This window comes from Notechis scutatus, chromosome 16 (assembly GCF_049901735.1).
Source record: "Notechis scutatus isolate UNSWTSFEM ecotype Mainland chromosome 16, rNotScu1.2, whole genome shotgun sequence".
Lineage (NCBI taxonomy): Eukaryota > Metazoa > Chordata > Lepidosauria > Squamata > Elapidae > Notechis > Notechis scutatus.
Window position 1 is genome coordinate 7,052,928 of NC_142024.1, and position 127,073 is coordinate 7,180,000.

Sequence of the window (127,073 nt, forward strand, 5' to 3'; positions counted from 1 at the left end):
AGTGAGGCAGACATTCGTAAGGTCTGGAGCAGGAGAGGGCAAGCTGTGGGGTTACAAGCTTCACCATTCTCTTCCATTACCATACACATTTCACATTGTTGGCTACCCACTGCTTGCCCATACTAAGTCTAGAAAGGCCACTCAAACGGAAGGGGACAAAAAGGGGGAGAGGATGGGAGGGAGACCGAGAAAGTCAGCTGTGTGTCGACAACAGAAGGGAGAAGTGTTTTTGTTCTCTTTCTTGTAAACCTTGACCAAGGAGGGAGAATCATCAAGTGTCTGATATACAAAAGGACATTTCTGTGCAAAAAGGAATTACTTGACCAACTTTATGCCACACCAAACAATCAAGAGCCTTAAGACTCTTCACCCATCAGAGACTTACAAGCAACACTTCCATGTGAAGAGGCAGCATACCCTGAATCTCTGTTTTGGGGGAGAAAAACTTTTTTCTGGCTTTTGGATTTCCTGGAATTATCATAAGACCATATCTACACTGGGCTTTGGTCTCACAGGTATTTATTTGCACACATATAAAACACACATTTTATTTAATAAATAGGATTTTTAAAAAAAACAGTTCAAACAATGAGAAACTCCATTTTGGCAAGGACTTAGAAGCGGCTGAGAGGCACTGCCGTAGCACAGAGGAAAAAGGGTCTGGGGACTTCCCACCGTGGCTTAACAGACCACTGACCGTGGTCCAGCATCCAGACCTTGAGTGAAGTCTTGTGTGGGGAGCAAAGATCTGGCTGTCTGCAGGGGTCACTCACTGGAAGCCCTCATCTGCTTGCAGAAGGCATCAAACTGTTGCTGCTCCAGCTCCGTCATCACCCGGTTGAGGGCATAGATCTACAGACCAAAGCAGAGGTTAAGCCATTGTTCCCAAACTCATCAATCACTTTGTGAAATTGTTCATCCACCCCCCCAGCATTATAGGAAAATAATCTGATGCAATTTTAACAACAACAATAACAATAACAAAGTTCTTCAAAATGAACAGGTCAAGATCCTGTGGGACTTTTGGATCCAAACAGATAGACATCTGGCCCACAAGATGCCTGACATCTCTATTGTGGAAAAGAAGAAAGCGTAGTTCATTGATATTGCAGTACCAGGGGATGCACGAATTGAAGAGAAACAAGTAGAAAAAAAAATCACGAAATACCACTATCTGCAAATTGAAGTTGAGCGATTGTGGAGGAAGAAATAAATGGTTGTATCAATAGTAATAGGAGACCATGGAGCAATCCTCAAAGGGTTGCCTAGATATGTGGAAATTTTGAACTTATTAGACCCAAATATCTTGACTTTACAAAAAAATTACCCCCAATTGGAACTGCCTATATGCTCAGACATTAGCTCTTAGGACCTTGGTTAGGCCTTGGACTGTTAAGCTTTTACCCAGATTGCAAATCGAATTGTAGATTAAATCTTAAATAATAACAACAACAATAATCCAAACGACAATATCCACCTATCCTAGGTCCTTGGGAAGGACTCAATACATGGGGAAAAAAATGCCAAACCCAGGCTAAACATTTGCCTGATTGTGCAATGAAGGATAATAACTTAGATGGTCCCACTGACCTCTGGGGAGGGTGTCAATATTGACATTTTTTGGAAAACATTGGGTTGCACCTAAAAATGCCCCAGCCCTCAGGGGCAGACAAATGGGACTCCGTCCCACAGAAAAAGGAAGCTCGCCTTGCCAGCCGTTTCAGAGCCAAGAGAAAAGTAAAGTGACTTATTTGACCTTTATCCCACCTGTAATACAGGTAATCCTTGACTTACAACCATTCAGCGTCCGTTCGAAGTCGCAACGGCACCGAAAAAAAAGGGGGGACTTAGGACCCCTGTAGCATCCCCCCCGTGGTCACGTGATCAAAATTCAGACGTTTTGCAAACTGGCTCCTTGTTTAGGACGGTCGTAAGCGATCCCGTTTTGCGACTTTCTGACCGGGCAAAGTCGACGGGGGGAAAGCCGGACTCGATGTAACAACCGTGCCAAGTAACTTAATCGACTGCAGCGATTGCCTTAACCACGGGGGCAAGGAAAGGTCGTCCAAACGGGGAGGGGGGGCAAAAATGCACCCAGGCGTCTCGCTTAGCAACGGAAACACTATCGGGCTGAATAGGGGTCGTAAGTCGAGGACTGTCTGGATTCAGGACACACTTGCCTGAAAAACAAGGGGGAAAAAGTCCAAATGGAGGGAGGGGCTCGGCAAGTAGCAACGAGCCCTATAAGCTTCCCCCCACCCCACCCCCAAATCTCTCCTTAGGAGCCCCTAAGTTAGACGCAGCAGTGGCGGGGAGTTCCCCAGGCGCGGGTGCTTCTCCCCCTCTCACCGCTCCATCAAGGGGGCTTCATTCCCCGTGGGGAGCTCAGAGACCGAGGAAAGGGAGCTTTGTAGGCCCCCAGACCCTTTTAATTGGGGGCCCCCTGCCTCAGGGGTCTCCTCAGAGACCTCCGCCCACCTCGGCGCGCTGCCGCTGCTTCAGCTCCTGCTGAGCCGAGCGCTGCTTGGCCTTCTCCAGGCGGGCGTTGCCTCCGACGCCGCTGGACCCGGGGCCCTCCTTGCCTTTGGCAGGCGGCGGCAGCACCGGCGGCGGCGGCGGCGGCGGGAGCTTCTCGCGGCGGCCACCGCCGGGCTCCATTCCCCCTCAGAGCGACAAAAAAAAAAGGCGGCGGTCCGAGGAGCGCCTCAACGCGCAGGCGCCACGGCAGGCCCCGCGCGTGCGCGGGAACCTACCCTCTGACGTCACAAATCCACCACCGAGGACGGCGCGACCTAGAGCGGCCTTTCAGAAACAGGAAATCCGACAAGCATCTCGCCGCGCCAAGGGCCACGAACAGGCGATCGCGACACACACACACACACACACACCCGGCGTCACAAACCCACTATCGAGGACGGCGCGGCCTCCTCGCAGAGACAGGCAAAGTCCGACGAGCGCCTCTGTCGCCGCGCAAAAAAAGGGGCCCAGGGGCCGGGCGCGCGCGCGCACGGACCACCCTCTCTGACGTCACGAAAGGCGCGCGCGGCCTAGAGCGGCCCTCCTCGCCAGAGACGAGGGGAAACTCTGGCCTCGCCAAGCTTTGAACTGGGCGCGTGCGGTCCATTCTCCCTGACGTCACGAGTCCACCATCGAAAGACGCGCGGGGCCTAGAGCGCCCCCCCCGCAGAGTCAGGCAAGCCAGGCCCCGCTTCCGGGCCCGGGCCCCGGAAGTGAGCGGAAGCCTTTTCTCATTCTTCCCGAGAAGCGTTTTCCCTCCGCCTAAACGGTCCGCTTTGTTTTCCGGCCTAACTTGCCCCTCCCGAAAGCGCCGCCATGGCTGTTCCGGCTCCGGGCTGCAGCCTGAAAGACGAGCTGCTGTGCCCGATCTGCCTGGGCCTCTACCAGGAGCCGGTGAGCTTCGGCTGCGAGCACTACTTCTGCCGCCGCTGCATCTCCGAGCACTGGAGCCGTCAGGAAGCGCAGGCGGCGCCCGCCCGGGATTGCCCCGAATGCCGCCGGGCTTTCTCCGCGCCGGCCCTGGCGCCCAGCCTCAAGCTGGCCAACATCGTCGAGCGCTTCGCCGCCTTCCCGCCCGAGGCCTCCCTGGGCGTCGGCGGGAGGGGAGGCCGAGGCGGAGGGACGCCGCCCTGCGGGAAAGCCCACGCCAAAGTGCGGCTCTTCTGCCTGACCGACCGCGCCGTCGTCTGCTTCTTCTGCGACCGGCCCGCCCTGCACGAGCAGCACCAGGTCACCGGCCTGGACGAGGCCTTCGAGGAGATGCAGGTCGGAGGGGGACGGGGGGATGCAACGGTCTCCCCCCGTGTCAAGCCATATGGGGGGAAGCTCCCTGCCCTCTCCAGGGTGGGTGCCAGGCTGGCATGGGGGCAGCTGACGGGGGGTGTCCCTCTGACTTCCGGGTGGGTGCCAGGCTGGCATGGGGGCAGCTGATGGGGGTGTCTTCTCTGACTTCCGGGTGGGTGCCAGGCTGGCATAGGGGCAGCTGATGGGGGGTGTCTTCTCTGACTTCCGGGTGGGTGCCAGGCTGGCATGGGGGCAGCTGACGGGGGGTGTCTCCTCTGACTTCCGGGTGGGTGCCAGGCTGGCATGGGGGCAGCTGATGGGGGGTGTCTTCTCTGACTTCCGGGTGGGTGCCAGGCTGGCATAGGGGCAGCTGATGGGGGGTGTCTTCTCTGACTTCCGGGTGGGTGCCAGGCTGGCATGGGGGCAGCTGACGGGGGGTGTCTCCTCTGACTTCCGGGTGGGTGCCAGGCTGGCATGGGGGCAGCTGATGGGGGGTGTCTTCTCTGACTTCCGGGTGGGTGCCAGGCTGGCATGGGGGCAGCTGATGGGGGTGTCTTCTCTGACTTCCGGGTGGGTGCCAAGCTGGCATGGGGGCAGCTGACGGGGGTGTCTCGTCTGACTTCCGGGTGGGTGCCAGGCTGGCATGGGGGTAGCTGACGGGGGTGTCCCCTCTGACTTCCGGGTGGGTGCCAGGCTGGCATGGGGGCAGCTGATGGGGGTGTCTTCTCTGACTTCCGGGTGGGTGCCAGGCTGGCATGGGGGTAGCTGACGGGGGGTGTCCCCTCTGACTTCCGGGTGGGTGCCAGGCTGGCATGGGGGCAGCTGATGGGGGGTGTCTTCTCTGACTTCCGGGTGGGTGCCAGGCTGGCATGGGGGCAGCTGATGGGGGTGTCTTCTCTGACTTCCGGGTGGGTGCCAGGCTGGCATGGGGGCAGCTGATGGGGGGTGTCTTCTCTGACTTCCGGGTGGGTGCCAGGCTGGCATGGGGGCAGCTGATGGGGGGGTGTCTTCTCTGACTTCCGGGTGGGTGCCAGGCTGGCATGGGGGCAGCTGATGGGGGTGTCTTCTCTGACTTCCGGGTGGGTGCCAGGCTGGCATGGGGGCAGCTGATGGGGGTGTCTTCTCTGACTTCCGGGTGGGTGCCAGGCTGGCATAGGGGCAGCTGATGGGGGGTGTCTTCTCTGACTTCCGGGTGGGTGCCAGGCTGGCATGGGGGCAGCTGACGGGGGGTGTCCCTCTGACTTCCGGGTGGGTGCCAGGCTGGCATGGGGGCAGCTGATGGGGGTGTCTTCTCTGACTTCCGGGTGGGTGCCAGGCTGGCATGGGGGCAGCTGATGGGGGGTGTCTTCTCTGACTTCCGGGTGGGTGCCAAGCTGGCATGGGGGCAGCTGACGGGGGTGTCTCCTCTGACTTCCGGGTGGGTGCCAGGCTGGCATGGGGGTAGCTGACGGGGTGTCTCCTCTGACTTCCGGGTGGGTGCCAGGCTGGCATGGGGGCATTCCTTCTCTGGGTGGGGACCAGCTTTACCCCCTCCTCCCCATAGTTCCCGACCTTGGGGAATCCCTGCCTCTCCAGGGTGGGTGCCAGGCTGACATGGGGGTAGCTGACGGGGGTGTCTCCTCTGACTTCCGGGTGGGTGCCAGGCTGGCAGGGGGCATTCCTTCCCTGGGTGGGGGCCAGCTTTACCCCCCACCCACCATAGTGCCCAACCATGGGGAATCCCTGCCTCTCCAGGGTGGGTGCCAGGCTGGCATGGGGGCAGCTGATGGGGGTGTCTCCTCTGACTTCCGGGTGGGTGCCAGGCTGGCATGGGGGCATTCCTTCCCTGGGTGGGGGGCCAGCTTTACCCCCCCCATAGTTCCCGACCGTGGGGAATCCCTGCCTCCCCAAGATAGGTGCCAGGCTGGCATGGGAGCAGCTGACGGGGGTGTCTCCTCTGACTTCCGGGTGGGTGCCAGGCTAGCATGGGGGCATTCGTTCCCTGGGTGGGGGCCAGCTTTAACCCCCCCCCCATAGTGCCTGACCATGGGGAATCCCTGCCTTACCAGGCTGGCATGGGGGCAACTGACGGGGGGGTGTCTCCTCTGACTTCCGGGTGGGTGCCAGGCTGGCATGGGGGCATTCCTTCCCTGGGTGGGGGGGCAGCTTTACCCCCCCTTCCCATAATTCCCGACCTTGGGGAATCCCTCCCTCTCCAGGGTGGGTGCCAGGCTGGCATGGGGGCAGTTGGGCGGGGTCTTCTCTGGTCCCAGGGTGGTGCCAAGCTAGTCATGGGGTACTCCTCCCCGGGTAGTGCTTTGCTTCCCCGCCCCCATGCAAAGGGACTGTTTGCTTCCTCAGGATGGGCGCAGCTGGGGTCTACTATGTCCCTGGGGTGGGTGCCAGGTTGGCCAAAGGGCACTCCTGCCTCCCTGGGATGGGGGCCAGCTGGAGCCCTGCTCTGACCCCATTGCAGAGTAGCTGCTTCCTGCTTCTCCATGGTGGATGCTCCCAGTGGGGGGTGCCCACTGGGGCTGGGAGGAAGGGCCCCACTGTCTCCACCTTCTGCCTGGATCAAGTTGGGGGCTGCCCAGGCACTGCCGCAAGACCCTCGTTCCAACGCCGGTCTCATTCCAGAGGGAGCTGAAGGAGCAGCTGCAGACCCTCCAGGACAGCGAGCGTGGGCACACGGAGGCCCTGGCTCTGCTGAAGCACCAGCTGGCTGAGACTAAGGTAAGGGCCAGGCAGGGGCTCCACCCTGGGTATTTCCATCCCGTTACCAGGACCCGCTCAACGCCAGCCTTCCTGTCTTCCCCAGTCCTCGGCCAAGAGCTTACGGGCCACCATCGGCGAGGCCTTTGAGCGGCTTCACCGGCTGCTCCGCGAACGCCAGAAGGCCATGCTGGAGGAGCTGGAGGCCGACACGGCCCGGACGCTGACCGACATCGAGCAGAAGATCCAGCGCTACGGCCTGCAGCTGCGCAAGGTGCAGGAAGGTAGCCAGATCCTGCAGGAAAGGCTGGCAGAAACGGACAAGCACACCTTCCTGGCAGGCATAGCCTCTCTCTCGGAGAGGTGGGTGGAAGTGGTGGGCAGAGCCAGGGCGCGGGGCAAAGGGCACAGCAGTGGCTAACCTCAGTCTCTCTCCCCACCCCCCACCCCCAAGGCTGAAGGGGAAGATCCACGAAACTAGCCTCACCTACGAGGACTTCCCCACTTCCAAGTACATGGGGCCTCTGCAGTACACCATCTGGAAATCCCTCTTCCAGGATATCCAGCCAGGTGAGTCATCTCCTGGCCCAGGTAGGTGGTGGGGAGATCCACTCCAAGGCCTTCAAACCTCCAAAGGGCAACATAACCCCCCCCCCCAAAGGACTGTCAACTTAAACAAAAAAAACTTATTTGGTCTTTTTAGTTGCAGGCAGAAAAGGGAGGGAGAAAGTAGCGCATTCCTTAAATGCTTCAGATAATTGGAGGCAACCGAAGCTGTTGGTGCGCAAGATTATTACTGGAGAGCAAGATTGATGACTGTTGGCTATGGATGTGTCCTATTGAAGAATATACATCCAGGGGGTGGGAGGAAGACCAGGGTCAAGGGTGAAATGAGTGATGTATCTTAGTGACGGCTGCACCCAGGTTACGCCGACATGGTCGCTCCTAATCGTTTTATTTTATTCTGAGAGATGTGGCTAGAGACTTAAGATTTGAATGGGGTGTATTGTCAGAGCCTTGACAGCGACTTCAGTCCCCATATTTATCTCATTTGGCATGGCCTTTTTTTGTGGTGACCCCCTTCCAGAACCCCAAGCTACCATACTCCCTAGGGATCACCTTGGCTCTTCCCCACCAGGTGACCGGCTTCTCCCTCCCTCCCTCCCCTAGTGCCTGCCACGCTGACCCTGGACCCGGCCACCGCTCACCAGCGCCTGATCCTCTCCGACGACTGCACCCTCGTCTCCTACGGCAACTTGCACCCGCAGCCGCTGCAGGACTCGCCCAAGCGCTTCGACGTGGAGGTGTCGGTGCTGGGCTCGGAGGCCTTCAACAGCGGCATCCACTACTGGGAGGTGGTGGTCTCGGAGAAGACTCAGTGGATGATCGGGCTGGCCCACGAGGCCGTCACCCGCAAGGGCAACATCCAGATCCAGCCCAGCCGCGGCTTCTACTGCATCGTCATGCACGACGGCAACCAGTACAGCGCCTGCACCGAGCCCTGGACGCGGCTGAACGTCAAGAGCAAGCTGGAGAAAGTCGGGGTCTTCTTGGATTACGCCAAGGGGCTGCTCATTTTCTACAACGCCGACGACATGTCCTGGCTTTACACCTTCCGCGAAAAGTTCCCCGGGAAACTCTGCTCCTACTTCAGCCCCGGACAGAGCCACGCCAACGGGAAGAACGTGCAGCCGCTTCGGATCAACACCATCCGCATCTGAGGGCTCTCCTGGCCGCGTGTGTTCCCAAGTGAGAACGGCGGAATTAGTTCCGACCGCGGGCAGAAGGGATATATCGTCCCGAGCTGCCCGGACTGAACAAATCGGGGGAGTCGGGCTGGTGTGACCCTTCCTGTAGGGCAGAGCGCGGGAAGCGGCTCTGTGGACGACGGCCTTGGGACTCCCTCCTCGGGCATCTACGACATTCGCCACTTCTCAGATGCAAAAAAAGGAAGGATATACTGGACAGGGTGTGTTTTAAGGTGCAGGGATGTCTGGTGTCTTTTTGTCAGCCTTATTCAGGCGACTTTTTGTTTGTTTTTGCATGCTTTTCCCCCAAAGTTCCCCATCCTGTCATTTTTTTGCAAAACTAGGGAGAGAGGGAAGGAACGCCAAGCATCTTAGCTGGTTTCAATTCCTGCTCGTAAACCGGGCGTGAAAGCGAAGAGAACAAGCGGACCAGTCAGAAAACAAAACAGGGCTAAACAGGTCTTAATTCTCGCCGGGAGGTTTGTGTCGTGACTCTTGCACAGGGTGCGCGTGTTATTTATAAAAGGGGTGGGGGTGGGGGGGAAATTAGAATTATTGGCCGTTTGCAGCGCTAAACGGTTCTGCACTTGCCAGCCTCCACATACAGAGACGGAGGGTCGAGGTGGCATTCAATGCAACCTGTTGGCACCTGGCCGCTGGATTAATCAATCCCTGTTCTGGGAAGCTTCTAGAGCCAACGGGGGTTGTGCTGACCAGTCGAAAGCCCACCGTGTGGTTAAGCGAAGCTGTCTTGGGTGCAAGACCTGCCCCCCTCCGTTTCAGAATACAAGTGTTGGGAAGGAATCCACAAATGGCAGACTTGGTGCTTAAAACAGCAATCTTTTTGATCCAAACATGTGACATTCCAAGATGGCCACAAGAGCGCAGTGTTGGCTTAATTCATGCCATGTGTGGGATTTTTTTGGGGGGGGTTGTCCCTGCTGGGGGGTCTCTTGGATGAGTTTGGGCAGAGGGATGGTTCGGCAGGGGCTCCCTTGCCAGAGGTGAACCATTTTATGTAAACCTTAAATCTTCCGTTAAAAGTCTGCAATTAAAAAAGTTTGGCCAATGAACGGAGCTTTCTTGCAACGCTTCATCTTTTATGAATTTGAGGTGGGGGGGGGCTGGAAGGCGGAGCCAGAACCAAGCGGTTTTAGGACCCCGCCTCTGTGCTGCACTTCGCCCCCTGTTGTCCCGCTGTCTCTTCCTGGCACCCCAAAAATTAAGGCACTGGCTTAATTTTGGCCGAGATGTCAGTTGTCGGAAGGAAAGGGAAATTCCCCTGGGTTTATCCAGCAACACCCTTTTTTGTTCAAGGCCTGCAGTGTTGGCTGCATTCACACAAGACATTTTGCCTGGTTGTTGAATCATCTCATTTTCTACAATGGCACTAAACTTCAAACCCTCAAACAGGACAGATTCGTGCAGCATGAGAGAGAGCTACAAAAAGGACCCAACGTTAAATTAACCAAGTTTAGGGGGATTAAATTGGGAGCGACAAAGGTTTTTTCGCCTCCGCTGAAAGCATTCGTGTCTTCGGCCTCTCTGTGACTTCCTCCCTTGGTTCTTTCCCATGCCAAACAAAAATCTCTCCAGAAAACAGCTGTGTCTCCTTCCAATCCAAAGCGGCAGAGCTTTCCAATTCAACCCCAAACCCCCATCACTCAACTTCCCCCCAAGTCATTATTCTGGCTGTATGAATGGTGCATGATTTTTTTTTTTTAGGCGGGGGGCGGTTCAGGAGTCTTAATAGTAGCGGCAAATGATGTTCAAGGAATAATAAAAATATCAAATCATTGCAAATCTTCCAAGAAAGGACATCACACTCTGCAAAACGCCTCCTGGCCCACACACTGCAAACATGGTCATGCCGCAACCGTTGTCGCCTCGTTTTTTATTCCTGTTGTTCCAAAGTGGGGCCCCCACCCCGCAACAAAAGCCGAGGCTGTAAAAACACACACCCCCTCACCCTGCAGAAGGGGCTCTGTCTTGGCTACATTAGGGGAAGGAAGGAAGAAAAGCGGGACGCTGAAGGTTAATTTAGGGAGGACAAAGAAAACGCACACCACACGCAAAAGTTGTCAAGACACCCGACTGGGCCTTGCAATGCTCCTTGGGTCCAATCGACACAGCATGCTTCCCTGCAGCGTCCAGACCAACAATTTTCCCCCACAGCACCTGCTGACTCGCATAGTTTCTCAAGCGGGCATGCAAAAAGACGCCCAGATTCCTCCCTCTCGCGGGTCAAGCCAGACGGCCAGAGGGTCAAAGTGTGTGTCTGAAACCCCTCTTGACTTCCCGGGGAGCGGCAGCGCCCCGTTTCACGGGACCACGTTCCACCACTTGAAGGCGAACGGCTTCCGCTGGACGTTGGTGCCGCAGTGGACTTCTCCCAGGAGCTTGTGGTACGAGGAGATGTCATCGATGAAGGTGCAGGTCAGCCCCAGGAGCTCCAGCAAGGAGGAGACGTACTGCTCCAAGCAACACTCGCCTTCGATGATGGGCCCAAACGGTTTGGGGATGCCCAGGTCCCTGGAGAGGACGATCATGTTCACCTGAGAAGGTCAAAGTGAAAGGGGCTCACGGCTGGGCAGTTTTATTTTTCTTGCAAAAACAATGCGCTAAGTGCACCGTACTAAAGAAAAATGAAGCCCAGGGTGAGTTTTAAGTGGGGTGGGTGGGTGAGGATTTGGGGGGTCTTGTATTTTGGAAGCGAGCACATGGCAGGACGTGCCCTTAAGACAGGGGTGGGCAAACTTTTTGGCTCGGGGGCCTCATTGACTTTTAAAATTTGACAGACGAGCCGGGTCAGCACAAGATACGATACATATAAAAAAACTGCAAAATCTCCGCAAAATCAAGTCCCTGCGCCTAATGCGCCACCTGGTGTCGAAATGCCTGTCATTACAAGTCAAAATCAAATGAATGCAATCATTCAATCGTTCACATCAAACCTTAATTCTGTACCAATCTTCGGCGGGCCGGATTAAAAAGACCAACGGGCCGGATGTGGCCCGCGGGCCGTAGTTTGCCCACCCCTGCCTTAAGAGCTGTGGTGGCGCAGTGGTCAGAATGCAGTATTGCAGACTAATTCTGCCCATTGCCAGCAGTTCGATTCTGACCGGCTCAAAGTTGACTCAGTCCTCCATCCTTTGGTCCAATGAGAACCCAGGTTGTTGTGGGGGGGCAATATGCTGGTTGTTTTTTAATCCCTTGGAGAGGGCTGTAAAGCTCTGTGAAGCGGTATATAAGTCTTAAGTGCTGTTGCTATCATCTGGCCCTCCCAGACAATGGAAGGAGGCAGAAAGGCAGCAGGGGGTGGGAACAGAAACCTTGTAATGATTCTGCAAAATCATTAGCTGTGATAAGCACAAGCCTTGCCAAACTGGGCGAGACTTGCCAAAAGATAACAGACAAGAAATAAATTTGCAATACAAGAATCTTCAAATACAAACTCAGGATACTGGAATGTCCAAGAGGCTGGAGTTTCAAAACGTCTTTGCTTCCTGCAAAGAACATTCCACTTCCCTCACCCTTGCAGCCTTTCTCCCGAGTCGCCCGTGCTGTTGGAGTTGCTCTTTCCCACGAGCAGCCCTGCGCGCACGCACACTTAGCACGGGCTCCTCGGGAACCTCCTCATCACTGCTGCAGCCCCCACACTCTCTGAAGGCAAGCAGTCCACTCCCTAATGGTCCTGGCCCCTCATCTGAGTCCGTCCCCCCCCGCTCTCCTCCGCCGTCTGCACCTGCTGCCGGCTAACCACAACAGATGAATGCAAATGGTAGGTTTGGCGAGAAGGAAAGTTTAAAATCTCTGCAAATTTTTAAACAATGAAGAGGGGGCAAAGGAAGGCATTAACCGATGTTTCCACAGGCTTGTTGGGCCTGGGGGCTTGGACAGCAGACCCCGTTCTCACCATGTTGGGAAAGTAAGCCATGGCTTTTCCTCCTTTGTCTATCTTGAAGAGGGCAGGCAGATCAACGATGTCCTTCTCTTTCAGGCCCAGTTCTTTCTTGAGGATGTCGCGGTTCCAGTCGATGCACCTCTGGGGGGGGGGGAAAGCAGAGGCCAGACCAAGAATTAGGAGCCCCCCTCCAAACAGCCATCCCTTTCTCTGCCAGATGGTGTCCTCGGGGGGCCTCTAAGGGGGGTGCCATCCCAGGAAGCCCCAGCTTGAAGGACACATCATAAGATCATAAGATGGAGAAATGCAACCAACATCATAAGATGGAGAAATGCAACCAACATCATAAGATGGAGAAATGCAACCAACATCACAAGATGGAGAAATGCAACCAACATCATAAGATGGAGAAATGCAACCAACATCATAAGATGGAGAAATGCAACCAACATCACAAGATGGAGAAATGCAACCAACATCACAAGATGGAGAAATGCAACCAACATCATAAGATGGAGAAATGCAACCAACATCATAAGATGGAGAAATGCAACCAACATCATAAGATGGAGAAATGCATCCAACATCACAAGATGGAGAAATGCATCCAACATCACAAGATGGAGAAATGCAACCAACATCACAAGATGGAGAAATGCAACCAACATCACAAGATGGAGAAATGCAACCAACATCACAAGATGGAGAAATGCAACCAACATCATAAGATGGAGAAATGCAACCAACATCATAAGATGGAGAAATGCAACCAACATCATAAGATGGAGAAATGCAACCAACATCATAAGATGGAGAAATGCAACCAACATCATAAGATGGAGAAATGCAACCAACATCATAAGATGGAGAAATGCAACCAACATCATAAGATGGAGAAATGCAACCAACCAACCAAAAAAAAAAAAAAATCCATGAGAAACTACAGGTAATCCTTGACTTATGACCACAATCACATCCAAAATTTACGCTGCTAAGGGAGACATTTGTTCAATCATTTCTGCCCCCATTTTACGACTTTCCTTGCCACCGTTGTTAAGTGAATCACTGCAATTGATAGCAGAATAGTTAAGCGAATCTGGCTTCGCCCCCCATTGACTTGGCTTGTCAGAAAGTTGCAAAGGTGACCCCGGGACACTGCCCCCGTCATCAATGTGAGTCATTTGCCAAGGGTCTGGATTCTGACCAGGTGACCGTGCGGGATGTTGCAACGGTCATAAGTGTGAAAAACAGCTGCAAGGCACTTTTTTCAGTGCCGTAACTTTGAACTATCGCCAAATGAAAACTCTTATAGATCGGGGACTGTATTAACATCTCCCTTGATGACTGGAAGGCCAACCGTACAGTTTGTGTTCAAAACTTCTTCACCTTGGACTTACTGGGGGACTACAAGATGGCCCTTCCTCACAAGGAAGGAGGTCAGGGAAGCATTGAGGCTGCTGGACGGAACGCCGGACAGGACAGGACCGGGAGGGGGACCCAAAATGCAATGATCCATCTCACTTGCAACAGTATCCCCTAGACTTTTATCTGCAATATTGCAGTCTTTTTCCAGAAAAAAAAACACCTTTAAGATAGGTGCAAAAAACCCTTAAGACAGCAGACAAAGAATGATAAGTATTATGAATCAAACTGAGATGAGATAAAATAAAATAAAACTAAGAAAGATAAAAGAGGGAAGAAGCTATATAGAAAATTGAAAATGGTAATAAGATATGGAATGGTATATAAAGTGAATATGATTTTTGAATATGTGTCTGTGCGAAGAGTTTTAACCCGGGATCAAGCAACTTTCAGAAAAGATGTTTTATGTTTTTATGTTCTATGTTTTGTTTGTTTGTGTATTGTTTTTGAAAAGCAATAAAATTTTAATTAGTAAGAAATATAATTTGGATAATAGAATGAAAGGGAGAAGTTGGGATAAGATACGAAGTTGAACAGATAACATAAATATATATATTATAATTTGGAACTATTTTGTATGTTCTATTGTTTTTTTCAGAAAAGATCTTTTATGTTATTATGCCTTGTTTGTTTGTTTATTGTTTTGTAAAACTAATAAAATTTGTCTTTTAAAAAAAAAAAAAGACCAGACAGCCAAATCCCTGCTGTATCCTAGATTTTTAGAAATCAGAACATATTCTGTGCTCCCCAAATTTCTGAGATATATTGAAAAAAAAACCATGGAAGGACTAAGGGGCAACATGATGGTAGCGCTCCAATATTTGAGGGACTGCCCCAAAGACGAGGGGGTCCACCTCCAAAACCACCAGAAGGCAGGATGAGAAGCAACGGATGGAAACTAAACAAGGAGAGAAGCAACTTAGAACTAAGGAGGAATTTCCTGACAGAACAATTAATCAGTGGAACAACCTGCCTCCAGAAGTTGTGAATGCTCCAACACTGGAAATTTTAAAGAAGGGATTGGACAACCATTTGTCTGAAGTGGTGTAGGGTTTCCTGCCTAAGCAAGGGGTTGGACTAGAAGACCTCCAAGGTCCCTTCCAACTCTGTTGTTCTCTTATTTTGTTCCGATCATGGTTTTGTCGAATCCATCTTAAGCCACTCAAGTTAGGTGACCGGAAACAAACCATAAAGGGATTTAGAGAAGCAAATGGAAAGCAAGGTCTCACCACCACACACACACACACACACACACACACGCCTCCCTGCAAAGCCTCACCTGCACATATTGGTTCTCCTGCACCATAATGTCATTAGAAAGGACTTTGTTGATGGTGACGCGTTTGGTGTCCGTGCCAGAGTATCCTGGAGGGAGGGGAAGGAGGGAGGGGGAGAGAGAGAGGGAGGGAGGGAGAGAGAGAGAGAGAGAGAGAAGACAGACAGGAGGAGCTGTGCTTTCTTTCCTTCTGTGGATGGCCATAACGTGGGGTGGGCAAGGAAAACCCTCCACCTTTCAGCCCTCTTCAAAGCCCACCTCCCCACCCCCACCCCAGCCAGGAAGGCAGAGCCAGTGAACCAGACGCCGCAGCCAGGAACCGTCTGGCCTGGCAACTGTTGGAGACGTTTGGGAATTTGGGAAGCGCGGTGATTTGCGTCCCCTTCCGGCTCCTTTTTTTAAATGAAGAGAAATGGCCCAACTTGGAAAGCAGGCAATAAAATGTCACCCGCCTGGGAATCCCGTCCCACCTGCTCCGGGGGTGCTGCTCTGCCTGGCGTCAAGCGGGTCTCGCTAGCTCTCCAGCGGTGCCAGCCTGCCTCTCCGCTAAGATTGCAGCCCTGACCGCCCGCTAAACACCCTCACGGCAGGAAACGTCCCACACATCTGTTTTAGAGCCCGGGATAAAATTTTGGGCACCAAAATGCCACCGCATCCTTTCCTATCCTGGCATCTGGTTTTTCAATTTCTGTTAACTGCAGCATCTGGCATGGTTTTGGATTTTTTTTTTGTTTTTTTTTTATTATAAAGCAAAACTTTATGAACGTTCGAAATATTAAAAAAAGTTTACAACAGATAAAATGTCAAAAGAAAGAAATGACAGAAATTTCTATCATAAAATTTGTGTCGACCTATTTCCGTAACACTTCTTGGCAGTACATTAAATTCTCTCTCTCTCTCTCTTTATATATATATATATATATATATGCGAAACTGCTACAACTTGAAAAGCACAACTACAATGGCGTGGGAAAATACCGAACTAAGATGAATGCCATACATGTAAGTTGCCATGAAAACTTAAGAATATAATATATATATATATATATATATATATATATATATATATATATATATATATATATATATATATATATATATATATATATATATATATATATATATATATATATGTTTTCTTAAGTTTTCATGGTACCCATGTATGGTGTTCGGCTTGGTTGGTATTTTCCCACGTCATGTAGTTGTTCTTTAAAGTTGTAGCAACGTTTCAGCAGAATCTCATCTGCCATCATCAGGCTTCTGTATTGTGTCCGTCTGTGAGTCAGACTTTTACAGTAGTTTCAGATTTGAATTTGGGGCAGCCTATTGCTGTGCCAGAATGGTTTTTTCTTCATCATATATATATACACACACACACACACACACACACACATACATACAGTATATACATAGAATTTGACAGTTTTTTAAATATATTGTCTATATTAAATCTCAATTCTTAGTTTATATTAATAAATAAACTATATCCTCTTATAAGATCTAATTCTCATATACAAAAAAAGGGAATATCAGATTAATATATAATATATGCATGCGTAACTACGGGGAACATCAGGGAGATTTGTAATCCATATGCTGTAATTTAGTATTCCACAGCTACGGCCGAAAACAGAAGTCACATTTCCATCATTCATGACATATTTCTGTACATTTCTACAACAGACCTAAACCCTAACCTTAAATAATTGTAAATTCTAGTCTAAATATCTGTCTAGCACTTATTTCCCCCACGCATCTGGCATGGTTGTGCAGAAGCACACTGATGTAATCCTCCGGCATAAAAATTTACGCTGTTACCCACCCACTTGGAGGCTTCCTCCTGTTCTTGGGGAGGGAAGTGGGTCTCGCCAACGTTCATTCCACTTCTGCTGTCATCCTCCCCAGGGGCAAAAATTCTGCAACGGGGGATGCTGGAGAGACCACCCACCTTTAAACATGATGGCTTCCCCGTGGCCTTCTTTCTGCTTCTCTCGGAAAAACTTGTAGCAGACGGAAGGGCTGGCCATGAGCATCCGGAATTGCTGGGGGGGAAAAGAAGGGAAGAAGCCGCGTCAGATTTGGGCACAGACAAAAGTTTTAAAAGGGAAGTTGTGCCGTTCTTGCCTTCTTGCCGGGGACGGGAACGAAGGTCACAAACTCGTCCACATGGCCAACGGTCAGCCAGTCTGAATACAGCTCCACCGGGGACTGGACCCGCTGGGCCTGGAGGAAGTCGCGGACCACCTTGGTCATTCGGCGTCCCCCGGAGCTAGAAGGAACGAAGGAAGGTGGGGGAAAAGAAGGAAGGGAGAAAGGGAGGGAGGAGGGAAGAATGGTTAGGAGGGAGGGAGGAAGAAAGGAAGGAAGGAAAAAGGAGGGAGGGAGAAAGGGAGAGATGAAAGAATGGTTGGGCGGGTGGATGGAAGGGAGGAAAAAGGTGGAAGGAAAGAAGGTAGAAAAGGAGAGATGAGGGAAGAATGGTTGGGTGGAAGGAAGGAAGGAAGGAAGGAAAAAGGAAGGAAGGAAGGAAAAAGGAGGGAGGGAGGGAGAAAGGGATAGATGAGAGAAGAATGGTTGGGTGGAAGGAAGGAAAAGGGAAGGTGGAAGGAAGGAAGGTAAAAAGGGAGAGATGAGAGAAGAATTGTTGGGAGGAAGAAAGGAAGGAAGGAAAAAAGGAAGGAAGGAAAAAGGAGGGAGGGAGGGAGAAAGGGAGAGATGAGAGAAGAATGGTTGGGTGGGTGGAAGGGAGGAAAAAGGTGGAAGGTAGAAAAGGAGAGATGGAAGAATGGGAGGGAGGGAGGGAGGAAGAAAGGAAGGAAGGAAAAAGGAGGGAGAAAGGGAGATGAGAAAAGAATGGTTGGGTGGAAGGAAGGAAAAAGGAGGGAAGGAAGGTGGAAGAAAGTGAGGAAGGAAAGGAGAGAAAGAAGGAAATAAGAGAAGGAAGGGAATTATGAGAGTGCTGAACTAATACACAAAACCATCAACAAGCCGCACTTTCCAGCTGCCGCAAACTTTTCCCGCTTACGTGGGGAAGCTGCTTCCAATGAGGATCCTGCCCAAAGGATATTCCTTCCCGTGGACCGAGACCGGGGGGCTGACCTCCAGGTTCCCAAAGGAGTCCAAGCTGGTGACGATTTCGAAGAGAGGCTCCAGGGTCACGTAGCCGAAATCCGGGCCCTGGTGTGGGAAAGCGAGAGGGGAAGTGTCATGGCAGGCGTCTCCCCGAAGGGGAATCTGGGCTCTGGGTCAGGTGTGCCCTTGCAAACGCTTCAGGAGGCTTCCCTTCCGCTGGCATCCGGCTGTAGAACGTGGGAAGGGAGGGGAGAGAAAGGGAACGTAGGTCTACTGCAATGCCTTTCGAGAGGGAGGGAGGGAGGGAGGGAAGGGAGGTAGGTAGGTAGGTAGGTAGATGAGGTAGGAAGGAAGGAAGGAAGGAAGGAAGGAAGGAAGGAAGGAAGGAAGGAAAGAAAAAGGGGAAGGAAGGAAGAAGGAAAGGAAGGAAGGGAGGGAGGGAGGGAGGGAAGGAAGGAAGGAAGGAAGGAAGGAAGGAAGGAAGGAAGGAAGGAAGGAAGGAAGGAAGGAAGGAAGGAAGGAAGGAAAGAAAAAGGAAGAAAGGAAGAAGGAAAGGAAGGAAGGAAGGAAGGAAGGAAAGAAAAGGAAGGAAGGAAGGAAGGAAAGAAAGGGAAGGAAGGAAGGAAGGAAGGAAGGAAGGAAGGAAGGAAGGAAGGAAGGAAAGAAAGAAAGGGGGAAGGAAGGAAGAAGGAAAGGAAGGGAGGAAGGAAGGAAAGAAAAGGAAAGGGAAGGAAGGAAGGAGAAGGAGGAAAGAGATAGGAAAAGGAAGGAAGGAAGGAAGGAAGGAAGGAAGGAAGGAAGGAAGGAAGGAAAGAAAGGGGAAGGAAGGAAGAAGGAAAGGAAGGGAGGAAGGAAGGAAAGAAAAGGAAGGGGAAGGAAGGAAGGAGAAGGAGTGGAGGTAGAGATAGGAAAAGGAAGGAAGGAAGGAAGGAAGGAAGGAAGGAAAAGAAAAAAGGGGAAGGAAGGAAGAAGGAAAGGAAGGATGGAATGAAGGTAGGGATGGGGAAAGGAAAGGAGGAAGGAAGAGGGAGGGAGGGAGGGAGGAAGGAAAGAAAGGGGAAGGAAGGAGAAGGAGTGGAGTTAGGAATAGGAAAAGGAAGGGAGGGAGGGGCATGTGTCATTGGAGCAGCTCCTTCAGGGCTGTGATCTCCTCTTGTGTGCAGATGGAGCCCCACAGCTTCCCCCAGAATAAAATGTGCAAAAATATCCTTTTGCACGTTCTCCTATTCTATTCAGATTCCCTTTTCTGAAACTTTTCAGGTGACTCCAGCCAAGCCAAGAGAATCCGACTTCCCTGGAAAGGAAAGCCCATCCCAGCACCACGCCTCGGCCAATGACACCTGTGGAATCCGGGGCTGTCGATCTCTCCCTGCAGTCAAGCCACCGGCCCTGATGAAGAAGCCGCCAGAGGGCTTTGCTCCTTGCAAAGAAATCTCCCTCGGGGCAGGCAGGAAGGAGGAAGAGTTAAAGAAAGACAGAAAAGGCTTTGAAAGGCGTCGTTGTCAGGGAGGCTTTGCTGCAAATTCGGTGGCTTGCATCCAGGCTGTAATTCCATCCACCGGAGACTAAACTGCTGGAACAAACCAGAAAGGAAGGGCGGTCTGTCCTGCGAGCTATGCTTGTCAGGATCCTGTGCCAACAACCACGGGCTTCGGGAAACTGGCAACAGGTCGCCGGCGATGTCTTCTGAGCCGAGGCAGGAAGGAATCTCCAAGCTTGAGCAAACTTCTCTGGTTGGCACAGGAGGGGCGTGTGGCTGTATACGCATGTGGCCGGAGCTGTTTGACAGAGGAAAGCGGGCGCCAAGATTTGGAAAACCTTGCACAACCCTTCCACCGCTTTTCTTTCTTGCAAATTTCTTGCAAATTTCCCCAATTCCCTTTGCCTTTTTCCCTCCCACAGCCAGGCTCTGAAAGTGGGGAAGCAGAAGCAAGTGAAGGGGCTTGAGTGACAGCCTCGGTTTCTGCTTGCTTCTGCTAAAGTTTAAAAAGGCCATAAATTCTCACGGGGTGTGGAAAGAAAAGCCACCTCCCCTTTCAACTTGGCTGCTTTCTTGCAAATTCCTCGGGTTGTTTAACAACCGGCACTTAGCAATCCCTCCAGGCACTTACACAGAAGCCCCAAATGTGTCTACGTGGTTTTAACACACGTTTTACACATGGGGCAAATATCCCCAGGTTGGCTGCCGAGCTGCCTCACCCAGGATGCCCCAGGACAGTGGTTTAAAAAGTGGAAGAAGGAAATAACTGCAAAGGAGTTTGCCAAAGGAGCACCCTATTTGGGCAAAGATGCCTCTTGTGCTATTTATCCTCCAAGACCACAACTTGCGGTGCATAAAAACAGCCAAAGAAGACCAGATATCTCTAGAAAACCACGCAAAATCCAGAAACTCCATCCTGAATCGCTACCAAATTCTCTTCCTGCTGTGCTCTATCCACTGAGAAATGAATTCTTCCTGGTCTCGTTTTTGCATTAAGTGCCTCTCAAGAGGCTTTAGACAGGCACTTACCCAGGCGGCGGTGAGAGAGAGTTTGCTAAGTAGCCTCATTGGAAAATGAGAAGGCACAGAGGCAGGGGTCGAGGAAAGGAAAGATTAAACAAAAGATGAGGATATTTAATATTTAAACGCTCTCTGGCTTCTTGGTTTTTCTTAGAGTGCTTTGCAAAACAAACTGCAGGAGGCATGTAGAATTTTTTTCCAAGGTTTTTTTTTTCCAAGCTTAGTTTCAGTCAACCTGGATTTTTGCAAAGTCTGATATTTCTCCCTCCGTGACCAATCCATGTCCTCATCAGAGGAGAAATGATGGATTCCTACATTTAGGAACGATCAGTCCACATATGGATAAGGAGCGTCTTCGTGTAACTCTAAGCGGCGCCTCGCTCTCGGCTCCGGTTACCAGCTACGCTTCGAAAACAGCCAGGTTCTGGCGCCTTGCGGCAAGAGATCCGATGAAATGCACAGGCTTCCCCCCCCAAAAAAAATTCAGGGGTGCTGAAGCATTGCAAGGTCCATATTGGGGTCCGTATGGAATTTGAGGGGTCGGTACGTTGGCGCTGAGGGGGTTTACAGGTGTCCTTGATGGAGTCCTTGGCGGAGGAGGTCTGGGCCCTTCAGACGCCATTTCCATTCTTGGCAGGAGGTCTGTAAGCATACGCCATCCCAAAAATATGAGTGTCCAGTTCGTGCATGCCACTTCTGGATGCCACAAATTGACATGGGACCTTGAAAAACAACCCTCTGCCATCGGAGGTTCATCAAGGCTGGATTCCTGCTGCATTGTGCCTGCCGGGAAAAGTCCTAACGCAAGCAAGCTCCTGTGGATTTACGAGGCTAGGAACTTTATTTACAGGATCAAGAACTAGGCAACCAATCCTTTTGGCACAGAATGTAGAATAATAAAACTTGGAAGGGGCCTCGGAGGTCTTCTAGTCTAACCCGCTGCTTGAGCAGGAGACCCTTAATACCATTTCGGACAAACCTCTTTTTGAAAACCTCCAGCCACGGAGCACCCACAACTTCTGAAGCCAAGCTGATCCATGATGAATTGTCTCAGGAAATTTCTCCTTAGTTCTAAAAGTTGCTTCTCTCCTTCGTTAGTTTCCATCCATTTTTCCTTGTCTGGCTTTCAGGTGCTTTGGAAAATAAATTGACCCCCTCTTCTTTCTGGCAGCCCCTCAAATATTGGAAGACTGCTATCATATCTCCCATAGTCCTTCCTTTCACTAGACTAGACATACCCAACTACGTAACTGTATATTTTAGCCTCCAGTTCCCTAGTCCCCTAGTTCCCTAATCTTTATGGCTGTTCCCTGCACTCTTTCCAAAGTCTCAAAATCTTTTTATATTGGGGTGAGCAGGACTGGATGCCATATTCCAACTGTGATCTTACAAAGGCTTCTGAAAGCGGTAGGAATACTTCATGCAATCTATCCCTCTGTTAATGCAGCCTAGGATCGCAGTGGCTTTTGGGCTGCTGCCACACATTGTTGGTCCATATTTAAGTGGTCGTCCACCAGGACTCCAAGATCCCTTTCGCAGTTACTGTCATAAGTTTCACCTATCCTTTACCTATGCAGTTGGTTTTTCTTACTTTTTTCACCCCCCCCCCCCATATATATATTTATTGTTTACAACTATAAATACAAAACACAGCGCAGCCGTTTTGGCATTACTTTGCCATACATACCAGAGGTGCAACCAAACCCATTAACATTTCTATTATTGGTACAATATTTACATTTTGCTTCCAATCCTCCTAGCTGTTTTTGTTCCGACCTTCCCTTCTTTTTTTTGCAGCCACAGATAAAACTTGTTCCAAGTATCATTCATATTCTGAATCCCCCTTGTTTTTCATTTCTAAAGTTAGTCTATCAGATTCCCCACATGCCATTATTTTCCTTATTATCTCTCTTTTCGGTGGTATACTTGGTTTTTTTCCAATATTGTGCATAAACCATTCTTGCCGCGGTGAATACTTACTTTTATCTACATTGAATTTCATTTTATTACAGTCCATTGTTCAAGTCTGTCAAGGTATTTTCCTGACATGGCTCCATCAAAACCACAAAATGAAAGGCTTATTTTTATTTTTTAAACTCGGATTTTCCTGCCAGTTTGCTATCTGTCTTCTGCTGCTTACTTCCTTAAATAATATATTTTTAGAAGTCTGTGCCACAGAGGAATGCCTCGGCTCCCACGACAAGATCGCTAAGAGGGGAAAGCACAGCCACAAGTTCTTACCAAAATCTCTTTGACGGCAAAATGTTTGAGGCCTCCATCCCGCGGAGAGTCTAAAACCACCGGGAACTGCTTGTGAGGCGCCTGAATGTAGCCAAATTCAATCTCATCCTGCAAGAGAAGAAGGAGAATCAGGACTATGGAGGTGGCAAGATTCTCTACAGCTGAAACGCAGGGCGATCGAAAGGAAGAAGCTAGGTGATGGAAGGCACGGCTAGGGGATTCCGGGAGTTGAAGTCCACATTCTTCAGGTTGCCAAGTTTAAGAAACAAGGCTGCCTTCATCACGGAGAGAATCTATCTATGTGGTTGCTAAGAGTTGACGCTGACTTGATGGCCTATCATCATCCTCTTTAATGACCCCATAATAATAATAAGTCTGGGCAAGTGAATGAAACTGACTGTTTACTGGCCGAATGCCCTTCCTGTTTCCAGAGCGGAGTTTAATCAGCTGATATAATCTCACTGTGCCCAGAGAGAGAAATATCTGCCTCTACCTAGGATCGAACTCACAGCCTCCTGATTGTGAGGCGAGAGCTCCACCTCTAGGCCACTGCACCACTCGCTGACTTGATGGCCTATGATCAACATTGATCCATTTATGGGGAATTTTATGGCGATTGAAAGACACACGCCGTGAGCATTCACACCTGCTTGCAAGAAATGCATCTGACCGCAGCCCCTGGTACTAACCTGCATCCATCGGTCTCCTCGGTTCATGTACCGCGAACAAACACTGATCTGGCATCCAGCTTTTCTCACCAAGCTGTTGATCTCCTTCAGGAAGAGATAGTTGTCCTTGACACTGAAGGGAGGGAAGAAGAACAAGTGAGAGCATCATTTGGTACCCATGGCCCATGCCTGGACCCACTCAGTCCTCCAAGAAAAAGAGCTGGAGGTACAGAGTGAATCCTTACAACGATACCTTCCTTCTCTTATGTTTCTAATAAACATATGAAACCACTCTGTATCTCCCGCTCTTTTTCTTGGAGGACTGAGTGGGTCCTGGGAAAGAAAGAAAGAAAGAAAGAAAGAAAGAAAGAAAGAAAGAAAGAAAGAAAGAAAGAAAGAAAGAAAGAAAGAAAGAAAGAAAGAAGAAGGAAGGAAGGAAGGAAGGAAGGAAGGAAGGAAGGAAGGAAGGAAGGAAGGAAAGAAGGAAGAAAGAAAGAAAGAAAAGAGGATGGACGGAAGGAGGAAGAAAGGAAGGAAAAAACAAGAAAAAAAAGGGAGGGAGGGAAGGAAGGAAGGAGATTGAAGAAGAAGAAGAAAGAAGGTGGAAGGAAGGAAGAAGGAAGGAAGAAAAAGAAAAATACAGAAAAAGAAAGAGAGAAAAGAAAGAAAGAAAGAAAGAAAGAAAGAAAGAAAGAAAGAAAGAAAGAAAGAAAGAAAGAAAGAAAGAAAAGAAAGAAAGAAAGAAAAAGAAAGAAAGAAAAGAAAAGAAGGAGGGACGGAGGAAGGGAGGAAGAAAGGAAGGAAAAAACAAGAAAGAAAAGGAGGGAGGGAGATTGAAGAAGAAGGAAGAAATTGAAGAAGAAAAGAAAGAAGAAAGAAGGTGGAAGGAAGGAAGGGAAGAAGGAAGAGAAAAAAGAAAGAAAAAAGAAAGAGAGAAAGAAAAAGAAAGAAGAAAGAAGGTGGAAGGAAGGGAAGAAGGAAGGAAGAAAAAAGAAAGAAAGAAAGAAAAAGAAAGAGAGAGAAAGAAAAGAAAGAAAGAAAGAAAGAAAGAAAGAAAGAAAGAAGAAAGAAAGAAAGAAAGAAAGAAAAAAAGAAGGAGGGATGGAAGAAGGGAGGAAGAAAGGAAGGAAAAAACAAGAAAGAAAAGGAGGGAGGGAAGGAAGGAGATTGAAGAAAAAAGAAAGAAGAAAGAAGGTGGAAGAAAGGAAGGGAAGAAGAAGGAAAAAAAGAAAGAAAAAAGAAAGAGAGAAAGAAAAAGAAAAAAGAAAAAGAAAAAAGAAAGAGAGAGAGAAAGAAAAAGAAAGAAAAAGAAAAAAGAAAAAGAAAGAAAGAAAGAAGTTGTGTAAGTGACGGGATTTAAGTTTGCTAACCCCCCCCAGGGTCCTTAGTTGAGGTGGGTGGCCATATATAAATTTAATGACATAGGCACAAATGACATACACAGGTAGTCCTTTAGTAAGTCCAGAATTCCTATCGCTTTGCGGTTATTGTCATGCCTGATATTACGACCTTTGGGGGTGGGAGGCATGGTTTGCTAAGCCAATCCCTGCAGTTGTTAAGTGAATCACATGGTCGTTAAGCACATTCAGCTCTCCCTGCCATCGGCTTTGCCGGTCCGAAGCTGGCTAGGAAGGCCGCCAATCAACGATCACATGATCCGGGATGCTGCAACCCCCATAAATATATTCTGATTGCCAAGCGCCTGAATTTCGGTCATGTGACTGTGAGGATGCTGCAACGGTCATAAGTGCGAGGATTGGTCGTAAGTCAACTTTCTTGAACTCTGACCAGTTCAGGAGAACCGGTAGCGGAAATTTTGAGTAGTTTGGAGAACCGGCCAATCCCACCTCTGACTGGCCCCACCAACCCCTTCTCTTCTCTGCCTCCCATTGAGTCCCAGCTGATCGGCTGGGTCTTCTTGGGTTGCCCTGCCCACGGAGAACGGAGCTGGAAAGCAGGTTAGTGGGGTGGGGAGGGAAGGGGGCTTTTGCAGTATATCCTTCCCATGCCACGCCCACCGAGCCACGCCCAACAGAACCGGTAGTAAAAAAAAAATTGGAACTCCACCATTGCTCCTTTCGGTCCTTTACCTGCACACAAAGACGCGGATTGGGGGTAAGATGTTTGGGGTCATGATCCAAGGCGCGACCCGGAAAACGACCGTGTCGGTGAAGATCGGGGTCTGTGGAATACCCTGCCGGAACATTTGTTTAAAAAGCAAAATAAATAAATCAACGCAACACTGGAGGCTTTCTATCCTCAAGCATTCCTGGAAAAACAGAACAGGACAGAATCTGTTTTTAAAAAAAATATATATATATATATATATATGAAAAAACTCACATTTTTTGTTATTTGACAGAAAGAAAAAACGCAGAAGCAAGCTGCTCAGAGGAGGCAGGCGTCCAACACAAATGAATAACTAAATAGCCCATTGGCTCCCAGGCAGGGTTTCATCTTGCAGGCGTAATTAATTGGCTAATTGGTAGAAGAAATTGAAAACCGCCGGCATTTGCATGATGGAGCGAAAACAGTGAGGGAGTGGAGGCAGACTAAGCTTCTGGGCAAACTGGCGGGAGGGTCACCCCAGGGCAAACGGGGGAGGCTGGGCAGCTAGAAATGAGACGCCCAACGGGCCGAACAAGGCTAATGAAATTTGCATTTTTAGGCTAATGAAATTTGCATTTTTAGGCAGGGATTCCCAGAAAGAGCCCCAGGTGGTATTTCGAGCAGGCCGGCAACCCGAGAAGGTGACCCCCGGCAGTCATGTAAAAACAGCCTCCATCCCCGGCTTGATTGATAGGAGTCTAAAATCATCTGGAGGTGGGTATAGGGCCCAGCTTGGCAGGGAGAAAGCAGATGTGCCCATCGGCCCAGGAGGGGTGGCACTGTAGGGGAAAGGACTGGCAAGTCAAACTGTAAAATCACAACTCTTTATTTCCTTTCCTTTCCTTTCCTTTCCTTTCCTTTCCTTCTTTCCTTTCCTTCTTTCCCCTTTCCTTTCCTTTATTTTATTTTATTTTATTTATTTTATTTGTCAATCGCCTACAAGATAATAGGTATAAGTATATAGTTATGAATACATGAAATGGGTACATATAAGAAAAATAAAAGAAGCAATAGGACAGGGACGGTAGGCACGTTGGTGCGCTTATGTGCACCCCTTACAGACCTCTTAGGAAAGGGGTGAGGTCAATAGTAGACAGTCTAAGGTTAAAGGTTTTTGGGGTTTGGGGAAGAAACCACAGAGTCAGGTAGAGTATTCCAGACATTGACCGCTCTGTGGCTGAAGTCGTATTTCCTGCAATTGAGTTTGGAGCGGTTTACTTTGAGTTTGCATCTATTGTGTGCTCTTGTGTTGTTATGGTTGAAACTGAAGTATTCCTTGACAGGTAAGTCATTGCAATGTATGATTTTATATACCATACTTAGATCAGGCCGAAGATGGCATAATTCAAGGTTGTAACTCTTGCGTTGGAAGGAGGTGGCCGAAAAGGGCACGTGAAACAGTGGTTAAATTGAAAGCCGTGATTTTTCACCTGGTCATTTCAGCCCCAGCTCTGCTAGGAAAGCAGGATGGACTCAATACTCAATAGAATGAATGAGCTGGAAAGGGACCTTGAAGGTCTTCTAGTCCAGCCCTCTGCTCAAGCAAGAGACCTAATACTATTTCAGACAAGTGACTGTCCAGACTCTTCTTAAAAACCTCCACAATTTCTGGAGGCAAAGCTGTTCCAATGGTTAATTTCCAGAGTGAGGTGGGATGGAGGACGAAAGAGACACCGAGACCACCCTTGGCACCCAACCACCTTCTGCCCAGAGACCAACCTCGGCCATCGGCTCCAGCAGACTGACGTGGATGGAGACGAGTCCGTCAAAACTCTCGTCCGGGAAGCGCAGCCCTTCCACGAAGAACTCCAGTTCGGCCGAGCCCCCCGTGTACTTCACCACGTGGCTCAACTTCCTCCTGCCCAGAATGTGTATGTAGCGCTGGCCGAAGAACGGATCTGGAGGACAGAAAAGGAAGAGAAGGCACGGGGCTCCCCTGAAGCCAAGATCTAACGCTTGAGTTCATCGTAACCCTGAACACGCCATGATGGCCCCTGAAGCCAAAATGCTGGCTCGGAACTATACCAGGGCTGTGGGCGGTGTCAATCTGGGGTTCTGTTTAAGGAAAAGTGAAGCTTGGATCGACTTTATTTTCTTAAAATTATGGGAAAGCGTCTTAAAAGGATGGAAAAAGCACAACCTTCACGTGGGACTTACTGCTTATGGCAAGAAGTAGAAACGGACACACTCTCGTTTGTGGGCTGCAGGTCGTCCTTGACATACCGTATATACTCGAGTATAAGTCGACCCGAATATAAGCCGAGGCACCTAATTTTACACAAAAACTGGGAAAACTTATTGACTCGAGTATAAGCCGAGGGTGGGAAATGCAGCAGCTACTGGTAAATTTCAAAAATAAAAATAATTAATTTGGGAAACGATCTCACTATCATGAAAGGTTTAATTGATTCACTAACCCAAAAGAAGAAGATGATGATGACAGCGGGAGGCAGGAGTCACTCTCTTCCCCTCCCTCGGAGGCCCCTGAGTCAGGAGTCACTACCGCCAGCACGGCCCCAGTCCCGCCGCCTCGGGAAGGGAAAGGCAAAGCGCTTTTGCCTTTCCCTTCCCGGCTGGCTGTTGGGAGTCGCTGCCGCCGGAGGCCGCGACTCCACACCATATTTTTTCAGAGGGAATCTGACTCGAGTATAAGCCGAGGGGGATTTTTCAGCACAAAAATGGGCTGAAAAACTAGGCTTATACTCGAGTATATACAGTAACCATTTATTTAGCGGCCGTTTAAAGTTACAACAGGACCAAAAAAGGGGACTTTCGACCAGTCCTCACCTTGATAACCGTTGCAGGATCATCATAGTCACGGGATTAAAATTGGGACACTGCTGTTGTATTTACAACAATTGCAAAGTCCCAGAGCCATTGGTAACCTTCCTAGCCATCTTCCCACAAGTAAACTCAAATGAGGAAAGCTGGATTCATTTAAAGAATCTCAGCAACCAGAAATGGTCATAAGTGTCCTCTAGCCTTACATTTAGGAAATGGAGACCGGTCTTTGCGGAGAAGTGGTGGGATTCAAAAAAAGTTTACTACCAGTTCTGTGGGCGTGGCTTGGTGGGCATGGCAGGGGAAGGATATACTGCAATATCCCCATTCCCTCCCCACTTCACTCACCTGCTTTCCAGCTCCATTTTCCTGTGCAGGGCAACCAAGGAGACCCAAAGGACGCAATGGGAGGAAGAGAATAGATGGGGTTGGCGGGGCCAGTCAGGGGTGGGATTTGCCGGTTCTCCGAACAACTCAAAATTTCCGCTACCCGTTCTCCAGAACTGGTCAGAACCTGCTGAAGACCACCTCTGCAAGGGAGTCTTGGGGGTGAGACCCAGGTCTTGGATGGTCCTGGTTGAGGGCTTCTTTTTACACCAGGGTGAAAAAGCTAGAAATGTAGTTTTCGCCATGCAAAGGGAAAGCAGGAAAGGCACTTACTCTGCAGGTAAAAAACGCCGACCTTGTCGGAGTCCGAAAGTGGAATGTGGAGAACCATCTCGTAGCCAGCGGGAAGCCGGCCTGGGCCTTGCGTTCTTAAGATCATCCGGGACATGTCCTCCAGATCTGGGGGTATTCGAAGCCCAAGAAAGAAGAGGGAAATTAAAGGGATGGTGGTGTCTTAGAAAGAGCATCTTCCTGGAGAGAAAGCGCCGACGGCCGCGTGGAGGAATCAAAACGCTGGGCAGACCTCAGAGGTCTTCTAGTGGGCCGTGAGAAAATTTTGGTGGGCCGCAGAAGAAATCTCACTCCCAGACCACCCTCCCAAAGCAATTAATCCAGGCTGCGCAGCCCACGTGGCCTGCGGGAACCCTTCCGGCCCACTCACTCCTTGCCTGCTAAATTGCTATTTTTCCTTTTTTCCGACCATCATCTGTTCTGCTGTGCCAGGAGATTTAGATTAGCTAGAAAGCAGGAAACGGTTGGATTTCTTGCTTTCTAGCTAGTCTTTAGGTCTTCGGCTCTGCTTTTAAGCACAGCCGAACCTCCCTTAGGACTGAAGGTTCTATTATTCAATGCAGACTCCCGGTAAGCAAATTTGAGAGACTGAGCTAGCCGATGGCAGATAAGATAGATCACTGAATGACTCTGTGAGCAACTCAATCTGCCTCCCTGCTTTGCTCTTTATAAAAAAATTCAATATTTACATACATGGTGTGTTGTGAGTTAATTTTGTGAGTTCGCCTGCTGGCAAATTTTATGAGTTTGCTTGCAAGCAAATTTTATGTGACAGACTGAGCTTGCCTGATGGCAGATAGATAGATCACTGAATGATTCTGCAAGCAACTCAATCTGCCTGCCTACTTTGCCTGATTTTGGGTAAAAGTTGTTCTTTTTTTAATAAAAAAATTCAATATTTATATCAATATTTATAATATTTACATACAAGCCATGCTCAGCCAGTCACACGACCACCAAGACACACCCACAAATTAGGCCACGGCCACAGAACCAGTTAGTGGTCCCTGGGATTTAAAATTATGAGTTTGGTGGTCCCTGAGGTCCAAAAGGTTGGCGACCCCTGTTCTCATCCAACCCCCTCCTCAAGACAGGAAACCTTATACCCACTCAAAGGATTGTCCAGTCTATTCTTGAAAGCCTCCAGTTCGTGGCTTAGCTTCTGCCAACCTCCAATTCTGTCTGAATCCGGCTGCCCCTTTGAGCTTTGCCGTTTCCCATACAGGCAGGCCTCGACTTAACAACAATTCGAAGTTACAACGACGGCACTGAAAAAAATGTGACTTAGGACCGTTTTTCACACTGACGACCGTGGCAGCATCCACAGGATCAAAATTCAGCCGCTCGGCAACGTATTTATGACGGTCGCAGTGTCCTAGGGTCACGTGATCCCTTCTGACAAGCCACATCCACGGGGAAGCCACTTAACCACTAACAGCGGAGGCGAGAAAGGGCGTAAAAATGTCTCGCTTAGGAAGGGAAATTTGGGGCTCCAACGTGATCGTAAGTCAAGGACTACCTGTATTCTTTTTGGTTCAAAACACATGACAAGCCCTTGGGGGCAGACTCAAGACGTGGCCTGATGGGACTCACGCAGCCCAATTTTCAAAGGCTTCAGGCAGGATACGCCAGGGACTGTTGTGGTTAGCTGGCAGCAGGTGGGGACGGCGGAGGAGAGCGAGGACTCAGATGACGGGCCAGGACCATTAGGGAGTGGACTGCTGCCTTCAGAGATTGTGGGGGCTGGCAGCAGCGATGAGGAGGTTCCCGAGGAGCCTGTGCCAAGTGCGCATGCACGAAGGATTACTCGGAGGAAAGAACAATTACAGCAGCACGGGTGACTCGGGAGTAAGGCTGCAAGGTAATGGCCCCTCCCTCAAGAGGATAAAAAGCCAGGTTTGGAAAAGCGTTCTTTGCAGACAGCAAAGAAGCTCTGAAGCTCAACTGGTGGACATCTTAGTTCGTGAATCTTGTAAATTAGTTCTTATCTGTGGGTTTTTGGCAGCCTTGACAAACAACTTGGCAAGGCTCTTTCTTGTCGGAGCTAATTAGTTGGAAGCAGCCTTTTATCTGTGAAGAAACAGAATTCGTGGATGAAACCTTAAAAGGTGGGGGCTGCTGCCTTTGTCTTGTGTTTGCTCTCTTGGACCCAGGTTGGGTCAGAACAGGGACTCAGGATGGCATTTCCCCCCATGCCCGAATTCCTGCCTCCATTCTTCTGCCCCTCTCAGAAAATCCATTTAGCTTTTCTTAGATATCACCACCCCTTCCTCTAACTCAGGGCTGGCCTTTTCTATAAGTTTGTCAAATCTTTGCTTTTTTTTATTGCAGCTTCCTTACAAGAATTCAAGTTTTCTGCTTAAGACACAAACCCTTTTTCCCGTTGATTTCTTTACAACACACATCGCAAGGCCGTTTTACTCACTTACTAAAGCCTGTTTCTTTTTTTCTATTTAATTAAGCGATGTGCGTGACTTTATTTTGAAATGTAATACGAACCGTGTCGGCATTAGGGCTTCTGCTTTAAAGTTGACCTTTTTCGTCTTACTAAATTACAGGGGCTTTACACTCAAACCCATTTTTCTTCTCCTTGTTAGCTTGTGACCGGAAAACATCTGGCTGCATTTAGAACCGTATTTCATGTGCTGTGCAGTAGAGGGTGATCTGCAAAATGTATTTCTATCAGTTTTTCAATTTCCAGAACGTCCCCAGAGAGATCAATCGTATTGTACCTTCCTTGGAAAATACTTTCTCATCCTGACAGTCCTCCGTGCTACTGAATGGATTTTCTTTGTCACAGTTAACCAGCAGGATGGCACCCTGGCCGTCAGGGCCCCAGGTCCACGTAGCCTAGAAGGGCAGAATTTCACCTTTAAGCAGGTAGATTCGGGCAAAAGGTATTTCTCTACGACATGAGAGATGAGCCAAGAAAGATTGAGAAAGATTCCTCTGGATTCCATTCATGGTCAACATTAAAAGAATTCACACTGTCATTAGGAAGTCATGTTTCCAACACTTGGTGTGCTCCAGAACCACGTGAAAAGGGCCAAAATTTAAGGAAACCGTCTTGCATACAATCTATTATTCTATCTATGTCCAGTCCTTGCCCACCCTATCAGCCCCACGACTAAACCAGCCCAGGCCATCAATTCCACAGGAAAGTTAAAACTTACTTTCATGGAGCTATTCTAAATTCTATCCATCTTGCAAGTCTTAATATTGTGCATTCCCCAATTTATTTGTACGTGTAAGTTCTCGTTCAGTTTAAACTCCCTTTTTTAAAGCTAGGCTTTGATGTTTTGCAATTATGCAGTTTTCATGATGCTATTCTGAACCTCCCGGCGTCACTTAGGTGAGACCGGGGTAGTGTAGAAATTTAATAAACATTAACAATGAATAAATACATCATTTCCTCCTCCTCCTCTTCCTTATCGGGAGGTGCTTGCCTGAGGCACTTCCAAATATTAGATAAGGTGTCAAAATGTTCAGAAGACTTCCTGAATCCCGTATTTATTAATTAATCTAATTTCTATACAGGCAACTCATCTCCCTGGCTCTCTACCCTCCTGGTATGGATACACCTGGAGACCAGGTAAGGGGAGCGTTGCCCCTTTCTGCTTCAGCTTCTGCAGGTATCTTAGCCCAAAAGAAAAAAAAGAGATTTGAGAGAGAGAGAACAGTAACCCAACCGAGGGAATTAACTGTCTCAGCGGGGGACCTGGAGTAGCCTTGGGGAACGATGCCAAATTACACACAAGGGACCAAACAGGCACCTTTGCCAAGAAGTGGTCTGAATACCTTGCAGGCTGGAAAGAATGACCTCAGCTGAACCTGTCCCCCTAAGGCTTCCTGCTTGCGGATAAAGTTTTTTGGGAAGCTGTGTGTGTGTGGGGGTTTCCTCTGGACCAGGGACCCTAACCTCAGGCCCACCCATCTCACAACACTGCACCCACCCCCCCAGGAACCAAAATGAGAGGAAGGTGCTGTGAACCCCCAGAGGGGGAGAAAGAGCAGGCAAATTATACTGTTTGCAGAAAAAAAAAGGAGTGTTGGCTAAAATTTTGCCTCTTAATTAAAATCAGTGGTAGAGGACACCTCTGACCCCCCCAAAAGGGAATCTAAACACTCACAAAGCAACAGGGATGTAATTTTCAATTTAAACTTGAGTAAGCATGCGACAATTTTTTTGGGGGAGAAGTCCTTGCTTGGCTCCATTTGATAGAAATATTAACCGTTTCACATCTAGGCTTGTGAAATACAAACCTACAGGTGTGTCCCCTTTGAAGGGCCAGGTAAGCCAAGAATCTCTCCCAAAGGACTATTCCAGAGACATTTCTGACCAAGAAAGATTTGGAATCTGGACGCTTACCTTCTTTGGGTTGTTCTTCTCCACCACACCATCGTGGTCAGCGTCAACGTCCAAGGAGATTCCTAGAGAGGAAAAGATTTGGCGGGCTTCAAAAATTGAAAGAGAGGAAGAACAAACTAGAGCAAACCGCCAGCCGAGCTCAACACGTAGACGCTTTTTTTAAATCCAAGAGGCCCAGAATATTTTACTAATTGGAGATAATTTAAGAGCAGAGAGCAGCTTGTTGATCTGTAAGGAAAGCAAGGCCTTCTGCTCAGCTTCAGATGGCTTTTAAAATTAAAGCTATAATAATACTCTGCGAGGGGATAGAGGATTTCCAGACAGAACCAAATAAAGGGAACAGGAAGACTCTCACCTATGCCAGTTAGAAAAATGCCAGCCTGATTTATAGGGTGTTTGTCATTCTCTCCATAATATCCTATGGTTACCTAGAGAGGAAGAAGGAAGAATGAGGTTAAAACATTAACAGAGAAATGTCTGTGGAGATTCTCAGTCATCCAGGTCTTGGTTGTCCCAAAGGTGATTTTTTTTCAACAGGCAAGTAGACTTTCTGGTTTTTCTTTGAAGACGTTTCGCTTTTCATCCAAGAAGCTTCTTCAGCTCTTCTTCCTAGTCAGAGCTGAAGAAGCTTCTTGGATGAAAAGCGAAACTCTTCAAAGAAAAACCATTTCTTGTCCCAAGTAATCTTAGATTCTCAAAATTCCTAGGATATAAGCCTCTCAACACTACAAAGGCTTCCATACAAAGTTACTTTATGGGGTTATATCAGGCATCCTCAAGGTATAACTCACAGTTATGCTGAGATTCATCTAATGTCCCATCTTTTGCGTTGTCGTCTTCATAGTGTGAAAATAGGGTTATCTCCATCCCATAACGATATAGCAAGGGAAAACTCCAGCATGATGTTGGGGTCCAGGTAAGAATGACCAAAACTCCCCCCAACCCAACCAGAGGTCAATTCAGTGACCAGTCAGGATTATAGATGTGACCACAGGACATGAACTACATCTCCCATGAGGCATGAACTACATTTCCCATAAGGCATTCCCTTAAGGGGACAGCTTCCATTCCCAACTAACTATGCTGTCTAACCAGCACACTATGTACTGTCTAACCAGCACAAACCAGTTTCCGCTTGAAAAAGCACTTTTGGGATATTAAAAAAAAACCTCTGCTCCAGAATCATGTCCCCTATTACATCAGGATGGGCAATTTCTGTGCATGGACCAGCACAATCACACAACTATGATAAAACAATCAAATGAATAATAAAAGCATAAATTTTTTAAAAATCTTCTTAAAACCGCATGCTGTTTAGTGGTCCAGTCCTTGCGAATTCCTGGGGATGAGATTCCACCAAGATCCAGGAACAACTAGATAAAAGATAGTCCTTGACTTACAACCGCAATTGAGCTCCAAATTCCTGTTGCTAAGCGAGTTTGTAAAGTGAGTTTGCCTCTTTTTACGACCTCCCTGGCCAGAGTTGTTAAGCGAACACCTGCAGTTGATAAGCAAGCTAGTAATATGTTTGTTAAGTGAATCCGGCTTCCCCATTGACTTGGCTGGTCAGAAGTTCGAAAAACGGGATCGCCCGACCCCAGGACAGCGTGACCGTCATAAATATGAGTCAATTGCCAAGAGTCTGAATGTAGATCATAGGGCCATGGGGATACTGCCATGGTCGTAAGTGTGAAAAACGGTCCCAAGTTACTATTTTCAGTGCCGTGGTAACTTTGAACAGTCACTGAACAAACTGTTATGTTATGACCCCGTTTAAACTAATAATCCAGACATACCATGGTTGGGAAAGGATCTTACTTTGCTATCGTTGGTCTCCACGCTAGGCTGGGTCATCTGGATCTGCAGGAATGTGGCGGGGTCCAGCAGCCATTGTTTAGCTCCGTTGGCGGGGGCCAAGTCCGACTGATCGCGGCTTATGACTTCAACACTGACGTCTTGTGAATGTTTCACACTGAAATTCACTGCTTCGGGTGGAGCGGCCCTGGAAGGCGAGAAGACGAAGAAGAGGAAAAAGACTCTGTCAGTGTTCTGACCCAAACCTTGTTCCGAGGAAACAAACACGAAGCAGAGGTAACAGCAAAACCTTTTAATGATTCTTTACGAATCCCGTTCCTTCCCGGTTAAAAGGCGGTTTCAAATTAATTGTCTCTGATAAGAATGAGCCTTGCCAAGGTGGTGCAAGGCTGCCAAGAACACTAGATAAAATTGCCAAGAAATATTTCAAACACAAAGAGTCTCCAAACACCAACCAAGATAGTCCGAACATCCACAAGGCTTGAGTGCAAAAACTTGAAAACTGGCACGAGTTGCTTCTGGTGCATACCTGGTCTCCATCAAGATGTCAGCATCCCTTCCCGATTTCCCATATCTGCTCTATGCACGTTTATTACCATTTGCTCTCCTTTCCCTCCACCCTAACAGTTGGTGGCAGGATGCTAGCAAGGCGCCAAGCCGAAGATGGCCGAGCCGCCACACTGGATCTTACCTCTCACACATCTATTTTTAAATACAGTGCCAGCCATGCCCTTTATGGTGGCAGTTGGGAAACCACTTTGCAAAGGGAGAAAGTAACATGATGCTCACTGCGGCTAACAAATACAAACTTCGATTTAGGAGGAGCCTGAAGCACAGATGTCCAAGTTCTGGAAATTCTCACAAGCAAAGATCCGAAGATGATTCTTTAAGTTGTCCTGATACTCAATGAAACCAGAGAGAGGGAAAACTATCAGCTCAACGCTTGGATCTGGGCTGGATAAAGCAGCAGGTGCGAAGAGCTGCTGGCAAACCTCATCCCGTCCGTTCCTTGGAAGATTTTTTTTTTTTTTGGTAAATTTTATTGGTTTTTTAAAAACAAAAAGAAACAAACAAAACATAAAAACATCCAACTTTCTTTCATAAGTATACAAGCAGCGTGCCGGTTGGTTTACAAATTTTTTTTGTGCATCCATTTCGTAGTCTTCAGTTACAGTTACATTGCATATAATCTCATATTTTCAATCAAAAATTGAATACCCTAGTATCATTATTAATCAATCATTTGACTATAGTTTTATTCATTCATATTTTACAAGATAACCATAATTTACTTAGTTTATTTTATAACAGATTCATATTATCCTACCAAATCTATCCTAAAAACAAGAGGATAAACAATTTTATAAAATTTGGGACCTTTTCTATCAATGGTTAGATAATAAAATACAACAATGAAATATGTAGATTTTTAGAAAATAATAAATATATAAAGATGTACTTTTTTATTATACCTACAACTTTATATATTTATTATTTTCTACAAATCTACATATTTCATTGTTGTATTTTATTATCTAACCATTGATAGAAAAGGTCCCAAATTTTATAAAATTGTTCATCCTCTTGTTCTCTAATTTCAAATGTCAATCTACTCATTTCAGCACATTCCAATATTTTCTTAATAATTTCCTCCTGCGGTGGTATTTTCTCATTTTTCCAGTTTTTAGCAAATACAATCCTAGCCGCTGTTAATACATTTACAATCAGGTATTTCAAATCTTTGCTATATGTATCCGGTAAAATTCCCAATAAAAATATCTCTGGTTTCAAATCTATATGTTTTTTTGTCATTTTTTTCCCAACCACATGTGGATTTTAGTCCAGTATTTTCTAGCGTCCGCACAAGTCCACCACATATGGTAATATGAGCCAGGTGTCTGATGACATTTCCAACATTTTTCAGATTTATTCTTGACCTTGGAAGAACTTAAATCTCAGTTTGCTGCCTGGTCATGTTTAGCACCCCTAGCTAAGCCCAGAGGGGCTGGTTGACGAACCATTTCGGTGCAAAAAGGCTTAATTCTAGATAAATAAACGAAAGGGACCGAGAAGGATGAAGATATCGAAGCTGGAGGGGGGGAGGGAATGTTATTATTCTGCACAGAAAGTACTAAATCGCCCTCGGACATAACTCATCTTTGCAAGCTTTGTTTAAAACAAACAACAAAACAGGGACACAATAGGAGCAAGACCGTGGCACCCAGAATGTCTTGGCAGGCAGCCTCTTCGGATAAATGAACAAAGGACAATCCACCATAAATAAGCATTTTCAGGCACGGCTGGCAGCCTATTCTCTCTGTCTCCCAACGGAGGCACCCAAAATACTAACGGCTTGCCCCTGGCACCTCCCCAAGATTAAAGTGGTTGGAGGTTCAGGCTTGTAACATTTTCAAAGGAAGGTCAACCAAGAGGTGTCTGGGCATGTGCAGATTGCCCGTTGTTTCTTCCCAAGAAGCCGGACAAAAAGGAGACAAGATAAGGATTGTCAAGTCCAAGTTGTGTCTCCTTTTCCGACGGGGCGTTGATTGCAGGGTATCTGAGACGGTTCTTCCTCCGACCTGAGCAACCAAGGCTGGGAAACCTCAGTTCCTCCTTGGAGCTAAAAGTGACCTTCTCCATTTTCCCTCTTTTATAAGCAGCCTTCAGAAGAGGGTCCCAGGCAAGGGTGGGATTCAATTTTTTTAACAACCGGTTCGGTGGGCGTGGCTTAGGTGGTGGGCGTGGCTTGGTGGTCATGTGACTGGGTGGACGTGGCTTGGTGGTCATGTTATTGGCTGGGCGTGGCCAACTCAACATCACTCACATCGAGGCACGCATCTCCTCGCCTGGCCTCTCATGACTGCGGGGATGTTGCAACAGTCGTAAGGGTGAAAAATGGTCATAAGTCACTTTTTTCAGTGCCATTGTAACTTGGAATGGTCACTCCACACAAGCAAAATACCAGCAAAGAAGGGAAAGAAAACTCCAGAGAAGTTCCAGAGACAGGAAGTCTAGTCCTGACCAAGAATGCAATAAGGGTTAACGGAGAGGCAGTTTCTGTAAGCAACGCCAGAATGTTTCCTTCCTGCCTTCCTTACAGGATTAGCCCAGTAATTTCTTCTAACAACCGGTGCTCCAAACTGCTTAGAATGTTAACAACCGGTTCTAGCGAATAGGTGCGAACTGGTAGAATCCCAGCCCTGGTCCTGGGGGGGTCTTCTTCTTTCAACTTGGCACCAAGCAAGGTCCTCTCTGGAGAAGAAGTTGACTTCTTCAGTTCTCCAGATGAAGGTTCTGCAAGAGGATCTCACCGCCCAACAAGCTTTCGGTTCCCGGAATGACATTTATCCCCCCCCACCACAAACAGGTGCTGTTCTTTAACCAGCTTGACTCACCCTGGTCTCCTCAGATCCCAGGGAGGGGTGCATGGAAACTGCCAAGTGCCCGTTTAGCCATGCCAGGCTAGCTAACAAGTGCCGCTTAAAAGATTTGGAGCGGAATGCCAGGCACCCGGCAAGAAAGATTCAGCGAAAGGGACGGAGCTTGTGGACAAGTTCTCCTTCGGTGCCACCGCCTCACCGGCTGCCCGCTTCACCCCTGAAGTCAATATCTCCATTAAAGAAATAAATTTGGGAGGGGCAGGTAAAGCAAACCTGTTTGACTGTCTCAGGAAAAGCAGCAGCGAAGAAGGAGCTGTTTCCAAGGAACTGCTCCAAATACTTTTAAGGAGCTGAGGGTGCAGCTAAACTTATGGATTTAAGATGGGGAAGGGTTGCAATCTTGAAGGATTGCAAACTGGGGAAGGGAAAGGAAGGGGGTGATGTTTATAGGGGGAAGGAACCCCCCCTTTTTCCCCTCTGAAGGATGCACATTTAACGCCAAAACAGGGAGTGGGGTCTGCAGCCCTGGGAGGGAAAGGCTGGGGCTGAACCGAGAGGAAGGGGTTGTTGTTTTTTGCAAAGGTGGATCTGCCTCTTGCTCACCCGAAGACGTCCACGGACAGCCGGGTGCCCAGCACGCAGACCGCCTCCAGGCGGTGGCCGAACTGCAGCCGAAGCGTCCGATCGCGCAGCATCTCCCCTCAGGCGCAACGCGGCTCCCTCAACCTCCTCTGGTCCCCGACGCAGCAGCTGTGCGCCCCACCGGCTGCTCCAAGCCAGTCCTTGCTGGCCCCGCCTCGGGGAGGGGGGTGGTGGTGGAAAGGATGGCCGGAGTCAGCCAGGGACGCGTCCCGATCCTCAGCTCTGAAGGCAGAAGCAAGCCGCGGTGCCTCTGAGCAGCTGCAGAGAGCTCCGCCTGCCCACCAGTCTTTTAAAGATCCTTCCTCTCTAAGCCTTTTCTTCTTGCAAAGTCAGCATTCCTGCTCTACCTGGATCATCCCAAAATGCAGAACGGGATGGTGAGGGGCGGGCTTTCTAACTTAAAAGGGTCTTTCCCTTTAAAAAAACAACAAAAAACTCTTCTGATTCCATGGGAACTACAACTGCCATCATCCCCAGCCATAGATTTGGTTTCTTTCTAGCAGCAGCAGCAGGCAAAGCTGCCACCAAAACATTGCATCCCCCCTTCCTCTAATTCCCTCTTTGTCTCTCTCTTCCCCCCTCCCCAGCTGTCAGTCTGTTGGGAGCATCGGGGGGAGGGGTCTTTTATCTTCTCCTAGGGTAGGAACAGATCCTCCCCCTCCAGAAGCACTCTACCTTGCAAAGACCCCCTTGCAACCCGCTTTCTGTTTGCAACCTTCTCTGGATTCTCTGGATTCATCTTTTATCCGCGTTATTTAACAAACGTGTTTTTTGGGGGGGAGGAAAGCATTGGGGGCTTTTATTAAACGGAGTGGAGATGGGGTTTGGGGCGGGGTGGGGGGGAAATAAACACCGCTAATAGATCACAGGGGAGGAAGGAGGTCAGTCACTAACCCAACACCTTCTCCCCATCACACAACCCTTCTGGCACTTCCCCAAGATTTAAAAATAGGGCCCGACGTGTGGATAACTCCATACCTTAATTAAGACACACATGCCACGGTGGGGTGTTGAAAAGGGGGTAGGGGGGGGTCATATGGGGCGAAAGGCCGAGAACAAGAAATAGCAAAAACTGCACGGTAGTTCCAGGACCCCTGCCAAATACACACACACACACACACACACACACACACACACACCATCCCTTGTCATCGTTCGTTTATTTATTCTTCCAATTTCAGACAACCGACGTGAACTCTAAAAAATTAAAGAAAAACAATGCACGTAACCCTAAGGAACAAGCCAGCAAGGTGCTGGATTGTGCCCAGCCAGCAGCTGCTCGGGGGGTGGGATCGAAAGGGCTCATCCGGGCAACGAGGTTAACCGTACTTAAGGGGATTTAAGGTGGGACCATCATCCTGAGTTGGGCTCATTTCTGAAATGCCAGCTTCTGTGGACTCCGATCCAAAGGACCGGGTGACAAACAGCTCCTTGACAAGGTCCAGCTATTCTGCTAAGCCGGGATGAACTGGACTGGCCTCAGCTGCGGCAGAATGTAGAAATCAACAAACCACGAATCCTGGATTACGATGTCTTTGGGAAAGGTTTCAGGTCCTGCGAAGGCTTGGACCCAAACCTCAGTTTTGGGATTCGGCCTCACTAAGTCTATCTGGCAGTGTGTTTGTGCGTGTGTTAAATTAAATGTGATAAAAATTAATGGTGCGATGGTTTAAGGCTCCGTTCGCAGAAGCTGCCCCCTAGTGGTCTTAGGTTCAACAATTTCCTTTAATTAAAACTATTTCCTTTTATGAGTTTCAGGCTGAAAATAAACTAGGTTTTGTTTTTAGTTTTTGTTTTGCATTATTTATTTCAGCTCTGTTTACGAACCTTCTCACCCCTGAGGACTAGCAACATTTTCCTCCTTTTATAGCCAGAGGCTGAGATGCTTAGAATTTCCACCCACCTGCCGTTTATCACAGTATTAGCCTTTGATGAAATGGCAAAATCGATTAATCCGAATTGAGAGAGTCACAAATCCCAGGGATAAGAGATTTTACAACCTCCACATTCTTGGAAACAGATGGCTTTTAAAAATAGTTAGGCCGGGTTTAAAGTGCTTTCAGGGGAACTTAAAATAAATAAAAAGGTTGGGCACCCATAAATCACCCAGTGATCAGAATTCAGATGCTTGGCAACTGACTCATACTTATGACCGGTGCTGTGTCCCAAGGTCATGTGATCCCCTTTTGCGACAAGCAAAATCAATGGGGGGGAGCCAGATTCACTTAACAACCGGGTCACTCACTTATCCAGTGCAGTGATTCACTTAACGACGGAGGCAAGAAAGGACGTAAAACGGGGCAAAGCTCACTTAACAAACATCTCCCTTAGCAACAGAAATTTTGGGGCTGAATAAAGACTATTTGTGGCTCAGGGTTGACTTGAGGGGTGCTTGATGCTCTCTGAGCTGGCTAGTTTTCTGGCAGACGTTTCATGACCTAACTAGGTAACATCATCAGTGCTAGTAAGGAGTACTAGCTGAAAGCAAACAGCTCTCCTTACTAGCATTGATGATGTTGGCTAGTTAGGGTAATAAAACGTCTGGAAGAAAACAAGCAATTTCAGAGAGCACCAAGGACCCCCTCATTTCAACCTAAGGTTCGTTCCTTCCTTCCTTCCTTCCTTCCTTCCTTCCTTCCTTCCCTTCTCATTGTCTTCCTTATTTCCTCTCATTTCCTTCCTTCCTTCCTTCCTTCCTTCCTTCCTTCCTTCCTTCCTTCCTTCCTTCCTTCCTTCCTTTCTTCCTTCCTTCTATTCTTCTCATTGTCTTCCTTATTTCTTCTCATTTCCTTCCTTCCTTCCTTCCTTCCTTCCTTCTTTCCTTCCTTCCTTCCTTCCCTCCTTCCTTCCTTCCCTTCTTCTCATTGTCTTCCTTATTTCCTCTCATTTCCTTCCTTCCTTCCTTCCTTCCTTCCTTCCTTCCTTCCTTCCTTCCTTCTTTCTATTCTTCTCATTGTCTTCCTTATTTCTTCTCATTTCCTTCCTTCCTTCCTTCCTTCCTTCCTTCCTTCCTTCCTTCCTTCCTTCCTTCCTTCCTTCCTTCCTTCCTCCCTCCTTCCTCCCTCCCCTCCCCTCCCTCCTCCCTCCCTCCCTCTTTGGTACTAGCACTGATGATGTTACCTAGGTAGGGTAATGAAATGTCTGCAAGCAAGCTCAAGAGAGCACCAAGGCCTCCTCATTTTGGGCTGAATTCTGGTCGTAGGTCGAGGATTCCCATAGAGAATATCTCAATTTGCTGAGGTACCTGCCTGCTTCGGCCTCTCCCACCACTAGAGGCAGCAGTGCGTCCTTCTGGGAAGCAGGTGCCTAGCCAGGTGGCTGCTCCCGGCTGCTCCATCAGCGCCTCCAGAGGGATTCTCCAGTCAGGTATTCCCAACTGGGAACTTCGTAGAGCCATTTCTATGTCTGAGAATGAGTCATGAATAAATTAACCAAGGTGTGCTCAAAGCGTCTCTCTCTTTCAGCGCCAACGATGATCCCAAACCCCGTCTGGGTTGTCCCGCCCTCCCTGTCACCCCAAATCCAACCTCTTCATGGACATTCTTGAGGGAGACACGCCACAGCGCCAGAAAAACAGGAAACCCACCTAACCAGTTGCGGAGGAAGAGATTTTCCACAGCCCTCCCTGCCATCAGCGTGACAAATTGGAAGGAACATTTTGACAAAGAGAGGTGCTAATAGCCCTGGCAGATGGTTGTGGCTGCTGGGCACAAACTCTGATGTTTTTAACACCCAGAACCAGGCGGTGGCCATCATCTCAACACCTATGTGTCCAAGGGCCAAACTCCAGCCCAGGAGAAGTCAAGAAATTTCTCTGCAAACAGGCATTCTTCCCTACCTGTTCACTTCCCCTGCTCTGCCCCTCCCCTGGATCCAGTCAGAGGAGGTGAATTCCACCCCAGAAGTGAACCAGGTGCACCTTTTTCAGAAGGCAGAAGGCACCTTTTTTGCACCTTTTCCGGAAGACAGAAGGCAGGACCATGGACAGTTGCATAAATGTAAGCAGGAACTCCAAATGTGGGAATTGAATCAAGTGGGAGGAGAGGGGTTAGATCGTGCATTAGTTAAACCATGGAACTCCCTGCCACAAGAGATACTGGGCATCTCCCCTTAGGGGAGAAGATCGAGGAGGTTAGCAAAGAACAAGGCTGCTTCTGGTTGGGTAGCCATCAACACCAGTGACACCACGAAGAAGAGCCTGCCTTGGTCACAGGGTTGTCACAGGGACACCTGTAATAATTATAATTATTACCTCCAGGTGTTACGGGTGCTCCCTTGCTCGAAGTCCTCAAGAAAAAGAGTGCACAGGCATTTGTCTGGGATGCTTTGGGGCCGGGGGCTGGACTAGAAGACCTCTAAAGTCCCGCCCAGCCCTAGGATTCCATGCAAACAAGACCTTATCCGAACAGACTTGGGAGTTTTGGTCCTGTCCAATTCACTTCTCATCACCTGGTCGCTAAACGCAGCAGCGGTGAGATGGGCAGAATAAACCCTTAATAAATGAAACATCCTCTTGAAATTAGCGCTCACTGCAAATGGTAAACCAGATTTCAAGGGGTTCAAAGCAGAGTGTACTTATAAACCCCTCCCCATTTCATAGCCAATAATTCTCTTTGTCTTGGCCTTCCTGCTCAGGGACGCAGCACCCCTCCTCCCCCCCCCCTCATCCCATCCAAGCAATTTGGCTAACCTAATAAATCTTCACCCCAACCAGGTATAGGCAGGTAAATGGCCTCTTCATTGCCCCCAACTAGCTGGCCAAACACTGAAAAGAGTGAAAAAACAGTCATATCTCACCGTTTTTCAGCGCCCTTGTAGCTTCCAATGGGCACTGAATGAAAAGGTGTAAGTTTGAGGACTAGCGACGTTTTTCTGCACCGACCAACCACCTCCCCCAACTTAAGATTGGTGGTGCCTCTAGAGCTGTCAGGTGTAGGCAGGCCAACTTTGACGGAAGTTTCTTCTGGGCCAGTGAAGATCAGGAGATAGCAAGCAACAGAAGACTCCAAGACAAGGGTCATCAGCACAGGGTCATCAGCACATGGAGTCCCTCATGCACACTTTCCTTCACCCACCACGCCACATGAAGTGGGACACTGCACTGCAGAACTCACAAGGGGTGAAGTCTTGATGCTTTGCAGCTCCCTGTGGATTATCCATTTATCGACCTATCAGCTTTGTCTTCCTGCATTTTCTTTAAAGCCGATTTTCTCTAAGACCCGTAATAGAGTAAAAAGACCCCCTTTCTCGAATCGTAATAATTCTTTCCTCTGCTGTTAAGTCTTCCTTTAAAAACTAACCAATTTATTGTGGCAGATTCACGAGTGAACGTGGGTTTTTATCCTAAGCGGACAGAGTGGGAGCAAAAATATTTTTAGCTTCCTGGCGAAGCACTCTGCAATAGGTGAAAAAAGAAAAAAAAGACATTGCCAGAAAACTTAGAAAGATGGTGCACGATCCACTTAAAAATATTGTTTGGGTTTTCCTACGCGCCTTTTCTTAATTTCATTTTGTTTTTTGTTTTTTTGCCATGTTTTGTTCTCGTCAACTGCGGGAAGCCAGCCAAGCAAAAACTCTTGAAAGAGTAGGGCAATTCTGCACAGTGATTTAGAAGTCACCTCTTTAAAGAATGAAAAACAATAGTGATGAAAGAGAAAAGGAAATCATGTATTTGTATGTACAGTACTCTGGGAATTAAGCATTCCTGGCTGAGCTATTACTTCTCGCCAACCAAACACAGAACCTGATGGCCGTCTGACTAACTCTCTCAAAACACACCGGAATAACTAAATTATAGCATTTCTCATACCTGCCCTTTTTAGTTTAAGGAGGACCTCCCTGATGACCCAACGTTGCCTGGTCCTCAGCCTTGATGGAGACTTAGGCTGGATTTCACTCATCGTTCCTCCTCCTCTTCCTCCTCGTTCTTCCCCCAGAACAGTCTATAAAAGCTGGAGAAGTCAAGAAGAAGAAGAAGCTACCCATTAGGATGTCAGACAAGGAGAACAAGGACTGACTTCTATCTCCTGAGCTAACCATGCTGGTTTAACCACAAAATAAACCTTGGCTTCTTCCTATCTGGAGCTCTGGTTTGATGGACACCACGATGAACAAGCAGAGGGTAATTCACGTGTCCACCAAGCAGCCGAGCTACGCGGTTTGTGTCCTGGGGACCGAGATTTCCTTAGACATCAAGAGGTAAGTCCCGTGATTCTTCAAGAAAGTTGGTGTTGCGTGCAAAAGACCTTGTGGGGCCTGGTCTTCCAATCTCAGCTTGAGTGATGCCTTTGCAAGTCCCCCCTTCTCCTTCCACCTCCACACCTCTTGCGGATGACCATCCAAGTTCACTCAGAAGGACAGAGATAATATATGGGGGAGAAAACTGCAGGACAGATTGTATGAATGCTATTTAAAGTTGTTTTTTTTTAAAAAAAAAATTAGTGTCGAATAAATGGTCTTCCCAACGTAGTTTAGAACGATGCATTGCCAGAAATGATCGAATGCAAACTTTTTCAAGGATCAGTCAGGAAAGAAAGAAATCATTGTCTCTTTGTTAGCCTCCCGACTTTCCCCAGGAACTACTAAGAATGAAAAATAAATGTGTTATAGTTTTTTTTCCTTTTTAAAAGCTATCTAAAAAAAGAGAGTAGAAAGAAAACAAAGGCTATCTTAGCTTTAGTTCTGCAGAATTTGATTATCACTTGTTTTTCAGTCTCCTGAGCTTGCAGAAGGCAAATTGGCTTCTATCTCAAGTTTTCTTCGAGCTCAGCCTAATTCCCCGAGAGCCGGTGAATGTTATCTACATTGTTTTCTTGATAAAGAGGACCAAAATGCCTTTTTCTTCCCTCACTTTCATAAAGGCAAAGAAGAAATGGATAACACTGCATCCTACGAAACACAACTTTTTCTAGGATCTTAATTTTGAATCCCAATGACAACATTTGGGCTTCAGGTCAAATCGTGTTACGATAAGAGAGAGAGAGAGAGAGAGAGAGAGAGAGAGAGAGAGAGAGGGAGGAGGGAGAGAGGAGAGAGAGAGAGAGGAGAGAGAGAGAGAGGAGAGAGAGAGGGAGAGAGAGAGAGAGAGAGGAGAGAGAGGGAGAGAGAGAGAGGAGGGAGGGGGGGAGAGATCATTGAAAACGTAAATTAGGCGTGCAAAAACCTGAAATGCAGATGTGAGTGGTGCACACCCCTGGGAGCAAGGTGCTATTTCTGTCCCGTCACACCTAGATCTGGGTTTGTTTGTGTTTTTTTTTGCAGAAAAAAATGTGCAGAGAAAACCAAATTGTGCAAAAAAAAAAAAAAAAAAGTTGATAGGAACTATATTTTACAACTCCAAGGAATTTCACAAACACACTGTTTGAGAAAATGTTCCTAAAAAAAAAATGAAAGATTTCTGGACGTTTTCTTTCTGTTGCTTTCAGTTTGCAATTTTCAGTAGGACAAGAAACCCTGGTGTGCCAACATGTACAATTTTAGGCATAAAAATCCTTTTGAATGCAACACACATTTCTGAGTTCACCGAAAACTTAATCTGCTCCAAGTGAGGATTGTCTGAAAAATTGGCTTTTCTTGCTGATGACATTTTCCACTGTTTATTTCAGCATAGCGGTGCATTTTATGTCTTGATGTTAGAAAGATAAAATGCCACCATGGCTCAAGTGAGGAGGCATTGTTTAAAATGTGGGTGTAATGACATTTTTGGAGGCCCCACTGCATTTCCTTCTAAAAGTACGCAATTGTTGTCCAACCACATAGGTAAGACAGAAAAAAACATGTCCATGCATTATTTTGAAAAAGGATTTAAAAAAAAACAATACTGAGTAATCCTGGGTCACCTTCGTGAGTAATTTGGAATGTTTGCAGGCTGCAGAGAGGAAAAATCACAGGATTCAGCAGTAAAAAAAATCCTGGAATGTAAAATGATTTCAGCAAAAAGGGTGGTTTGATGTCACAATTTCTGTACTCAATCAACCCTTTCTGGCTTGCAGAAAATCCTGTCAAAATAAATCCGTCATTCAAACTGTCCACATTTAAGACTACCCAAGATTCTGGGTTACTTTCTTGGCTGCATCAATTTCTTGCCATTTTTCTCCTTGGTGTATACGGAGTGCGTTGAGAGTAGGTTAAAAGTTTGCAGAGGGTTGTTTTTTTTTAATTTTGCATGGCAGGATCGACTTTTAAGGAGCCGATGAGGGAGGAGGGAAAAATCGGAGCCTCTTTTCATATAATTCACTTATATGGATTAAAGCAGCATTCGTATAAATTCTCGCAACAAAGCTGTTGGTCCGTCGGCTGTACTGCAACAGCTTGTAAATCCTACGGAAGGCAGCTACAAGAGGAAACACTGATAGAAGGACTTGCGGGAAGATTTATAGCCTTGGATTCTCCCCTTTTGAGAGCAACTGAGTGTACTGCCAGAGTAATATATCATCACTTAACAAGTCGCTTCAAGACATTGAAGAGAGAGAACAAAAGAAAGAGAAGGAAGCCAACACCACATATAAATCCGGTTTCATAAAACTTATCCTTTCGCATCCTATACAGCATTTCCCTCTCTCCTTTTCTTCCCTGTGTAATTTTTTTTCCTTTTCTTCCCTATGGCAATAGCACTTAAGACTTATATACTGCTTCACAGTGCTTTTAAATCCCTCTCTAAGCGGTTTACAGAGTCAGCCTCTTGCCCCCAACAATCTGGGTCCTCATTTTACCCACCTCAGAAGGATGGAAGGTTGACTTTGAGTTGACCTTGAGCCGGTCAGGATTGAACTGCTGGCGGTTAGCAGAATGAACCTGCAATGCTGCATTCTAACAACTGTGCCTCCATGGCTCTTAATAGGAATAGCCCTTAGACTTATATACTGCTTGACAGTGATTCCCAGCCCTCTCTACGTGGTTTTAAAGAGTCAGCCTCTTTGCCCCCAACAATCTGGGTCCTCATTTGACCCCCCTCAGGAGGATGGGAGGCTGAGTCGACCTGGTAAGAATCGAACTGCCAAACTGTGGCAGCCAGTAGTCAGTAGAAGTAGCCTGCGACCACAAAGCCCCCCAAATTTCTGTTGTTAAGTGAGGCATTCGTTAAGTGACTTTGGCTCCATTTTACGACCTTTTTGGCTCCAGTGGTTAAGTGAAGCCCCGCCGTTGATAAGTAAGTTAGTAATATGGTCGTTAAGTGAATCTGGCTTCCCCATTGGTTTTGCTTGTCACAAAAGGGGATCACATGACCTCAGGACATTGCGATCGTCATAAATATGAGCCAGTTGCCAATATCTGAATTTTGATCACGTGACGCGTGGCGATGTTACAGAGATCGTAACTGTGAAGAAGGGCCATGTGTCACATTTTTCAGTGTCATTGTAACTTTCTGTGGACGTGGCTTGGTGGGCGTGGCAGGGGTAGGATATACTGCAAAATCCCCCTTCCCTCCCCATAACCTGCTTTCCAGTTCCGTTCTCTTGTGCAGGGCAACCAAAGGAGACCCAGCCGATCAGCTGGGACTCAATGGGAGGCAGGGAATAGATGGGAGTGGGGCCAGTCAGAGGTGGGGTTGGCCGGTTCTCTGAACTACTCAAAATTTCCACTACCGGTTCTCCAGAACTGGTCAGAACCTGCTGAATACCCACCTCTGGCTCTAAACCCAACCGTGGAGTAGTCACAGCCTTCGGGCTTAAATTCATCAAAATCCTTCTGGATTTTGCAAGTCTTCTTCCTGGCCACAAATCCAGAAACCGAAGACCAAACACAAAAGTTGGCCATTGATACCTGCAGTCTAGATAAAGCCTTGCCTCTAGATCAGCCATACCTTTCTTGAAGAAACGAGTAATTCCACACAGATCTGTGTTGTTTGACTTGACCCTAGTTCCAGGCCCAGGGGGGCCACCTCTTTCGAAGCCCGTGGCACAGGAGGGCTCCAAGTCTACGTGACCTACGACCCCAGGCACCTCCCCAAGCCTGAAGGTTCGAAGAGGTGGTCTCTTGATGCAGACACCGAGGTCATCGTGTCTCTGAAGGCTTTTAGCAGTGCGGTCAACGATAACAAGGTGAGGGGGCCATCTTGATGCTCCACCGAGATGGTCGGGAATAGCATCCCATGGGTCTTTGGGCCAGGTTGGTGGAGAGAGTCTTCAGAAGAGAGGATCTGAAATCCCAGAGGGACCGTGGGCAAGGTCCTACTCCTAAGTAAGCCCTTCTTGAGGTGTAAAGCTGGAGTTAGGTGCTCCTTTGAGTTCACCTCTACGTCCAGCCATCTGTGGGATTTCCTGTTGCCATCACAGAATAAGGACTCACACAGGTCACGTCCAGTGGTGGGATTCAAATAATTTAACAACCGGTTCTCTCTGCTGTAATGATTTCTTCCAACAACCAGTTCAACAAACTGCTCAGAAAGTTTAACAACCGGTTGTGCTGAACTGGTGCAAACTGGCTGAATCCCACCACTGGTCATGTCTCAACAGGAGGGAAACTGACATATTAACCTGTCTGACAGCTCAGCAGTGACTTTGGCTGTGTTTGTTCTCTTTGTAGGTCAGAGTGTCCTATTACGATCAAACAGGTCGCATACCGATTGCCGAAGCTTGGGTGTACATCACCTGTGTAGGTAAGTATCGGCTTGGCCAGCAATCTGTATTTTCTCCTGGGCTCTTAAGGCACAAGGGGGAGGAGATGGCGCACCTCTCAAAATTTCTCCACCCTGCAGGGAAATTGTGGATTCCGGCTTTGTTTTGGATTAGCCTTGCAAGGTTTCTCAGCCATTCTGTGTAAAGGGTAGGTAGGAAGCCATGGCGAACCAGGGTGGGAATTATAGTTCTGGTCACACTAGGTAACATGGAAGATAAACCTGTTTTCAAGCTCTTTTAGAACAGCAGGATGCTTGTTTTTGAAGTCCTGGACTTGAGAAGTGAAACCCAAAGGCAAAAGAAAGATAATGTTTTAATTCTGTCACTCTCTTAGCCCTCTCCCTGGACGCTGATACCAGCCGAACTGGAACCGTCCAGAATTACGCTACCAACAAGGTAAGGTTGGATTTCGACGCAAGGATCTATTTCTGGACAAGACTCCGTTGGTCATGTAGACTGAAGGACTTTTGTCCAGAGCTATGTTCTTTCATCTTGGAGAAGGGAGGTCAACAGAGATGTTCTGAAACATGGACAACCTCTTTGCGTTAAAGCTGGAAGAGATGTTGGAAGACAATTGGATGCACTCAAGTCCTCCTTGACGTAGTGAAATCCTTCACTTCTTTCTTCTTCTCCCCCCGACAGACCAAATGGACCTGGGGACCAGATGGACAAGGTGCGGTATTGTTGGTGAACTGTGACCGAGATGGTCCAAGCCATGGAAACATGGACTACACCTATCCATATGTGCGATCCCATGCAGGTGGGTATTCAGGCATCCATATAACAATGGAAGGATTGAATCCCAGGACATCTGAAGCCTTCTTCATGGTGGGACTCCGTGCTTTGAGTCAACTTCCCCTGAAGGCCACTCTTGATGTCAACACTCTTTGTATTTTGGGGCCAGCTGAAGATTTTACTTTTTGGATTCAAGACTTTCTGGCTAAACATCCCCCCCACCTGCCAAATGCTCTTTTATGATTGTATTTTGTTATTGCTATTTGACATTTTAAAAGGATCATCCTTGTGTCCTTGTCTTGTTTAATCTGACAATATTTATGGAGTGTCATTCACCGGAGGCCCTTCGAAGGACAGAGAATAATAAATGTTTGAAGAAGCAGCCACATCTGGGCAGGGCAGGTGGTTGGTAAGAGGTGAGCCAACCCCAAGAGAAAAGAAGGACCAACGGCTGTCACTCTCCTCCTGGCTCTGTTGCCTGAGGGTGACAGAAGAGGTTCTGTCAAGGAAGCTTGGATGAGTTCAGGGTGGAATCAATTCAATCTTCTAACGAGGAGACGACCCAAAGTGGGAAACGCACCGCTTAATGTAGGATCAAAGCTGTGCAGAAGTGAGAAATACATAGTGAAATCAGCAAGGTAGAAATAAATGGATCTATTTTTGCACCTTTCTTGGGATAAAAAGGAGGGTCTTGGATGACCCAATAAGGTTCTTGGGTAGCTCATAATACTAAGCCTCCGCAAGAAAGATTAGTTTATTTTCCATCCTAAGACTTCCTCCAGAAGGAATCCAACAGTTGAGTTCTTCACAACTCAATCCTGCACTTAGTGAGGGCCCAAAATGACGTGGCTGATGGCCTACTGTCTCCGTACCAAACCCTTCTCCCTCTTCTCTTCTCCAGATCTTCAAGACTTGTCCCTTGTGATTCTCAATATCAACAGCCCTGCCGGGATCTTCGACAACCACAAACTGATCCTTCACATCTCCATGTTTGATGCTGCGAAAGTGAGAGTTTTCCATGCGGCTGGTAAGTAGCTAGGTCCTTCCTCCCTGGCTTGGTGGAGTCTTCTAGCGTGTGTGTGTTAATATATCATCGAGTTGCCTTTCCCATGGGTCAGCCCAACAAGGTGGACCAGATGAAGAGATCAAAGCCAACTAGGTCAGAACTGCTCTTGATCGCTCTTGATCTTTAGTTGAAGTGACAGAACCTTGCAAGTCGGTTTGGCTTTCTCCTACCCTGTTTTGATCTAGGGCGGGATCTGTCTTGAGAGATTCTCTCCGATTAGTTTCTTGGAACAGGATCACACCATTCTTATGGGACCTTGCCTTGGTAGCGGCTTGTTCCCCCTGTCCTTCTGAGCCATTCTCTTGGTCTTCTACGCAATGGAAGAGCTTGAAACCGGAAATTGTGTGGAGGCTTTGTAGCATCTGGTTGGAGAAGCCTAACTCTATATAAGAGGACAATTGGATTAAATGTCCACGCAGCTTTGTAGGGTCTTTCTCAGTCTTTCCTTTCTAGAAATCAACCAGGCCAAAACGGGCTTTGCTTTCAGGCTCAAAGTTTACCCAGATGCTACCATCTGCATTTGCAGTAGATCCAGAAAACATCTCCAATCTGAGAGTTTTCCTCCATTGCAAATTGAATGAGAGGCGTTGGTTCCAGGGCATGTGATTATTTATTCCTGTTGACTTCCTTTCCATTGGATGGAAATCTCTCCGGGTATGTTCCCTCAACAGAAAACACTTCCGTCTCCAACTACGAGAACATTTTGGGGTCAGACAAGCTGTCCTACACAGTACAACCTACAGATGGACGAGGAGAACATACGTTTTACGTGGAAGGCCTCGCCTTCCCAGACAGAGACTTCAACGGCTTCGTGTCCTTGAACGCCACGCTGCTGGAGCAGACTAGCTCGGTAAAATATTCTTTATTGTAATCCATGATTCATATATAGCCTGTTATTTTTGGTCTCCATTCTCTGTGTTTTGGGTGTAAGATAGGTTTTCCCTAGCCTTCATCCCTCTGCTGCTTCCCTGTCTTCATTGTAAAATACAGCATCCTGTATTTGTCACAATATCAGTTTGACAGCTGTCACTCTGGGGGAGTTAATAAACCTGGAAAAGAACAATAAGTCAAAACAGAAATAGTTCCTTTGAAGCCACAGGCAATGCAGGGGAGATCCAGAGCTGTTTTGTGAGGCAATCATAAAACCCAGATGTCTTGGATATAACCCTTGATATGTCCAGTTCAAAAAGGCTGAGACACAGGTTGGTGAGGTATTTCCAGCCTGTTTTTCATGCCAATGTTAGATGATTCGTTAAGGTTTGGTTTTGGAGCGCTCAATCGCAGATATATGGCTTGGATAGACTAGGCCCTATCCAACAAGATGAATTTTAATGAGGAGAAAAGAAAGATTTTACACTTAGGCAGGAAAAAAACCAAAGGTACAAGTACAGATTAGGTGAAACCTGGCTCAAAAACAGTCACTGTGAGAGAGACTTTGGAGTGGACAAATCCTTTCCCAGTGGATAATCACTTAAACATGAGCCAGCAGTGTGCCAAAAAAGCTAATATAATCCTTGGTTGTATAAACAGAGGCATAGAATCATGTGAAGTATTAGCACTGCTTTATAAAGCCTTAGTAAGGACACACCTGGAATACTGCATCCAGGTATAGTCACCACATTACAAAAAGGTACTGAGATCTTGGAAAACACGCAAAGAAGAAGAACTAAGATGATTAAAGGCCTGCAGACGACAACATATAAAGAACGGTTGCAGGAATTGGGTATGGCCAGCTTACAGAATAGAAGGACTGGGGGTGACATGATAGCAGTATTACAGTATTTGAGGGGCTGCCACAAAGAGGAGAATGTCAACTTATTTTCCAAAGCACCAGAAGGCAGGACAAGAATCAATGGATGGAAACTAATCAAGGAGAGAAACAAACTGGAATTAAGGAGAAACTTCCTAATTAACCGGTGGAATAACTCCAGAAGTTGTGGGCGCTCCATCACTGGAGGTGTTTGAGAAGAGACAACCATCTGTCTCAAATGGTATTGGGTCTCCTGTTTCAGCAGGGGGTTGGACTAGAAGACCTCCAGGGTCCCCTCCAACTCTGTTCTGATTGACTCTGACTTGTTGATTGATTGCTTTATATAAAAGCAACTATGGGATAACTGGATGAAAACCCAGCATTTTTTGTCCTGCAGACCACTTTTTGGAAGGAAACCCGAGTTAGAGTTGGAAGGTGCTGGCCCTAACGTCATCCATTTTCTTCCCTCCTCTCTTTCCAGACCTCACCAGCCACTCCAGTTTTCACGGATACCGTGGTTTTCCAGGTAGCCCCTTGGCTCATGACCCCCAACACCCAGAGACCCCTGGAGATCTTCGTCTGCAGGTAATGGCAAAACACCAGCAGATTTCCCCCTTCCCCTTCCTTGGGGTAACAACACTCATTCACCAAAATAATCCTAAATTTAGATTTTTGGAAACGCATCTCCAACGAGAGGAGGGCAGGGCAGAAATTTAACTGGGGGAGTTATGAAGAAGGCCTCCTAAATTAAGGGAGCGTTCCTTGGTCATCTAAATTTCTCCGTTGTAGTTCCTGTCGCCATCTTCTTTTTCGTTTAGCATTGATAAGGGTATCAACTCCAACGAAAAATTCCTGGAGGCCATCAAACTTCTTGCAAAGAAAGCCAACTGCAAATTAACCATTTGCCCAGAAGTTGAAAACAGGGGAGACCGCTGGATTCAGGTATACCCATTGGGGACCCAAACTGAATTCCTCCTTGACCAAATCTCTTCTGCGATTAACCAGTGAAAATCAATTAATTAATCAAACGATCAGTAGAACCTCCAGAAGTTGTGGGTTCTCTATCACTGGAGGTTTTTTTTAAAGAACAGACTGGATAGACATTTGTTCCCGTGGTATAGGATCTTGTGCTTGGTCAGGGAGTTGGACTAGATGATCTCCAAGGTCCAACTCCATTCCCACTCTGGTTATTCTGTCCTTCTTTCCCCAATAGGATGAGATGGAATTTGGTTACGTAGAGGCTCCTCATCAATCCTTCCCTGTCGTCTTCGATTCTCCCAGGAATCGGGGTCTGAAGGAATTCCCTTTCAAGAAGATACTGGTAAGCCAACTTCTCCCATCCTTTCTTGGCCAAGAAAGACCGGATTCTCCTCTCCTTAGAAGGACAGAAAAGAAACAGGACCGTCTTTCCTTTCTCTGAGGAACCTCGACAGAATAAGGACGGACTTTCAGCCAGAAGGAATCTGAGCTGCACTAAGTAATCCTCTTTCACAAAAAACGAGGAAAAGTCCTCCGCGAAAAAAATGCAAACAACATTTTTGCGCCATAAATAACAGGATTCGGCTTCCAAGGGATAGATGATTCTTCAGGGAGTCTGTTATTATTTTTTAAAATCATCTTTTCGGGGCTTTTACAATGCTCTATCCTCTGTCTTTGTTGTCATCAAGGGCCCTGATTTTGGGTATGTCACTCGGGAGCCCAAGAACGGGAGAGTGTCCAGTCTGGACTCTTTTGGTAACCTGGATGTCAGCCCACCTGTCTCGGTCAAGGGAAGAGATTATTCCTTGGGACGGATCCTCATCGGCAGCAGTTTTCCTGGGTAAGGAAGTCTTGATGCCCCTGTTTTCCATCACTCTTTAATACTTCAATCAACCAGAATAGAGTGGGAAGGGACCTTGGAGGTCTTCTAGTCCAACCCTCTGCTCCAGCAGGAGACCCTATACAATGTCGCTATCCAGTCTTTTCTTAAAAACCTCCAGTGAGGAAGTGCTCACAACTTCTGGTGGCAAGCTGTTCCACTGGTTAATTGTCCTCACCGTTAGTTTCAGGTTGCTTCTCTCCTTGATGAGTTTGCATTGCTTCTTGTCTTGCCTTCTGGTGCTTTGGAAAAATAAGTTGACCCCCTCTTTTTTTTTGTGGCAGCCCCTCAAATACTAGAATACTGTTATCCTGTCCCTCCTAGTCCTTCTTTTCTCTAGACTGGCCAAACCCAAATCCTGCAAATGTTCTTCATATGTTTTGATCTCTTAATCATCTTAGTTGCTCTTCTTTGTACTTTTTCCAAAGTCTCAACATCTTTTTTTGTAATGCGGTAAGCAAAAATGGATGCAGTATTCCAGGGTGGCCTTACTAAGGATTGATAAAGTGGTAGTAATACTTCACGTGATTTTGATTCCTTGCCCGTTGATACAACCAAGGAGTTTATACCACTTGCAGGAGCCAACACCACCACTGGTCCCCCAAAAACCTGCATCCAGGTAGTCAGACCCTATGGTCCTGGAGAAGATTCTTGAGAGACTCTTAGGTTGCAAGGAGATCTGATCAGTTAATCCTAAAGGAAATCAACCCAGACTGTCCTTTGGAAGGTCAGATACTGACGCTGAAGCTCAAATAGTTTGCTCACCAAATTAGAAGAAGGATTCCTTGGAGAAGATGTTGGGAAAGATGGAAGGCAAAAGGAGATGAGCATAGCAGAGAATGAGATGGTTAGATAGATTCATCGACACAACGAACGTGAATTTGGGCAAACTCGGGGAGGGGGGGGCAGGCAGTCCTGCCATGCTGTGGTTCATGGGGTGGTGAAGAGTCGGGACGCGATTTAGCAGTTGACCAACAGAAAGCTAAATCATAAATGGTCATGGGTCGTTTTCTTCTCTGGCTCTCCAGCCTGCATGTCCTTGGGCGGCCAAGTCTGTAGATGCCTTGGTTGCAAAGAAACGGAGATTTATTTCCCTGAATGCCATCCGCCAACCAACCACGCTCAGCAAAAGTAAATGAGAAACACTAGGAAGGCAAGTTAATCACCCGTCTGCTCCTTGCAGTCACCCAACTGGTTCAAGCACCAAAGTCACCTGTGATTAAAACTAGTCCTGCCGATGGAGGAAATAGCAAGAGAGAGAGAGCAAATCTGGCTTCCCGTGGCTGAGAACAGCTGCAGAGGAAAATGAGGTGCTCCTTCCAAAGATGCTTTTCTTTGTTTCTCTTCTTTGAAGACATTTCGCTTCTCATCCAAGAAGCTTCTTCAGCTCTGACAGGATAGTGGGGAAGGGAAGGATTGATATTCCTTGCAGACAGCTGGTCATTGGCATCCTTTTAGAGGGTCGTTCAGGCCACTTGGAGGTTTATCTGTGTCCTCAGAGTCACCCGAGTGGTGCTTCTGGTTCCTGTAGTCTGCAATTTTTTCCTCTCTGGAAATCCCTTCCTTCTCCCACACCGTTCAAAGGGGGTTCATCCCAAATTGTATAGCTAAAAGTCTGCAGAGTTCCCAACCTTTGGGACAACCATGACTTGGATGACGGAGAATCTCTACAGATGATCTGCTCCTCCCTCCAAGCTTCCCAACCTTGGCAACGTTAAGACTTCGACTCCCAGAATTCCCCAGCCACCAAGGGGCTTTGGTACTTTGTACTCGAACCAGTTTTGATGACTGCAATGAGCGGAGGGGGTCACTAACCCGCCTTCCTGCTTCTTCTCTTTTCCTTGTAACCAAGGCCTTTGGTGAAGGCTGGAGAGCCAGGGAAAAGACCCATGGCCATTTATGGTCTAGCATTTTGTTGTTCGGTTGCCAAGTTGTGTCTGACTCTCCATGGACCACGGCATGCCAGCCACCCCAATGTCCTCCACAGTCTCCTGGAATTTGCCCAAAATCACGTTCCTTGCGTCCAGCGGCGGATTAAGGCTCCCTGGTGCCCTAAGCACTGACAAATCTTGGTGCCCCCTTCCTTTGTACATACTATACAAACGAAACCTACATCAAAGTGTTTGTGGTGTCCCCTTTGGGCCTGGTGCGCTAAACACGTGCTTAGTCTGCTTAATGGTTGAGTCAATGGTTGAGTCAATGACTCTGTCTAACCATCTCATCCTCTGCCGTCCTCTTCTCCTTTTGCAGTCCATCGTTCCAAACATTAGAGTCTTCTCTTTTCTCATTTGGTGGCCAAGGTCAGGAAGCCCTCACCAAAATCTTCTATTTACCCCACCAATAATGTAGAGCGAGAGGCAACCTAAACCTGGACTTTTTCTGTAAGCTTTACCTCAAAAGAGACATCCCCAAGAGGTCCCTTCTCAACATGTAAGAAATCTGTATTGTTCTAGAGCTTCTGCATTTCCCACCTTCTCTCTTTATCCAACGCTTTTAGATCCGGCAACAGGAAAATGACAAAAGTTGTCCGAGATTTTCTTTACGCTCAGAAAGTTCAAGCTCCTGTAGAGCTTTATTCAGACTGGCTGACAGTGGGTCACGTGGATGAATTCTTGAGCTTCGTTCCGGCTCCAGGAAATAAGGTATGGATCGATGGGGGAATTCGGCAGAGGGTTGGACTAGAAGGCTCGTCCTGCCCTCTGGTGCTTTGGAAAATAATTGGACCCCCTTCTCTTTGTGGCAGCCCCTCAAATATTGGAATCCTGCTATCATGTCTCCCCTAGTCCTTCTTTTCTCTAGATTAGCCATACCCAAATCCTCCAACCTTCAATCTTCATATGGTTTAGTCTCCGGGTCTTTGATCATCTTAGTTGCTCTTCTCTGAACTTTTTCCAAAGTCTAAACACCTGTTTTGTAGCATAGTGATCAACATTGGTTGCAGTATTCCAGGTGTGGCCTGTCTCACTTAGCGACAGGACTCTTGGTCTCCATTCTGGTTGTAAGATTAGAACTATCTCTATTGGCATTCTAATTAACTAACTGGCATGTTGTAATGACGAGGCAGTCAAGTTGTTTGTTCATGATCAACTGAATCATGATGAACTTTACTGGAGTCTAGTCTTGCATTTATACACATTTTTAGTAATCCTCCAACATTGGTTAACTCTGGTTACTGCTTAACTTTCGTTACTGTTTAGCATAATAGTAATTAACACAATTAATTATCTCTAGTTAAAGTCTAACATATATTTACTTCCTCTCTCTAATCCTCCATTAGATGAGTGACTTTGTTTGCCTGAGTTGTATTTGCTTGTAAACATTCTTTATCTGAGGTTTGCCATCCAAGATAGGAACATTCCTGCAATTACAACTCTACACTGGCATGTTAGTTCAACTGGCATTGCAGGAAGCAAACAACAGCAAACATCCCACATCCAGTTATACCATGGGAATAAAATTTAACTCAGATACTTACCCTCCTGGGTGGTGGGGTGTCTCCGCGCAGGGTTTCCGGCTGCTTCTGGCTAGTCCCCTTGCTTGCTTGAAGCTGTTTGAAGAAAAGCAAAAAGAAGGTTATGGGAATGCTGCCCTATTTGAAGGTGAGCTCCAACATTATTCTTCCTGGCTGATTCCATGGGAGACCACACTTCCTGACGTATAAATCTTTATTTTTTTCCAGGTCTAAGGAAGGTGGGTAAAATTACCCTCAATGAGATCCTGATGGACAGAAATTTGCGCCAAGACAGCAAATATGTTCAGGTAAAAAACAGTAACAAAAGCGTGGCATTTTCTACACTAGGTAGGAAATTCAAGTGCGTTTTTCTCCTTTGCAAAGATTTCTGAAATACACCACATTAAAAAAAAAGAAAAGGCAGAAATTCTCCATTGCATAATTAATTCCCAACCGTTAAGGAACCATTGACCAATTATTTAGAGATATAAAAATGAACCCAGAATCTTAAGATGCTCCTTTGTGTACGACTTTTCTAAGAAGCTGGTTTGCAACATTCAACTTCTAAGATTTTGTCTAGGTCACTTTTAGTAATTTCCTTCTTTCATTGGTGTCAGATCCTCTTTTTGGATCTAACGTCTGTCAAATAATTGTAATAAGGAGTTATCAGCTACTTGTTTTCAAATCCTAGGTTCTTACTTCCTAACAAGCTGGAAAAATTATTTTTGTTTGGTTTAAAAAAAAAAACTGCATCCGATGGAAAACGGGTATATTATCCTTTGAAATACCACATAGTTTATACTACCTCCTTGGAGTCCTCAGCTGAGCAAAGAACTATTGTTTTGTTTTAGAAAGATTAAAACCTCTCCTTAAATCAACAACCACAAGTATTTTTTAAGTTTACATGTCCCTTTCTATAATATGTCCCACCCTTCTTGTTGTATTCTTGTCGAACCACTTCATCAGGACAAGGGCAAACAATTAAGTTTCTGGAACCCTAATATTCTTTCAAAGGACAAATTATTAACCAGAACTACACCTTATCAAATATGTTTTAAATTTCAAACATGCTGGAATTACAGGAAGCAAAATCCCACACCTCTAAAAGTGACAAAGTTGGACAGCCTGGTGTGACAGTTAAATCCTATATGAAAAAAAAAAAGAAATTTAAAGCCTCTGTGGCAGTGATCCCCAACCTTTTTTATGCCGTGGCCCGGTACCGGCATCAGCTGGGCGCCGCGGCCCGGTACCGGCATCAGCTGGGCGCCGCCATCTTTTTGATGAAAAATGCTTCGGTGAGCTTTCTACCCGAAAAGCTCATCGGAAGCACTTTTTCATCAAAAAGATGGCGGCGCCAGCAACCAGCGGCCCGGTAGGACTTGTTCCGCGGACCGGTACCGGTCCGCGCCCGGTGGTTGGGGACCCCTGCTCTGTGGTGTACTGATGAAGGTCCAGATTCAAATCTACCCTCCCGGGGTGATTCTAGGCTCCTATTCTCTCTCAACCCAACCTATTTCATAGGAATTGAGACAAGCAGACCTTGACTTACAAGGGCTCACTTAGTGACTATTCAAAGGTACAACAGGTACAACAGCCCTGAAAAAAGTGACTTAGGCACATTTTTCACACTTACAACCAGTACAGCATCCACATGGTCAGAGGTGATCAAAATTTGGATGCTTGGCAACTGGTTCATATTTATGACACATCACGGGTCATTCGATCCCTTTTTTGTGATCTTCTAATCAGCGAAGTCAATGCGGAAAGCCCGTTTCACTTAACAACCTGTTACTAACGCAAGGCCTGCAGTGATTCACTTCACCATTGGGGAAGGAAAGTCGTAAAATGAGGCAAAATTCACTTAATAATCATCTCAATTAGATACTTTGGGCTCAATTGTGGACATAAGTCAAGGACTACCTGTAATAGATCATTACTTGGACGTTAAACTCGGGACATTGATGAGAAGAATGTCAAGCCAGAGGTATCAAATGCCTCAAGGACAAGTAGTATGAATTAAAGCGTTAACCCAGAGGTCTCCAAACTTGGCAACTTTGAAGACTTGCGGACTTCAACTCCCAGCATTCCACTGCTGGCTGAGGAATTCTGGGAGTGGAAGTCCGCAAGTCTTAAAAGTTGCCAGGTTTGGAGACCCCTGATTTAACCTGATGGGAGCCCACTTGCATCGTGCACCTTGTCGTTCTGTTCCTCTTTGCAGAGTTGCATTGACTGGAACCGGAGTATTTTAAAGCGGGAACTCGGACTGACCGAACGAGACATCATTGATATCCCCCAGCTCTTCACTCTTGAAGGATCCACTGCGACAGCCTTGTTCCCGGACATGGTGAGAGACCCTCCTTCTCATTGGTGTTCCCAAAGCAAGCATTCCTCCTGAGCATCCTACGGGACTCAGCCAGCACCCAGGCTGGGTTTCAATTCTAAAGTTCCCCGGATAGAACAACAGAGATTTATAATCTACCATGTCTATGGAGATTTTCAGTCATCCAGGCCAGTGATCCCCAACCTTTTTACGCCGCGGCCCGGTATCCCCAACCTTTTATGGCGGCCATTACCGACATCAGCTGGGCCCGCCATCTTGTTTTGATGAAAAAGTGCTTCCGTGAGCTCACCGGAAGCACTTTTTCATCAAAACAAGATGGCGGCGCTTCGTGAGCTTTTCCGGGTAGAAATGGCTTTCTACCCGAAAAGCTCACCGAAGCCAGCGCCGCCATCTTGTTTTGATGAAAAAGTGCTTCCAGTGACCTTTCTACCCGGAAAAGCTCACCGGAAGCACTTTTTCATCAAAACAAGATGGCGGCACCCAGCAAGCCAGCGGCCCGGTAGGACTTGTTCCACGGACCGGTGGTTGGGGACCCCTGATCCAGGCCATGGTTGTCCCAAAGATGCTTTTTCAAGAGGCAACTGGACCTTCCTGTTTTTCTTCAAAGATGTTTCACTTCTCATCCAAGAAGCTTCTTCAGCTCTGAAGAATGAGGATGAGAAGTGAAATGTCTTCAAAGAAAAATAGGAAAGCTCAGTTTCCTTCTGAAAAAACAACAACTTTGGAATAATCTACCACACTTTCCATCTGCCAAAGGGATAAACTGGAAAACTTCCTTAATGTTCTTATCCTAGTGTTGCATTTAATATCTTTATGTTGAAATGGGTAGTGGCCAAAAGGGAGTTTTTCTTTAAAAAAATTACTTGGGGTGGAAGTTTAGCAAGGAAGACAATGGCCAACCAGCACTGGTAACTCCAAGCCATGGCTTCTAATCACGAACAATGGCTAACTCCTGTTGACTCAAAAAAAGGGAAGCTTAGACTTTAAACCACTTAGCAGATAAAAAAAAAGACATCAGGATGGGAATAATTTTACTCAATTCTGGGCAACAAGGCGTCCTTTACAAAATTGAATGAAGGGATGCTTTGGGCGCTGATGTAACAGTCACAAGTGTGCTGCAGCTGCCCAAAAAGCCAACACAATCCTAGGCTGCATTAACACAGGGAGAGTATCAAGATCGTGTGAAGTGTTAACACCGTGTTATAATGCCTTGGTAAGGCCACGCTTGGAATACTGCATCCAGTTTTGGTTGCCACAGCATTAAAAAAAAGGTGTTGAGACTCTAGAAAAGTGCAGAGAAGAGCAACAACGATGATTAGGGGGCTGGAGGATGGTTGCAGGAATTGAGTACGTCTAGTTTAATGAAAAAAAGAACTACCAGTGTTCCAATATTTGAGGGGCTGCCACAAAGAAGAGGGGGTCAACCTATTTTCCAAAGCACCTGAAGGCAGGACAAGAAGCAACAAATGAGTTGAAATTAATCAAGGACAGAAGCAACTTAGAACTAAGAAGAAACTTGCTGACAGTGAGAACAATTTAACCAGTGGAACAACTTGCCCCAGAAGTTGCGAATGCTCCAACACTGGAAGTTTTAAAGAAGAGATTGTATAGGGTATAGGGTTTTCCTGCCTAAGCAGGGGGTTGGACTAGAAGACCTCCAAGGTCCCTTCCTACTCTGTTATTCTGCTTGGAAGGAAGAGATGGAAGAGAAATCAATTCAATTCTTTTGTCTTCTCTGCAGGTAAATATGCTTGTCTTAGGGAAACACCTGGGTATTCCCAAGCCATATGGACCCATCATCCATGGCCAGTGTTGCTTGGAAGTGAAAGTCCGCTCCCTCCTGGAGCCACTGGGCCTCTCCTGCACGTTCATTGACGATTTTTTCTCCTACCACGTTTTATCGGGAGAAATCCATTGCGGCACCAACGTCCTACGGGAATCTTTTTCCTTTCACTGGTGGAATATTCGTCTATGAAAAGAAACTGCCCTGTTATCTCAGATTTAATTTTCTCAACACCTTTGCCTTTGGGGTTGGAGAGAAGCAGCAGAATGGAAAATGGTAGGAAAGAGAAGGGGAATCTTTCTCAGAGATAATTTCTCAGCACCTTCTCAAAAACTGTTTTTAATTTTGAGTCTCTGAAAATACAAAGCACCACCCATGAAGGAAATGCAAGAAAGCGCATTCAATAAAATTGTCCGGCTTTCTGGAAAAAATACTGTTTCTGGAGAAACCAGCGAGAGAAGGATAAATTATCTGGAAAAGCCAAATATATTTACATTTTCGGTGAGAATTCCTCAAAAGTGATCACCAAGAACATCCGGATAAAACCACAAGGAGGAACTGCTGCCTGTCCTCTTTGTAAAGGAGCAAGAAATATTTATTCATTATATGAAGGTTGACTAAACTGCCTTCCCAAAGTTGTTGTTTTTTTTTTTTGAAAGAGGAAAGAGGCACTTGTAAATCTTGCAATCGTCTGTGGTTTCAAGTGGCTCACTTCTGGTTCTAAACAGATGCAAATCCAGCCCAAAGTCTGATTACTTGGCAGAATTTGCACGTGGGAAATGGGACGCTTCCCATCCATCACTAGGCATAGGTAGATTTAGAGGCTACGAGCAGAGCGAAGGACCAGCTGCAAAAAATCAGGTGAGAAAAAAAAAATCAGGCGAAAAAAAGGACAGGAATCCCTAAACATCTGTTTGAATTGAGATCGTTGAGATCGTTATCTCAGCCAGGAATGCAAAATGGACAAAAATAAAAAACATGAATTATTAAATTGTCTCTGACTCCGTTGTGCGAGCCAATCTCTTTGCAACCTGATGCATCTCAGTGACTTTCATCGGCACCAAACAAGAGGAAGTGTAGATGTGCCTGATGAACTCTGTTTTTCCTTTGAAATGCTTTTCCGGTGAGATCTCTTCAGCCACAGGCGCGCTCGGTTACATGACATGAAATCCTTCGTGACTAAATAAATCAGAAAAGTTTCTCAAGAAGGTACAATAAACAAACAATGTACAGTGGCAGAGTTCATACCGTACAAATAGTCCTTGACTTATCACCACGTTTTTAGCAACTGTTCTAAGTCACAACGGCACTGAAATAAATGACTTGTGACCTCGCAATTACGACCACTGCAACGTGGTTAAACTTAGCAACTGGCTTGTATTTACAATAGTTGGAGAGGTCGGGTTATTGCCGTTTGTGACCTTTCCAGGCGGCGTTCTAACAAGCAGTCCATTAGGCAAGCCAGATTCACTTAATGACTGCACAATTCGCTTAATGACTGCAGTTAAACAACCATGGCCCAAAGAGCTTATAAAATTGGGTGTGACTTATTTAAAACAACCTTATTAAGCAAAGGAAATTCTAGACCCAGATTGTACGTTGAGGACTACTTATACGTCAAGCCCAATCAACAGGTTGGCTTAGACAGTCATGGGAAAAATCCAAAAACTAATGACAAATTCCCATGAAAAGGAGAACCTGCAACCCTCTGTGGGAGATGCCTTGGATTTAATTCCTACAAATCTAGCCAGGGGGGCAGAATGCAAGGCCCCTGCCTCATGTTTTATGGGGAGAATGATGCTCAGCAAGGCCCTTTTGCTCCTAAGGTGTGACTCAAACCCAAAAGGACACACTCAATGAACAGGAAAGGAGATAGTTTAATTAACAAAACACATCTTAATCAGGAAAGCGTGACCCATTAATCCATGGGATGCCACCAACAAGGAACACGCTGCATGGGACAAAGCACGTAAAAAAAAGCAGGCATGACCGGTATAAAAATCATACTTGGCTTTGATAAAGAAGATCTGGAGAAGATTTTCTTCTCTCTTGTCAAATGTCAAAATTAGAGTGTTCCCACCAAAGAAAATAAGTATTTTTTTCCGAACAATAATTCTGTAAAATTAATGATCGTAAGATGTTGTGATGGTTGTGTCTCTTTAACAAGGGAGTGGACAACTCCATGCAGAATGGTCTATCAAGGTCTACTGGTCTTGAAGATTCAAGGTGGCCTCTTATCTCCACTGCAGATCTTGGTATCTCCTGGATGTGAAAAACCCAGGGCCATATGGGGAGAAACAGATGATGGATTATGGGGTTTGTGAGCAGGGCTATTTACTCCTAAGTCACTTTGAGACTAAACTGTACAGAAAACGTACAGATTCACAAACTTGTTGTTGTTTTTTAAAGCCATTACAGGTCAGTTATCACACTCACATGAAACGAGGCCAGCAGTACTAACACTCTCAGACAAAACTGACATTTAACAAAAAGAGAAAGACAGCTGAACCTGTGAAATGAAACAAAATCTTAAAAAGTCATGGTGCTTATGTAGTTATTTACCAAGCACATCTAAATTTTTATTAAAATAACCAAAATATCTTTACAATCCCCAAGGCATGTCACAACCTTTGAGCAACCCTAATGTTTGGAAATTGAAAGTGGAAAAATTTGAAATGTTCTATCAGTCCAACCTCAGCTGGGTTTGTTTCTCTGCTTGTCATTATTTTATGGAAAAATAAATAAATTTAAATCTAACCTCCAGAAAAGGACCGATTAGAGAAAGGCACCCCCGGAAGCCATGGACATTGTCTGTCTTTCCCAAAGATGACCTGAAAGGGAGATCAAAAACTTCAAAGTAAAGGCAGTTTCTTAAAATGGCCACCTCTGACTTGACGGGAAATAATTTTTGTTTTATCTCACAGAAGGTGCTAATTGGCTTATCAGAAGCAGGCAAATTTCATCATCACTCATTAAAGCTGTTGGAAAAGGACCCTGGGTGTACATTCAACACCTTTCAGCATTAGTGTAATTGTAAAAAACAACAACTGTGTGTGTGTGTGTATGCTTGTGTGTTTGTGTAACAGGTAGCCCTCGACTTCCGACCACAATTGACCCCAACATTTCGGCTGCCAAATGAGACGTTTGCTCTATTTTACGACTTTTCTTGCCACAGTCGTCAATGCCCAAAATCTATTCTCGACTTCTAGCATCTTCCAAAAGTGGTTGGCTTCTAAACTGAGCTGTGTTTAAGAAACCAAGTTCATTATCCTTCATCTCAAATACACACATAACATACCTCTTGGGGATTGAACAGGCATATCGAGATACAGGAGTCCTTATTTGCAGACCTCCGCAAATCTCTTTTTTTTTGCAAAGCAGGGAGACAGTTGTCTGACAGTCTGGATCTATGCTAAGTTAGCGTTTTACTTCTTTCCAACAAGAAAAGACAAGGATTAGACATTTTAATGTTTTGATTTTTTGGGGGGGCGTGTGTCTTATTGGCTTTTACTGTCTTTATTGTTTAAAATGTTTTAAAGATTTTAATTCTAATCTACGTTTCTGAATTGTGAACCTTCTGGTGTTGATTGCCAGGATGGGCGGCTATGGCATTAGCACTTAGACTTATATACTGCTTTACGATGCTTTTATAGCTCCCTCTAAGTGTTTTTTTACAGAATCAACCTCTTGCCCCCAACAATCTCGATCCTTATTTTACCGACCTTGGAAGGATGGAAGGCTGAGTCAACCTTGAGCCTGGTGGGATTCGAATTGCCAACATTCTGGCAGCTGGCAGTCAGCAGAAATAGCCTGCACTACTGCACTCTAACCACTGTGCCACGTCGGCTTTATAGAAATCAAATAAATAAATAAATAAACAAACAAACAAACAAACAAACAAACAAACAAACCTGTTTCAGTCAAGAGTTGGACTACTTTCTAGGACAGTGATGGCTAACCTTTTCAGCTTGGTATGTCAAAAATCAGGAAAAAGTGTAGCCTTCCTCGGGTCGTGTGTCACTTCCAAGAAATATCAATAATTTGGTTTATGACGGACTGGGCTGGGGTGATCACACAGGGCTGTGAAACTCGTCTCCCTGGTCTCAGGGCTGCAGGCGCAGGATGTGGGGATCGGAAGGCCACCTTACAGGGCTGTGAACCTCATGGATCTCCTTTCCTCCTGTAGCGTTCCTGAGGTAATGAAACTGACAAACCTCAGTTTAGGGCGGTTAAAACTGGTTCTCTGCTGCAAAGATCTTGCGGCAGCGGTGACACCACGCCTCCACGCAACAAGCAGGGAGCAGGGATTGGAGCAGAGCACAGGCAGCCTCTAAATGTGCAGGTTTTCCCCACACCAACAGGCGTGTCAGTCAAAGTGCCTCGGCGTGTCATGAGTGACACGCGTGCCATAGGTTAGCCATCACTGTTCTAGGAAGTCTCCACGGCTTCTGCCTACTTCCTCCTCCTCCCTAGGGTGTGCACCAGCATTTTGGAAGTCAATTCTCTATTGCCAAATTCATCAGGGTAGATTCCCGGTTTTTGCCATACTGAAATAAGCCAACGATAGAATTTGCTATATTTTAGAGGGGAGCACTTTATTCCTTCAGTCGAAAAATAACCTGGACATTAAGATTCAGATCTCATTGAAGAAAAGAGAGAAGAATTGTCTTCCGGTTTGTAGGGCTTCGGCGACGGCAGGAATCCACCATCGTGCGCGGTTTCTGCTTGCGCTCGCCGCTGGAGTGCCCCGATCCAGCCGGATTTGGGGCTATAGTTACCCCGTAGAGGTAACTGAAGATAGGGGAGATCCGGCAGGGGTAGGGGGGAATCGCAACTCCCCTCCTCAGAAGCGTAATTTAGTGAAATTTTCTTTTTTCTTTTTGAATAAAATAAATGAAATGAAATATGAGAGAATTGCATTAAGAAGTAATGGGAACATTTTAATCTCATAATACTTTAAAATATAACTAAAATGGGGAGGAAGTAATTAAGCAAATTTGTAAGTGTTCCCATAGAAGCATGATACCTAATTGAAAAGGAATGTGTAAAATGTTTAAGACTTGAATTAATATTAATTTTAATGATAGAGTTTAATTACCATGGATTATTGTTTTAATTATATTATAAACTTATAATTTTTTCTTATTTTAAAATATAGTACGTAGCTTTAGAATGTACTAAGCAGAATCCGAATGAAAATTATGTATTATTTTAAGTGTTAAATTTAGGTGAAAGATATAAAGGCATCATACTCCAATCAGTGATTACAGGAGAAATTTTGTCTAATGAGAAAAGATAATAGACAGCTGGAAACAGGACAGACAAAGAATATAAGTATAATGATTTAAATTGAGATGAAATAAATAAAACAGAATTAAGAGAGTGAAAAGAGAGGAGAAGCTATATAGAAAATGTAGAATGGTAAATAAGATATGAGATGGTATATAAAAGTGAGCATGAATTTGAATTTATGTCTGTACAAAAAAATGTAACCCGGGACTAAGCCACTTTCCAAAAAGATGTTTTATGTTTTCATGTTTTGTGTTTTGTTTGTGTATGTTTGTTTATTGAAAATTAATAAAAAATTTATTAAAAAAATAAAAGATTCAGATCTCATCCATATTAATGTGGAAGTTTGGCAATGAACTATCACTGGGGCAGAAGGTATTAAAGGATGACGTGGAGGAAACTGCATATCTTAAATCTCTTTTGAGTTAAATGGGAACAGTTTTGCAACGAACAATGTCTTTCCTTTAGGGCAGCCCCAACGGCTGCTACTTGCTTTGGGATCTGGGCCACCCATGGCCTGAACATCTACAAAATCGAAGATCACATGACAAAATCAACCAAACCGACAAAATCAAAGGTCTTCTGCCATGACTCAAAATGGCCGTTGGACCATACCGTCACATTCACTGCCACTGTGGATGCACCAAGCGACCAAGTTGATCACGAAAAGGTGAGGATGGAAACGTAGGCCAAAGATGGCTTCTCAGCTCCAATAGATCCTGGGATTTTGTAGGCCTCATTTTGGACCTACAAATGGAATTCCTGAACAAAATAATCATAAATAAACCAATGGAATGACTTGCCTGCAGAAGTTCTGGGTGCTCCGACACTGGTGGTTTTTAGTAAGAAAAACCATTTGTCTGAAATGGAATAGGGTCTTGAGGAAGGAGATTGGTTGGTTGGACTAGAAGACCTCCAAGGTTCGTTCCAACGGTTATTTATCATCATAAGCTCCACAATAAGCCTGGTTTATAAAGTTCAGATGGTACTTAAACCTGGCAACGGAAACCAGTGGAGATTTCTACCGTGTTTCTCATATAATAAGGCCGGGTCTTATTTTTGAGCCTCAAAAAATGGCTAGGCCATCTTTTCGGGGGTGACTTGATCTTCTCTCCCCTTGCATGTTCGGTGGCGGGCGGCGATGGCTTGATGTTGACCTTGGCATTGGTAGGGCATTTCGTATTGGGGTCAACGCAGGCAGCACCATATCCGGTGTGCAACAAAAGTCTCCTAACGGCAAGGCTCCCCCCACCATTCCCCCCATTTCTCATGTTTTAATATAGGCCTTAATTTGGGGGAGGGGCTTAATTTCATTTCATGCCTATAAAACATGCTGGCCTTCCTATTGGGGGAGGCCATATTGTTGGAGAAACAGGGTAGTTAGGGAGACCAAAAAATGAATTCATTTGGTAGGTTCTCAAACTCCCCTCCTTCAGACGGGCCTTGTTAAGATACAACAGGAGAATTGTTTTAAAAGCCGAGTGAGATAAAAATGCAGGATAAGATTTATTAGAGCCGTGGTGGTGCAGGAGTTAGAATGAATATTTCAGGCTAATTCTGCTGACTGCCGATATCCAGCAGTTCAATCTTCACCAGCTCAAGGTTGACCAAGTCTTACACCCTTCCAAGGTCAGTAAAACGAGGAACTACATTGTAGGGGGCAATAGGCTGACTCTGTAAACAGCTTAGAGAGGGCTGTGAAGCAACTGTGAATGATATAGAAGTCTAAATGCTATTGCTACTTATACAACACAAAGCAAATTAGAAATTTTCCAATCAAGTGTTCCTTTGGGCACAGGCACCGATATGATTATAAAGTTGTAAACAGAGGTGTGTTAGAGGGAGGTTTTTAAGGGATGCCATCCCCAACATCCTTTGACTTAAATTTACTTTTTTGATGGCATATTGCAGATCAGAGTTTCATACTTTGAAGGTAACGGCAAGGTTCCCATCGCCAAAGCAATTCTGCGTATTACCTGCATAGGTAAGCTGGCAGGGATGCAGAGGCGTCGCACGGCCCAAAGGGTGAATTGGGGGGGGTGGAGGGCTGTAACTCAGCACATCTGAATCAGTGAACCCTGCCCTGATCAGACTGGGATCGAGCAGGGAAAAAGAAAAAGCAGGCAACTAACCAACATGGCCTGAAATATACTTTTCTGACAGAAAAATGAAACTGGAGGCTTTGGATGGGAATAATGAAACGTTTCTTTGTTTAACACACATACCTTTGTTTTCCTGCTGTAGAAATGTCCTTGGATGCGGATATAAACCGTTCGGGAACAGTGACCAAAGGAGGGAATCAAAAGGTTCAATTAATATAAGATTTGGGTTGGAGTAGAATGAGAGGAATGAAAATATTTGTAACATGATGCGGAGAGGTTGGGAAACTGATGGCTTTGTGGGCTTGTTTCTCCGGCTGGCAGGGAAGGATGGGATTTGCTAACACATCTGGGGCACTCCTGTGTGGGGTGGTGCTGTAATGAACTTACTCGGCTAATTACCAACACTATAAATGTAATGAATAAATACATAATAAATAAAATTGTTGCTGGATCACTTGGGAAGCAGGTGCTGCTTTTCACAATGGCTCCTTGTGAGACCACAGATTGGCCTTCTGGCAGCTTCTGGAGAGGAAGGGGGTTATTTTTCATGGCTGGGGGGAGGCAGAGCCGAAGAGGGACCCCCACCTTTGCTGATGTCCATCCTGACACGGCTTCCATCCCTGCAGGACCAGTGGACATGGGGGCCGGATGGAAAAGGCGCCATTCTCTTGGTGAACTGTGACCGAGACAATCCTAAAGCCCAAAAGGAAGACAACAAGGACACCAAGCTGACTTCCATGCAAGGTAGGCAGCTGCACCCATGGTTAAGGGCAGTTTTTCTCATCCTCAGAAACTTTGAAGAGGTGTGGATTTCAACATCCACAAACACCTATAAAAGCAGTGTTGTAACAGAAGGACACGGTGCTGAAGTAAAGATTGACCTCAGCTGATGACCGGTGGCATTTATCCTGGGTTTGTGAAGCTCTCTTGTCAGAACGAGGCTCCTTTATCCAGGATCCAGTTTCTGGGTTGGCTGAAGACTTCACTCCTGTTGCCTCAGTGGCTCGATTGTTGGTGGGGGAACCTGATCGGCCAGATTCCGATATGTCAGCAGATGAAGGCCCTTCACAGGAAGTTCCGGTGTTTACTGGTTCTTTTAAACACTCTTTTGTTTAGTCCCTTGTTGTTCAAGGCTAGAAATACCGCCAATTTGAAAAACGCAGATGATGAGGCCGCGACCACTCTTCCTCCTGAGGAGTCAGATGTTCTGTTTGATGGAAGGAAGGAAGTGCTTCCATCACCAAAGCTGTTCCTGGAGGTAATCAAAATGCCACACTTTTGTTACTGTTTTACCTGAACATATTTGCTGCCTTGGTGCAAATTTCTGTCCGTCAGGATCTAATCAAGGGTAATTTTCCCCTCCCTCCTCAGACTTGGAAAAAATAAAGATTTATTTGCACCAAGGCAGCAAATACGTTCAGGTAAAACAGTAACAAAAGTGTGGCATTTTCTATACTAGGTAGGGTATTCACACCATATTAAAAACAACAACAACCTGATTCACAGTAAAAGGCAGAAGTTCTCCATTGCATAAGTAATTCCCGACCATTAAGCAACCATTTACCAATGATTTAGAGGTGGAAAAATTAACCCAGACTTCTCTAAGAAGCTGGTTTGCAACATCCAACTTCTAAGATTTTGTCTAGATCGCTCTTAGTAATTTCCTTCCTTGACTGATGTAAGATCCTCTTTTTGGATTGAAGGATGACATCTGTCATATAATTGTAATAGCCAGTTATCAGCTGCCTGTTTTCAAATCCTAGGTTCTTATTTCCTAACGAGTAGAAACAAGTATTTTTCGTTTGGTTTAGAAAACCCTGCATCCGATGGAAAACGGGTATATTATCCTTTGAAATACCGCATAGTTTATACTACCTCCTTGGTGTCCTCAGCTGAGCAAAGAACTATTGTTTTGTTTTAGAAAGATTAAAACCTCTCCTTAAATCAACAACCACAAGTATATTTTAAGCTTACATGTCCCTTTCTATAATATGTCCCACCCTTCTTGTTGTATTCTTATCGAACCACTTCATCAGGACAAGGGCAAACAATTAAGTTTCTGGAGCCCTAATACTCTTTCAAAGGACAAATTATTAACCAGAACTACACCTTATCAAATATGCTTTAAATTTCAAACTGTTTAGAATTACAGAAAGCAAAATCCCACACCTCTAAAAGTGACAAAGTTGGAATAGTGGCAAAGGTCCGGATTCAAATCCACCCTCCTGGGGTGATTCTAGGCTCCTATTCTCTCTCACCCCAACCAATTTAATAGGAATTGAGATTTCCACACTCTCAGGAGAAAATGACTCTTCTAAATTACCACAGCACTGAAATAAATAACTTGTGATCGGTCCTTGCAGTTACGACCATTGCAACATGATTAAATTTCAGGGGCTTGGGAACTGGTATGTATTTACAATAATTGCAGAGGTCAGGTTAGTGCCTTTTGCAATCCATAAGGTAAGTAGATTCACTTAATGACTGCACAATTCACTTAATGACTACAGTGATATGGCAAGTCCTTATTTGCAGACCTCCTCAAATCTCCTTACTGCAGAGCAGGGAGGCGGTTTTTTTGTTTTCAAACACATCCTCTGCGGATCTCAAGTTCTTCAGATAAATCACTGTTCCGAACGGTCTGGATCTATGCTATGTTGGTGTCTCACTTCTTTCCAGCTAGAAAAGATAAGAAAAATCCTTATGAAGGATTAGATGTTCATGAATGTTTTGTTTTTGTTTGGAAAGGGGGCGTATTGTTTTTTACTGTCTGTTGAGGTAATTCCCCGTTAGGAGAATGAGCGCATACAGGGAGACGTATAGAGAGTAGTGTTGGAATAATACACACAGAGCACACAGATACACTGTACAGTAAATGTAGGTTTTTACTTCCAGAAAGGTTTAAGCAAAGTCCAAAATAGGCAATCCAAAAGTCATTCACAGGTAAATCAGTCAGTTTTTCAATCCAGGGATAATCCAAATATCAAATTCCAGTGTCAAAAACAGTTCAGTAACAGACTTACATTAAATCCAGTAATATCAGTCAATTAGAAGAAATGGAGCAACGGCCATACTTTCCAACAGAAGGAAACAGAGATACTCACTCAGACACACTCTCTTCTGAGACTAAGACTAAAACAATCCAGGTTTCTGGCTCCATCTTATGGCCGTTTGAGAAACCACACCCAATTGCAGTTTTTGCATTCCCTTAAAGATATAGTACTAAAATGTTTATCCTGGTTTATATATTTCTAACCCAAATAGCTGTTAGGTGACTCATATTCCTAACACTGTCTATTGTTTAAAATGTTTTGAAGGTGTTAATTCTGATCTATGTTTCTGAATTGTCAATGTCTCAAGAGTCCTTTGCCCCAGACGTGCAGCTATAGAAATCAAATCTAAATAAATAAATAAACAAACCTGTTTCAGTCAAGAGTTGGGCTACTTTCAGGAAGTCTCCACGCCTTCTGGTACTTCCTCCTCCTCCCTGGGGTGGAAGTTGGTAACTCTCTTTGGGTGAGAATACGGGGCTGCCAGCTCCTAACCGCAAGGCGGGATTAGGGTGTGCACCAGCCTATCAGATGGCAAAATGGAGAGGCTGAGCAGGTGCCCACCCCATCCTTTCACCTTTTAAATCTCTCCATCCAGCTCAGGGATGTTTATTTCAGAGCGGGCAAATCCCTTTTGGAAGACAGGGGGGCAAGGAGGAAAAAATCCCACAGCATGGCTGAGCAGAGATGCATCCAGCTTTCAACACAGAAGGTTACCAGCACTGTCCTTATTCTGGGCACTGAACTCTGCCTGGACGTCCACGGGTAAGCATCTAGACATTTCTCTTACGCAACTTCTTTTTTTTTTATTTACAGAAGAAAAGAAGAACTTAAAAAATTCAGTTTCGCAGAAGGCAGCTGAAATTTAGCGGACCCCAAAAATCGGGGCGTGTGTCTTTTCATTTCACAACTCTTTGAACTGCTGGGGAAACAGGGGGAAAAGTGGTTCACTAAACAAACAGCCCAAAAGCATCTTTAGAAGTGAGTGAGGTATCTCAAAAAAGAGAGAGAGAGAGAAGCCTGGATTTCTGAATATCCCTCAGTGTTTGCAAAGAAGTCGTTGACCAGGTAATCTGCAAGGGTAATGGGGCGATGCTATCATTCGTTTTGCTATCTCTGAACTGCTGACAGGCAGCAGGAAAAGTACCGCATTTGCCGGCATAAGATGACTTTTTTGCCCTGAAAACATGCCTCCAATTGGGGGTCGCCTTATATGCCGGGTCGCCTTATACGCCGGCAAATAGTAATTGGGAAGCACGCGGCTGCCCGCGGCTGAGGCACTTTTGCGCACCGTGGAAACGAATCCCGTGAAGCCGAAAGGAGCAGCCAGCCTTCTCCCAGCTCCCAAGAAAATGAGGCTCGCACCGCCCGGGCCCGCTGAGGTATCCGGCTGGGGCTGTCAGGAGTTGTTACCGCTGGCGCGGCTCTGCGCGGCTCCAGTCCCGCTGCCTCGGGAAGGGAAAGGCAAAACCAGGAGCCGCTGCTGCCATTGCAAAGCGCCGCCGCAGCTCTTCCTTTTTGCCTTTCCTTCCCGAGGCAACGCTGCGGACTGGAGCCGCTGAGGAGCCGCGCCAGCGGTAACAACTCCTGACAGCCCCAGCCGGATACCTCAGCGGAGCCCGGGCGGTGCGAGCCTGCTTCTTTGGGAGCTGGGAGAAGGCTGGCTGCTCCTTTCGGCTTCACGGGATTCGTTTCCACGGTGCACAAAAGTGCCTCAAAAAAAAAAAAAAGTGCAAAAGTGGAAGGCGTGCGGAAGAGGGGGCGAGTATATAACAAACTATATTTTGAGTGGAAATGTTGGGGTCGCCTTCTTATACTACCGGGTCGCCTTATACGCCGGCATATACGGGTATTTGGTTTCACAGAGGGAATAAATAAATAATAAATAAATAGTAGCTAGGGGGGAAAAAAAGAAATGTATTTGGTTTCACAGAGAGAAGGGAAGGGCCCCCATTGAATTTCCATTCAGAATTGATGGCAACACAAATCAACTGGTTAGCAACGATAGGAGCTGGAAGGCACCTTGGAGGTCTTGTAGTCTTGCTCAAGCAAACAAGAGGCTGCCCGGTCTCTTCTTAAAAGCCTCCAGTAATGAAGCACCCTACATCAGGGGTCTCCAAACTTGGCAACTTTTAGGACTTGTGAACTTCCTTCCAGAATTCCTCAGCCAGAAGTTTTGGATGTTGAAGTCCACAAAGTCTTAAAAATGGCCAAGTTTGGAGAGCCCCTGACCCGCATCTTTCAAAGGCAAAGTCTTGCACTGGTTAATTGTCCTCACTGTTACTAAGTTCCTCCTAAATCCAAGGTTGTTCCTGTCCTTGATTAGTTTTCATCCATCTTTCTTATCTTGCCTTCTGGTGCTTTGGAAAATAAATTGACCCCTCTTCTTCGTGGCATCAAATACGGGGATGCTGTTACCCCTGGTCCTTCTTTTCTCTGGACTAGCCATACCCAATTCCCTCATTCATTCTTTGTATGCTTTTGAAAATCTATCGCACTTCCTTCGGTCTCTCTACGTGGTCCTTCTCTGCCTTCAAAGCCAAAGAGCCATCCACTCCATGAACGTTTTTTTTTTTTTAAAAAAAGAAAAACTTTATAGAAATTTAACATCAAGATTTCCCAAGCCAAAAGGGAGAAATTAGATTTGCAATGATAGCTGGGAGCTTATTCTACAAAGGTTCTGATTCTTGCTGGATTTCCGAGAAGAATGGTAAAACACAGAGACTTTGTACTTAAATATCCTAGGTCATTCAGTTACTTATCTCAAACTTGGATGGCAATTGTAGCAAAACTGATGAATATTTAATTTCTTCGTCTATTTGGTTATTATTATTTTTTTAAATGCTGCTATCTGTGGTTACTGCAATTGTCATGATTTATTAAAGTAACACCTGCCAGGCTTCGTAAAGGGTTGTTGTGGTTGTCGCAGAGGTGAATGTGTGTGTGCACGGATGCACTGAATAAACACTGGCTCTGATCAGCCCATGATAGTGGGGCACACCTTGGAAATGTCAACCACACAACAGGATCAGAGTGAGGTGTGAGAGAACCTGGGTGCAAGTAGATGGTGAAGGATCTGCCAATCTGTTGTCACCACAGCTGTGAATGCAGCACAATCCTTGCCAAAGCCACACACTTAAAAAACTCTTATGTTGTTGAGTGAGATAAAAAAACACATAACCACAAAACCCTTGGGAACGTGATGGATGGTTTTAAGATTTGCAGGGAGCAATAGGTCCTAAAAGGCTCTTTTTAAAAACAAGTTTATAGTTTCTCTTTCTACCTTTGTTTTTTGACCGCTGACTGTGCAGAAAAACCCGGAGAACTGCTTTATTAAACCAAAGAACTAAATTCGGATTAGAAGGGAACTAAAAGTGGAGAGAGAAGACGGACAAAGCAGGAAACTGACAATAAAAAAAGACAGCTCAATGAAGACTAAATGTGTTAATCATTGTCACCCGGTGTGTGCTTCTACACTGCCAAGTTTTCACCAGTTCTCAGTGCAAAAGATAAAATACAATTATTCAGGAAACGATCTACTGGTCTTCCTGCACCGATGCTCAACACTTCCCCATCACAGCATCTTCACATCAAGAATTGGTCCCAAAGGTGCTTCCCCCCGCCCCCAAAGGTGCTTTTCTCAGAAAGTAAACTTTATTTTCTTTGAAAACATTTCACTTCTCATGCAAGAAGCTTCTAAGAGTGAAAGGTTTTTGAAGAAGACAGCAAGAAAGTTCACTTTTCTTTTGGAAAAAGAACTTTTGGGATAACCAACCATGGGCCAGGATGACTGAGACTCTCCATAGATATCAGGAACTATTCCCAGTTTAAAATAATTGCTAATTGGGATTGTTGGTGGAATTTACCTGGGTCAGGTCAGCTTGGGGAAGGTAGCATGGAAATATACGTTCAATTCTGTTTTCACTGCTTCAATGTGCCACAGGTGGCCAAAACAGCATTTTGGAAGTCAATTCTCCATTGCCAAATTCATTACAGGTAGATTCCCAGTTTTTGCCAGACTGGAATTAGCTAAACATAGAATTTGTTATGTTTTAATGGGGAGCACCTTATTTCTTAGTCGAAAAATAACTTCAACATTAAGATTCAGATCTCCCCGATATTAATGTGGAAGTTTGGCAATGAGCTATCACGGGGGCAGAAGGCATTAAAGGATGACGTGGAGGAAACTGCATATCTTAAATCTCTTGTATGAGTTAAATGGGAACAGTTATGCAACGAACAGTGTCTTTCCTTTAGGGCAGCCCCGAGGGCTGCAACCTGCTTCGAGGTCTGGGCCACCCATGGCCTGAACATCTACGTTGACCACACGACAAAATCAAATCATGACTCAAAATGGCCGCTGGACAGGACCGTCAAGGTCAGAGCCACCACGGATGCACCAAGCAATCAAGTTGATGACGAAAAGGTGAGGATAGAAACATACGCCAAAGATTGCTTCTGAGCTCCAACAGATCCTGAGATTTGTAGGCCTCATTTCAGAAAGGTAATGAATTTCAAACAGCCCCTCGAGATAAGCACCCACTTTTCTTTCTTGTGAAGTGCTGCCAATAACAGAAGTATCAGATGAACTAGGAAAAAAGCCCAACCGAAATACAATGAGCTTCAAGAATGAATCTGAACCGAACAAATGACTTTGCTTCCTGCAAAAGTTTCATCATCTTTGCCTGTCCTTTATATCTTATGGGAGGGGCAATCACCTCCCAGCCTTACTCCCAAGTTGCCCCTTTTGTTCCATCTAGCAGCTCAGCGCACACGCACACTGGGAACAGGCTCCCCTGGGTTCTCTGCCTCGCTGCTGCCAGACTCCGAAGGCAGCACCCCACTCCCAGGTGGTCCTGGCCCCATCTCTGCATCGAACGCAGGACCCTCGCCCAAGTGTTCTCCAGGCTCCCGAACTGATCCCCTTTCTTCTCCACTGTCTGATTCCGCTGCCGTCTGCATAGGCTGCCGGCGAACCAGGACAATAAAAGTGCAGGGTAAAGTTTATTAGAACTGTAGAGGTGCAGTGGTTAGAATGAGTATTGCAGGCTAATTCTGCTGACTGCCGATTCCCAGCAGTTCAATCTTCACCAGCTCAAGGTTGACCGAGCCTTCCACCTTTCCGAGGTGGGTAAAACGAGGACCTACATTGTAGGGGGCAATAGGCTGACTCTGTAAACGGCTTAGAGAGGGCTGTGAAGCACTGTGAAGTGGTATAGAAGTCTAAGTGCTTTTAAGGGGTGCCATCCCCAACATCCTTTGACTTAAATTTACTTGTTTGATGGTATACTGCAGATCAGAGTTTCGTACTACGATGCTAACGGCAAGGTTCCCATCGCCAAAGCGATTCTGCATATTACCTGCATAGGTAAGTTGGCAGGGATGCAGAGGTATGGCATGGCCCAAAGGGTGAATTGGGTGGGTGGGTGGAGGGCTGTAACTCAGCACATCTGGATCAGTGAACCCTTGTAAAGAAAGTAAAATATTTGGGGATTCAATTAATGGCTAGACCTGGAACAATTAAGGAAGATTAAGTATTATAAACTGAAACAACAAATTGACACAGACCTGGAAAAATGGAAAAACCTGCAACTATCTCTAATAGGAAGAATTGCAACAATTAAAATGAATACATTACTGAAACTACTATATTTGTTCAAAACAATTGGAGAAAAAAATACTGTGATGATCTTAATAGAATAATATGAAATATATATGGCAAGGGAAGGAAGCAAGAATTAACCTTAAAATGTTACAGGATGCAAGAACCAGAGGAGGGTTTGGGTTACCTAATTGGGAATTATATTATCAAGCTGAGGTATTAACAAGGATGAAATAATGGATTGTCTTAAGAAACACAAGGTTGTTGACGTTGGAGGGGCATTTGGGTTGACATGCATTTTTATGGTATGGGATACATGGTTCAAAGACATTATGTTAGAAATGCTTTATTGTTAATATGGGAGAAAATCAGAGAACATTATTTGAAAATCCTACAGAGCAAAAACCCTTTGAAACCAGGCTTATATTCCCTGGAGGGAGGGGCCATTACTTAGCATTCTTACTCCCGAGTCGCCTGTGCTGCTCTAGCTGTTCTCTTCTATGAATCATTGCACTTAGCACAGGCTCCTCGGGAACCTCCTCCTCACTGCTGCCGGCTAACCACAACAACAGCATATAAAGAAAACTTGTATAAGATGTTTTATAGATGGCACTTTCCACCGGCAAAACTGGCAAAGATGTTTAAAGATAAATCAGCCAAATGCTGGAAGTGCCACCAAATATGTGGTGGTCTTGTATAGAAGCTAAAAACTACTGGACAAAAATTCACACATGGTTGGAAAAATTGATAAAACAACATATAGACTTAAAACCTGAAATATTTCTTTTAGGGATGGTACCTGAAAGTTATAGTAAAGGAAAAGCATATTTAATTATCCATGTATTAACTGCAGCTAGAATAGTATTTGCTCAGAATTGGAAAAGCGAAAAAAATTCTGACAGAGGGAAAGGTGTCTGAGAAAATATTAGAATGTGCAGAGGTGAATAGATTAACATTGTGATTAAAGAAAAAGAAGAAACTGAATATTGTATGGTATGAGATTTATTTTATCAATGGTTGGAAAATAAAGTAATAAGTTAAAATTGAGTAGATGAATATATAGAGGAATAAGTTAAGATTGTTATAAAGATAAATGTGTAAGTGATAATGGCATATAAAGAAAAAGTGATTACTGTTATTGTGGTAAGGAAAGTATATTAATTATAAATGTCAGCACAAGATATATGCACCCAGTTGACACGCTGTTTGAATAAAAGGAGGATTTGTTGTAAATATAAAAATAAAAAACTTTAAAACTGGGGAAAAAGATGAAGGGGGGGAGAGGGCTGTAACTCAGCACATCTGGATCAGTGAACCCTGCCCTGATTGAGCAGGGAAAAAGGAAAAGCAGGCAACTAACCAACATCGCCTGAAATGCACTTTTCTTGCAGAAAAAAAAACCAAGACTGGGGTGCAAGTAGAGGCTTTAGATGAGAATAATGAAATGTTTCTGTTTTAAAACATCTCCCCCATTTGTCGTCCTGCTGCAGAAATGTCCTTGGATGCGGATATAAACCGTTCGGGAACAGTGACCAGAGGAGGGAATCAAAAGGTTCAATTAAAATAAGATTTGGGTTGGAGTAGAATGAGGGGAATGAAAATATTTGTAACATAATGCGGAGAGGTTGGGAAACTGATGGCTTTGTGGGCTTGTTTCTCCGGCTGGCAGGGAAGGAGGGGATTTGCTAACACATCTGGGGCACATCTGTGTGGGGTGGTGCTGTAATGAACTTACTCGGCTAATTACCAACATTATAAATGTAATGAATAAATACATAATAAATAAAATTGTTGCTGGATCACTTGGGAAGCAGGTGCTGTTTTTCACAATGGCTCCTTGTGAGACCACAGATTGGCCTTCTGGAAGCTTCTGGAGAGGAAGGGGTTATCACACCCAGGGGGACGGTCGTGGCTAGAGGGGAGGCAGAGCCGAAGAGGGACCCCCACCTTTGCTGATGTCCATCCTGACACGGCTTCCATCCCTGCAGGACCAGTGGACATGGGGGCCGGATGGAAAAGGCGCCATTCTCTTGGTGAACTGTGACCGAGACAATCCCACAGCTGAAGAGGAAGACAACAAGGACACCAAGCTGACTTCCATTCAAGGTAGGCAGCAGCACCCATGGTTAAGGGCAGTTTTTCTCAGAAACTTTTAAGAGGTGTGGATTTCAACATCCACAAACATCTATAAAAGCAGTGTTGTAACGGAAGGACACGGTGCTGAAGTAAAGATAGACCTCAGCTGATGACCGGTGGCATTTACGCCGGTCACAGAATGGGTGCTTGACGGCCCATATAATACCTCAAAGCTATCATAAATGGGCATGGCCTGCTCCCATGGTCACCTGAATAGCTGAGCTCATCAACCGAACTAAAGCCAGATGGTGGTTAATGAAAACGTGAGGTCAGAAGTCAAGAGTTTCTGGCTCAATTGGAATTGAATTGGTTCTCCTTTTAGACCTTGAGGATATGTCCCGTATGATCCTGACAACTCAGGGACCTGATGAAGTTTTTGCAAACTACCAGCTGACTCTCCACATCTCAAAAGCTGATGATGACAAAGTGGGGGTCTTCTACAGTCAAAGTAAGTGTTGAAGGCCAGCAGGCCACTGGGGTTTTGGACTGCGGTCGAAGGTGGATGAAGCTAAAACCCAAAGCTTATTGTAGATTATTTTCAGTAACTATGGTGCCCATAGTTTCATGCTCCTCACCTAGAGAAAACAAGGGAGCATTTTTGAGGGGATCAAGCCAATACCTCTCTTCCTTGGGCTACACCAAACAGGAGGTCCATAATTTTGTTATGACAGATCAAAAGTTTGACCAGCTCTCGCCAATGATAGCCAACTGTAAGTTTCTCTGGATCTCAAATGGATTTAATTATGCAGATTACCTAAAACTGCCAGATCTGGATAAAGATATATGTTTGCTTCCAAGAAACAAATAAAACAAGATTGGGTTTTGATTGACAGGAAAGGAGCAGATATATTACAAACACATTCTAGGATCCGGAAAGATCTCCTACCATGTGGAACGGAACCTTGGTCAAGTGCAGACCGTTTTCTACGTTGAAGGGCTGAAATTTCCAGACATCAACTTCTCAGGGCTTGTCACTTTTCACACTTCACTCCTGGAGCCCGCCAGAAAGGTATGGAGAGCATCAAAGAGGACATAGGGAAGAGGGAGAAGGACGGGGAAACGGAGAAAGCACCTGGAATGCTTTTTCAATCTTCACCATAGGATCCCTCTCTCTAGGACCTTCCTCACTACTTCTTCATTTATTAGCTATTCGGGAAGGCAGGTCAGGAAATAGACCCCCAAAACTACAGAAATTCCATTTTATTACTGTAGAAAGTACGATGAACAGAACCTTGAAATCTTAAATTTAAATTTCCTTAATATAGAGCATCAATGGGGTATTATCTTAAGCTTCTTTCTTGCTCTCTTCCTTTCTTGGACTAAAGAGAATGTTTACCTCTCTTTGTTTTTTTTACTTCAAGCTTAGCTCTGTATTCCTAAATCTTGTAACTTTGAAGTGTGTAGATGCATCTTTCTGGAATTCAACGTATTTCTTGGTCCTTGTCTCCTGTACTTTCCTGCTTCAGGGGGTCCCAGAAACTTCCCTTTTCACAGATTCTTTGGTCTTCCGGGTTGCTCCATGGATTATGACCCCAAACACCTTGCAGCCAGTTTCTGTTTACGTCTGCAGGTGAGGAGTCATGGACCAACATACACGTATGAAGCTTTCTGTACACCCACCATCAACTTTGGTGAACACCTGAGCCTTTATCTCTCCTCTATTTTTTTTCTTTCAACATCTCCACCGATTCCTCCGAATATCCAGTGTCGATGACAATAAGGATTTCGTGGAACATATAAGGAAGCTTGCCACAAAAGCTGGATGCAATTTGATTATCTGTCCAGAAGAGGAAAATCGCAAAGATAGATGGATCCAGGTAGGTCACAAACCAGAGGCCATTTGAGACAGGTGATCAGCCAAACGAGATCCTGATACCACTGAAGAAGAAACTGGGGTAGTGCTTATCCTGTACAGCTCCAGAAATTATTGGAGGTGTTTTCAATGTGTTTTCTATGTGGCATCTCTTCCTAGTAGTGCATCCGCTAGTGTTGTAACATCAACTGAAATTCTTATCCAGATTCATGGTTCCCAATATTTTCATTCTGTTGCAATAAAATCTATGCCCATTGTTAGGTATAACATTGATACCAAATATGGTTTGGGTGAATAAATATATAAAACTTAGATATCATGGTTTAAGTGCTTATCACTTTAAGCACAATGCAGCAGGCAATTAGCCGATTAAGGGTGCGGTTAGAAGTTACAATATAAGGAAGCATTAGAAGCTGGAAAGCTGGCTGTCTGTAACTGGCTGTAACTGTTACTGTGTGCTGCTGCGACTAACTGTGATTACTGACTGTGAGTGCTGTGACTGAACTGTTTTTGTTTGCTACTGTTTGCTGAATATCCAGCGTTTGTTTCTCTGGAGAGTGAAACCGAGGAGGAGAAGATATCTTTATCGGCTGATAAAGATATTGCAAGGACTCTTAACTTGGACTATACTAGTGAGTCTTACTGGATGGAAATACTGTGAATGACTTAATGGACTGAATGACAATGCTTAAACTCTAACTGGATTAAAAACTATTTAAACTACAAACAGTGTTTGTGTTCAGTGTGTGTATACTCTGGGGCCCTTCCGCTCTCCTTTGGTTGCCTGGCTTGACTACTGCTGCAATACTCTTCTAGGGTTAATTCCCAAACCCTAACATTGGTTATGGGCCCAGCAGCATAGTCTAACTAACCAGGATATAGCAGAGAGAGTTGGTGTGAGTTGCACATTACTGTAAAAACAAACTGTTTTAATTAGTTTAAAATAGTCAAAATATCTGAAGAGTAATGGCACAAGTAAATTTGTCACAACTGTCCATGATATCCAGGCTGGATGGAACAAACTATGTTTCATGGTCAATGAAATGTAGTTTACTTCTACGCAGAGAAGGTTTGTGGGACATTATAGCAAACCCACCAGATGTGAGTAGCTGGGATCCTGCTAATGATGATGATAAAGAAAAGTTACAAGACTTTAAACTGAAGAATGAGCAGGCTTTATGCATCATAGGACTGACTCTCTGTGATCAGCAGCTTGTCCATATTCGTGGAGAAGAAAATGCTGCAAACTGCTGGGAGAACCTCAGGAAGATTTATGTTCGGGACAGTGTAGGAGCACATATAAATCTTACACGAAAGCTTTTTCGAACGCATCTTCAGAGGAATGGAGATATGTTAGTTCATTTAAACTGTATGAAGAGCATTTTTCAAGATTTGCAAGAAAAAGAGCTTATATTTAATGAACTGCAACAAGTCTACATAATATTATCTTCATTAGATCAAAGCTATGATGACTATGTGACTTCGTTAGAGGTATTGCCAAAAGAAAGCCTCTCATTAACCGACATAACAGGCAGGCTACTAGAAGAAGCCAGAAGAAGGCGTGAGCGTGACGAGCTGAGAGAAGATAAGAAAGAAGAGAAATTATCTTCAAAGCTTGAAAGAAACCAGCAAAGCAAAGTAAAGCACCCGGAAGAAGAGAATTTATCTTCAACAGCATACACAATTAAAAAGTGTTTTAATTGTGGAGGCAGAGGACATTTGGCAAGATTTTGCAAAAAGAGAAAAAGCCAGAATGTAAAAAAGCCAAAGAAAGCATTTGAACTAGCCACGTTTAGCAACTCTGATGTGAAGAATAATTTATGGGTGGTTGACAGTGGCGCATCCCACTGCATCACAAGAGATAAGACAAAATTTATAAAAATGTCTACAAGTTCTCAACATATATCTCTTGCCAATGGCTGGAACCTGAAAGCGAAAGGTCAAGGTTTTGCACGTTGTCCGTACATAAACCAGGATATAAAAATGTTGTATGTACCGCAACTAAAGTTTAATTTGCTTTCAGTAAGGGTATTAGATAAATTAGGTTATGTAATTACTTTTAAAGATAATAATTGCATAATTGAAAAAGATAACAAAAGGATAACTGCAGCTTTAAATGGAACATTATATGTATTAGATAATAGTAAGAAAGGGGAGGCTCAAACTGTATTTAATAATATAAAGCCTCATGATGAATGTATCCATTTATTGCATAGGCGTTTGGGGCATGTAAATTTTAAAATGCTAAAACGTACAGTTGAGTTATCTGAAGGAATAAGGTTAAAACCTTGTGATAAATATTTGCGTTGTAATGTTTGCTGTGAAGATAAGAGCAAAGTATTGCCTGCAAATAGGCTAAATGGTTTCAAAACAAAAGAACCTTTAGAAGTAGTATTTGCAGACATAATAGGTCCAAAGAAACCCAGTATGGGGGTGCTAGATATATACTGAGCATTATGGACCATTATTCTAGATATGGGTTTTGCTATTTAATGAAAAGCAAAACTGAAACATATCAACATTTTTCAATTGGCTTAGGTTTGCTGAAAGAAAGTCTAAACGTCAACTGATAACCCTGGTGACAGATAATGGTACGGAATTTATTAATAACAAATTCCAGAACAGACTTAAGGTAGCTGGAATAGAGCATAAGAAGTCTGCTCCATACAGGCCAGAACATAATGCTTTTATTGAAAGAAGAGGCCAAACACTACAGGCAATGGTTAGAACAATGTTAAATGATTCTGGGTTACCTGATTCTTTGTGGGGGAGGCTACAATGTGTGCTAATAACATATTGAACAACGTTGTTAATACAACAACAGGTGAAATTCCATTCACCAGGTGGCATGGCAGGAAACCTGACCTAAGTTACCTGCACACATTTGGTGCACCAGCATGGGTGCATATTCCTGCACAACTCAGAAAAAAAGGGCAACATAGAGCTAAAAGATTTTTCTTCGTTGGTTATCAGGCAAACCATAGGGCATATAGATTTTGGGAGAAAGGCACATCTAAAGTGTTATGTAGTGCTAGTGCCCAATTTCTAGAACATGAAGGATGGGAGAAATTAGAACAGGATGCCAATAAAGATGTAATTATTGAATCCTATAGAAATCCCATTAGTTATCCCTGTAACTTTAAAAATAAAGTAAAGAGACAAATACAGGATGAAATAGTGCCCATAAAGGAAGAAACAGATTCAATAGCTGAACAGGATGAGGAAGATGAACAGGTAGTAGTTCAACAAAGTCCTCCTGTAAGCCCTGTAATTCCCAGAAGAACTACACGTGTATCTAGACCGCCTGATAGGTACCAGGCTAACACAGTGTGCCAGATTAATGAAGTTCCTAATTCTGTTGAAGAAATTAAAAGTATCCTAATAAGGAAAAAGAAAAATGGTATGCAGCAATGAATAAGGAACTGAATTCATTAAGAGATATGAAGGTGTATGAAAATGCCAAATTACCTGCAGGAAAGAAATCCATTGGCTGCAAATGGATATTTAAGGTAAAAACAGATAAAGATGGTAATTTAATCCATAAGGCAAGGTTAGTAGCCCAAGGTTTTAGGCAGAATGCCAATGACTATGATGAGGTGTTTGCACCTAGTCTTAAGGCAGCAACCTTGAGGGCAGCTTTAGTGTGGGCAGCTAGTAAAAACTATATAGTTAACCATCTAGATGTGGAAACTGCTTACTTGCACGCCCATTAAAACATATTATTTATATGAAAAAACCTGTTGGTATTAAAAGTGAAAATAAGGATAATAATGATTGTTGGTTGTTAAAGAAAAGTCTCTATGGTCTAAAACAATCAGGCTATGAATGGAACCAGTATATTGTAAAGGAACTAGACAATATAGGATTTAAAGCTGGTTTAGCCGATCCATGTCTGTTTAAGAGGGAGACAAATGGGAAAGTATCATTATTATTACTATTCACAGATGATATTGCTTTGATAACTGAAACTAATGATGAAGCAAATAAAATAATAGCATCATTAGGAAAGAGAATAAAGATCAAGCAATTAGGGAGATAAAGAAGTATCTCGGTTTGAATATAAAGAAAACACTGAAAGGTTTTAAGATATCTCAGGAAGATAAGATAAGTAAATTGCTAAAAGATTACAAGATGGAGCTTTGTAAGCCAGCTAAGACTCCAATGAGTCAGGAGTTTAGCAACACTGATGAACAAAGCCCGGAGTTTGATAAGGTGATTTATCAATCTTTAATTGGTAGTTTGAGTTATATTAGTAATTGGTCTAGACCAGATATTTCGTACTGCGTGAATCAGTTGGCTAGATTCAATTCTGCACCATGTGAAAGACACTGGAATGCAGCTAAGAGGATATTAAGATATCTTAAAAAGACAATGAATTATTCATTGTATTTAGAACCAAAGGGTGATTTAATTTTGTGTGCTTATGCAGATGCTAGCTTTGCATCAGAAAGAGACACTAGAAAGTCGACTTCAGGAACAGCCATAATGCTGGGTAAGACATTAATAGGCTGGAAGTCAATAAGACAACAGCATATAAGTTTGTCTACTATGGAGGCAGAATTCTCCTGTTTATCATTGTTAAGTACAGAGTTAATAATGTATAAACAAATGTTAATTGATATAGGTATAACTGTAGATTATCCTATAATTATTCATGAAGATAATCAGGCAGCAATTCAAATGGCCACAAATATTGGAGTAAAAACAAGGAGCAAGCATACAGATCTAAGATATCTAAACGTGAGACAATCTGTAAGAAGTAAGATGATTCAGCTAGAGTACTGTATGTCGGAGGACAATTTAGCTGATAATTTTACTAAAGCCCAAGGTGCAGTAAGCACCAGGAGAGTTGTGAAAAATATGGGATAAGATTGTAAGGTATTATATATTTATTTCACCCAAAAGGGAGTATGTTAGGTATAACATTGATACCAAATATGGTTTGGGTGAATAAATATATAAAACTTAGATATCATGGTTTAAGTGCTTATCACTTTAAGCACAATGCAGCAGGCAATTAGCCGATTAAGGGTGCGGTTAGAAGTTACAATATAAGGAAGCATTAGAAGCTGGAAAGCTGGCTGTCTGTAACTGGCTGTAACTGTTACTGTGTGCTGCTGCGACTAACTGTGATTACTGACTGTGAGTGCTGTGACTGAACTGTTTTTGTTTGCTACTGTTTGCTGAATATCCAGCGTTTGTTTCTCTGGAGAGTGAAACCGGAGGAGGAGAAGATATCTTTATCGGCTGATAAAGATATTGCAAGGACTCTTAACTTGGACTATACTAGTGAGTCTTACTGGATGGAAATACTGTGAATGACTTAATGGACTGAATGACAATGCTTAAACTCTAACTGGATTAAAAACTATTTAAACTACAAACAGTGTTTGTGTTCAGTGTGTGTATACTCTGGGGCCCTTCCGCTCTCCTTTGGTTGCCTGGCTTGACTACTGCTGCAATACTCTTCTAGGGGTTAATTCCCAAACCCTAACACCCATAAAGAATATTTGTAGCTCAAGGTTGACATGAGGGGTCCTTGGTGCTCTCTGAGTTTGGTGGTTTTCTTGCAGATGTTTCATTACCCAACTAGTTAACTTCATCAGTGCTAGAAGGGAGTGGAGTATGCAGACAGGAGGTAGACTATGAGGTTCTTGATACTCTCTGAGTTTGAGTTTCTTGCAGATGTTTCATTAATCATCAGTGCTAGGAAGGAGTGCTGTGTGCTGTCAGTTTATATTCTGGTGTCTTGCCTATCTGTGTAGGTGGGGAAGTTTGAAGAGATTCTTTGGTTGGGTTGTTTACCGGTAGCTGTTTGGCAGTTCTTAATTGGGATATTGCTTGATTGTTGGTAAGCAGTACTTGATGGTTGGTAAGCAATACCCCAATCAAGAAACTGCCAAAGAGCCACAAGTGAACAACCAACCAAAGAACTTAAGACTGCCCCCACCCACACAGATAGGTAGGTCACCAGAATATAAATGGACAGCAAACATTACCTACTAGCACCGATGCTGCTACCTAGTTTGGGTAACGAACATCTGCAGGAAAACAAGCCAGCTCAGACAGCAGAGACCCCTCAAAATGATGGCTAAAACATTTTTTTAAAAGTAATTTTAGTAAACAAACCTGAATTGCTTTGCCTCGAGTTTCAACGGATTGAAATCCAAAGAGAACTTTCAATAATCCATTGCACACCACAAAGAGGCGACACCTTTTAAATTTTATTTCAACTCTTCTGTCAATTTAGGATGAGATGGAGTTTGGGTACACCCAGGCTCCCCACAAAACGTTCCCGGTTGTCTTCGACTCCCCCAGGAACAGAGGGCTAAACGATTTCCCCTTTAAGAAGATTTTGGTAAGTGGTTTTTTTGTCCCCCTTTCTGCTTTGATCTTGGCTGTTGAAAAATCACAGCTCTGCATTTTATCCTCAACACTTATTCATAAAAAATAAATATATCAAAATCCACGGTTGCTTTACTGATGTTCCATTAATCAAAGATGAGGTTGATAGTTCAGAAGGACTGGAACAAGTTTTATAGGCATTTATTTAACTCAATCTCACCAATGCAGCATGGATCAAGAGGATTGAATAAGGTGTGTTTGATTTGATGCAAGTGTTTGTTTCCCCCCTCACAAGGGTCCAGATTTTGGGTATGTAAAACGGGAACGATCCTCCAAAAAGTCTGCTACTACCTTGGACTCATTTGGGAATCTTGAAGTCAGCCCTCCAGTGACTGCCAAAAGCAAGGAATATCCCCTTGGGCGTATCCTAATAGGAGCCTCTTTTCCTAGGTAAGTGATGACAGGAGGCCATATGAACGTTCCCACGTATCTGTGGCTTAAATTCGGAAGAGTCTCTAGGGCAGGGGGTTCATTTCATTGAGGACTGAATCAGGATTGTGTTTGACTGGGGGTGGTGGTGGCAGCCAGGGTGTGTGTGGCAAGCTTGACATCACTTGTCAGGGGTGTATGTAGTGGCCCAAGTGCTCTGCCAGCGAAAACGGGCTCCCGAGCTCCATTTTCAGCTGTGATGGCCTCCTGCCAGTCGCTGGCAGAGGGTGGCAGGAGGCCATCACAGCCCAAAACGGAACGTGGGATGGTCGCTGTTAGGAATGTAAGTCACCTAACAGTTGGGTTGGAAAATATATAAACCAGGATAGACATTTTAATACTGTCTCTTTAAGGGAATGCTAAAATTGTAATTGGGTGTGGTTTCTCAAACGGCCATAAGATGGAGCCAGAAACCTGGGTTGTTCTGTTCTGTTGTTGCTGAGTGTTGCCATTCCTGCATTTCCCTATTGACTGTTGATCGTCATGATTCTTGGGTTTGATGTCTTTTAACTGAACAGTTTTTGATACTGGACTTTGTTATTGGATTATCCCTGGACTGAAAACTGACTGCTATAACCATGTATCACTTGGACTGTGTTTGGACTTTGATTAACTGTTTACTGGAAGTAAAACCTACATTTTACTGTTGTGGCTCCGATTCCCGAGCCTGTGCTGTCAGAGGAAGAGGACTTGGAAGACGAGGAGGAGGAACTGGGAATGCCTTCCTCCCCAGGACCTTCCTCTCTGGCAATGCCTTCCTCCCTGATAATGCCTCAGGTTTCATCAGACAACCGAGAGGAACAGCCTGAGATTAATCAGGAGGAAGGCATATCGGAGCAGCCCGACAGGAAGTCAAGAGGAAGAATGTTGGCTTGATCCTAGGCAGCGTCGTAGGGAGAAACCTGAGCAGCAACGTGGGAGGCTTGGAAGGGTCAGAGAGTGAGCTGAGTCATTGAGCCACACCCCACAGGGGATAAAAGTGGGTGTGTTGTCGGCTGGAACTTTGTACAGGACAAAGTTTAATCTTACTTCAGGTTTTCTTTGTGAATGATTTTTGTGGTCTGCCTTGTAATTTTCTGTGAGTAGCTTTTTACTTGTTATCAGTTCGGACTTGGCAGGCAGAACGTGTTGGAATGCCAAGAACATTATCAGTTCCAAAGAATTAACTCTGTGAAGTCCGAGCCAGCTTGCCTGCCTGTGTTTGTGTGAGTTTGTATTCTTTCATCTTTTGGGAAAGAAGAAAGGTGAGACAAAACATTTTACTATACAGTGTAGCTGTGTGTGTGTTATTCAACATTACTCTCACTACGTCTCCCTGTATGCATTCTCCTAACGGGGAATTACCTCAACAGTTGCGCACGTCCCAAGCTCCGTTTTCACAGGCAGAGGCCCTGTGGACCAGATCTAAACACCCCGGGCCTTGAGTTTGATACCCTTGCTCTAGGGGTTCCTCTGCCCATATGGAAGTTCTGGAGGAGTTTGTCCTAGCATCCACAAGAATTGTACATTTCTCCAAGTTTATTTACCCCTGTGGCTTATCTTATAACGCATACTGTATGACTTAGGGTGGCATGAATCAATCCATTTTGGTGCATTAACAAATCATGGTTTAGCACACCATGAGAATTCAGATCCCACCTTTTTGTTTTTTTAGGAACAACAGCCCAATGTCCCAGCTGGTCAAGGACTTCCTCAAAAGCCAAGTTGTACAATCTCCCATTGAACTCTACACGGATTGGCTCTTTGTGGGACACGTAGATGAAATCCTGAGCTTTGTACCTGCCCCAGACCAGAAGGTATGGATCCCAACTTTCTTTCAAACTCGAAAGAGCTTTAAGTGACTTTACGTGATTAGTGAACATGTCAAGGCAGCTTCGGAGGCTGGCCAACAGCGGCAGGCAGGATTGTTTGACATTCCACATTGCCACTCAGTGGTGCAGCTTCTAAGTGTCCCATACAGTGTCCCAGCAGACCCCCTGATGAAATATGGTTGTATTTACATTATTCACCACCAAGAGACATTTTGTTTGAAACCCTAGTCCAAGGGTCCTCAACCCCTGGTCCTTGGACAGGCCCCAGACAGTGGCATGCCAGAAAATGGGCCACACAAACAAGCAAAGCCGATCCGTGGGAGGCAGGTGGCACACGACACCACACCCCCTCTGGTCCGAAGAAATCCTTCTGTCCACAGAACCCATCCCTGGTGCCCAAAACCTTGGGGGAACACTGCCCTAGTCCCTCTGATCCCCCCAAAGAAATTGGCCTAATAAAATATTTCAACTTGCCATTCTTAAAAGCCTTGGAGGCCTAAAAGATCTATAAATCCACCCACACTGGTATAATGGAGGTTTCTCAATCATGCAGGTCATATTGTCCCAAAAGCTGCTTTTTCAAAAGGAAACTTCTCATAGCAATAGCTGTTAAAGACTTATATACAGCTTCCCAGTGCTTTACAGCCCTCTCTAAGTGGCTTAGAATCAGCCTATTGCCCCCAACAATCCGGCTCATTTGATCTGTTTTGGCAGTTAAAGTATCCGGTCAGCAGCTTCTGGCTGTCTACCCTGCGAGAAGCTTCTCGTAATCTGCTGAATTTTTATTTTTAGGCTACTGGTCTTCTCTCTGTCCTCTCTGCCTTACTCCCTCCTTTCTTACTCCCTCATATTCCAGGGTTTCCGCCTGCTGCTGGCCAGCCCGAGAGCCTGCTTCAAACTGCTGAAAGAGAAGGAAAAGGAAGGCTACGGGAAAGCCAAAATGCCCGAAGGTCAGTTGATTCTTCTTTCTCCCGTGTCATAAGATGCTAAATCATCAGAACTGAAACAACAGATAACTGGGAAGCCCAGTTTTTCCAAAGAGTGCTTTGTTTTCTGAACAGGATAAGGTCAACTGTTGGGCTGGGTTGCGTTAAAAGGGGTCGTTTCTCTCCCTTCCAACACGTTCTTCCCCACTGCGAACAAGCAAGGACTCTAAACTGTTACAATAAACAGCTTCCTCTATTATAGAATAGTCATAATAATCCTTCTCACTAAGCACTGGACTTCTAAAGTAGGAATTAAAAGACACATGCACACCCCAAACCAAATCATTTTCCTTTTTTCGAACAGGAATTGAATTTCAGGAAGACGGTCGGCAGCCCCGTTCCATATCAGAAATCATTGCTGACGGATTCTTAAAGAAGTGGAATGAATACTGCCAAGTAAGATGACTAAGGGATTATTCGTTGTTCTGTTCAGACGCTGATGGCCTTATCTAGTCAGTAAAACATTAAAGCAAGGGTTACACATGAAGATGAACCCACCTTTCCAATCAAATTCTAAAACCTCCAGGCATTACAGGTATCCTTGACTTAAAAAATAGTTCGCTTAGTGACCAAAGTTGCAGGGGCACTGAAAAAAGTGACTTAGGGGTCATTTTTCACCCTGAGCACCGTTGCAGCATCCCCACGGTCACGTGACTGACCTTTCGATGCTTGACAACTGGCTCACAACGGTTGTAGTGCCCCACGATCACGTGATAACTCTTTTGACAAGCGAAGACAAAAGAGAAACCAGATTCACGTAATATAACCATATTACTAATTTAACAGCCACACTGATTCCCTTCACAAACGCGGCAAGAAAAATCTTAAAAGTGGAGCAAAAATCAACAGATTTCTCACTTAGCCACATACATGTTTGGGCTCGATCGTGGTCATAACTCAAGGACTACCTGCACTGAAGTTAAGGCTTCATTGAACCCACTTTGCGGGCACTGAAATATTAAGTAGGGTCTCTCCTTACGCCTTCCTTTTCACTAAAGCTTCTCTTTCTTCCCTTTTCAGAAGTGTATTGATTGGAACAGAAACATCCTTAAAGAGGAGTTGGGCCTGGCAGAGGAGGACATTATTGAGATACCTCAACTTTTTCATCCTTTTCTCGAGCTCCCTCGGTCTTTTGTTCCTCAAGTGATTACGGCTTCCGCTGAAGCTTATTTCCCAGACATGGTAAGATTTCCAGCCCCAAATGTGTTTTGAGAAGAACCAGCCAAGAAATGACCCAGCAGGTCCTACCAGTCGAAGGTTCAGCTAAATTCAGCTGTCCTTCGGAGAAGCAAGAGAACATCTCAACGGGACCAGATTTGACCTTCTGGTTGCCAACCCTTCTCCAGACAAGGGGGATGTGGGATGACAGGAAGAGCCACGTGCACTTTCGATGTGTTGGTTGGATTCACGCATCACAAGAAACTCTTAACACCAACCTTTTGTGGCTTGCTGGCCCGGCTGTGGGGGAAGATGGGAACTGGGCTGCATTGAGTGGCGGGACAGTGCGCACACAACCCTTGAGCAAGGGGTCAGCTGGCACACACGCGTGAAGCTCGACTTGCGTGAGTGGCAAGCTGGCACACATGCACATGCCCACTGGGCCATCACGCAGGCGAGTTGTGTGCTATAGCCAACCACTTGCGTGGCCCAATTCCAAGTAGGCCACAGCCCGGCAGTGGCCTAGAAATTGGGGATCCCTTCCCAAAGGGGTTTGTTTGGCTCAAAATACTGGGTGAATCCCGTGGTCTCTCGTGTTCCCTTCTACAGCATCCTTCTGAACAGCTCTAACATGAAGCTACACAATCCCACTGAAGGTGGCAAATCAAGATTTCATCAATAGTAAAGGATTTAACCTCTTTGCCTTTAAAAATAGCTGGAGAAGTGGACTATGACAACTTATTGGTCTCCTTATTGTTGAATTTCACTAGGATAAAGAAAACGGATTGCAACCTAACCTATTAGACCAATGGTTATCTCCCTTCTGCAGGTAAACATGATTGTTCTGGGGAAACATCTGGGCATCCCAAAGCCGTTTGGACCCATCATCGATGGCCAATGCTGTTTGGAGAAAGAGGTCCGCCGACTCCTGGAGCCCTTAGGGTTGTCCTGCAATTTCATTGATGACTATGGAACTTACTACCTCAAGTTCGGCGATGTTCATTGTGGCACAAATGTCCGCCGGAAGCCCTTTTCCTTCAAGTGGTGGAACATGAGGCCTTGAGGGCCTCATCACGCCTTCTGTTTTCCACCCAGTGAGGATGATGAGACAGACCTTGTGCGTCTTCTCCCGCATTTCCAGAGGAAATCCAGTAACTTTTCTAAGAATTCCTGGGTGATTCCTCTTTTGGTTGTTCTATGAAGGTGCTTACGAGCTTCTCTTGTGATTTAGACTTTCTCCAGTCTTTTCTCATCTGTAAATGTATCAGGTCTGCCAAAATGTTGTTAGTTGTATTCCCCAATCCCCCAAAAGAATAGAGGGCAGCTAAGTTCAGGCAGGATGATCTAATCCAGCGGTATCAAAACTTGCGGCTTTTGGGGCGGAAGCGTCACACGCTGGCCATGCCCAACCCCGGTTTAGCGAAGGGGAAAAAGTCGTGATACGTCACGTGACGCCATGAGTTTGACACCCCTGCTCTAATCCTTCTCCTTATCCACACACAACAATTCTAAAACTAGTTATAGAGGTTCAACAAAACATTTCATAGTCCTAGAAGGTTCATGGTCCTTCAAAGAATGCTATTTCTGTCTCCTCAACAAAGCTCAGGTTTAGCCACCTAAATAAGCCAAGTCAGATTGTCCGAAATCAAGAAATCCCCAAAACACACTCTAAAAATAGACATCCAACAGATGTAGAACATTTTCCAAAAAACAAGTTGGTTCAAAATCTTGCGAACCTGGGATGACAGAGTTGAAGAAAAATAATATTTGACATGAAAGTACTTAGTGGCTGGTCCCAGATGTGTTGTGAAGGCCGGCAGCCCTTCCAAGTATATCGATCAAAATAGTGATTATGAGTAATTAATCCATATTTTAGTTTCATGTTAATTTCTATATCATTTCAAACCACTTGATTTGCAAAGAGACATTATGAGGGTGCAATGATTGTGAAGTCCATATTTCTTCAATTTTTAAATGGAATGCACACTGTTGAATTATTATATATTAACAAAAATAGTTGCAGAGGCTTTTCTCACGAATCTACAAATTGTTTGAATAAATTGTGAAGAACAGTTAAACATTCTGTTCCGTTTTTTTAAACCAAAGCGTCCGTTATACGGTCATAAAGGCAGAATGAGAGGTTGAGGTAGTCTTTTCCTTACAAAAAGTCTGCTTACTGACCATTCAAAGTTACAACGGCACTGAAAAAAGTGACATGACCATTTTTCAGAGTTACGACCTTTGCAGCAGTCCCATCTAAATTCAGAGCTAGAAGAATTTAAAGAAATCAGAATTTAAAGAAATCAATACACCCACATGGAAAATACGGAGGGCCTCCAAAGATTTTTGGACTTCTGCTGCCTAAGGTACAGGAACACCTGTGATGGGTCTTTTTCACTGACCTTTCTCTGTTGACTTCAACCATCTCCAACATCTCCATCCAACCTCCTTGACTAGCTTCTTCGGATGATCTTGCTCTCTCTTTCCATGTCTTGGAGAAATGATCAATGGGGTAAGCACTACAATATCAAGATGTTCTCCAGAGTTTAACCCAGCTCAAAAATATCTCAATAAAATTGCTCAGGGGCTGCCAAGCAAGCAGTGGCACATTCTCCCAAAAGTGGGATCTTGTAAAGCAGTGGTCCCCAACCTTTTTTATGCCGCGGCCCGGTACCGGCATCAGCTGGGCGCCGCCATCTTGTTTTGATGAAAAAGTGCTTCCGGTGAGCTCACTGGAAGCACTTTTCATCAAAACAAGATGGCGGCGCCTGCGTGAGCTTTTCCGGGTAGAAATGGCTTTCTACCCGGAAAGCTCACGAAGCTGCGCCGCCATCTTGTTTTGATGAAAAGTGCTTCCGGTGAGCTTTCTACCTGGAAAAGCTCACCGGAAGCACTTTTTCATCAAAACAAGATGGCGGCGCCCAGCAAACCAGCGGCCCGGTAGGATTTGTTCCACGGACCGGTGGTTGGGAACCCCTGTTGTAAAGAATAGGCTTCCTTCAATCTCCTCCTTTGGGGGTTTAGTTTGACTCCAATTATGGCTTGTCTCTTCCAACAGAAGAACAAGTAAAAACAAACAAACAAATGAGAACTCAAAAGTCCCACATTTCCACACCTCGTTCTTCGGCCATTTCTGTTCTAACAGAAAATTCTGCCTCCCTTTTGGAGGGATTAAGTTGTTTCTCAACACTCACTTTCCTAAAACTCTAAATGCTTCCAGAAACATCTTGACAGTTTTATACCTGACCGCTATTTTATTGTTTATTCTTCCTTGATAACTTACAACATTTTCAACTTATCATTTTGAAGAAAAGACGTATTACACACCTAGTCATTCCGCTGCCCCGTGAGTACTCAGGTGAAAAGCTGAGTTAATCCCTTGGGGGTATTCAATTGATTTGACCAACTCTCTCCAGAACTTGGCAGTGAACTGGACCCCACGATCTGAAACCTAGAGCTGCCTTTCCAGGCAATTCCATGACCTGTTTTCAGCCAGATCAGGAGTTAACAATCTGCATGGCAGATTTGTTCTAAAAATATTTGGCTATGCAACAGGATCATCTCTACTGTTAGGTCAGTACAGAAGGAAGGAGAAATTAAGACTGCAAAGTCTAAACAAACCCATCATTTATTTAAACATTTGAGAAATATAAAATAAAATGAAGGGGAAAAAACAAACAAAAGAGAAGGCCAAGACTAGGCTAAAACCTTTTTCCCATCTCATTTAACTTAAATTTGTTCTTGTCCCGCTGACCCCTTCTTCCCCTTGGTGAAGACAAGAAGCCAGCAGTTTTAAACGCAGACCTTTATCCCAAAAGCAAAACTTTTTTACTTAGCACAAAGACAGCCATTTCTTTGGTGAAAATGGAAGTACCGGTACCTTTTTTTCTTCTTCCTCTCCCATGGCAAATAAATCATCCCCCGTTACAATGATGGCGAAAGGGGAAAATGTCAGTCTGTCCCTCATAATGGGTTAGAACGACTTAGGCAATGAAGAAAGAGGAACATCTGGTAAAATGAATAAAACAGTAAAAGGGGGTACCAAACGTGGCTGAACGTACCAAAACAGGAAAAGAAGAAAATGTTTTGAAACAGCCCTGTGCAAAGGGAGTCGACATCATGATTTTTCTCAACTGCAAATTTAGCATCCAGTCAGCAGGTGCTGCCGGCCTTCCAACTTTCCCCAAGTGCCATCTATCCGTGGTGGGTTTCCATTTATTTATTTTTCCCCCCCTGGTTGATGGCTCATTGTTCTAACTCAAAGTTAGCAGGTAAAAAGGTGGCTGAACCCCATCGAGGGACGCCAATGATGGTGAAAGGGGAAAGAGCCGTGTGTAGCTTTTTCAAGGCACAACATTTCCATCCCACAAACACCAAATGGTGGACTAAGGCAGCTGCAAATTAAGTTCCCACAAGGCTGGAAACACATCATCCGCTTTTCTGGGAAACTGTGTGCAGTTTCCACAATCAGGGATCAAAGGGTGGGTTGCCTCTTAGGGGTTCAAAAGAAGGGGTCTGCAGTCATGCCGTTCCCCAGACTCAAAATATTCTAAGTGGTAGGGAGGCCTGACGCATCAGTCTCAGAACCAACCGCTCAGACGTCATTAAATGATCTGAAGAAATCCCTCTTTCGAAAGAGGAACTCAAAATTTCCACTTTCTAGGAAAGTGGATGCCAACCGAGGAAGAGAAAAAGATAAACAAGGATTTTTTTTTCCTCCAGTTTAAGTACCAGGATCAGAATTTAGCCTAGAGAGGGAGATTTCCCTCCAGCTATATGTTTCAAGGCAACAAGTTCACTTCACTTGTTTTTAAACCAGATCTGAAGCACCCTCCTGTGGTCAGCCTGCTAATCTCAGGACAACTTTCAAGGAAAACGTCCTACGAGTCTCCCTTCCCCCCAGATGCCCAACGAACCAGGTTGTGAGAAAGCAACGCTGTGCGTCACAAAGGAACACACAATGCCGCTTAGCGCCTGTGGCAACACGGAAAAACAGTGGCACAATCGCTCAAATCAATGGGAACTCTTGAACTCAGAGGCCTGACGCCCAATTATACCAAAGGAAATTACAAAAGGCACAGAAATTAAAATATATATATATATATATATAGTGCCTTCTTCGGGGACAAAACACAAAGCGTAGGCCACTCTTTGCAGTAGAAAAAAACAAGTTTGAATGATGGCTTACTGGTCCCAAACAGGTTTAAGAGGGGATGAACAAATGGACAAAATGCTGCTGAAATTGGCATCGGACTATGGTGACCGAAAAGAGACGAATTCTTCAATTTATCCTCCTCCACCACCACAAAAATAAGGGAAAAGAAACAAAAACAAAATACAAGGAAGCCACCTTGGGAGAAAAGGAAGGGGTGGAGGGAGCAGGGCACGGAAGAGTCCTAGGAACAGGTAGTGAAAACTTCAAATGGCGTATAAAAACCGATATCTCAGAAGTCTAACAAAACGCACGGAGGGGCGGCCCGCGGTCTCTTCGCCAACCGCCAATGGGGGCACTCGGCAGCTTGCCTGGTTGAGGAAAGAGTCACGTGCCCGGGTCAGAGGGTGCGTGGATTGTATTCTGGCAATTTCTTGATTTTCTCCTTTTCGGCTTCGCTCTCATCGCGGGCAATCGCCAAGGAGTGTGCGTAGCCCATGGCTACCTGTAAAAAAAAAAAAAAGAGACGGGATGGCTGGTTGGATCGCCCAAACCCCACTTCCCTTCGCGGGCGCCAAACGATCCGCACGACACCTTCGCGCAATCGTCGTGTTTGCGCATTAAACAAAGGCGCTGCAAGGCGTTAGGAGGCAGAGCTCCCCGAAGGCAGAGGCCGGGCGTTTTGCACGTTCTATAAAAGTGTTCGTCATACACGCAACGGTTGAGTCCCGCCAATATCCCTGCTCTTTATACAGTAGTTTGAATAGGCTCAACATGTGAGGAGATTGAAGTGTAATTATTAAATAAACCAATACACAGGTTTAGCTTTTCCCCGTCCTATCCCTCCCTTCTGGCTCCCACCCCCAGAAAAACCCCTACTTCCTCCTCTTGCACTCCCTGTGTTTCCTTCTCTTCCCACCAAAACCTCCTCCTTCATTCCATTCTTCCCTCCCCTCCCCACTACACACACACACACACACCTCTATCCATCTGTCTCTATCATACATACAATACATATATATATACACCTATCTTCTCTGTTTATATCTGTCTATCATCTATCCCCCTATCCCTCCCTCCTCCCACCCATTCATTCCTTTTTCTTTCTTTCTTTCCCTTTCTTTTCTCCCTCCCTCCCTCCCTCTCCTTCCTTCCTCTTTCTTTCTCCTCCCTCCCTCCCTCCCATCCATCCACCCACTCACAGACACTCTAATCCAGGGGTCCGCCGGTCCGCGGACCTACCGGGCGCGGAACAAGCCTACCGGGCGCTGGTTGCTGGCGCCGCCATCTTTTTGGTAAAAAGCTATTGTATCAAAAAGATGGGGCGCAGCTCGTGATGAAAGCCATTTCTCCGAAAAGTTTCCGTGACGCACCGGAAGTGTTTTCTAAAGATGGCGGCGCAGCTACGCCGAACCGGGTCGAAAGGTTGGGGATCCCCTCTAATCCGTTTACCTGTTCCGTGTAAATCCCATCCAGCGTTTCACCTCCTGAGCTGCGGTTGAAGACTTCGGTTTGTGATCTCCGTAACCCTGAAGAAAAACAAGAGAAGGAACCCAGCAGGCTCCGTCTGCGTGTCTGTCTGTCTCTCTCTCTCTCTCTCTCTGTTGTGCGTGTGTGCATGTACATACATACACACACACACACACAAAGCTAAACTTAGCACCTGCTTTCCCGGATTCTGAATGGAGAACAGCTGAGCTAACCAGACACCCACTCAGCTGGCACCAATAATTTTGTTATGGAAAAAATATCTGAAGTTGGGCAAATCAGCAAAATTTAAATAAGCAGATACGCAGGAGGCTGTCAGAAAAGGACTAATAAAGATTCACTGCACCAAATAAGATGAAGAGTCTCGGTGCGCCAGACCTCTCTCAGTAAATATCCAGATCAAAAGGATATTTTTTCTTTTAAAAAATGGAGCATATTTTCTTTTGTCAAAAGTCCTTCTTGTGCCAAAGGCTGGTTCTGAGATGCAGCCAAAACACCACCCCCAAAAAAGGGCTTAACAGACCCTCATCCAGCCACAGGGGGGGGGGGGGGGGGGGGGGGGGGGGGGGGGGGGGGGGGGGGGGGGGGGGGGGGGGGGGGGGGGGGGGGGGGCGGGCGGGGGGTGGGGGGGTGGGGGGGGGGGGGGGGGGGGGGGGGGGGGGGGGGGGGGGGGGGGGGGGGGGGGGGGGGGTGCTTTTTCTTTCTTTTTTTTTTTTTTTTTTTTCTTTCTCCCCCCCCGGCGCCCCTCCCCGGGGGCTTTTTTTGGGGTGTCCCCCCCCCCTGGGACTTTCTTTCTCCCTCTTTTCAGGGGAAAAAGGGTCTAAGCATGAGGGCAAAGGGTAACAAAGAGTCAGAAATAAATGCCTATCACTACATCTTGGCCCAGCGTACTCACTCAACTGGCAGCGATTCACTTAACGAACGTGGCCAGAAAAGTCATAAAACGTCTCACAGCCACATACCATTTGGGGCTCATCTGTGGTTGTAAAGTTGAGGACTATCTGTAATTTGGAACAGCCTTTTCAGAGAACAAAAGCTCCCCCCGTGTTAAAGAATCTACGCTTCTGGGAATTTTCCCATTTTCCAATCTGTTCTCCACATTTTCTAAGTGGGGGAAACTGGCAACTTCATAGAGAAATAAAAGAAAAAACCCTTTGCTGCTAAGTCAGGCCCATCACCAGCAAAACTGCCAAGCCACCATCTAACTGGCATCGGAGTGGTTGCTGTGATATGGGTGACAAATAAACGTATTATATAAATCAGCCAAACCACCCTCTTACCAGCTCCCCAAAGGTAGGAGAAGGTCCCCAGCTGATGGTGCTCTCATCCGCTGCCACTATGATGCTACTCTTCCTGAAAAGGAGGCAGAAAGTTACTGTAGAAGAGCTGCAGATGTAGAAAGTGGAGAGATGTTCTAAACGAAAGCACCCAGAAAACCCCAGCCAGCATAGCTAACCGCTGGATCAGGGGGAATTCTCCTGCAGGACCCAAGCTCTTCTTCCAGGACGAAAGAGGTAAATGAAGGAAAGCAGAAGAGAAGAATAAAATAGCTTCCTTACCCACAAGACAAACTACGGATTTTCCAGCCGCATAGATCCTGGACGGTTTTGGGGTACATCGTTGACTCTCGGGACGTGTTCGTTGCTCCCCAGAAAAACAGGCCTCCTGCAGCAGGCACCAAGGGGGAAAGAAACGTTTTGAAAACTGTCATGTTAAAACAGACAGCGATTTCCATGAGAGAGATAAAAACAGGCACTTCCTGGTGATGTCTAATTGACAGCAGGCCAAGCTTACCTGTTTCGCTGACCGCGAAAGAGCAGGTGTAGCCTGCGTAGATTTGCACAGCCCCGCGGCCAGGGAAGTCGAAAAGCTTCACTAACCGTGGCACCATCTCATCCCGCTGTTCCGCATGTCCTAATCGGCCGTAACCGCCAAATCCCCAGGAGAAGACCCGTTTCTGTGAGTCCAGGATGAGCTGGAGAATGACAGGAGGTTGTGAATTAAAATGTAGATTGAAGAGAAGGAGGAGTAAAGAGAGAAGAAGGAGAAGAGGTGATAGAGGAGGAGGAGGAAAGAAAGAGAAAGGAGGTGGTGGTGGAGGAGGAGGAGGAGGAGGAGGAGGAGGAGGAGGAGGAGGAGGAGGAAGAAGAAAGAAGAAGAAGAGGAGGAGGAGGAGGAAGAGGAGGAGGAGGAGGAAGAAGAGGAAGAAGGAGGAGGAGGAGGAGGAAGCTGAGATGAAATATTCTTCAACTCTGAAGTTTCATAAAAGATTCCAGAGTGATGGATTTTTCCAACTTTGGTTTAAAAAAAAAAAAAGGTTTTGGCCTCAAACTTTTATTCTTCATTTTGAAGGGTCCATTTTGAGGCAAGAATGCAATTCCAGCCATATCCTATTTAACCAGCAACATTTAAATGAGGTGTTTTGAAAACAGCAGAGAAAATGTTTTAAAGTTTAAACATTTGGAAACAGCAGAGAAAATATTTTAAAAGTTTTCTTCCTCATCTACTCCAACCTGCTGTGACGTTTCTTAACAGCAAGAAATAGTTTAAAAAGTAGCACACCGACCCAACTTTCCATCTTCTGTAACTCCCCGTTTTTCATCAGTCAAAGTTTGTCGCCGAACACAAACCACGCAGAGAACTAAACATCTTACCGTGTGATTTGCACCACACGCCACATCCCTCACAACGATGTTCGGGACCGGTAGGATCTGGCCATCTTTGGTCTTCTCGAGAAAGATGGCTACGCGACGGGGAACCAGCTCGCAGTCGTATTCTATCCTTTGGGCTCGGGCAATGAATTTCCCGTCGGAGTTGTGTCCTGTTGTGTGGCAGAAAGTTCGCATCTAAGGGGGCGTCCTTCAAAACTTTCTCTCCCCAAAGACATCCAAGGCTGTAGAAATTCCTACCTAGCTGTCCATATTCAGGACAACCGAACGAGTAAAGATTCCCTTTGCAATCCATAATCATGCTAAACTCTGCCCCGCAAGCTACCTTGGTAATCGGCTGGCCGTTGTACATGATCTAAAAGAGAACAAAAATAAAAATAAAAATAAAAAATGAGTTCAAGGACACTTTAGTCTGCTATTAGCACAAGCCTGTGTTAAATTTTGCCTTTTTAATACGCATCTCTTTGGCCAATTGGACCTTAAAAGTTCTTGAAAGAGAAGCTGGAACGTGAATGTTTCCAGTTGAGGGAGATGCGGTATTTTTTTACAATCTGAACTGGTAGTTCAAAGCAATGAGAAATGGGGGAAAGGGAGAAAAAGGTGAATTTGGAATATCATAACCAATGTTGCACGTTGAACTTTGCTTCTTGTACCTGCGTAGGGCTGGGAATGGCGTCGGTCTGGTTCCCCAATCCAAGTTGCCCCATCTTGTTTTCCCCGAAAGCAAAAACAGATCCATTCTCTAGAAGGAAAAGATTAAAAAAAAAAAAAGGCCCTTCTTATCCCACTCGGCCAAAACCTGCCCCAACCCAATAGAGAATGCAGCTTAATAGTTCCAATTTACGACCACAATTTGGTCACAAGTCACGAAAGCCACTAAGGAAGTCACCACATAATCCTGCCCGATTTTATGCCTTTTGTGGCAACTGTTAAGCAAACCCATTGCTTGCCATAGGGCTATTTTTGCTGGCAACTGCAAGATAATTCTGATTTCCAGCCCAAAAAACAAAAACAACGCCTGGACTTCAACTCCCAGAATTCATAGCTGACTGGGGAATTCTGGGAGTGGAAGTCCACACATCTTAAAACGACCCAGGTTAAAAAAAAAATACCGTTCTAAAATATCTTGGCAGAACTTTATAAGGAAAAGAAAAGGCACAGACACACAACCCAAGGCTCCAATACCTATGAGGGCCAGTGTGTGGTTGCGCCCACAAGCGGCCAACACGACTGTCTCACTGCTCAGCACTTCTATAGGCTTGGGGGCGTCGACTCGCTTGGTATCTCCATGGCCTAGCTGTCCTTTGTCGTTGCGTCCTGGGGAGACACACAGGGAAACACACCGTTTGTGTGTGCTCCGTGCATTTTTCCAAGGAGGTCTTGATAAGCTAAGACACACAGAAATGAAGCCATGGACTCACCCCAGCTCCACAGCTTCCCTTCCACGGTGATGAAGAGGCTGTGAGCGGCACACGGGCCCGAAATTACTGTCCGGATATGGATTCCTGAGAGACATCCGTACCTGTGTGGCCCCCACAGATTCTGGCCAAGGTTGCGATAAGCAGCTGCAAAGATTATTATTGTTAATTCAAATTTGGTATAGCCACCCAATTCTAATGGACTCCGGATCGCATATACAACCAAAAACGCTATATAAATGATTAAAACATACGACTACCCACACAGCCTGGACTAATCAGAAAAGGAAGATAAACGGTACCAGCTCCCACCGCAATAAAGGTAAAAGGTTCCCCTCTCACATACGTACTAGTCGTTCCCAGCTCTAGGGGGCGCTGCGCATCTCCATCACAAAGCCGAAGAAGAGCCAGCGCTATCCGAAGACGTCTCCGTGGTCATGTGGACGGCAGAACTAAACGCCGAAGGCGCACGGAGCGCTGTGACTTCCCACCCAAGGTGGTGCCTGTTTTTCTACTTGCATTTTCTACATGCTTTCGAACTGCCAGGTTGGCAGAAGCTGGGACAAGGAATGGGAGCTCACTCCGATACGTGGCGCTGGGGATTCGAACCGCAGAACTTTCTGATCAACAAGCTCAGCATCTTAGCCATTGAGCCACCTTTTTCCGCCCCAATATATGAATACAATGAAACCGGAACCTTTTTTTAAAAAAAAATATTCCTTGGCTCAGCCTTTTTAAATGCTTTCATGCAACTTATTAAGCTGGAACATTTTTAACCACAATTTGTTTCTTGCATAGCTGAATGGGTTGTATGGTGCCAGAGAACTGCTGCCAAGCACAGAAAAGTAGGAGAACAAAGGAAAATTTAAAAAAGTAAAATAAAATAAGGAAACAGGTGAATGAAATGAAAGATTGGGCCGCTGGGGAGGTCTCCTTTGTTGCTGAACGTGCTTTCTGGGTGGCTGTTCATAATTCAGACTTAGGTTCTTCTTTATATTTAAATTGTTTTTAAGAAGATGGCCAATTAAGATGGCCAATCAACCAATTAAGATTCTCTTTTGCTGCTTGGAAAAGTTAGAAGCACAACAATAAAAAGTGAACGTGCAAAATTTGTGTAAAGCAGAAAAAAATATCTGCCGGCTGTGGACTAAAACTTCCTCCATGCGCATTACGGAGTCCCAAGTGTTGTGTTTTTGCCCAGGAAATCCCAGAAATGGAACTTTTTCCTGGGTTCTCAGCAGGAGAGAACCAGAGGCTGGAAGCCTTGAAGTTAGTTCATGCATTTTTACATGCCCGCCTATTGTGCCTCCTTTGCCCTGCGCCAGCCAGACTCTGCCCCGTCTGCTGGTGCCTCCTGCTGAAGATTACAGCCTGAGCCCAGACTGCAAAACAAAAGGGACTTAGTCTAGCTTGGAGACTGCGACGTCAGCCCTGAGATAACAGCGGTGGTGGGATGCGAGCGGTGACTGCGGGGGCATTTCTCCTTTGAATGCGGACCCTGAAAAGAGATTTTTTTGCAAATGGAGCCTTGAGCTGCTGAGCTCCCTATAGAAGGGTTTGTACCTCAATGGAAGTGTCTGGTTTGGCACAGCGACCAAATAGGGCAGACTTCGACAGATAATTAGGAGTGCAGGGGAAAAAAGCTATCGCAACAAGCCTGCCTTCCATGGAGCATCTGCACACTGTACGCCATCGGAAAGAGGCTGAGAAAATATCTACAGACCCCCTTGCATCCTGGACATAATCTATTTCAACTTCTCCACTTAGGGCATGGCATGGCAAAACAATTTAAAACATATAGTTTCTTTCTCCGGTGCTACCACTCTGCTGAACACATAATTCTGACAGCAATATCTCATTTCTCATCTTCTCTACTATCTTCTCCTATTGGTATCTTATGATTTGTCAATTGTTTGTAACTAATCATTGTTAACTATGATTATGACCTATGACTTGCTCTCTCTATATCTATCTATCTATCTATCTATCTATCTATCTATCTATCTATCTATCTATCTATATCTATATCTATATATCTATATATCTCTATATCTATATATCTATATATTATACACACACACACACACACACACAGAGTGAGCTTATGTCCTGGAGACAAATTTCTTGTGTGTCCGATCATACTTGGCCAATAAATAATTTAATTCATTATTCATTATTCTAATTCTCATCCTTATGTTCGGGCTTAGTTTTTGGGGAGGAAAATAAGGGGGAAAAAAATTCTGCCTCTGCCTACCAGCATCCATCGGTATTCCTCTGGCTAGTGTCCTGTCAAGTGTGTGAGTTGAGGGCTGTTTGGAAACTGAAACAGTATTTGCTGTGTGAGCAAGGAGACTGGGCGTGGCTTAGCTCAACTGTTCTGTACTAAAGCTGGTTGTTGCTGTGAAATTAAAACTGAAACTCGTCTCCTCTGCTTGTGTTTTTGCATTTGGAACAGATTTCTTTTCAGGTGGGGAGGGGGAGTAGAACTCCTTAGCATCAGAGCGTGTTAATAATAATAATATAGGAAATACTAATGGCTCTGATGGTCATTTCGAAAAATCCTTTCTTAGCAAGGACCTAGAAGCCAAGAGGAACATACGTGCCACATTTCAACTTTGTAGGTTTTAGAGATCTGTAGATTGTGATGATGCATGAGTGGTTATTTCACTTATATATATATATATATAGGTTAGGAACTGCTGTTTTGGGTTTCCCAAACTCTCCACCACTTAAACTGGCCCAAATGATTTTAATTTCTTTTTGTTTAAAATAGTCTATTTTCTGGGTGGCTCCCTGTGCATTCTTGCCGTGTGTTTATTTAAACAGGGGAAGAAGAAAACATCATCAGGCTTTCCCATAGCTTACCAAAAAAGGGGTGCTTTATATTTCTTCTGGAATAAAAGTCTAATGGAGCCCATTAAAGGAACCCAGCCTAAAACAACAACAGCCACCCTTGTCTGAATCCAGTCACAGATCTTCGCTTAGACATAAGAGCAATCGGCCGCAGCCACAGGTGGCTGGAATAGTGGCCTTCCTCAACTGTGTTTCCATGCAGGAAGATCATTAAATCCAGAAAAATGACAAAAGCTTATTTACCTTGTTGTTTTGGGACTTCTTTCCGGCCAATCAAGTCCCAGTTGGTGGCTCCAAATATCAAAAGCTGTCCTTTATATTTCGAGCCTTCCAGTTTCTGAAAAGGAAGATAGATAGATAAATTTATTGTCATTGTGCTCAGAAACCTGAGAACAACGAAATAAGGTGCTCTTTCGCAACATGAAGAAAAACAAAGCATTTGATTTTAGGTGTGAGGACTATGTCAAGTCCCCGGAACCAGAAGAATCAGGAATTAAAAGCGGAAAGCTAAAAGCATGGGTCGAAATACCACAGCAGAAAACGGGAGAGTTTTAAGCACCCCTAGCAGACAAGATGCATCTTTTAGCCTTCGACAAAAATAAAGAGAACCCTGCATTTATTTAAGAAACACGGATAGCTATTTTTTTTAAACAGGTTTTTTTCCCCTAGTTTTATTATTTTATAATGTGACATACAAAAAGAATACAAAAGCAAGTATTAGGGAAATTAGGAGTGGAAAAAGAGACGTGGATAGTCTCTTCCGACTCCTTTGGTGCAGTTGAATAAGGTATTAAGATCTACCTTCAACTTTTTACTTTTTCGTAATAATAGAAACAAACCATTTCTGTAACAACAAATCTAATCGGTAAAACCCAAAATCAGAGTTTCATTATTTTCCACCTCAAGCACAAAGTCCAAGTAGAAATAAAAGAGGAAACATCCATAGCCGTTTTTACGAGTTTTTTAATTTGTGGAAAACTTGCTAGTGAAAGGCAGAAATTGGAGGAGGGTGGGGGGGTAAAACGGCAAAATTTCTGTGTTCACACAACTTTTCAACCATGACAAAAACCAGAGGGGATCAGATCCCAAAGAGAGAAGTTCCCATATTTGTAGTCTGGATGAAAATGAAAGGATGCAGCATTCAATAAATAATTTATTTTTTAAATAAAAAAAGCTAAAGCTTGCAAAAAAAAAAAGAAAGAAAAAAAAAAGCTAAAACTGGCCAACAACATGCTATTTAATCCTGCATTTCAGTCTGTAGTCTGTTCTGGAGAACTTTTTTATTTTTTTCTGTGGGTGGGGACAAACAATAGGGAGGAAGAGGTTGCTTTCATGAGTTTGGTCTTTTTAATGAATGAATTGAAACATCCTTCCTTTTCTTAGCACTCTGAAAAGGAAACCGCAGGCAGAAAAATGGGCGGAAGAGGACAGCACCAAATGCATCCAGCATAGAAGGGCTTCACCATGGCAGGAAGGAGGAGGTGGGCAATGTTCCCCATCTGGAAGACCCCTCTAGTCTAGCCCGTAAAGGGAGTCTGTATTCTCATTTGCAAACTCACAACCAGGAGTGGTATTCAGCCGGTTCGGACCAGTTCTGGCGTACCGGTAGTGGAAATTTCGACCAGTTCAGAGAACTGGCAAACACCACATCTGGTTGGCCCGATCCACCCACCCCCTGCTCTTTCCCTTCCTTTATTCCATTTATTTTTTTAGCTGAGCTGATTCACACAGCCAAACAGATTGCCGCGCCTCAGCTGAGCTCAAAAACAGCCCCGCGCGAGGACGATCTTTTGAGGGCGCGGAACCAGGAGCGTGCAATTTGGAATCCCGCCCCCGTGTACAACCCTAGACCCATTTCCCAGATAGGTTAAGACGGATCTTCCCCTTACAATGCGCTCCTTGGTGTGTTCGGGCTCGTTGACCACCACGGCGGCCTGGGGGGACTGCAAGCCGGGCGGGTTCTGTTGCTCTCGCCCTCCGGCCCGTGGCGCCTTCTTGCTTCCTCCGGGGGCGGACAGCAGCGGCAACACCAGCCCGTCCTGCTCGTCTCCGCTGCTGCCCCCGCCTCCGTTGTTGCTGCTACCGCTGCTGCTGCCCCCACCGCTTCGGTTCTTCTTCTTGGCGGTCAGCGGGCCCCCTCGGCCGGTGCTCGCCCGTTTGCGCGCTGTCCCTGTGCCGTTCCCTGAACTGGCTGCATCTGCCTTCCGGCGGGGCATCTTCGTAGCTTCCTATCCTCTGCTTCTCTTCTGCAAAAAAAAAAAGAAAGAAAGAAAAAAGTAAGATTACTAAGGAAAGAACGCAGAAAAAACAGCCGCCTTGCAAAAGGGTGCAAAAAAAACCCAGAGAAATGCAAAGAAACAGCAAGGAAATTCACCCTAAGTTTCCAAAATAAGATAAATGACAATAATTGTGTCTTCCCACAACCTCGTATCTGCTGCAAGGCTGTGAGTTTAGCATTTGCGCACCTTTTTATAAGGGTGTGCTTGTGAAAGAGGTATTTTATTATTCTACACAAAGGAGTTTGCTTAAGGGCACAATCTTGCATTTCATGGAAAATACCTGGATGCGTGCGCCTAAAATAACAAAAACCCATTACATTCAGCGGAATTTGCTCCCAAGGAGCAGATCAGAAGAGTAATAGTAGTATTAACTTAATTAACCTGTCTTTTTCAACTTTTTACAGGTATGGACTTCAACTCCCAAGATACCCTAGTCAGCCATGTTGGCTGAGGAACTCTGGGAGTTGAAGTCCGCACATCTTGAAGTGGCTTAAGTTTGAAATAGACTTGCATTCATCCTAACATGGAAGTACTTTTACACAAAAAAAGCAGCTGAAAATTGAAGTAGAAAGCAAAAGTGCCCGATCTCAGGTATGTTCCTCCTTTCCCAGCTGCTAAAAAAAAATCAATTTATAGCTGACCAAGCAGGGGATTTTTCTCCCTCCTGGCAGGAGATCATCCCAAAATAAATGACAATAAAATAGAATATAAAGGCAGAAGTGACCCAAGCTGTAAAAAAGACCAAAGGGAAGAAAAATATTTGATTTTTTTTCCCTCCTACATTTTTTTCCCCGTTTCCCCTTAAAAATGAGGAAGTTTGCACAACTAACAGAAAAAAAAAAGCTCCCTCACAAATAATAAAAAGTCATTATTTAAAAATGATTCTTCCCTCACAAGGGATGGGAGAAGAAATAAGGAAAAAAGAAAAAAGAAAAAAAAAGTGGAAGATGAGAAGAGGAAAGGAAAAGAAATACAAAACAAAAAGAATTAAAAAAAAAAAAGTTCCCACGCTCTTCCTGTTCTCCAAAAGTCTTTTGAGGCCCAGGAAGACCCTTCCCCAAATCCCACTCAAACCTCTGAAGTCGGGGGTAAAGACAGGCTTGTCTTCAGCCCCCTCCTCAGATAAGGCCCAAAGCCCTACAGATGGGCACCTTCAGCCCCTCAACAAGCCAAGATGCAGCCCCAGAGAACCAAACTGGAACTAGCCAGGATTAGAAAACTTGGCTGGCTTGGCTGAAGAAACTTCCAACCAAAGTAGAAGTAGCTATAGTTAAAACCCTGGCTCTCTGCTGAACCAAGACATGAACTCAGTTAACCCAAATCTGGGTGGGCTTGACCCCCTAAAATGTCCCTAGGAAGGGCAGCCCCCCCCAAAAAAAGAGGGGGTCGGAGGAGGGCTGTTGGGAGAAAGAGAAATAAATCAATCAGGGTTAGTTTTTAAAGGGACCCCCCCCATAAAAAGCTCATCAGGGTTGGAAACCCAATTTGGTGGGGCCTGGAGAGAACTCCCCCCCAAAAAGGGTGAAGGGGCAGGAACATGGACCAAAATGAGCAATTTAATTAGGAAAAGTTGCATTTTTACTGCAAAAAATATTCCTTCCTGTCTACCCCTCAGAAAAAACCACCTTTAGGGGCAAGAAATCTTAATGATACAAACTGAGATGTCCCCCTCCCCGGATCTATTTTCCCCTTCAAGCCAGGTTAAGGCTGGGGGTGGTGGTGCAGGGCCACGAAGCCCCTCCCTCCCCCCCAGAGGAAAGGAGGCCACCAGGTGAAGCTGCTTATCTCCCCTCTTTCTAACCCAGGCCAAAAAACAGGGAGATTTCTCTCCCGCTAACCCTTTTTTTATTTGGGGGTGTGTGTGTGAAAAAACAGGACCCTAAAAGGAGCCCCCACTTTAAAAGTTCGTTCCTCGCTGCCAAAACTTCTCAGGGCTGCAAACGGGGTGCAGGCTGAAGATATTGGGAGGGGAAAGACCCCCCCATCTTCCAGACCCTAACCCCCCTCCTCCTCTCTCCTTGCCACTCCCCAAAGAAACCCCCTCCCCCATTTTCAACATCAGGGAGACTTAAAGGCAGTTTCTAAGGGGAGGGTCTGTCTCCTCCTTTCTCGTGTCCTCCCCCCGCGTCTCTCCTGAAGACCCCTCCCCTCCTCCAAACCCTTTTCTGCTGCTACTTTCCCCCTCCCCAAGTTTTCTTTCCCTCCCCCTCCAAAAAAAAAAAAAAAAAAGGTACCGAATCGCTCTCATCCCTCCATGCACAGACAGGGAATTTTAGGAATTGTTACTTTTTTTTTCTTTTTGCAAAACTTAAAATCAGAATTGCAAACTTTCTCACGAGGAAGGAAGGAAAGAAGAGTTTTTTTTAAAAAAAAAAAAAGTTTAAAAAAAGAAAAGGAAAAAAAGGAGGATTTGGGCACCGGACCCTCTTCCTCCTCCTCCTCCCCTCCCCACCAAGCCAGCCGCCGAACAAAGGCGAGGGGAGCCGAATCGCGTCGCCATCCCTCCCCCACGTCCGGACACGCGTCTGGGACTGCACGCAACCCACTTTGCCCCCCCACAAAACCCCGTACAATGCGCGAAGTCCCAGCAAAAATAAAAAATCCCCCTCCCCGCATTTTTGCAAGGGAAGCCCCGCATGCAAAAGTCCCCCCAGCTCGCCTTTGAAGCCCCCAAACAGGCGGCTTTTTTTTTTTGCAAAAGCAGGTAATTTTGCACAAAACGCGACCCTCCAACCTCTTCCCCCCTCCCGGTGGGGACTTTTCCGCCAATGCAAAAACATTTCTCTTCGGAACCCCCCTTCTCCTTCCAAACCAGACGCCCCTGCCCTTCTTATTTCCCCCCTTCCTTCCTTCCTCTTTTCATTCTTTCTTTTTCCCCCCTTTTCAAACCCACCTCTCCTCTTCTTGACTTTATTTTTTTTTGGGTGGGGGAGGAGGAGGCTGGGCCTTTGCCCCGAGACTCTCCAATATAACCTCCTCCTCCTCCTCTTCCTCCTCCGTCTGTTTCCCTCCCCCACGAAGACGCCTTCCTGGCCTTAAAAAAAAAAAAAAAAAAGGAAAAAGAGAAAAAAAATCCGCCTTGCACCTGCCTTCTTCTCCCCCCGTTTTTGCAAAAATCTATAAAGAAACCCCAAGAAGGAGGGGGAAAAAAATGGAAACAAACTTTGCAAGATCTGGAGACGTCTTCTGGAGGGGTGGGCTGCTTTATTTGGCCTCTGGAAGGGGGGAAAAAGGAGGGGGGGGGGCTTCTTTGCTAAATTACGATCCTCAGTGCAAGTTGAGAATTAGGAGGAAACCCCCCCTTTGCAGCGTCCCTTTTTAACAACCCCCCCCGCCCCGTTTGCTCTGTCTGCCTCCTTTTTTTATTGATTTTGAACAATGGGACCTCTGTCTGTCTCCGATTAAACCACGTGGATCCGCCTTCCTTCCCCTTTTTTTTTTTAAATTCACCCCCCCTCCGTAGTCTTTCTCTGCCCCCCCTCCTCCTTCCGTCAATCTTGCAAAAAAAAAAAGAAAGAAAGAAAGAAAGAAAGAAAGAAAACACGTCGCCAACTTTCACCTTCCTGCCAACTGCAGCGTGGATCAAATTGCAAAGCTGGGTTGCAAATGCAAAAGTCAGCCCCAAATATGTTGCTTTTTTTTTTTTTTTTTGGGAGGGGGGTGGCAAGCCAAGCTTTGAAATCTTTTTTTTTTAATGTTTTGCACTACTTCCTGTGAAGGGGGGGGGGGATGATAGAGGGAAAAAAAAAAAAACGGCTTTGGCAGAGCCCACCCACCCGATAGACTTAAAATATAAATAGGCGCCGCCAGTACAAAACAGAAACACATGTACGGGCAGGAAAAGGAGAGAAATTCGGGATTGGAGTTTGTCTGGAAAGGGGCCCCGCTCGCCTCTGCGCAGCACCCCCTGAAGGACAGGATGACTCCGGTAAGGAGAAAATATGATCCTTTTAAAAAATTATTATTATTATTATTGTTGTTGTAGTTTTGCAAAAACTGCGAAAATATGATCCTTTTTAAAAAATTATTATTATTGTTGTAGTTTTGCAAAAACTGCGAAAATATGATCCTTTTAAAAAATTATTATTATTATTGTTGTAGTTTTGCAAAAACTGCGAAAATATGATCCTTTAAAAAAATTATTATTATTATTGTTGTAAGTTTTGCAAAAACGGCGATTTTGCAATCAGCAAAACGGGCAATTTTTTTTTTTTACAAGGAAAAACCAGTGGTTTATTTTATCAGGGCAATGAAGCCAGTTTCTGGATTACACAGAATTCATGGTGTGTGTGTGTGGGGGGGGTTGGAGCGTTAAAAGAAATAGTGCACACTTTTGGTGGGCACACAGCAAAAAGGGAAGGGAGGAGGCAGAATGGCAAAGTTTGGACACACACACACACACCCAGGGGAAAAAGAAAATTTGCAAACTTAAGAGATTTCGCAGAATTCCTCGGCAAGGTTTTCCCACCGTGGCCACCCTCTTCCCCTGTTGAATTGAGAAGTTTTGCTCTTTCAATCCTACCCTTTTTCTCCCATCACAGGAACTGCACCGCTGGCCACATCTCCAAACCCGCTTCTCTCCCGGCCCCGAGATCGAGGTCTCGTTGGGGCCCACAGACAGGTGCGGGAGTGAGTGATTCCCACAGAACCAGTTAAAACCAGTTGCAGAAGGGATGCTGGGAAGGAGGAGAAAAGATACCTTTCGCTGGAGCGTTCCAAGCCTCCGCGGCAGAAATCCCTCAGGTGCTGCCTTCACCTGGGTTCAAATATAATGAGCCGTTCTGTGTTGCACGGAAGCTGTCTCAACTTGTCCTAATTGCTTGGGACGCCTCTTGGGTGTGTCTGGAGTCTTTTATTTTTTTTTGCTCCAAGCACAAAGTCAAATTGGACTTTTTCATGGGGAAAACGTGTACTTAAATAATTGCTAGATCAGATCTGGTCTGATTCTTATGGATTTCTCCACCCTGTCCTAACTTGGCTGTCTCCATACAGTCCTCGACTTAACGGCCAGAATTGAATTGAAGCGAGAAACTTGTGAGTTTTGCCCCAAATGTATGACCTCTTGCCACAGCTGCTAAGTGAATCAGTTGTTCAGTGTATAACTTGGTGGTTGTTGTTTTTTTAACTCAATTTTTTATTTTTATAACATAAACAACAAATAAAATGATCTTTCATTTATACGGTGTGTCCTCTGGGTCCGTATGTTTTGTGCACATATTAATATTTGTATACATTTTTTGCTAAATTTACATTCATATTGTAATCTATCCCGCATTACGTATCATAATATAGCATTGTTACAAGTGTCATTTAATTTCTCACTTTATTTTTCCAACCATCTATAAAAAAAATCCCCAAATCTTATAAATACTCCTTTCTTGTTCTCTAATTGCCAGTGTTAACTTACTCATTTCTGCACATTACATTATTTTCTTAATTACCTCCTCCTCCATCGGTGCTTTTTCATTTTTTTCCAATTTTGAGCAAATTGGTTCTTAAGCAAATCTGGTTAAGTTTGTTTGTCAGGAGGTTGTAAAAGAGGGATCGCATGACCCCCAGGACACTGCAACCGTCATAAATATGAATAGAATAGAATTCTTTATTGGCCAAGTGTGATTGGACACACAAGGAATTTGTCTTTGGTGCAAACGCTCTCAGTGTACATAAAAGAAAAGATACATTCGTTGAGAATCAAGAATCATCAGGTACAATATTTAATGATAATCATAGGGAACAATAAGCAATCAAGTCATACTAGGAAACAGTCCATATAAATCGCAAGGATACAAGCAACAAAGTTACAGTCAATAGAATAGAATAGAATAGAATAGAATAGAATAGAATAGAATAGAATAGAATAGAACAGAACAGAATAGAGAACAGGTTTGAATCGGCTAGAATAGAATAGAATATAGAATAGAATATAGAATAGAATATAGAATAGGCTAGAATAGAATAGAATAGAACAGAACAGAATAGAATTCTTTATTGGCCAAGTGTGATTGAACACACAAAGAATTTGTCTTGGTGCAAATACTCTCAGTAGACGTAAAAGAAAAGATATATTCGTCAAGAGTCAAGAATCTTCAGGTACAAAAATTAATAATAGTCATAGGGTACAATAATCAATCAAATCATACCAGGAAACAGTCCATATAAATTGTAAGGATACAAGCGACAAAGTTAACAGTCATATAATCACAAGTGGGAGGGGATGAGTGGTAATTAGTAGTGCAGACTTTGTAAATTGAAACCGGCTGCCAAGCGTCTGAACTTGGATCATGTCACGGGGGGAGGGGAGGCAGCAATGGATGTAAGTTTGAAAAATGATCATAAATCACTTTTTTCCATGTAAGTGCGAGCAGTCACTAAATGAATTGTTGTCGGTCAAGAAGCTCCTGTTTGCCAGTTAGATTTACGAAATAGAGTCAGGTACCTGGATGCACAATGGACATACAACAGGTAGTCTTCCCCTTACAATAGTTCGCTTTAAGTGACCATTCAAAGTTACAACGGCGCTGAAAAAAGTGACTTACGACCGTTTTTTCCTCACTTAACGGCCATTGCAGCATCCCTGTGGTCAGGTGATCAAAATTCAGATGCTTGGCTACTGACTCGCATTTATGACGATTATAGTGTCCCAGGGTCTTGTGACCCCCTTTTGCGACCTTCTGACAAAGTCAAAGGGGAAGCCAGATTCGCTTAACAACCGGGTGACTGACTTAACAACCGCAGTGATTCGCTTAACGACTGTGGCATGAAAATTCATAAAATGGGGCAAAACCCACTTAACAAAATGTCTCAGCCACAGAAACGTTGGGCTCAATGTTGGTCATAATTCGAGGACTATCTATCTGGCTCAGAACAACATACACTAGCAGACTTCTCATTAAATTCGACGTTGGAGTGGAATTCTGGGAGTTGAAGTCCATGTTTTAAGCTGAGGAATTCTGGGAGTTGAAGTCCATGTTTAAGCTGAGGAATTCTGGGAGTTGAAGTCCATGTTTAAGCTGAGGAATTCTGGGAGTTGAAGTCCATGTTTTAAGCTGAAGAATTCTGGGAGTTGAAGTCCATGTTTAAGCTGAGGAATTCTGGGAGTTGAAGTCCATGTTTAAGCTGAGGAATTCTGGGAGTTGAAGTCCATGTTTTAAGCTGAAGAATTCTGGGAGTTGAAGTCCATGTTTAAGCTGAGGAATTCTGGGAGTTGAAGTCCATGGTTAAGCTGAGGAATTCTGGGAGTTGAAGTCCATGTTTTAAGCCCGGGGAATTCTGGGAGTTGAAGTCCATCCATCTTAAAAGTGGCCAACTTTGAAAACACAGGTGAAAACTCAGCTCTCTGGAGAAGTTTTTAATGGCGGGAAAGATGGAAGGAAGGAGAAGGAAAGGGTGACCTAATCCACCAATGATTTATTCATTCTAGTATTTGAGTTTTAATTGAAGAAAAACTTTTCTCAGTTTAGTTTTTATTACGTTTTATCAACACTTGAAATGGTTGCAAAAACAGGCACTGAATGGTCCTTCCCTTTCTTTTGATCGTCCACAGGTAAAGCTTTTTATTTCATAATGCAATAACTACAGTTGAAGATCTAGGTAAAATACATGGCAAAATTTGCAGTCACTTAAAATGCATTTTTTTTTCTCTCTGAGAAACTTTCTGCACTGCTCCCCAACCACCAGCAGGGGGCACACAGGCCCTTTGTCTTCCTGTAAGTGAAACCAGATTTGACTCAAGCCCCTTCTGCCCCCCCCCCCCCCAATATTATTAGTGTGACATATTTTTATGAAAGATCCTGAAACGTTACCGGAACGCTTTCATCATCTCGGGCTGGCAGAAGACGAGACATGTGCTGAGTTGATTTAACTTTTTGGGTTGTTTTTTTTTTCAACCACCCAAATCCCTTTTTCAGGGCGGAAGTGATAAGTATTTTGCAAGAACAGATGTTTCGCACCCCTGGCCTTGTTGGAAAATCTCAGAAAATCTTTGCTTTTTTTTTTTTTTTTTTTGCAGAAAGCCCTAACATTCGTTCAAGGCGGGGGGGGGGATTTCCAGACTGCAAACCAGTCATCCTTTTTTTGTTCCTCGTTTGTGTGAATTCCAGCCACGTGGTGTGATCTGATTCTGGGGCTCTTACCCCAACCTTAATAACCCCCAAATTGGTTGGACTGCAACTCCCATCATGCACCGACTAGCAGGAGGGGAGGGCAGGTGAAACAAATTTGCAGCCAAATGCCTTTCAGGAATTGAAATAAGAAAAAACAAACAAAAAACAAATCCTTGAAAAGCCTTTACAACTTATTTTGGCAAGAGGAGACTTCCTCATATATTTCTTTCAGAGCTTGGATTGCAGGATCGCTGCTGTATTTCGAACTGAGGAAGTATGGAGGAGAAGTCCTTGATTCAGAAGAAAACCATTATGTCACTAGTTCCTTCACTTTGACTTATGAGAACAGCTCATATTTAGAAACAAGGCAGTCTAAAACAAGGTCTCTTTGGCGTGAAAACTTGAAACATCCTTCATCCTGATTAGGCAATTTTGGTTAAGAAAATTCTATCTTTTTCTGGACTGCCTCAAACTTCCAACTTTTTCCGCTGTGTACGAATTTCCAGAACCAAGTCAAGATTTAACTAATTAAGGCTGTGATGGAGAAAGGCAGAATTTGAGGAATTATTGAATCTGTCATCTGTACCTCTATAACTGTCTGGTTTTGGTTCTGCAACCCAAAAAGACAGACACAGACTTCAGAGGAAAATTAGGACTGCAGAAAAAAAACAATGGCTACCAACCTGCCTTCCATCAAGGACCTGTATCCTGCACGAGTCAAAAAGAGGGCTGTGAAAATATCTAGAGACCCCTCACATCCCGGACATAAACTTTTTCAACTCCTACCCTCAAAACAACACTATAGAGCCCTGCACACCAGAACAACTAGACACAAGGACAGTTTTTCCCCGAACGCCATCACTCTGCTAAACAACTAACTTCCACAACACTCTAATAATTTACTAAGACTGTATTACTATTCTTCTCATCCTTCGTAGTATTCTTCCCGCTTATGACTTTAAGTATGATTTTATGCTTATTAGTAACCTATGACTCTCACTAAATGTTGTATCTTATGATTCTTAATGAATGTGTTTTACTTTTTTCTTTATGTACACTGAGAGCCTATGCACCAAAGATAAATTCCTTGTGTGTCCAATCACACTTGGCCAATAAATAATTCTATTCTATTCTATTCTATTCTATTCTATTCTATTCTATTCTATTCTATTCTATTCTTCTTTCATTCCATTCCATTCCATTCCATTCCATTCCATTCCATTCCATTCCATTCTATTCTTTCATTCTATTCTATTCTGGGGCGTGCATGCACCAACGTGCTACCTATTGTTTCTCTTATTCTTTTATTTTTCTTATATGTACCCATTTCATATATTCACAACTATGTATACATTTACTTATTATCTTGTAAACAATTGACAAATCAAATAAATAAATAAAATAAATAAATAAATATTGTTCTATTTGTCAGGATTCTGGCACTTAAACCCATTTAAATCATGAGTCTCGAGCCAAACTTCAAAAGGATTTATTGGGAGTTAACATGTCCGGCACTGCCTGGGTGTAGCCGACTCTGAGACACACAATTCATTGTCACCCTTGACCCTGGTTTCCCCCCCACTCCACCCCCTGGGTGTATCGTAATAATAAGGGCAATATTAGTCTGTGCAGAGATGGACGGATGAACTTTAGAAATCAAAAATAAGGGCGGGACAGAGTATTATAAAGCCTGGAATAAAATATATGAATGGCTAGGGTCAACAAAAAAAGAAAAAGGGTTGATGCTTTATAGGAATGAAAATTAAAAGTTTTGTAAACCAAAGAGAATGGAATATAATGGACAAATACGAGATGATACGGATGCAGGAGTATAAAAGACAATTGCGAATATGTATATAATTGTAGATAAATGTAAATAGAAACAATATGCAGTTAGCACTGTACTAATAACATAAGGCAAAAAGGAAATTAACTGTTATGTGTATCTCTATAGTATAGCTCGATGTTGGCGAACCAATGGCACGCGTGGCACAAGTGGTACGCAGAGCCATTTGTGCTGGCACACGAGCCGCAGGCAAACTTATCTATAGGAAAAATAGGCACAGCTGATTTTTTTTTCTGGTTGGTTTGAGGCCTTTTTCAGCTCCCAGAGGCTTGGAAAAAGCCTCTACAAGGCTTGCAAGGCTGAATGATAGGCCAAGTTTCATCACTTCCTGTAATACCGGAAGTGACGAAGTGGGCCTATCATTCGGCCTGAAAAGCCTCGCAGAGGTTTTTTTCCAAGCCTCTGGGAGGCCAAAAAAGACCTCAAACCAGCCCAAAAATCAGCGGTGAGGCGCAGTGCAGGTAAGGGGGGGGGGAATTGCATGCACATGTGCAGGGGCGTGGGGAGGGGGGGGCACGCATTGCATTCTGGGTGCTGACACGAGAGTTTTTTTTGGCACAGGAGCCCAAAGAAGGTTAGCCACTGCTAACTGCTATAGCTTGGATGGCCAAGAAAGTCGCACTGTGTTCAATGGTTTTTAATGTTTATTCAATAAAATTTATTAATTAAAAAAAAAAAAGATTTCCACCCCTTTGCTTTAGATCAGCGTTTCTCAACCTTTGTCGTTTTAATTTTAATGCTTAAGAGGTTATGGACTTCATTAAGAACTCCACACCTCTTAAACTTGAACTTGAGACCGTACTCCCAAAAAAATGCCATGTACAGGTAATCCTTGACTTACAATGGTTCGTTTAGTGACTGTTCAAAGTCATCACAGCACTGGAAAAAACCTGACTTACAACTGTTTTCATATTTACGACTGTTGCGGTATCTTCACGACCACGTGATCAAAACTCAAATGCTTGGCAGCCGACTCATATTTATGACAGTCACAGGTTCGTGTGATCCCTTTTTGTGATCTTAGGACCATGTTTCACACTTACGACTATTGCAGCATCCCCGGGGTCACATCATCAGAATTCAGATGCTTGGCAACTGACTCACATTTATGACGATCGCAGTGTCCTGGGGTCTCGTGACCCCCTTTTGCGACCTTCTGACTAGCAAAGCCAACGGGGAAGCCAGATTTACTTAATGACCCCGTGACTGCAATGATTCACTTAACAACGGTGGCAAGAGAGGCCATTAAATGGGGACAAAACTCACTTAGCAAATGTCTCACTTAGTAACAGGAATTTTGGGCTCATTTGTGGTGGTAAGTCTTGGACTGCTGTAGCTGAAAAGTATAAAAAACACAAAAGGGTGGAAGATTAAAAAGAATTGGCAGTAGAAATAAACTTCTGGATGGCAAGGCTCCAAATGAGCACTAGATGGCACCCGTGAGCCACTTTTCCTGCAAAACATCTTACATGAAACCAGAGTCCTGCCTTTGCAAAGGGTGGATCTTGACCCTGGGGCAGCTGAGTCAGAGGCAAGTTAAGTTCCTCCCAACAGGTGAAGGTGGAATTTATGGGAAGTTACCTGTGCTGTTTCTTCCATAGAACTGCGCAGTGTTACCTGCCTCGCTTGGATTTCGGTCTCAGGTGAGGAGAAGGGCAGCCGACAAACCCAGGACGCAGCAGCTGCTACTCTGCTCAAAGGCAACTGGACTCATTGAGGACAACAGAGAGTCAACAAACAGGTTTATAAATCCTTTAATTTGTTTTTACATGTTTGGTTTGAAGTCATTAGTCAAAGCAAAGAACGAGTGCAATTTAATTTAGCTTCCTCTCTAGGTTTCTTTCCTGCCCGTCTTAAAACTAGTTCTACTTATAAGCTGGTCACTGATTTTTTTTCATGCTCCCTTCTGAATAGCCAGGTAGAAAAGGAAATAATCTGTTTTTTTTCCCCTCTGATTCAGAAGTGGAGTTTTAAACTCTGCTCTTCTTTCTGTCACATGAAACCTGAATTTCGGATGCTGCCTTGCATGGAACTGAAATACTACATTTGGCCCAGGGTGTTGCATGCTCCGAGGTCAGAAGCTCACCCAGGATTTAATCACAAAAACAATGTTTTCCCCCCAAACTTTAGATCCAAAAATAATAATAATTGACCTTCTGCCTACAAAGCCTGCACTGCCTCTGAACTGCACCTCTTTATAAAAAGGAAGTCATTGCAATAGTTTAATCTAACGTCACGTCTGCAGCGTTGGTTAAAGAGGTAGGGTTGCAACAGGTGAGCAATGACCTTGTCTCGTAAGGTAGACCCAGGGTGACGTCAGCAGATGAGGCGTGCATTTGCACAATGAGGTCATCAGCACGCTTCCCCCCCCAAATTTCTCTCTCTACCCCCGCCGCGTGAATTTGAATAAATAGCTTGCAGAAAACTACAGGTAGCCCTCAACTCACAGTTGAGCCCTAAATTTATGTTCTTAAGTGAGTTTTGCCTCCATTTAACGGGTTTTCTTGCCACGGTTGGATGAAGAACGGTTGCAGGAACTGGGTATGTCTAGTGTTTAATGAAAAGAAGGACCAGGGCAGACAGGATAGCAGTCTTCCAACATCTCAGGGGCTGCCCCAAAGAAGAGGGAGTCAAGCTATTCTCCAAAGCACCTGAGAAGGCAGGACAAGAAGCCATAAATGGATGGAAACTAATCAGGGAGAGAAGCAACTTAGAACTAAGGAGGAATTTCCTGATAGTTAGAACAATTAACCAGTGGAACAGCTTGCATCTGGAAGCTGTGAATGCTCCAACACTGGAAGTTTTAAAAAACATTACGACTGAACTGTTGTAAGGAGAGGATGATCCGTAAAGCACGTTGCAAAGCAAAAGAAGAAATGCTTTATGGAATTACGTTCAAGATTGTATCCTCTCCAGGGCTGGAGAATGCACAGGAGGGCCGATTTCGGAAAACGGTGTCCCAACTCAGAAACAATATAGGAATTCACAATGAAATCTGATATTGTTCGTTTTTATGTCACTGTAACCTTTAGTTAGACAATAGCCAGGAGCAGCTACCTCAGCCAGCAATCTATATATATATAAAAGCGAAATACCACTCACATATCATCACAAAATCTCCAGGACTGTAAAGCCTACAAACTTGAAATTTGGCACGTATGTTCCTCCTCTTGGCTTCTAGGTGCTCACTAAGAAATGATTTTTTGAAATGACCATCAGAGCCATTAATATTTCCTATATTATTATTATTAACACGCTCTGATGCTAAGGAGTTCTACTCCCCCCTCCCCACCTGAAAAGAAATCTCTTCCAAATGCAAAACACAAGCAGAGGAGTTTCAGTTTCACAGCAGCAACCAGCTTTCGTAGGGAACAGTTGAGCTAAGCCACGCCCAGGCTCCTTGCTGTCTCCTTGCTCACACAGCAAATACTGTTTCAGTTTCCAAACAGCCCTCAACTCTCACACACTGACAGGACACTACCCAGATGAATACCCATGGGTGCTGGTAGGCAGAAGCAGAAATTTTCCTCCCCCAAAACTAAGCCCGACCACATAGTTTTATAGCAAAGCACGGGTATCGAGCTAGTTTTTCATAGATTTTTAATCTATTCCACCAACTGTTGCCTCGTCTTTTCAAACTTTGTTGGTTTTTAGAGACTGAAATGGACATGCCAAGCCAACCGATTGCATTTTGTACTTTATTTCCAGATCAGGACTGACATGCAAACGTACTTAAAACAACAATAATTAGTTGAAGAAAGTTTAAAATACAAAATACCAAAATATTAAAAAGAACAGAAAAGACATTAACAAAAAAAGTGTCTTTAAAAAAAAAAACCCAACACGTAATATCTTCCCTAGTTAAATGCTGATTGGTATTTCAAAGCAAGAATGGCTTTGAGAAACAGGGCAAAAGTTAAACTGTATTCAGCCCACCAACTAAGCCACGCCCACAGAACTGGTTGTTAACAAAATCGAATCCCACCCCTGCTTTAAACTATATTAATAACAATGTAGTTAACAGAAAACCCTCCAATAATAATGAACCTATTGTGTAAAAATATAAAAGCAATAAAGATTATGAACAATAATAGAAGGAAAAACAAAGTTGAAGTTCCAAAAACTTCTCTTAACAAGCTGCTATTGTAATCAATTCGTAATTTTTTTTTTTACCTAATCAATCCCTAATCTTTTCAAATATTAACTTTAATTGGTCCTGGATCAAATATCCAAGATTGGGACTTTGGAGGTCATCTAGGCCAACCCCCTGCTCAAGCAGGAAATCCTATACCATTTCAGACAAATATTTGTCTAATCTCTTCTTAAAAACTTCCGGTGTTGGAGCATTTACAACTTCTGGAGTCAAGTTGTTCCACTGATTAATTGTTGTAACTGTCAGAAAATTTCTCCTTAGTTCTAGGTCGCTTCCCTCCTTGATTAGTTTCCACCCGTGTGTGTTTGACAATCAATTGCACCCATGTCTTAATTTAACGGCAAAATTGTGCTTTGGGGTGTGATGCAAAAGTGAATTCCAACTGAGTTCAGCAACAGGGTATTTGCTCATTTCGTCCCGTTCCGAGAACTCACCTAGACTTAAATTGCTTTAAAAACACGTTTCTCATATATATATATATATATTAAAGAGTGTCCTGTTGAAAAATAAACAAGTTGAAAAGTTGAAATATTAGATTGTCCAAGTCAGCAGAAGCCACTGAGTTAAAAACAACAACAACAACAACATCGGGCCCCTGTTTTGTCTTTAAAAACAGCCAAGAGATAAAAAAATTCTACTAGTGTAACTTGCACCTCAAGGGAGCTTTTCGGTTAATTGTCCCCGGCCATTCCTTGACCAGGTTGGGTACAAACCTGGAATGATGGCTTGTACAACCCACAATGGCTTTAAAAGACCGCATGGGTCTCTGCGGGACATGGGAAGACGATTCATAAAACGGTTCATTCCCAAAAGGAAAGTAGAATTATATTCTCCTATTAACGTAGCAAATTCATAGTTTGCCAAAGGTTTGGGAAGTTCTAGGGGTGTATATTTTGAAGCTTTGTATCCTTCCTTTTCCACCCTAAAACCTTCAGGAATTGGTAGCAGTTAAATCAGCAAAGGGACTGAAACCGATCTGGTTTAAATCCATAAGCCCCTTAAGAGATTTTGAGGTTCAAAGATGGAAGCTCTGATTTTTTTTTAATTCGCCGACACATCAGATTAGCCCAGTTGTTCGAGAAGGTGTGCCAATCCTAGTGTGATCCTTCCCTCTTGTTTCATCTTCTAAAACCCTTTCAAAGCCCTTCCTTCCCTTCCATCTTAATGTTCACACACACACAACTTCGGAGACACCTAATCCACAACACGACAACCAAGTGCTTTGATAATAGCAGAGGCCCCACCTAATCCACTCCTTGATTAGGATTAACCAACTGGTCTCTCAGAAAATTTCTTGGAATCCCTGCTGATCCTTTCACTGAACAGATAACGATGAAACTGGAATTATTCTTCTTCTTCTTCTTCTTCTTCTTCTTCTTCTTCTTCTTCTTCTTCTTCTTCTTCTTCTTCTTCTTCTTCTTCTTCTTCTTCTTCTTCTTCTTCTTCTTCTTCTTCTTCTTCTTCTTCTTCTTCTCCTCCTCCTCCTCCTCCTCCTCCTCCTCTTCCTCTTCCTCCTCTTCCTCCTCCTCCTCCTTATTATTATTATTATTATTATTATTATTATTATTATTATTATTATTATTATTATTATTATATTTTTAAAGTTAAACAAACATCACAGCCCTTTCTGAAGTCGGTACTCAGACGGTAGCGTGGTGATATTTGCAGATAATCTTTTCACACCAGCAGCTGGTAATGCTCGTATGGATGGAAGGGGAGAAAAACAGATTTAACAGATAATCAGAGTTGGGAGGGATCTTGTAGGTCATCTAGTCCAACCCCCTGCCCAAGCGGGAGACCCTACACCATTTCTGACAAATGGCACACCAATCTCTTCTTGAAAGTCTCAAGTGATGGCGCCCCCACAACTTCCGAGGGCAAGCGGTTCACTTCCAAGGGCAATAGTTTTGAAGTGTCAAAAAAAGGCTTAGAGGAGATGTTGGATTAAAAATTCACTTTCATGAGTAAGTGTTAGCTATATCTGTGATTTTATAGTTTAGTTCTTACGACAGTTCCTTTAAGCGGCCATTTGTTGTGGTTCGCCAGCAGCCTGTGCAGACGGCAGTGGAATTGGACAGTGGGGAAGAACGAGGGCCAGTCTGGGAGTGTGGGAAGGACTCGGATGAGGGTCCTGCGTCCGATGCAGAGATGGGGCCAAGACCATCTGGGAGTGGGGTGCTGACTCCGGAGCCTCCAGAGTCTGGTAGCAGCGAGGCAGAGGAACAAGGGGAGCCTGTTCCCAGCGCGCGTGTGCACAGAGCTGCCAGAAGGCAAGAGCAGCTAAGACAAAAGGGGCGACTCGGGAGTAAGGCTTGGAGGTGATTGCCCCTTCCCTAAGGTATAAAGGACAGGCAAAGGTAGAGAAACCTTTGCAGGAAGCAAAGTCTTTCGTTCAGTTCGGATTAAACCTTGAAGCTCTGTGTGGACTTTATACTTCGGTTGTTTTTTTTATAATTCATTTGGCACTCTAGTTGTTGGCAGCAATTCAAAGGAGAGAAAGGTGGGTGCTTATCTCGAGGGACTGTTTGGGACTCATTACAGTCTGGGAATGCACATAATTCCCAGCGTTGAAATAAAACAAGAGTTGTTTTAACTAAAGGTGTGCTTAATTACAGTCTCGGAAGCCTTGGTCAGAACACCTTTTAAGGTCTCAATGACACTGATAAAAGTGACTTATGACCATTTTTCACACTTAATGACCATCGGACATGTGATCAAAATCCAGACGTTTGGCAACTGACTCATATTTATGACAGTTTGCTTGTCCTGGGGTCAAGGAATCACCTTTTGCAACCCCCTCTAACAAGCAAAGCCAGTGAGGAAGCAAGATTCACTTAACAACTGTGTGACTGACTTAACAACTGCAGGGATTCCCTTAAACCACCGTGGCAGCAAAGGTCGTAAAACGGGGCAAAAACTCAACGCATGTCTCGCTTAGCAACAGAAATTCTGGCGCCGGTTGTATCCGTAAGTCAAGGATGATCCGTATTCAGGCGTTTTAAGACTGTTCGATTGTGCTGTTTTGTAAACCGCCCTGAGTCCCTTAGGGGGAGATAGGCAAAAGATAATTTTTTTTGCAAATATAAATAAAAGAAATTGCAAGGCGGGAGAAATCTCCAGGTTTATCTTCCCAGAGTCCTTAAGGGTTCAAGGGGTTAGCAATCTTGCGTAAAGCAGCAGCTGTCTGAATTCCAGACAGGAAAAATATCTTGAAAGTCAGTTGTGTCATTGAGAGCGGTGTGTTTTATCTCGCCCGATAAATATTAAGACTTCTTATTTGGCACCACAGGGAATCCACGGCTGGCTGAATTGCGATGAGTTAAAAATTCCTTTTCAGGCAGGAAGGGACCCACTTTGATAGGAGTTTGTTCAGAAGTAGATCTTGTGTAGTCGATAGGATTTTTCATGCTCAGGTTGGGAAGATAGGGAGGAAGGGAGGAATGAAAAGAGAAAGGAACAGAGACAAACAGGTGGGGGGAAGGAAGGAAGGAAAAGAAAGGAACAGAGACAAAGAGGGAGGGAGGGAGGGAAAGGAAGGAAGGAAAAAGAAGGAAGGAAGGAAGAGAGAGAGGAATAAAGAGTCAGGGAGGAAGGGGGAGGGAAAAGGAAAAAGAAGGAAGAAAGGGAGGAAAGAA

At 45.0% G+C, this 127,073-nt stretch overlaps 6 protein-coding genes and 1 long non-coding RNA gene across 8 annotated transcripts; 3 read left to right on the forward strand and 4 right to left on the reverse strand.

The window, feature by feature from the left end:
- Positions 1 to 502: 502 nt before the first annotated feature.
- Positions 503 to 2,726, reverse strand: SVBP (small vasohibin binding protein). Its single transcript, XM_026691686.2, has 2 exons — positions 2,479 to 2,726; positions 503 to 852 (listed from the first exon to the last, which is right to left on the reverse strand). The coding sequence occupies exons 1-2, from the start codon at positions 2,656 to 2,658 to the stop codon at positions 766 to 768; spliced, it is 267 nt and encodes an 88-aa protein (XP_026547471.1). The 5' UTR covers positions 2,659 to 2,726; the 3' UTR covers positions 503 to 765.
- Positions 2,727 to 3,219: 493 nt separating this feature from the next.
- Positions 3,220 to 9,316, forward strand: TRIM62 (tripartite motif containing 62). Its single transcript, XM_087944788.1, has 5 exons — positions 3,220 to 3,783; positions 6,418 to 6,513; positions 6,599 to 6,855; positions 6,947 to 7,062; positions 7,663 to 9,316. Exons 1-5 carry the CDS (start codon positions 3,334 to 3,336, stop codon positions 8,211 to 8,213), a joined length of 1,470 nt encoding a protein of 489 aa, XP_087800914.1. The 5' UTR covers positions 3,220 to 3,333; the 3' UTR covers positions 8,214 to 9,316.
- A 621-nt stretch (positions 9,317 to 9,937) lies between these two features.
- LOC113427786 (protein-arginine deiminase type-2-like) lies at positions 9,938 to 39,360 on the reverse strand. The gene is made up of 16 exons (XM_087944791.1): positions 39,059 to 39,360; positions 35,079 to 35,262; positions 33,616 to 33,688; positions 33,261 to 33,322; positions 31,624 to 31,741; positions 28,874 to 28,999; positions 27,152 to 27,330; positions 25,414 to 25,517; positions 23,345 to 23,456; positions 22,656 to 22,763; positions 17,868 to 18,019; positions 16,967 to 17,111; positions 16,791 to 16,884; positions 14,846 to 14,931; positions 12,157 to 12,285; positions 9,938 to 10,795 (listed from the first exon to the last, which is right to left on the reverse strand). Exons 1-16 carry the CDS (start codon positions 39,148 to 39,150, stop codon positions 10,562 to 10,564), a joined length of 1,998 nt encoding a protein of 665 aa, XP_087800917.1. The 5' UTR covers positions 39,151 to 39,360; the 3' UTR covers positions 9,938 to 10,561.
- A 2,927-nt stretch (positions 39,361 to 42,287) lies between these two features.
- On the reverse strand, positions 42,288 to 97,862 carry LOC148129416 (uncharacterized). Its single transcript, XR_015745521.1, has 4 exons — positions 96,806 to 97,862; positions 44,907 to 45,048; positions 43,350 to 43,589; positions 42,288 to 42,502 (listed from the first exon to the last, which is right to left on the reverse strand). It is a non-coding gene; the product is annotated as an uncharacterized LOC148129416 (long non-coding RNA).
- Positions 45,067 to 62,943, forward strand: LOC113427787 (protein-arginine deiminase type-1-like). 2 transcript variants are annotated; one of them, XM_087944789.1, is made up of 16 exons: positions 45,068 to 45,295; positions 48,957 to 49,137; positions 49,622 to 49,694; positions 50,048 to 50,109; positions 50,356 to 50,473; positions 51,350 to 51,475; positions 52,186 to 52,364; positions 53,746 to 53,849; positions 54,083 to 54,206; positions 54,478 to 54,585; positions 54,932 to 55,083; positions 57,620 to 57,764; positions 58,628 to 58,721; positions 58,802 to 58,881; positions 60,792 to 60,917; positions 62,656 to 62,943. In XM_087944789.1, the coding sequence occupies exons 1-16, from the start codon at positions 45,192 to 45,194 to the stop codon at positions 62,887 to 62,889; spliced, it is 2,010 nt and encodes a 669-aa protein (XP_087800915.1). In that variant the 5' UTR covers positions 45,068 to 45,191; the 3' UTR covers positions 62,890 to 62,943. The 2 variants fall into 2 exon arrangements, with proteins under 2 accessions (XP_087800916.1, XP_087800915.1); XM_087944790.1 differs by lacking the exons at positions 54,932 to 55,083; positions 57,620 to 57,764 and having other exon boundaries at positions 45,067 to 45,295.
- Positions 73,592 to 95,556, forward strand: LOC113427788 (protein-arginine deiminase type-3-like). Its single transcript, XM_087944724.1, has 16 exons — positions 73,592 to 73,903; positions 77,396 to 77,564; positions 78,434 to 78,506; positions 80,231 to 80,292; positions 80,729 to 80,846; positions 81,199 to 81,324; positions 81,710 to 81,885; positions 82,343 to 82,446; positions 82,582 to 82,693; positions 88,940 to 89,047; positions 89,330 to 89,484; positions 91,178 to 91,319; positions 92,191 to 92,284; positions 92,625 to 92,716; positions 93,341 to 93,502; positions 94,308 to 95,556. Exons 1-16 carry the CDS (start codon positions 73,812 to 73,814, stop codon positions 94,539 to 94,541), a joined length of 2,019 nt encoding a protein of 672 aa, XP_087800850.1. The 5' UTR covers positions 73,592 to 73,811; the 3' UTR covers positions 94,542 to 95,556.
- A 10-nt stretch (positions 97,863 to 97,872) lies between the features above and the next one.
- On the reverse strand, positions 97,873 to 113,001 carry RCC2 (regulator of chromosome condensation 2). The gene is given in 14 exon segments (XM_087944792.1): positions 97,873 to 99,135; positions 100,083 to 100,111; positions 100,114 to 100,159; positions 101,399 to 101,471; positions 101,678 to 101,783; positions 101,913 to 102,093; positions 102,773 to 102,939; positions 103,028 to 103,142; positions 103,441 to 103,529; positions 103,973 to 104,104; positions 104,209 to 104,352; positions 107,302 to 107,395; positions 108,948 to 109,304; positions 112,897 to 113,001. Coding segments are annotated over 13 exon segments (1,608 nt in total). The 5' UTR covers positions 109,275 to 109,304; positions 112,897 to 113,001; the 3' UTR covers positions 97,873 to 99,030.
- Positions 113,002 to 127,073: the final 14,072 nt, after the last annotated feature.

What these genes read in the sequence shown, in the direction of transcription:
- SVBP (XM_026691686.2), bottom strand. Translation starts at nt 2,658, where the DNA reads ATGGAGCCCGGCGGTGGCCGCCGCGAGAAGCTCCCGCCGCCGCCGCCG. An exon ending in AGCAGCGGCAGCGCGCCGAG is followed by an intron (nt 853 to 2,478) that starts GTGGGCGGAGGT and finishes TTTGGTCTGTAG; the next exon opens with ATCTATGCCCTCAACCGGGT.
- TRIM62 (XM_087944788.1), top strand. Translation starts at nt 3,334, where the DNA reads ATGGCTGTTCCGGCTCCGGGCTGCAGCCTGAAAGACGAGCTGCTGTGC. An exon ending in ATAGCCTCTCTCTCGGAGAG is followed by an intron (nt 6,856 to 6,946) that starts GTGGGTGGAAGT and finishes CCCACCCCCAAG; the next exon opens with GCTGAAGGGGAAGATCCACG. An exon ending in CTTCCAGGATATCCAGCCAG is followed by an intron (nt 7,063 to 7,662) that starts GTGAGTCATCTC and finishes TCCCTCCCCTAG; the next exon opens with TGCCTGCCACGCTGACCCTG.
- LOC113427786 (XM_087944791.1), bottom strand. Translation starts at nt 39,150, where the DNA reads ATGCTGCGCGATCGGACGCTTCGGCTGCAGTTCGGCCACCGCCTGGAG. An exon ending in CTGTCCGTGGACGTCTTCGG is followed by an intron (nt 35,263 to 39,058) that starts GTGAGCAAGAGG and finishes CTCGCCTTCCAG; the next exon opens with GGCCGCTCCACCCGAAGCAG. An exon ending in ATCCGCGTCTTTGTGTGCAG is followed by an intron (nt 23,457 to 25,413) that starts GTAAAGGACCGA and finishes CCCTCCCTTCAG; the next exon opens with TGTCAAGGACAACTATCTCT.
- LOC113427787 (XM_087944789.1), top strand. Translation starts at nt 45,192, where the DNA reads ATGGACACCACGATGAACAAGCAGAGGGTAATTCACGTGTCCACCAAG. An exon ending in CTGGAGATCTTCGTCTGCAG is followed by an intron (nt 53,850 to 54,082) that starts GTAATGGCAAAA and finishes TTTTTCGTTTAG; the next exon opens with CATTGATAAGGGTATCAACT. An exon ending in AAGACAGCAAATATGTTCAG is followed by an intron (nt 58,882 to 60,791) that starts GTAAAAAACAGT and finishes TCCTCTTTGCAG; the next exon opens with AGTTGCATTGACTGGAACCG.
- LOC113427788 (XM_087944724.1), top strand. Translation starts at nt 73,812, where the DNA reads ATGGCTGAGCAGAGATGCATCCAGCTTTCAACACAGAAGGTTACCAGC. An exon ending in CCAGAGGAGGGAATCAAAAG is followed by an intron (nt 80,293 to 80,728) that starts GTTCAATTAAAA and finishes CCATCCCTGCAG; the next exon opens with GACCAGTGGACATGGGGGCC. An exon ending in GTTTCTGTTTACGTCTGCAG is followed by an intron (nt 82,447 to 82,581) that starts GTGAGGAGTCAT and finishes CCGAATATCCAG; the next exon opens with TGTCGATGACAATAAGGATT.